The following is a 141,142-nucleotide window of genomic DNA, read 5'->3' as shown; positions in this document are numbered from 1 at the left end:
TACGTGCAGTAGCCGACTCTTAGGAGGACAAGAGAAGTTTGGATTGTTGAAAAAGGAGTCAAATATTGTTACCTTGAACTGTTACCAGCGTTGGGTAGTATCCATTTATTAATAAGATGATCAGTCTTCCTGCTGCATTTATGACTTCCTGGCAGATCTCCATCTTTATTAGCTTCATTTCAGTTCGTCGCAGTTACACCATGAAAGGATCTAAGCAATAAATGAATGGATAAGCACTCCCACCAAAAGGTTCATGACGCTGGCCCCTCTAGGGTTGTTTTCACACCAGGAAAGTCCTTTGGTCCGGACCACGGCTTTCTAAACTGACAAAGAAATTCCTGATATTGTTTCTCATTTTTCTGATGATGATATTTTAGTTGTGACCCTGAAATTTACAAAAACATCACATTTCCTTAACTTTAAAAGATATTTCTATAAATATTCAACAAATGATGAATGAACCCTTTTCTGTGGTTAGACAAAGAGTTGATGAATTGACCTGAAATAGTCCTTTGATTCAGTCAAAAGATCCGATTCTTTTTTTAGAGTCTAGGGCTGAAACGAAGGAGTTCTGTGGTCGATTTATCGATTTTCTATTTTTCCTGCTAATTCAACAATTATTTTCTAGTTTCTTTGAGCTTCTGTTCTCAGGTCTCCATGTTTCCATGAATTAAAATAATCACTTTCATTTCTACGTTGATCCGATTGAATTCAGAATCTAAAATACTTGAGTAGAACCTACACTGGATCATCGTTCCCAGGTTACAGATTAAGGCCCAGTTTGTGATTTGTGGAACCGTTTCTGTGTAGCAGGTACGTCCTTTACATCGAGTCCAGCATGGAAGCTGCAAGAAGACTGAAGCTGGACTGTTTTACACCTTGGTGTAAAACAGTCCAGCTTCAGTCTTCTTTTAACAGAATCAAATGATTTACGAGTCTCAAATTGGGTCTTAAAAGATCTAGAACAATCCAGTCCAAGTTGTGCTTTAGATGTTGAACTAGATCTAACCCAAGCTGGTCCAGAGTCGTTAAGAATAGTCAGATGGCGCTTTACTCGAGTGCTGAATGACAGCTTCCTGTTTCTGTCTTTACTGCAACATGTTGGCAGCCGCAACTAAAACTAGATGCGCTAACGGCCATCGTTCTTCAAGCATTGTTAAAAATTTGAGAAATATTGTTTTACAAAACCTTTACAAAGCATCAGCGCTGCTTTATATTGTCATGGAAACCACACTTTGTTCCTGGAGGTGGCATGAAGCAGCATGTGCTTACCTGTGTTTTTGTCTTGAACCAGGAAGTGTGAGGAGAATCATGCTGTGGTTGGTTGGTCTGACGTTTGGGTTGAAGCTGAAGCTGCTGCGTTTTGGCGTCGTTGTTTATGATAACCTCGTTTTCGCCTTCGTTCTGCAACAGGTGACGGCCTGCGTCCTCCAGAAGTCTGGTAGCTAACAGGCCACAGAGCCGTTAGCACGTCTGTGTTGCTCTTCTTCTTCAGACGTAGCTCAGCAGCAGCTTATTTCCCCATACTGACTAGCCTGCCCCCTACACCTTAGAAGATGCAAGTGCACTACTACACCTCCTGTTTTTTTCTTTTTTTATAATCGGGAAATACTCGATGATTTTGGCTGCCTCCTTGAATTATTTTTATATCACACAGGCTAAGTGATGAGGTTTATTTCCTTATGTTGTGCTGTTAGCTGATTTGTCCAAATCAGGATCAGATCTCTGCTGTTTGAGGGAGGTTTCCGTCGCTCTGGGAGCACGCAGTCCATACAGCTGAAGGTCTGATCCAAACGTGCTCCTTGCATAAGGAATGAATCACAGGTTCTCCATCATTTCCACAGTGTATTCAGTTGTGTGACCTACCATCACACCAGTGTCTCGTTATTGTAGAAGAATTCAAGTCTGCAACTTTTGTCCATGCAGGCTTCAGCTCCTGTGACGTCCTGTTCTTCTTCAGCAGGCTGCAAACTTTCCAGCTGAAGACCTGGTCCCAGTACGAGTATGGTGCTCACACAGAAAGAAGCAGGTGTTATATTAGATCTGCATGGATCAGAAGATCTCCGCAGCCTGCTGCCTCCACCATATAAGCTCTGCAGTAAAAAGGCATGGCTTCGCTTTGATGTTTTTCTGGGTTTTAAAACGGGTCACTATGGAAACCGAGACCTTGTGTCTCAGTGAGGTTTAACCATATACATAAAGGTGAAATAAAGAACCTTTTCGCTGCGATGCTTCACTCTCCGCACCTCTTCAGTGACCATGATGAAGAGGTTGAGGGCATGTTGTTTTGTTCAGTGATTAAATGCTTTCTGCTTCAGCTGATCTCAGATCCAGGAACCTTACTGGGAAGCTTCCTGGTTGCAGGAGCAGTTTGTTCAGGCTGAACTGGGCTTAGCAGGAGAATCGGCAGCAGTTTTGGTACCAGCATCCACACCGTCTCACCCAGACAGGAGACTGATTCTGTTTTAAACATTTATTGAAAATGTGAAGACGGATTCTGTTGTTCATGACCAGATGTTGCTCTGGTTAATGGTCCCACTAAAGACTCATACTGGGATTGCAGGCGTTCAGAAGCTGGTTTATCTGCTGCCGGGATCAATTTGGACTGTAAAGTTGCTGGTTTCATCTCCGCTACTGATGTTGGGATTAGATGTTGGTTTGGTTTTGAAATCATTTCTGTTTGGGAGGAAACTTGGGTCTGGTTGGTCTTTATGAACGTTTACACCTCATGTCATTGTGAGCATCACGTACCGTGTTGGAGTTACCGTAGTATTTAGGGAGAGGACGAAAATGTTAAGCTTTGGTTCTGCAGATGGTCCGATTTCTTCAGTTTGGACCAAGCTTCTGCTGTAAAACAGATGGTCTCACATTTAACTGCTTTGCGTTATGGGCAGACATCTCCACTTTGGTCTCATCGGTCCCGAGGACGTTGTCCCAGAAGTCCTGTCCTTTGCTCACCTAAGTCCTGCAGCCATCTTGTTTTTAGTGAGAAGAGGCTTTCTCCTTCAACAACCAAGTTCATTGCTGATGTCTTTCCACCTTGACGTTGTGTTAACACACACCTGGATGCTCCAGAGCAGCAAACTGATGATGGTCAGTCAGTCATGATAGTAAACTCGATATAATTTAAGTTATTGAACAAACACTCCTTTATGTATGTGTCCATGTATAAATCTATATATTTTGATATTTATTTGTCTTCATCTATCTGTTCATCTCTGTTTGTCTAACTTTATTTATCGATGTCTTCATCTGTTAAAAAATCAGGATTAATTGAGGTGTTATGTGTAAAATTCAGGAATGAATTCAAACGTTTTGTCCTTTTATATGAACAACACTGTTAAAAACATTTGGTTTGCAAACAATTCAAATGAATAAGATGCTGATTAGCTGCAATATTCTGAAGTAAAAACACATTTATTGGGTTTCAATAGTTGATCAGATGTTTAAAGAAACAGGAACCACAGCTGATGAACATTGAGACATTTTACAGTTTCTGATACTGAGTTCATGTGTTTACTTCATGCTGATGAACGTGTGAATGACACAGAGAGCTGCAATTTATTTTGAAATCCTCCCTCCTTTCCTGTCAGGACTGTTTAAAGACTGGATCATTTTTACTTCTAATTTAAATAAAGTTGAGCTCTATTTGAAACGAAAGTCTAGAGTGCCAGTTAAATGGGAGATTTGGCCCATACGAGCTTCCATACCAGGGATAAAACCACTGTGGTTGTTTTATTTTCCTCTCCTGCATTATTTAGAAAATAGATTAAAACAATTAAGTAGACTGTAAGAGGAAGAGAGGTCCGACCTGTTCCTCCGATAAAACTAGCAGAGGAACCCTGATGTTTCTCCATGTTCTCCTCCTGAGTGCATCTGCACAGCGCAGCCTAGCATCAAGACTGAAACAGGCGTGTTTATTTCCACCTTGTTGTTGGGGGAGTGGCCACCACTGGTCATGTGACAGTGATGCAGCACAGGATTGTGGGTGTTTAACTGCAGTTGGGGAGCAATGTCAGCGGTGTGGTAGTTTGTTCACGGTGTCCAAGGGGAAGGAAGGGAAATGTATTTCAGATGGGCGAATCCCTCGTTTCATTATATGTGTTTGGACTTTTTGTTGGGAATCTAAGTCCGGGAACTGGGTTCTGACTTCTGACCACGAGTTGACCTTCTGTGTTTTTTGTCTGTGCCTCAGATTGTGGGGAAGATGGGGGGAGAAGCCATGTCCCACCTCAACAGCTCCTCAGGAAGTGTGGAGCCCACGCTGTACTATCCCGGACAGAAACGACCCGGAGAGGATGGAGGTGAGGCGGACCAGAGAACGCTCCTGACGTCACTGACCTTCATGTTCATGTTTCACCTGAACAGAACCCGTTATTAATCTGATTCGTAAGCCCGTCAAGACGAACTGCTTCTTCCTGCAGATCTATGTTAGCTCATCTTTACCTCTGAAGCCTTCTAAAGGTTCATGGAGGCTTTAGTCTGACCTGAACCACCTGAGCTGGATCTGGTTAGCAGATCTACAGCAGCTGCATCTAACAGCAACCCATCCATCAGACACGATCAGTGGTTCAGCTCCAGCCTTTCAACCAAACATATAATCTTGGGCTAGAACATTCTCCCTTAACAATGAAGGTCTCCAAACCAGCTAAAATGCTCCTCCTGAACTCCACCTTTGTTTCCTGACCCGGAGCTGTTCTGCCTGAGCTACAAGGTTAGAGGTTTTCCAGTCTGATCCCAGTCCTGAAGCATGTAACACAGTGAATCCTTCTATAAAAACCTGCCACCATAGCAAAGATCTCCCACCAAACCAAAACCTTTTGGTTCTGAACCAGAACGCCTAACCCGAACCTAGACGTGTTTGATGTTCTGTTACTTAGTCTCTGTTCAGAGAGACTAAGGTGTGAACCGATCGCGCTAATATTGGACGATTTTCAGTCTATAACCTGTTGATGCAAATTGGAACATTTTCCTGTTTCTCTTTAAGAACTAAAAGAATAAAATGTGTTTCTCCATTCTGGATAAAATGGATCCGGAACTATCTGGACTAAAGGTTTACGGTAAACTAAAACCGATCAAACCATGACTTATAAAACAGCTTAAAACTCTTAAATGCTGATGATAATAGGAGGAAAAAGCTCTGATTGACTGTTAAGTTAGATTGTTAAATCGTTCTTTCTTGATTGTATCTGTGATCAATCAGTAATTCTATCAGGACCGGAGGCGACGTGACACAGTGTGAGAGAGAGAGAGCGGATCTGCATTAGAGATGACATTTTAAACGGAGCCTAGGGCTTTATGTTGGTAAAAATCATGTTACTACCTTAACTGTGCGGTTTGGAAAAGACTTCCAGTATTTCAAGGACCAGCTCCAGCAAGATCTTCAAATAGGAAAAATCTGATCAACTTGGCGGTACGATGTTCAGCTTCCTGTTGTCCGAAGGAACAATCTCCATGCCTCTGTAGAAAGTACAGTGTCCTGTCTAGAATCTTCCTACATCTCTGTGCTTCCCCTGACTTCATCTTAAACCCTGAAGCTAACTGAGTCTTCCTCACTCAGTCACAGCTTGCTCACCGAAAAGGTTCACTGGCCAGGATAAAGACTGGGTTTTTGGACCAAACTCCGGTGTTCTGGGACTGTCTTACCTGCTTCAGATTAGTTCTGGGTTCTGATCACTCAGTTCGGGTTTAATGCCGGGTATGAACGGTCGTCCTTAAAGCTGTCCAGGACTCACCTTAACACCAGGTTCAACCAAGACCTTAAACAGCCTTTTAAAACCTTTTCAACACCTGAACCAAATCCAGACACAATAAAAGTCTAAGAGTTGACGGGTCCAATTACTGAAGCTGAACCAGAACTTTCCCCCTGCAGCTTTTTATTAGGTTAGCACAGATTCTGGACCTTTTACTGAACCTGAAGAATCCTTTCCATGAAAATCGTTTGCAGCGTTCCTCAGACATAAGAACTTTAAACCTGAGCTGAATCCTTTGACCTCAGCAGGAACATCTTTTCTTATGGACCAGAATCAGACCCATGTTTTCCTGTTTGTTGTTAGTGAGACAGAGTCCAGCAGATCTGTAGATGTTGGTGTCTAATGGCTTCTTGTCTTTCCTCAGTAGGTAACCAGCTTCCAGCCATGGGCCATCAAAGGTATGAGGATCTCTTATTGATTAGACACACACCCTCAGCATGACATCCCATAATCACCTGCTCTCAGCATCATGTTTCTGTTTGCAAAGAGATCTCAGTGTGAGATGATGTGATGCAGAAGTGTTATAGATCTGTCCTCCTGCAGTCTGCATCAGCATAATCACTTATTGACACAAACACTCTGCTGTGGCTTTATCTTCTCATCCGTGTGTTGCTGCAGGGTAATGACTGAGGAATACAAGGTCCCTGACAGGATGGTGGGCTTCAGTGAGTTCCACCTTTCAACCACTTTCAGTCTGACGTTCTTTATCATGTGAGGAAGCAGCAGGTAAAATGTTCTCTCAATGTTCTTCTGCAGTTATCGGCAGAGGAGGAGAACAGATCACCAGGATCCAGCTGGAGTCAGGATGTAAGATCCAGATCGCTTCTGGTGAGTCTTTGGTTTAAAGTTGTTTGTTTTCCTCTGATGGGTTTCATGGAGACGAATCTTCTCCTCTGATCCATTCATGGTTCTGATCTGTTCAAGTTGGCGCAGACTGATCTTTGGTTTGTATGTCTGCAGACAGTGGAGGTCTGATGGAGCGGCCGTGTTCACTCACAGGAACTCCAGAGTGCATCGAGTGAGTTTCAGTTTCACCCAAACCTCAGGTGGAAAGGTCTCTGCTTCTCTGTTACAGGAACCAGCAGGAGAACTTCTCCACATTCTGTCCCGTTCCACAAGCTTCAGTGGACCTTATTGGGTTTTTGATTGACAGAACAACTCACAGTAGTTCATAAGCAGAAGGACAATGATTCATTGCTTTCCAAAGTTTTTGGAGGTAAAATCTGCTAGGTTTGGTGCGCCTTTATATTCAGTGTCTACTCTGACAGCCCGAAACAGTGCAACCAGTTACCTTCAGAAGTTATTTGATCAGAACCAGAGTCCAGCTGTGTGTGATTTAAACTGGGTCTAACTGCAGCTGGTCTCTTTCTAGCCTCAGAGGTTCTTTAGAGAACATCAGAGAACAACCAGCATCATGAAGACCAAGGAACCCAGCAGAAAGGTCAAGTAGAATGTTCTGGTTCTGTTTAAAGCAGGGTTTGGTTCTACAATAACATCCCAAGGCTAGTTCAATCCATCATCAGACCTACCAAGACATGGACGTCCACCTAAACTGACAGACTGGACAAGGAGAGTATCAATGAGAGAAGCATCAAAGAACTCCATGGTAGCTCTGGAGGAGCTGCAGAGAAACACCGCTCAGGTGGGAGAGCCTTTCCACAGGACAACGATTAGCCGTGAGCTCCATAAATCTGACCTCTAAGAAGAAAGACGTCGCTGAAAGAAGGTCATAAGATTTCCTGTCTGCAGTATGTTATGAACCATGTAGGAGAAACATGTTCCAGAAGGTTCCTAGATGAACAATGGGATGTGGCGGAAAATGAATGCCCCGTTCCCACAGTAAGACATAGTGGTGGCAGCATCATGCAGTGTGGACACTTGTTTTCAGAACGGACAAGAAAGCTGATCAACGTTTAAGGGAAGATGGATGGAGCTAAATCCTGGACAATTCTGGAAGAAGACCTGCGACTGGGGTGGAGGTTCACCTTCCAGCAGGACAACCACACTGAACATGCAGCCTGAGATACAATGGATGGTTTAGATCAAAACGTATCCATGTGTTAGAATGGCCTAGTCAAAGTCCAGACCTCATTCCACCTAAGAATCTTTGGCAAGACTTAGGGGGACAGGATATAAACGCACACCGCACTTTTCAGATTTGAGGTTTAAACCCATGTGTCATTTTCTACCGTTTCACAGTCCGGTTCTGCTTTGTGTTGGTCTGCCACATCAGAGCCCAATAAAATCCACCTCCTCCTGCTGTTTCTGTTTCAGGCAGGCGAAGCGGCTGCTGGTGCAGATCGTGGAGAGGTGTAGAAACGGTCCAGGTTTCCATGGAGACGGGGATGGCGGGACCTCGGTACAGGAGATGCTTATTCCTGCCAGCAAAGTGGGGCTGGTGATTGGTCGAGGAGGTGACACCATCAAACAGCTGCAGGTAAAATGTGTGTGATCTGAGGATAGAAGGGTTCTGGTGAGCAGAACTTTCAGCGCCAGGTGACCTCAGGTTTGAGGTTGGATGGCTGAAACAGAAACTTCTCACAGTATGACCTTCATGCGAATGCTCTTCTGTTTCTGGGTTTCCCAGGAGCGAGCCGGTGTCAAGATGATGATGATCCAAGATGGCCCGATGCCCACAGGAGCTGACAAACCTCTCCGCATCTCTGGAGATCCGTACAAAGTCCAGGTACTGAGAATTTTCTCCCTTAACCGATGTTATTGGACATTATGGGAGAGATTAAAATAAATGAGGGAAGAAAGTTATCCGTTATCCGACAACGGGGGAATGTGCACGGACACATGTGGCTCTTTGCAGCCAACAGAACATCTGCCACACTGAGATGGATGAAGACAGGACAGACTGAATGATGGCAGTGTAGAAGATGACCAACAGCTCCTGTGGAAGGTTGAACTTCTTGAGTTGCCTCAGGAAGTACAGTCTCTGCTGGACCTTCTTTCGAACAGTGTCTATGTGTGAAGACCATCTCAGGTCCTCAGAGATGGTGGTTCCTAGGAACCTGAAGTGGTCCATAGCTGACGAGATGTTGTTGAGGATGAAAGTCCACCACCATTTCCACAGTCTTGAGTGGGTTGAGTTCAAGGTAGTTCTGACTGCACCAGTGTACCAGCCGATCCACCTGCTGTCGGTCCGTCAGGAAGCTGTTGATCCACTGACAGGTGGAGGCTGGGACGTTGAGCTGGGTGAGCTTCTGGTGGAGGATGTCTGGTGTGATGGTGTTGAAGGTGGAGGTGAAGGTGAAGTCTACAAACAGGATCCTGGCGTACGTCCCTGGATGGTCGAGGTGTTGCAGGATGAAGTGTAGACCTAAGTTAACAGCATCATCTGCCGACCTGTTTGCTCGGTAAGCAAACTGCAGGGGGTTCAGCAGGGGGCCTGTGATGTCTTTCAGGTTCTTCAACCAGAAGCTCAAAGGATTTAATGACCACAGACGTCAGCAGATTCCACCTCCTCGCTTCTTCCCCGATAGCTCCGTGCTGCGATCCGCTCTGAGCAGCCAGAAGTCCGGAATCAGCAGTTCTCGGTCCGGGATGTTTTCACTCAGCCATGTCTCGGTGAAGCAGAGAACCGCTGATCCACGGAGGTCCGTGTTTTTACCGGTGAGAAGAAGCAGCTCGTCCATCTTGTTGTTTAGAGAGCGGACATTTGCCAGGTGGATTGAAGGCAGTGGTGTTCGTAGTCCTCTTTGGCGGAGCTTTACCAGCGCGCCAGCATGGTTCCCCCTCCGGCGCTTCCTGCGCAGTATCCCACATAGAGCCGCAGCTCCGGTTGCCAGGAGCTCAGTGAACCTCGGATCGATGAAAGATGGTGAAAAAAACCCAAGAGAGGACTCTCTGATGTTGAGAAGTTCCTCTCTACTGAATGAGACCACAGTAGTGGGGCTCGAAAAACATCAGATGTTGCATATATTCTAACTTAATCTTTATTATGGAGCCTTAAGGAAATGTTTTGGAGAAAATAACAGGGTGGGTGCTTGAGCCAAGTCCCAGAGTGGTGGGCTCCCATTGGGTGGCCTAGGCTACCGGGGATGTGTTGTGTTGGCACTGGGCCACAGGGGCCACGCCGGGCTGTGATGGGTATCCCCTCCTCTTGACCTCCTAGAGGCTAGGTCACCAGGTTGTATGGTAATGGGCCCTCACCTGGTCCTTGGTCTTTCCGGCTGCCGCAGTGGGCTAGTTCCATAAGATACGCCTGAAATGCTGCGACAGAACATGTGGGCGGAAAAAAGGTTTTAGATGAAGGAGAACATGAATTGGATTGGAGATGCTGTCTTTGGTTAACAAAATGCAGACAAGGTGAAAAAATGTTTGGGTCTCTTTCAGACTATTTCAGAGGTCAAAGGTCCCTTTTGGAGCAGGATGATCCAGAGGAATCAGGGGTTCCAGTTGTTGTAGGAACTCTTGAATCAAGTTTAGGTTTTAGTTCTCAGGTCAAAGGTGGTTGATGAATCCACAGTTTAGATTGGATGTAGGGTTTATCAGCGTGTTGAGGGTTAGGGTTAGCTTCTCGCTTTAAAGAAAATTCTTCGATGTTTTCCTGCCTACCTTGGAGCGCTCTGCAGTAACTGATCCTGGTTTCTCTCTGTAGGCAGCCAAGGAGCTGGTGTTGGAGGTGATCCGAGACAGGGATGGAGACTTCAGGTCCGGACGCAGTGACTTTGGAGGCAGACTGGGAGGAACCAGTCTGGATGTAAGATGCATCCAACATTAGTACTTCAAATCTCGATAGCATCCCGTTGTTTCATTTACTTGTTATCCGATCCATACACAGGTTGCGGTTCCCAGGTTTGCTGTCGGCATTGTGATTGGTAGGAATGGAGAAATGATCAAGAAGATCCAGAATGATGCTGGAGTCAGAGTTCAGTTCAAAGCAGGTCAGAGCGAAGTGTTCATTTCTAACCCAAAGTGTGTTATTAGTATTGTTATCAACAGTTTTTAATTTATCTTGCTGAAAGCCATTAATAACTTTATTCCTTATCAATAACAAAGCCTTTTTCAATCCCATTTATTCAAATTGGAATATTTTCTTTTTCATTCTGTGTTCTCGGAGCCTCAGAGTGTCAACAATAGGCAACAAGATTCATTTACAGAACAGACCAAAAGTTTGGACACACCTTCTCATTCAAAGAGTTGTCTTTATTTTCATGACTATGAATATTGTAGCTTCACACTGAAGGCATCAAAACTATGAATTAACACATGTGGAATTATATACTGAACAAAAAAGTGTGAAACAACTGAAAATATGTCTTATATTCTAGGTTCTTCAAAGTAGCCACCTTTTACTTTGATTACTGCTCCACACACTCTTGGTATTCTGTTGATGAACTTCAAGAGGTAGTCACCTGAAATGGTTTTCACTTCACAGGTGTGCCCTGTCAGGTTTAATAAGTGGGATTTCAAGCCTTATAAATGGGGTTGGGACCATCAGTTGTGTTGTGCAGGAGGTGGATACAGTACACAGCTGATAGTCCTACTGAATAGACTGTTAGAATTTGTATTATGACGAGAAAAAAGCATCTAAGTAAAGAAAAACGAGGGGCCATCATTACTTTAAGAAATGAAGGTCAGTCAGTCCGAACAATTGGGAAAACTTTGAAAGTGTCCCCAAGTGAAGTCGCAAAAACCATTAAGCGCTACAAAGAAACTGGCACACATGAGGACCGCCCCAGGAAAGGAAGACCAAGAGTCACCTCTGCTGCGGACGATAAGTTCATCCGAGTCACCAGCCTCAGAAATCGCAGGTTAACAGCAGCTCAGATTAGAGAACAGGTCAATGCCACACAGAGTTCTAGCAGCAGACACATCTCTAGAACAACTGTGTTGTAATTATGAATCTGAGAATATTATTTAATATTAATATTTTAATATTTTATCAAATAATATTTGGGTCTGTTAAGGGTTGTCCTGTGAATACCAGCCCAGTAAGGCGATGGTATTAGAACAAAATAGAAAGCTATGCTAAAACAATCCAACTAAACTACCAAGCAGAATTAAAGAATAATGAAGACTAATGGACTATGTACAATATAAACAAGTTGATTAAAGATGATTGAAAATTATGACCAAAAGAGTGATGCAACATTACCATGCAATGTTTATGTTTGAGAACCAAGGATTATCTTAAAGAATCTGGAAATGAAGTTAAGTTAGTCTTAGAACCAACTTAGACAATAATCAGCAACGTTTAGACAACCATTCACAATGCAAGATCAGATAAAATATTATTTGAATAAAATAATGTTTTAAATAATGATCTGCTGAATAAAACCAACCTCCTGGATGACTAATTCTCAACGGTGTTTAATTAGCTGCCTTCATTTATTGAAATAATATTTGAAGAAATATTATTAAGGGAGTAGTTTGGATAAGAGCCAAATCTTTCTGGAGAAATGGGGCTTAATGGTGTTTACTTAGTTATCAGATTTAGTAAAATAATGTTTAGGGACTATTATTCACTAGCTTGAAAACCAACAACCATTCTGTTGAATAGTCTTTAGTAGCACATGTTCTCTACCGGTTAGCCGTTAAGCTAACAAAGAAGCGGATAGCTTAGCACCAGAATCAACACATACCTTTAAAATACCAGGGTTAATAAAAGGGTTAAAATGCATAAGCGCGGACGGCGCGTTATGAGCAATGTTCTATTTAAAACCACCCTTTAAACAAAGTTTATCTTAACTTTAAAACACACAAAGAACACAAACCGGCACGTGCCGTAGCTAGCCTACTAGCACTAAGATAGCCGGGTTTCACAAAACAAAATTTCATAGAATGAAAACGTTCAGATTATTTCATCCTAACTGTTAATCTCTATATTATTCTGCCCAAACACTTAACCTCATGAATTGTGGTGAGGAATGTTGTCCAAGGGGCGAAGCTTGAAGAAACGTCCACAGTCAACAAGCGGTTAGCTTTCAGCTAATCTCTGCATTTGCTCTGTGAACAAAAGGGTTAGCTCCGGAGAGCTGGCGGCTCGTCCTGTCCGCTGCGGTCTCTGCCGTCTTCCTTCAGGCTGGGAGAATGCGTCTTTGCCGGGGCTTCTCTCAAACTCTGTTTGCGTCTGCGGGGCCTCGGAGAGACAGTCAGCAATGCTTGTACCTTAATTATCCCCGTTCATGAATGAAAATATTGGATACACAGACATTATTTCATTGTACTTAACTTTGCATATGATCGATGATCGTATGGCTTCCTTGGATCCAGTTGAATTTATGTCTTCTGCCAGTAAAAGACATCAGCGCGCTTTGTTTCCCTCCTATCCCGATGGTCATCGGTGTGGAAGAGAGCGGATGTAGCAACAGCTGTGCTTTTATTTGGGTAATGGTGCCACAGGAAGTCCGCAGTTATCCCCTTTCCTGGCTGTGCCGGAAGAAGGTTAATGCACTTTATTTTGAAAAGTTCCAGAAAAGTATGTACCGGACTTTAATGTTGAAATCCATGGCTGTAGGTCCCAACATCCTCCCTTTTTAGTTCCGAAGAATGGGATGAATCCAGTCTTTGGGGCTAACAATCCGCCTTCAGCCATGTGAAAAAATCACTGGGATCCTGTAGGTAGGCAGAGTTCAACAGTTAATTTTGGTTCAGAGGTTAGTGTTTGGACAGGAGTGAGGTAGGCTTGGGCAGAGACTAACACTAATAAAATGTTTAAAAGAGAAAAAAACAAACAAAAACAAAAGTCATGTAATAATTTTCACACCATAATAATACTGCTTTTAAACCTTAATTCCTGAAGTTCAAAACCAGAAGAAAGAAAAAGATTAAAACAGAATATAAGGTGTTGGAAATTATTTACCATCTTCATACCTTGTTTGATAGATTTTAGAGGGTTGATTCTGGACTGCAACGGCTTGCCAGATCTTTTAGGAACGCCGTTACCTCAGTTATAACGCACCTGCAGATCATCTCAAACTTCTCCTTTGAGATGACATCTTTGGAGTGGCTCCACTCTTTACCACCAACCTTACATTTCGATGTTGCACTGTGAAAACGTGTTTGTCTTTTAACTGGTGGTTTGGGTTGTGGCTGATGCCAGTTACCACACTTCTAGTTCTGTTGCATCAGTTGGGAAGTTACTTTGCGCTTCTTCTTAGGCCTGTTCTCAGTTTGAATGTTTAACACTCTAACTTTGCCTTTTCCTGCTCTGTCTGAACTGACACTTGTTTCCCACACAAGCTGAGCATATCTACGAGTCTCCTGCATAGAGAGATTCTCTGTTATGCAATGCATGGTCACGTCATACTGCACGCTAACGTGGAGGTTGTGAAGAAACAAAGACTTAAAAGTGTGGTCTTCTTCAAGACCTGGAGCATAACATCCCTGAAAATAAGCTGTCTTTAAACGGTGGAAATATTCTCTGGGAGGTTCGAACTGTTTTTGCAAAACTGCCAAAGCATTAATAGTGGCAGCGGCTTCATCTCTGTAAACATAGTACTCTTCTCTAAGAGCCTGGCAGAGAGTTGGATAACTGTCACTAATTTCTGGAGGAAGAGTTTTTATGAACACATGAACACTCTTAGCTGTTGTTTTCCAAATAAGCCTCAGCTTCTCACGATCAGAAGGAAAACGCAAGTCAAGAAGACAATGTTCAACTTCAAACAGGTAAGCATCAATATTTGACTCCTGGCTACCTGGATCAAAAACTTCTATGTCTTTAGCAAGGGATTCAAGCTGTTTGAAACGAACACCATGCTCCCAAGGTGGACCACGTCCATCTGAGAAGTCACGCTGGTTAAGTTCATGAAATGGTGGAAGATTCTGACCTAACATCTGGGGAAGGAAACAAGTTTTCTCATTATTTAAATGAGAGCTTTCTAATGAATGGACTCGTGCAAGTGGTGGTGGGTCAGGTTGGATTGAGTCACCCGAGAACCATGTGCATATCTCCTGGTCCCTAGGGGTCGACACAGAGTCAGAAAGGAGAGGGGTGCCGATCAGGCTGGAAGGGTGCTCCTCCCACCGAATTGGGCCACTTGTGCAGGCTGAGTCCGGCACTTGGTCATCTTGGTGGTTGTTCACTGCCATGGGATTTGGCAGGAAACCACTGGAGACCACCTGACTTCCAACATTTCTGTTAAGGTCTATGGAAGTAAGTTGGACACTTAGGCTAAATTTAGGAAGGGGAGACTCAGACCTAGGTGTTGGATGCCTGCTGTGGCTGCTGCAGCTGCTGTGAGTGAAAATGCAAATCTAGTACCTGAACAGTGGGGCTCTGTTCCCCCCTTTGGGATGACGCTTTCTTGAGCTCATCTGCCTTCAGGTCCACTAACTTTGCTTCAGATTTCTCCATCCTCTCCTCGGCTTTTGAGAGCTCAAACTTCACAGCATTCTCTCTTTGAAGGGCCATTTGGTGGTCAGTCTGTAACTGAGAATATCTTTTAGGTTCCAGTTGTGATTTCTGCTGATACAACAAGGTAAGCCTACCAACAACATCTGAAATCAGAATCTCTCTAGTTGGATTTCCAATTAGATCAAGTAATTCTTGAATCTTTTTATCACATGCAGCAAGGTCAAACTGATTTAAAACATCCCGCTCATCTGGAGACAAACGGATGAGATCAGCAACCACCACCTTCTGCATCTCCACGTCTGCTGAATTCTTAATGGAGTTTAATTCCATTATTCTGGCAGACACTACAAAACAACAACAAAGTTATGAGAATGTTGCTAAAAGCAACAACATCTAACAAATGTATGTCCAGATATATATGTATATCTGACTATACATACATTGGAAACATTTGATTGTAAAATGGGTGCACCAGTTGATCATTCAACCTGTGACTTATGACAACACTATGCTCCAAGTGTTACAATGCTACTCCTTTCTCTAAGGATATTTGTGATTTTAGAGTTAATTGTTCACCCTTCTTGGGAGGAGCTAGTGATTAGACACTACTCTTGAACTTTAAGGGAATTTTGTTTACAATGCAAAGGAAAAAGAAAATTGCTACACCTCCTAAGTGTAATAATTGCAATTTGACTTTTGATTCACCCCCCTTTATGGCAGGCAGGGTGATTAGATTAAATTTGGGATTTAATCTGGCAAAAACCCTGTTCTTTCAAACCATAAAACAAACTATAAAGTTTCTGAATGGATACATGCATCAAAATTAGATTAGATACTAAACTAACTGCAAAGTTAATTTAGTTTCAAATTGTGGTCTTACACAAACACAGCCTCTGGATCCAGATGTGCAGCAACTGTTTGGACAGTGAGGTTAACTGAAGTTAAACCAAGTCTCAAGTTATTGCTTACACAGAAGAAACCAGACTGAGTCAGAACATCTAAACTTTTGCTTATGTCGCAGAGTTGATTGTTACTAGCACGGAGATATTGGAGTTATTAATTTTGACGAAAGCCTAAATTTGTTAACTCCTGGAATGTCACGAGTTATACCTTTCTCTTAAATATAATCAGTGACATCTGATGTTAGAACTCTGATGTTTTGAGTCCTATTGTGACCAGTGACAGCTGGTTTTAAGCTAATCACTTGGTACATCAATAATGTGCAGTTGTGATTTATTCATTCACATTTATGTACAGTGTAAGCTGTTCATGATAATGCCCACCCAGGGACGCCACTATGTTGTAATTATGAATCTGAGAATATTATTTATATTAATATTTTAATATTTTATCAAATAATATTTTGGTCTGTTAAGGGTTGTCCTGTGAATACCAGCCCAGTAAGGCGATGGTATTAGGACAAAATAGAAAGGTGTGAGACGAGCTCTGACATTATTGAACAGCATAAACTCTGCACATATATGGAATGAATTCACACAATTTCTTAAAATACAAGAATTTATTAACAAAAATAAGTCAACTCAAAGTCAAACATATTTCAATCAACAAACTCTTTACTTTGCTAAAACAATCCAACTAAACTACCAAGCAGAATTAAAGAATAACGAAGACTAATGGACTATGTACAATATAAACAAGTTGATTAAAGATGATTGGACATCATGACCAAAAAGAGTGATGCAACATTACCATGCAATGTTTATGTTTGAGAACCACGGGTTATCTTGAAGTATCTGGAAATGAAGTTAAGTTAGTCTTGGAACCAACTTGGGAAATAATCAGCAACATCTTGACGACCCTTCACAATGCAAGATCAGATAAAATATTATTTTAATAAAATAATGTTTTAAATAATGATCTGCTGAATAAAACCAACCTTCTGGATGAATAATTCTCAACGGTGTCTAACTGCCTTTATTTATTGAAATAATATTTGAAGAAATATTATTAAGGGAGTATTTTGGAAAAGAGCCAAATCTTTCTGGAGAAATGGGGCTTAATGGTGTTTACTTAGTTATCAACTCTAGCAAATGATGTTCAGGAACTATTATTCACTAGCTTGAAAACCAACAACCATTCTGTTGAATAGTCTTTAGTAGCACATGTTCTCTACCGGTTAGCCGTTAAGCTAACAAAGAAGCGGATAGCTTAGCACCAGAATCAACACATACCTTTAAAATACCAGGGTTAATAAAAGGGTTAAAATGCATAAGCGCGGACGGCGCGTTATGAGCAATGTTCTATTTAAAACCACCCTTAAAACAAAGTTTATCTTAACTTTAAAACACACAAAGAACACAAACCGGCACGTGCTGTAGCTAGCCTACTAGCACTAAGATAGCCGGGTTTCACAAAACAAAATTTCATAGAATGAAAACGTTCAGATTATTTCATCCTAACTGTTAATCTCTATATTATTCTGCCCAAACACTTAACCTCATGAATTGTGGTTAGGAATGTTGTCCAAGGGGCGAAGCTTGAAGAAACGTCCACAGTCAACAAGCAGTTAGCTTTCAGCTAATCTCTGCATTTGCTCTGTGAACAAAAGGGTTAGCTCCGGAGAGCTGGCGGCTCGTCCTGTCCGCTGCGGTCTCTGCCGTCTTCCTTCAGGCTGGGAGAATGCGTCTTTGCCGGGGCTTCTCTCAAACTCTGTTTGCGTCTGCGGGACCTCGGAGAGACAGTCAGCAATGCTTGTACCTTAATTATCCCCGTTCATGAATGAAAATACCGGATACACACACAGTATTTCATTCTACTTAACTTTGCATATGATCGATGATCGTATGGCTTCCTTGGATCCAGTTGAATTTATGTCTTCTGCCAGTAAAAGACATCAGCGCGCTTTGTTTCCCTCCTATCCCGATGGTCATCGGTGTGGAAGAGAGCGGATGTAGCAACAGCTGTGCTTTTATTTGGGTAATGGCGCCACATGAAGTCCGCAGTTATCCCCTTTCCTGGCTGTGCTGGAAGAAGGTTAATGCACTTTATTTTGAAAAGTTCCAGAAAAGTATGTACCGGAGTTTAATGTTGAAATCCATGGCTGTAGGTCCCAACAACTGTTAAGAGGAGACTGTGTGAATCAGGCCTTCATGGTAAAATAGCTGCTAGGAAACCACTGCTGAGGACCGGCAACAAGCAGAAGAGACTTGTTTGGGCTAAAGAACACAAGGAATGGACATTAGACCAGAGGAAATCTGTGCTTTGGTCTGATGAGTCCAAATTTGAGATCTTTGGTTCCAACCACCGTGTCTTTGTGCGGCGCAGAAGAGGTGAACGGATGGACTCTACATGCCTGGTTCCCACCGTGAAGCATGGAGGAGGAGGTGTGATGGTGTGGGGGTGCTCTGCTGGTGACACTGTTGGGGATTTATTCAAAATTGAAGGCATACTGAACCAGCATGGCTACCACAGCATCTTGCAGCAGCATGTTATTCCATCCGGTTTGCGTTTAGTTGGACCATCATTTATTTTTCAACAGAACAATGACCCCAAACACACCTCCAGGCTGTGTAAGGGCTATTTAACCAAGAAGGAGAGTGATGGGGTGCTGCGTCAGATGACCTGGCCTCCACAGTCACCGGACCTGAACCCAATCAAGATGGTTTGGGGTGAGCTGGACCGCAGAGTGAAGGCAAAAGGGCCAACAAGTGCTAAGCATCTCTGGGAACTCCTTCAAGACTGTTGGAAAACCATTTCAGGTGACTACCTCTTGAAGCTCATCAACAGGATGCCAAGAGTGTGGAGCAGTAATCAAAGCAAAAGGTGGCTACTTTGAAGAACCTAGAATATAAGACATATTTTCAGTTGTTTCACACTTTATTGTTCAGTATATAATTCCACATGTGTTCATTCATAGTTTTGATGCCTTCAGTGTGAAGCTACAATATTCATAGTCATGAAAATAAAGAAAACTCTTTGAATGAGAAGGTGTGTCCAACTTCTGGTCTGTAGTGTAGATTTTTATTTATTTTTTGTTCCAAGTTAAAAACATTTTTCATCTCTTTTTCATCTTTCCAAATTGGTAGATTTCCAGGAAATTAAATTAAATTAAATGAAAAGCAGGGCGTGCTGCGGTGTTGGAGATGCCTCTTTTAAATAGGAGTCAATAGGGACACCGATAGCTATGTTTAGATTAAAACACATAGAAGTCTTGAAAGAAAAGAAAACCAGAAGATCGGACCTGATTTAATGCCTGTTGCCTCCAACAGTCAAAGTTAGGCGAAAAATAAAATGAGTAAAGTCACTAAAAATGTCCATGAACCCAGGAGGGTTAGGGTGTCCGACAGTTGTCCCAAACCTTCTGCCAATCCCTGTTTGGGACGGGTCAGAACACGAGGCAGGCCAGAGTAGCTGTACCCTCCTCTTCCTCAGCCATGCCTTTGGAATGTGGTTTTCCACTTGTAACGTTCCTGAAAAAGATGTGGTCTGCAGAGTTACGGCTAAAACCTAATATTAGGCTGAGATCTAATTCATTAGAGGCTTGATAATTCATTAATCACATTTATATCAAAAACCAAAAGTAAGGGGTTATATCTGTAAACAGTTTTTCAGTTGTAATAAATGTTTAATTGACTGGATCAATAAAAAGACCTAACATGTGGATTGTGATGAAGTGCAGTAATTTCTTCCTCCATTTAGTTGGGAACTGGAACGTTGGCTCTGCTTTCATGCCAGCTTCATCCAACCATGCAGATCCAGATGCAGTTACATCTAGAAAACACTTCCCACTCTTCTCATTCCTGCAGCTTTGTTGGAAAAAGGAAAATGCTTCTATTTTCTCCTGAACAGGGTTTCTGTCGTTTACTTCTATATTCAGAAGTGTTCAGCCTCTCTGCATCACTCTTTACAGTCACTGGATTTTCATGGAAATATGACTTTTAAATATTCTACATGTATTTTTCTTAACACCTCACCCTTCAGCCTGAACCAAATGGCAATAAAGTAAAAAAAGAGAAATTTTGGATTGAAAGCATGTTGCCATGGCAACACAAACAGTGTTTGTTCCTCTGACCCCATCAGGATAATCTCTGGCTCTAGATGTTGAATGTTGGGTACCTGTGGTAACAATCGTCTGTAAAGTTCACTGCAGATTTACTATCGTTTTCTGGCTCTTGTTTGATCACAGAACCCGGTCATTGAAGGTCCGGCTACTGAACTGGGCTCTCCTTGCTCACTGCCACCAGCTAAACAGCTGAGGGACGGGGAACGCTGCGTAGCTCGCAGCTCGTCATGAGCTGCATTCACTGACACTCAGACATCTAATATTTAGACGCCATATGGACTTACGGTCCAAAGTGCCATAAAATGCACTTTTTAACAAGTTGTTTTTTCTGTAATTAAAACGAAGCCATTAAAGTTCCAGCCCAACTAAAAACTTTGATCTTTACCTTTTTATGCCTTAAAAATGAATTTAAAACAAACCTGTTTTCTGTTATATGCATTTGTCAATTTAATCCAGATTAAAAATGTATGTTTACATCAGTTCAGAATAAACCCGGTTCTGATGTTTCAACTTGTGTGTGTTCAGATGACGGCATCAGTCCGGAGCGCGTTGCCATGGTGATGGGTCAGCCCGAGCGCTGTCAGCACGCAGTCCACCTCATTAATGAGCTCATCCAGACGGCTCAGGTAAACCTCCATAGGAGACGAATGTTAAAGCTGGGTCAGAACCGGCTCTGATCATGGACTGATCCATCTGTGTGTACAGGAGCGCGACGGATTTGGCTCTGCCCTCCGAAGCACCAGGGTCAGAGGTCGCAGTGATTGGACAATGGGCTCTCCTGGTCCTCTGCAGGAAGTAACCTACACCATCCCTGCGGATAAGTGTGGCCTGGTCATCGGGAAAGGTAGGAGAAGAAGTCCGCCTCAGCTGGACCATCTCAGGTCTTTAATAAGCAGGCCACAGGATCAGAATTGATTTGTCTTTATACCAGAAGTACAACGAAACAATTTTAAGTAGTCCTCGGTATCAGTGCAGATATCTAGATAGATATGTGGGGTGGGAGGGGGTCCAGTCAGGAGTGTACAGGTGCGGCCTCAGTACACATCCCTGTGGATCGCCGGTGTTCAGGCTGAGTGGTGGAGAAAGGGGAGGCCCCACTTTGACTCTCTGTGGTCGATCACTCAGAAAATGAGGGATTGCTGCAAAGTCAACACCAGTGACTGTCCACTGTCTCTACATGCTCATCCAGGAGGAGTGAATGCTGCAAGTCACTGACTGGATGAAATCTGCTGGGTTTCCTTAGATAGAAAAACTTTTTATCCAATTTGAATAAATAACTGAATCTGACTGAACTGTTCAATGGTTACTATTAATAGGAATGTATGAACCTGACTGTTGTGAAGAACCTTGAGACAACATGTGTTGTGAATTGGAGCTATAGAAATAAAACTGAACTGAAACTGAACTAGGGAAATGATTTTTGTTGTTCTGATCCGGCTTCGAAGGTTCTGACTGATGCCTACAAAACCTCTGCATCCCAGGTCAGAAAGACCTGCAGCTGATGGTTTAGGCTCAGATCTGGTCTCCTCTGCAGCATCTTCATCCATCCAATTATTCCTCTTTACTCAGAATCTGCCAATAAAACAGAAAATCAGCAACAATAAGTCAGTAAAAACAGCCTCACAGAGAAGGACGACAAGCAGAACAAGTCAAAGGATGAGAGCTCCATCAGCCCTGCGCTCTATTCAGAAAGCCCTTAAAAACCCATTAACCGTTCAGCACAGTGTGTGAGTTTGTGTGTGTGTGTTGGGGTAAGGTCAAGAGGGGCGAGCAGTTTCCAAAATAAAAGCTACACAGAAAAATAAATGTCAAGTGTTCTGTGTTTAGACACCATATGGTCGGTCTGAGTGAGTGTGGCTCGGCTGGTAGTTAGACGTGCTGTTGTCTCTCACACACACACACACTCTGCACATTTCCTGTAGTTTGGATCCTGTTAGGGTTGCTTTAACATCCAAGGTTTTGTTAGTTTTCACCTCCTGTAATGAAAATTGCCAAAATACCTGAAGTCCGACCCAGAACCCGATTAAATTTGGGCTTCGGATAAACGTTGAGGTCGACCCACATCCGAGGAAAAGAGTAAATCTCTGCTGAAAAAATCTGATTATCATCGATTGTTGGATTTAACAATCGGTAATCTGGATCTATGAGCGTAGATCTGGGTCCTTAGTTAGTTTTTCCTGATGTTCAGAACCAGGATGGATCGGATTGGACATAAGAGACTGAGCATCTGTAGGAGTGGATTGAATGGACTATATTTTTATGTATATTAGTAGGATTTCTTTTAAAAAGTACTTTTATGACATTTGTTGTGAATTGATATGACATAAAAGATGGAAAAATAGACGATACCAAGACGGTGGAATGTTGTCTTTGGATTAAAAGTTGTTTAATTCATTTCTACAAATTCAACAGAACATTACGATAGAACCATTATTGTTGCTAATAATAATCCTGTCTTTATTCTATGTGTCTGGGGACTGTTTCCCCTCTGACAGTCAAGCTGGGTCCAAACCCGTCCCCCGGTCGATCTTTGCTGCTAGTAAGGAATCGTGGTTGCATACCTGCCTCTGTTCAGTCCCTGATGGGGCCCATCTGCTGTAGAACGCTGTGTTGCATGAAGCTGATTCTGCTCCACCTCAGCACTGGATGAACATCTCAATGAGGAACCCAGATTGATGCTGTTGGGTCATCAGTTGCAGATACAGGAGCGTTCCTGACCGTTTTCAACTCTTGTAGTGTTAGCTCAGCTAGCATCTGGGCTCAGTGTCCTTCCTCTTTCTGCTTTGTCGGCCAGAGTGTTGCAGAGGCTTTTCTCCAGGTGTAGCTGTAACGTTCTCGTAGGTTTGGACTTCCAGCAGCAAGGGGGGCAGGAGTTGTCTGCAGCGCTGCTGTGGGACGTTGTGTATCAGCTGGGGGAGATCTTTTTGTTCATTGAACTCCCTTGTTAACATCCTCCAACTCTCCACTGACATCTTCTGTCCACAATGCTCCTCAGATCACTCGACAGATCTTCAGAACCTCTTGGTCAAGCTGTTGTTGATCTGGATGTATGCTTTAGGATGTTGTTGTTGTGCTGAAGATCAAGTTACTCTTCATCTTCAACTTTCTAGCAGAATTCTGAAGGTTTTGGGTCCACATTTGTTGGGATCCAGAGTGTTCCAGAGCTCCCTGCACCCTGACTGAAGGTCTCAGTTCCACCAAGCTTCACTGTGGGTACTTTGATTGCACCACAGGTACGTTTTGGGATTATGATCAAAAAGTCCAACCTTGGCCACCTCAGACCAGAACATATTTTCCAACGTACTTCTGGGAGACTTCAAACTTCTGCTGAGTTAAGCTGCTCTGGGAGTTTTTCTTTGTGACAAAAGGATTGTGGGAAGAATACGGTCCATTGTTCTACACAGCCGGTTCTGATACAGGAGCTCCTCTAATGTTGGTGTAGGCCTCCTCACCACTTTACTTTTCATCAGAGTTGAAGGGACATTCATTTCTTGCTAATGTCTCTGATCTTCTCCAGCTGATGATGAAGGTCTTCTCTGTAGATCTAAAGTCCTGAAACTTCTTCTCCTGACTGAAACCTTTGGACAGTGAGATGCTCAGATGCTTTGGAAACTCTTTGTGGAGCTCAGATGAACTTTATTTGGTGGCAGGTTGGAGCTGACGTTCTAACTCCGTTCTAACAGGACTGTGGAGACTCTTTAAGTCCACTCCATCATCTCCGCTTCTTCTCCTGCTGATCACTGAACAGACGGTGCGCTACAACATGGACTCGCTCGCATGGATTTCTGTCGTACTCTGATTGTTACGGTTTATTGCCATTCCTAGATGTTCTGACTTCACACATCAAGCTCCTTGTTTTCAGCCATCCTGCCACATTTTCTTCCGTTTTTGCTGAACAGACTAAAGTCCTGCAGTAACATCTGCCCAGTCAGGTCAGCTGCTCTTAACCTGGGAGTGCTATAATACTGTAGTAATTAGGGTAATTGGCTGAATTAATAGTTTTCTTCTTCTTGTCCAGAAAGTAACGTTTGTTCTTATCAGTAGAACATCTTTAATTCAGGAGTTAATCAGAAAAAGCTAAAAAGATCAGAAGAGTTTGTAGATCTTGTTCTTCATGATGGAAGCCAATAAATGATCTGCGTTGGACCATGTTGTCGGCGCCAGTCCGCAGGAGGTCCTATGGTCACAGCTTCTGCAGCGCTGGGCAGAGTGCTCAAACCCTTGAAGATGAAACTTCAGACATACAAGAAAGTCCTCCAAAATATGAAGATTTACTCTCATTGCTGCTCTGGCAGATGGCCGCTGACCCTCAGCCAGGTTCTGGTTCTGCTGGAGCAGCTCTCCCCTCCATTGTCGCCATATGATCGTTCAGCAGGAGGAATTCCTGCAAAACGTTTTACCATGAATAATAAACCGAGCTCGTTTAATAACTGGAATCTTGTCTCATATTTCTGTTTGTAGATTTGATTTATTTAGGTTTTTATAAGCCGCCTTGACACAACATTTGGTTTTAGTTTTCAGGGTGTGTAAACTTTTGGATGGCAGTCTCAGCAACGCAGTCATTCCACCAGTTTGGAGAAAGTTCAGCTCAGCCGTTGGTTGAGGTTCATGGTTAAACTCTGACTTGTTGTGTCACAGGAAGTGCTGAAAGCTGTGTCTGTATGCAGGTGGAGAAACCATCAAGAGCATTAACCAGCAGTCTGGAGCTCATGTGGAGCTGCAGAGGAACCCGCCGCCCTCCACTGACCCCAACACCCGGGTCTTCACCATCAGGGGCACCGCCCAGCAGATGGAGGTGGCTCGCCAGCTCATAGATGATAAGATCGGGGTACACAAAACAAACACACCCTCTGCATCTATACCCAGATCTGATTCAGTTTTCTTTTCCTTAGAACATCTTAACATAACAAGGAAACATTACCGAAACTTTCACATTGCGCCTAAAACTGTCCTGTCCTGTCCTGTCCTGGCTGAGATGCTTTTATCTCCTCTCCTCCTGCAGGGCTCAGGGATTATGAGTAACGGAGGATTCGGCTTCAGTCCCTTCACGCAGGGCCCTGCCGCACACCAGAAGTAAGAAACTCAAATTCCAGTCCGAACCCGTCTGCTCTGACTGTAATCTGCATGATTCCTCTGCAAATGAAAACTTTTCTCTTCCAGTTGTTCCTAAATCTGAATGAAGTTTACGAGTTAAAAATCTGCCTCACTTCCAACAAGGAAAAACCTTTTCAGCAAGCTGAACATTTCATACCTTCCGTTGATTTGAGAAATGAAACCAAACGTTGGCCTCAGCTACTCATCTGTCCACCAATCAGAGGCTGACCTGGTGAAATAACAAGCTGCCAGCTTCAAGTTTAAAACATTTGTGAAAAAAACAGGCCAGCGAATCAAAACAGGGAAACCATCTGGAAACCAGGAGCCGTGGGGTTAAATCATGTCTGAAGTTTGTCCTGTGAGCATTCACATCCGGGTTTTCCAGACCGAAACCTTTCCAACATGCAGGTTTTCCAGGTTTGGACAAGTATGAACAACATTTGCCTCTGCAGTCTGGATTCCTTGTTTATCGTTCAGGAGACTAAAAAACTACAATTTAAGAAATAGGTTCTGCACAGATTTATATTTTAATGTCATCTTCCCAACAAGCCAGAACAACTGCACACCTACATCTTCTAAACTAAACATGAACAAAACAAAGATCGTCTTCTTTGGGAACTCTGTAACAGAAAGCACTCTGGGTCCTTTATCCTCCTATTGTAAGGAGAATGTGAAAAACCTTGGGGTTTTCTGGATGGTTTCCTTAAACTGCAGAGGCAGATGAGTGCAGTGGTCCAATCTAGCCGTTTCATCTCAGACAGCTTGCTAAGGTAGAGCCATAGCTTCCAGCTGATGTGTTTGAGCACGTCATTCACTGGTTTGTTACCTGCAGATGGGACTACTGCAGCTCCTTGTACGTTAGCTTGGACAGTTCTCGATTCACGGCCTCCAGTTAGTCCAAAACGCTGCAGCTCGTGTACTGACCCCAGTGCTGGCTTCCCTTCGCCTGTTTCCGGTCTCTTCTAGGATCCAATTTAAAATGTTACTCTTCGTTTTAAAATCTACATGGTCTTGCCCCCTCATACCTATCTGAGCTGCTCTCTATTTGAGGTCTATGACTCAATTACTGCTATTTATTGTCAGGTCTAAACTTATTTCTGGAGGAGACGGAGCCTTTGCTGTGGCAGGTCCTAGACGCTGTGATAGGCTGCCTCGTAATATTAAAACTGCACAGACTCTGGAGCATTTTAAATCCCTTTTCATTTTTATAAATTGACTTTTAGTACATGATGACCTAAATTTTTAGCCTAATATTTGTTCATTTAAAATAGTCTTCTTTTATCTTATTAATCATTATGTCTTTTATCACTTTGGCTGCTTTAATTTTAGCAGCATTTTTTTGGTTCATTCATTTTTCTTTTTCTATTTTTCTCTGTAATGTTTTTCTTTTACATCTTAGATATTTTGCTTGTTAGGCACTTTGTTCAACTAGAGCTGTTGGAAATTTATATAAATAAATTTGACCTTGACCTTTAACCTTGACACCTGATCAGAAACAGAAAAGGTTTTTTCTCTGCTCTTTGGTGCGTAGGCCGTTCTAGGGGGAGAACGTAGTCGGGCGTACTTGACTCCGTGGACAAAGCTCAATGTTTGCGACCGCCTTACAATAAACCGCTCGGCTGGAAGAAGGTTTTATATGTGACGCACTGCTCCAAGCTGCCGCTCGCGAGCACGGGCAGCGTCACTGACACTCTGAAAGGTGTGTTCCTCTTCTTCGTCCCTAGTCTGGCGTTTACCAACACCTTCTTTTTTTTTTTTTTTTTTTTTTCTTTTCAAAGCTACGCGGCGAATTAGCTCTGCCTCCCCGTCCGACGACGCCATGGCAGAGACAGTGGGAAATGTAGGAAATTGGTACGCTCGACTATGAAACCTTAAGAGTCCACATAGAGTCCATGCTGCTCGAAGTATGCTGGATGGTGTTCTGTTCTTAAGAGGAGAGTTTCTAGCTGGACCCGTCGCCCCTAAACTGGGTCTGGTTCTTAGATCCCAACAAAAGACTAAAAATACTGGTTGTTAACTTCACAAACAGAAACAACATGTCAATCATCACAAGCTGTGTTGGCTGCAGGATAACCTCTTCTGTTACAGATTTTTAAATAAAGATTTCTTCCCAATGATGAAATGAAACCCAGAGAACCGGGACAAACCGCTCTGATAAATCAGAAGCCAGTTTATGTTTTGGGAAGTACAGGGGTTGGTCAATGAAAGTGAAGCACCTGTCATTTTAGTGTGGGAGGTTTCATGGCTAAATTGGACCAGCCTGGTAGCCAGTCTTCATTGATTGCACATTGCACCAGTAAGAGCAGAGTGTGAAGGTTCAATTAGCAGGGTAAGAGCACAGTTTTGCTCAAAATATTGAAATGCACACATCATTATGGGTGACAAACCAGAGTTCAAAAGAGGACAAATTGTTGGTGCACGTCTTGCTGGCGCATCTGTGACCAAGACAGCAAGTCTTTGTGATGTATCAAGAGCCACGGTATCCAGGGTAATGTCAGCATACCACCAAGAAGGACGAACCACATCCAACAGGATTAACTGTGGACGCAAGAGGAAGCTGTCTGAAAGGGATGTTCGGGTGCTAACCCGGATTGTATCCAAAAAACATAAAACCACGGCTGCCCAAATCACGGCAGAATTAAATGTGCACCTCAACTCTCCTGTTTCCACCAGAACTGTCCATCAGGAGCTCCACAGGGTCAATATACACGACCGGGCTGCTATAGCCAAACCTTTGGTCACTCATGCATATTCCAAACGTCGGTTTCAATGGTGCAAGGAGCACAAATCTTGGGCTGTGGACAATGTGAAACATGTATTGTTCTCTGATGAGTCCACCTTTACTGTTTTCCCCACATCCGGGAGAGTTACGGTGTGGAGAACCCCCAAAGAAGCGTACCACCCAGACTGTTGCATGCCCAGAGTGAAGCATGGGGGTGGATCAGTGATGGTTTGGGCTGCCATATCATGGCATTCCCTTGGCCCAATACTTGTGCTAGATGGGCGCGTCACTGCCAAGGACTACCGAACCATTCTTGAGGACCATGTGCATCCAATGGTTCAAACATTGTATCCTGAAGGCGGTGCCGTGTATCAGGATGACAATGCACCAATACACACAGCAAGACTGGTGAAAGATTGGTTTGATGAACATGAAAGTGAAGTTGAACATCTCCCATGGCCTGCACAGTCACCAGATCTAAATATTATTGAGCCACTTTGGGGTGTTTTGGAGGAGCGAGTCAGGAAACGTTTTCCTCCACCAGTATCACGTAGTGACCTGGCCACTATCCTGCAAGAAGAATGGCTTAAAATCCCTCTGACCACTGTGCAGGACTTGTATATGTCATTCCCAAGATGAATTGACGCTGTATTGGCCGCAAAAGGAGGTCCTACACCATACTAATAAATTATTGTGGTCTAAAACCAGGTGTTTCAGTTTCATTGTCCAACGCCTGTACCTAGTCATTGTTTCCCCCTTAACGGTTCAGGATATTATAAAAACTAGAGAGGAATTTGTGCCTGGAAAAGCCCAGATTGTTTAAACTGGAAAATGTGGGATTTGGGGATGAAATTTGTTTTTAAACTGTAGCCGGTTTCAGGGTGGATCTTTATTGTGAAGGTAACCAACCAATATCACAATATTAAATTAACCAATATTTTGTTTCCCCTCCAATAGCAATGAATCAGTAAAATATAAGTTTAATAAAGAAACTGAGAGCTTTCCAATGCTAATCCGCTACCTTTGACTCCATCATAGTTGTGTCAAATAATCTTTAACTTAACCTTGATCTTAAAAAGAATCCCTGGTATGAGAAATCCCATTTGTGTCCTGATAAACCAACAGAATGGCTTCTCAGTTTTTACGTGACCCAACAGAATTTTCTGAACCTTAAATAGTGTAACCTCTGGGATCTATGAAGGTGATCAGCTGACCTTCATCTGATGAAATGTAACCAGATGTTTGTGTGTCTGCAGCAGCGGTCAGCCCTTCGTGACCGGTGTTTGGGGAAACACCTACCAGACTAGCTGGCAGAATCCTGGACAACAGGACCCAGGTAAGACTGCCCACCTGTTGGACACGACTTCACCCAGACCCACTTGGCTCACTGGTCAGATAACGGCCTGGTTCTGGGTTCATTCCAGCTATATTGAACGATTGGAAATCTGTTGACAGGAAAAACAGGTTAATGTAATCAGAAGCCTGTTCTTTACGTTCTGCTTCTGTGGAACAATAAAACTTCAGGACTTCAGAGGCTCCTAGAGATATTCTCAGAATGACACACAGTGATTTAAAGTTTAGCAGCTATAACTGTGTGTGTGTGTGTGTGTGTGTGTGTGTAGGTCACAGTTTGGCTCAGACAGGACAGATGGACTACTCCAAAGCATGGGAGCAGTACTATAAGAAGTTAGGCAAGTCCACACACACAGACACACACATGAACACAGTCATCTGAAACTGTCCACGGTTTCCTGAGGCAAGATAGTTTTTAACCTGCAGGAATCATCAGTCACTCCTTATTATCTGTGAAGCAGTGGCTTAATGTGAGCTTGTGTGTTTGTAGGCCAGCAGAACCAGCCTCAGAACATGATGACGGACTACAGTAAGGCGTGGGAAGACTACTACAAGAAACAGAGTATGACACCTGAATGTGTGAAAGGTTTCATGTTGTTCAGAATCTGGGTTGTGCTGGTCAGATTAATGTCTCAAACAACTAGGTCCAGTTCGGACCTGGTATGTTCCACATTCATAATGACATGCAAAGCACATGTCAGCTGTCAAACAAAACTAGAATTGTAAGCAGTTAGGGATTAGGTACAAAGCCCGACAGACCCCACTAACAAGGGGGTCCAAGTCCAGTGTGCCCCACTATCATGGGGTTCAAATACCACGGACCCCACTTACATGAGGGGTCAAGACCCCACTAACAAGGGGGTGAAACCCAATTTCTCATTGGCTGAATGTGCCCTACATTTTATTTCAGTGATCTACCACTTTATACTCCTCTGTAGTTCATATTTTCTGTTAACTTTAAAATTCTTCAACCGCTATTGTAATAAATGATGTGTTTAGAAAACAGGTTGTAAGGAGAGATCCTCGTCAGAGTTCATCTTCTTTCCTTCCTTTCTGGGAGTCATAAGGTCTACAAGTTGTTGGGACCCCACTAACAAGAGGTCCAATCCCTGCAGACCCAACAAACAAAAGGTCCAAGATCCAATCTTCCCACCGGATCTTGGACCAGGGGGTCCAGTCCCCACAGAACCAACGAACACAGGGTCCAAGGACAATAGATAGGTAGATAGGTAGGTAGGTGAGTGTGTGTGTGTATACAGGGGTTGGACAATGAAAGTGAAACACCTGTCATTTTAGTGTGGGAGGTTTCATGGCTAAATTGGACCAGCCTGGTAACCAGTCTTCATTGATTGCACATTGCACCAGTAAGAGCAGAGTGTGAAGGTTCAATTAGCAGGGTAAGAGCACAGTTTTACTCAAAATATTGAAATGCACACAACATTATGGGTGACATATCAGAGTTCAAAAGAGGACAAATTGTTGGTGCACGTCTTGCTGGCGCATCTGTGACCAAGACAGCAAGTCTTTGTGATGTATCAAGAGCCACGGTATCCAGGGTAATGTCAGCAAACCACCAAGAAGGACGAACCACATCCAACAGGATTAACTGTGGACGCAAGAGGAAGCTGTCTGAAAGGGATGTTCGTGTGCTAACCCGGATTGTATCCAAAAAACATAAAACCACGGCTGCCCAAATCACGGCAGAATTAAATGTGCACCTCAACTCTCCTGTTTCCACCAGAACTGTCCGTCAGGAGCTCCACAGGGTCAATATACACGGCCGGGTTGCTATAGCCAAACCTTTGGTCACTCATGTCAATGCCAAACGTCGGTTTCAATGGTGCAAGGAGCACAAATCTTGGACTGTGGACAATGTGAAACATGTATTGTTCTCTGATGAGTCTTCCTTTACTGTTTTCCCCACATCCGGGAGAGTTACGGTGTGGAGAAGCCCCAAAGAAGCGTACCACCCAGACTGTTGCATGCCCAGAGTGAAGCATGGGGGTGGATCAGTGATGGTTTGGGCTGCCATATCATGGCATTCCCTTGGCCCAATACTTGTGCTAGATGGGCGCGTCACTGCCAAGGACTACCGAACCATTCTTGAGGACCATGTGCATCCAATGGTTCAAACATTGTATCCTGAAGGCGGTGCCGTGTATCAGGATGACAATGCACCAATACACACAGCAAGACTGGTGAAAGATTGGTTTGATGAACATGAAAGTGAAGTTGAACATCTCCCATGGCCTGCACAGTCACCAGATCTAGATATTATTGAGCCACTTTGAGGTGTTTTGGAGGAGCGAGTCAGGAAACGTTTTCCTCCACCAGTATCACGTAGTGACCTGGCCACTATCCTGCAAGAAGAATGGCTTAAAATCCCTCTGACCACTGTGCAGGACTTGTATATGTCATTCCCAAGATGAATTGATGCTGTATTGGCTGCAAAAGGAGGTCCTACACCATACTAATAAATAATTGTGGTCTAAAACCAGGTGTTTCAGTTTTATTGTCCAACCCCTGTATATATACTCGTACTCGTCATCTTCCGCTTTATCCGGGACCGGGTTGCAGGGGCACCAGACTCAGCAGAGTCGCCCAGACGTCCCTCTCTCCAGACACCTCCTCCAGCTCCTCCAGGGGGAGCCCAAGGCGTTCCCAGGCCAGCCGAGAGACATAGTCCCTCCAGCGTGTCCTGGGCCGTCCCCTGGGCCTCCTCCCGGTGGGACGCGCCTGGAACACCTCCTGAGGAAGGCGTCCAGGAGGCATCCGGTATAGATGCCCGAGCCACCTCAACTGGCTCCTCTCGATGTGGAGGAGCAGCGGCTCTACTCCAAGCTCCTCCCGGATGGCCGAGCTCCTATCTCTAAGGGAGTGCCCGGCCACCCTACGGAGGAAGCTCATTTCAGCCGCTTGCATCCGGGATCTCGTTCTTTCGGTCATGATCCAAAGTTCATGGCCATAGGTGATGGTAGGAACGTAGACTGACCAGTAAATTGAGAGCTTTGCTTTTCGGCTCAGCTCTCTCTTCACCACAACGGACCGGCACAGCGCCCCCATTACTGCGGCAGCCGCACCGATCCGTCTGTTGATCTCCCGCTCCGTTCTTCCCTCAATCATGAACAAGACCCCGAGATACTTAAACTCCTCCACTTGAGGCAGGAATTCCCCTCCAACCTGAAGAGGACAAGCCACCCTTTTCCGGTCGAGAACCATGGCCTCTGACTTGGAGGAGCTGATCTTCTTCCCAGCCGCTTCACACTCGGCTGCGAACCGCCACAGTGCATGCTGTAGGTCTTGGCTAGAGGGGCCAGCAGGACCACATCATCTGCAAAAAGAAGAGACAAAATCCACTGGTCCCCAAACCAGACACCCTCCGGCCCTTGGCTGCGTCTAGAAATCCTGTCCATAAAAGTTATGAACAGGACCGGCGACAAAGGGCAGCCCTGCCGGAGTCCAACATGCACCGGGAACAGGTCCGACTTAGTGCCGGCAATGCGGACCAAACTCCTGCTCCGCTCGTACAGGGACCTGATGGCCCCTAGTAAAGGGCCCCCGATTCCATACTCCTGGAGCACCCCCCACAGGGCATCACGAGGGACACAGTCGAATGCCTTCTCCAGGTCCACAAAACACATGTGAACCGGTTGGGCAAACTCCCATGAACCCTCGAGCACCCTGTAGAGGGTATAGAGCTGGTCCATTGTTCTACGGCCGGGACAAAAACCACACTGCTCCTCCTGAAGCTGAGGTTCGAGTATCGGCCGGATTCTCCTCTCCAATACCCTGGCGTAGGACTTACCAGGTAGGCTGAGGTTTGTGATCCCCCTATAGTTGGAACACACCCTCCGGTCCCCCTTTTTATGAAGGGGGACCACCACCCCAGTCTGCCAGTCCAGAGGCCCAACCGCCACGCACTGTTGAAGAGGCGTGTCAACCATGACAGCCCCACAACATCCAGAGACTTGAAGTACTCAGGGCGGCTCACATCCACCCCTGAAGCCCTGCCACCGCGGTGCTTTTTAACCTCCTTAGTGACTTCAGCCTGGGTGATGAAAGAGTCCAACCCAGAGTCCCCAGCCTCTGTTTCCACCAGGGAATGCGTGATGGCAGGATTGAGGAGATCCTCGAAGTACTCCTTCCACCGCCCGATAAACAGTGTTGGCGAAGCACTGCTTCCCCCTCCTGAGGCGCCGGACAGTTTGCCAGAATCGCTTCGAGGCCAACCGGTAGTCCTTCTCCATGGCCTCACCGAACTCCTCCCAGGCCCGAGTTTTTGCCTCTGCCACCGCCCGGGCCGCAGCACGCTTGGCCTCACGGTACCCGTCTGCCGCCTCAGGAGTCCCACAAACCAACCACAACCAATAGGACTCCTTCAGCTTGACACCCTTACTGCTGGTGTCCACCACCGGGTTCTGGGATTGCCGCCGCGACAGGCACCACAGACCTTACGGCCGCAGCTACGGGCAGCAGTATCGCCAATAGATGCGGAGAACATGGTCCACTCGGACTCCTGCCTAAGGTGTCCTGGTGCCAAGTGCACTGATGGACACCCTTATGTTTGAACATGGTGTTCATTATGGACAATCCGTGACTAGCACAGAAGTCCAATAACAAAATACCGCTAAGATTCAGATCGGGGAGGCCATTCCTCCCGATCACGTCTCTCCAGGTGTCACTGCTATTTCCCACGTGGGCGTTGAAGTCCCCCAGCAGAATAATGGAGTCCCCTGGAGCGGCACTGTCCAGCACCCCCGACAGGGACATCATGAAGGCCGGGTACTCCGCACTACCGCTCGGCCCATAGGCCGAGACAACAGTCAGAGATCTGTCCCCAACCCGAAGGCGCAGGGATGCGATCCTTTCATCCACTGGGGTAAACCCCAACACGAGACGGCTGAGCTGTGGGGCAACAAGCAAACCCACCCCAGCCCGCCGCCTCTCCCCGTGGGCCACTCCAGAGTAGAAGAGAGTCCAACCCCTCTCAAGGAGATGGGTTCCAGAGCCCACGCAGTGCGTGGAGGCGAGCCTAACTATTTCTAGTCGATATCTCTCGACCTCCCGCACAAGTTCAGGCTCCTTCCCCCCCAGCGAGGTGACATTTTACGTCCCTAGAACCAGCCTAAGCATCCGGGGATCGGGCTGCCGAGGTCCCACCTTCGTCCGCCACCCAATCTTATTTGCACCGGTCCCTCACGGTTCCCCCTGCAGGTTGTGGGCCCACTGGGGGATGGTCTCGCATCTCTCGTTCGGGCTTGGCCCGGCCGGGTCCCGCGAGGAGCAACCCAGCCACCAGGCGCTCTCCGGCGAGTCCCGACCCCAGGCCTGGCTACAGGGTGGGACCCCGGCTCGGCCGTACCGGGCGAAGTCACGTGCCTCGATATTTTAGTCCTCATGAAGGATTCTTTAACCGCTCTTTGTCTGACCCGTCACCTAGAGCCTGCCATGGGATACCCTACCAGGGGCATTTAGGCCCCAGATAACTTAGCCTCTAGGATAATTTGAGAACTCAAACCCCTCCACCACGTTAAGGAGGCGGTTCAATATATATATATATACATATATATATATATATGCACACACACACACTTCTTCTATTGTCCAATTTTGGTGAGCCTGTGTGAATTGTAGCCTCAGTTTCCTGTTCTTAGCTGACAGTAGTGGCACCCAGTGTGGTCTTCTGCTGCTGTAGGCCATCCGCCTCAAGGTTCAGCGTGTTGTGCGTTCAGAGATGATCTTCTGCATGCCTTGGTTGTAACGAGTTATTTGAGTTACTGTTGCCTTTCTATCAGCTCGACCCAGTCTGGCCATTCTCCTCTGACCTCTGGCATCAACAAGGCATTTGGGCCCACAGAACTGGATCACTGGATATTTTCTCTTTTTCGGACCATTCTCTGTAAACCCCTGAGATGGAAGTGGGTGAAACTCCCAGTAGATCAGCAATTTCTGAAATACTCAGACCAGCCTGTCTGGCACCAACAACCATGCCACGTTCAAAGTCACTTAAATCATCTTTCTTCCCCATTCTGATGCTCGGTTTGAACTGCAGCAGATCGTCTTGACCATGTCTACATGCCTAAATGCATTGAGTTGCTGCCATGTGATTGGCTAATTAGAAATTAACGAGCAGTTGGACAGGTGTACCTAATAAAGTGGCCGGTGAGTGTGTGTGTGTGTGTGTACTTTTGCTATTTTGTTAAGACTAGTCAGTGTAAAATTGTTCCAAAATGTGAAGTGAAGAAAAGAAGAACGTTGGTTACATGTAACCCCAGATTCTATGAGTATAGGCGCAGCCCTTTAAGGCTATCACTAGGGGGTTTATCCCTTCGCGCGCAGCACTGAAAACTTTAGTCCACGCCCACCTGCTGTGTGGGCCCCACCCCGGTCCGTATAAATTACGGTGAGACCGGACAAACGGCTCCCATTTTTTCTTCAGCGACAGCTTAAGAGCACTGATTCAAGAAAACCATGGCTAGCGTCGGCACTATCCGCCTCTGCCTGGCTTGTAACACCGGCTACATCATGAGCTACGACCTGCATGCCATCTGCGAGGGTTGCCTTGGTCCTGATCATGCAAGCCTGGCCTTGACCCCGCAGTCCACCTGCCCTTCCTGCAGGCGTCTTCCTCTGGAAGAGAAGCAATGGCGGCTAGCCATTTTCTCCCCGCTAGAAGGGGAATTCCCCGTAGCGGACCAATGCTCCCTCGATGAGGCATTGGACATCTTTGGTGTTGGGCGGGAATCGGACGATTCCGCCCCAGAGACAGCGACTGATGTCTCCACTCCCTTCCTCCAGACGGAGGACGCAGAGGCAGATACAAAATCAGGCTCAGGGCCTCCCGATGTCGGCGACCACCCCCTTTCCGGCAATGGGCGCACTTGTTAGCGCGCTGCCGGACATCATCGCTAAAGTAGCTGAGGCTAAAGGTGTCCCTGTTCCCGCACCTTTAGCCCAGCTCCCGACTGATGACCTGCCGGGAAAATTCGCCCTAGCTCATTCAACTCGCCAAGATCCGGTTTGGCCCCGTTTTCCGGCGGTAACATACCACCGGCCGCTGGCGGGATCGCCGTGATCAGCGGCAGCAGCAGAGACGCTCCACGGCCGCTGCCGCAGCTCCCCGAGTTCCTCCACCCACTGCTCCGTCTACTCAGCTGCAGCAGCAGCGCAGAGGTCGGCAGTTGGCGTGCGCCTGGTCCAACCCTCCACAGGAGCCACGGCGGAGATTTAAGAAATGACTGGTGGGGGGGGATGTGTGTAAAACTACTGATGGTTTTGAAATAAAACACAAATTTCTCTAGGACCAAGTTTCCGTTTTATTCTGGCTCAGCCAGATCGTACGATCTCGCTGTGCTTTCCTCACACACATCCTCCACTCCGAATGAGACGGCCCCTTTTAAACGGCCGTTTAAGAGGCCCCACGGTCTCACAGTTTCTAAGCATGACTCCACGAGAGCATCCTATGCTGCTCCGGTAGAGCTGCGCTCGCTGCCTTCTCCCTCCTGTCCTCCCCAGCTGTCAGTGGGTGAGATCACAGAGGATGAACAGCAGCTCCCTACGAAGCGGCGCATCAGTGATGCCCCCACTCACCACCAAGCTGCGAGCCTGGGTGAATATCCCCCTGGTGAGGCTGCTTTACAGCCCTTTCGATCCGAGCCCCCCATGGGTTACCTCCGATCAGAATCCGAGTCGGGTAACGGCGGTAGGGGCTCTAGCCTGGCTCGTATCCATGAGCACCATGGCACCACAGATAAATGCGCGGCCGCTCTCAGAGCATCACTGAGTGGTGGCGCGTATGTTACCTAGACAGGTGGATGGACAGACTGATCAGCAGAGGTTACACGCTGCAGTTCCTGTCTCTCCATATGAGACGTCTTCAGAGATGGTTCATCCGCCTGCGCATAGATCCTGTACATAAGAAGAGGCGGATGATCTCAGTCCCTCCTTCAGTGGGACCCGACCTGGCCCACTGGGGAAATCCCCTCAGCAGACCTGCGTCACACGTCTCAGTGTCAGGATGGGGAGGAACGTGTCGGTCTCAGGCGGTGGGAGCACAGTGGCCAGACCACATGTCTCTCCACATAAACGTGCTGGAGCTTCTCACAGTGTGGAAGGTGACAGCATTTTGCTCCTCTGCTGCGGGATCAGCATGTTCTGATCCACACAGACAACAGAGTGGCAGCAGCCTACATAAATCGCCAGGGAGGTGTGCGCTCGGCTCAGCTGCTAAACATTTCCAGGTGGCTGCTGTGCTGAACGCGCATGAACCTGCTCTCCATCAGAGCTGTGTACATCCCCGGCGTCCTGAACAGAAGAGCGGACATCATGTCCAGAGGTGCTCCTCGTCCCGGGGACTGGAGTCTCCACCCCGAGCTGATTGTTCAGATCTGGAGCAGGTTTGGGAAAGCAGCAGTGGATCTTTTCGCCATACGGGAGAACGCACAATGTCAGTTGTGGTTCTCACTGAGCCCACGGGAGGATCCACCGTTAGGAGTGGACGCCTTTGCTCACAGCCCGTGGCCGAAAACGCTCCTTTATGCTTTTCCACCAGTTCCGCTGATCCCGCGGCTCTTGGATCGAATCCGAGAGGAACAGCTCTCAGTGATTCTCGTAGCCCCCGAGCGCAAAAGCGCGCCATGGTTTCCGACCCTGCAGCAGCTGGTGTCAGGTCGCCCGTGGCAGCTGCCGTGGAGAGAGGATGCATTCCTCCAGGCTTGAGGGGCGATCAGGAGCGTCCCAGAGTTAGGTCAGCATCTCTGGGTCTGGCCGCTGAACGGGAGCGCTTAGAGAGGCTGGGTCTCCCACACGATGTGGTGCGCACGAGCCGCCTCTACCACAGCGTCATACGCATCAAAGTGGGCAGCTTTTCAGCGCTGGTGCGCAGAGAAAGGCGTGGAGCCTTTTTCATGTCCATTAGGCTGCGTGCTGTCATTCCTCCAGCAGTTGATGAACAAGAAGTTAGCTTTCAGCACCATTAAAACTTATGCTGCAGCTATTTCTTCCTGTCATGAGGGTTTTGGTGACAGAACGGTCTTTAACCACCCGCTGATGAAGCGTTTTCTGCGTGGTGTACGTAGACACAGACCCGGGTCACGCCCCCTAGTCCCTCAGTGGGATTTAGCGCTCGTCCTGCGCGCACTGATTAAAGCCCCATTTGAGCCCTTAGATCAGGCTCCACTAAAATTCTGTCTTTTAAAACAGCCCTGCTGTTAGCTCTGATATCTGCAAAGAGACTGAGCGATTTATCTGCGCTCTCTGTCGCTCCTTCATGTCTCAGAATACGAGCCGACGGCAGCTCAGCTGTGCTGCATCCTAACCCTGCTTTTACACCTAAAAGCATCTTGAGTTCGTTCAGATCGAGAGTGATAACTCTGGATGGTTTTTATCCTCTTCCTCATAACTCTGAAGAGGAGGCCACTGCGCCACTCCCAGCGTCTGTTCATCCATTACAGAGAAAACTCTGCAGGACGTCCTCTATCTGTCCAGCGCCTCTAACATTGGCTGTGAGGCTATTTCACAGGCTTATATTTCCTCTGGATTGGATCCTCCAGATAATCTTAGAGCTCATTCAATCAGGGGGATTTCATCCTCCACGGCTCTGCATGGAGGAATGACAGTGGAGGACATCTGCACAGCAGCCTCATGGTCTTCTTCATGCTCATTTATTCGTTTCTACCTGTGTCAGGTTTCTCCATGACTCATTTTGTTCTCAGGGTTCTGACAGAATGACTGTTATTTCGTCAACCTTCCTGCATGCAGACGCAGGGTGTCGTAATATTATTATCAGACAGTGTTCGTGACTTATGATGTTATTGTCACTGCGGCTGTATTTCATTAAGCCTCCGTGTGAACAGAGGTTTTTCTCCTCTGTTGTGTTGTCTGTGGCCCACGAGGTTGTTCTGCTGCATCATTACACATGATCCAGCTGCTGATCTGTCTCCACGTCCCTCATGGAGATTTTTGACCTGCTCTGCTCATCGTTACACTGTTACAGTTCGTAACCTTCTTTTTCCTATTACAGCAGCAGGTCTGTTATCTCAGCTGTCGATGAAGAAAAAATGGGAGCCGTTTGTCCGGTCTCACCGTAATTTATACGGACCGGGGTGGGGCCCACACAGCAGGTGGGCGTGGACTAGAGTTTTCAGTGCTGCGCGTGAAGGGATAAACCCACTAGCGATAGCCTTAAAGGGCGAAGCCTATACGAAATAGAACTGCAATAAATACTTGTATAAATCTACAAAATACTAATATGGGGATTGTGTTTTATAAAAGACCAGAGTTTCAACTGAGACACTAAAGTTCAGCTGTTTTCTAAAACAGTGGAGCAACCACAGCTTTCAGTTTCAGTCCTTGCTTTAAAAGATCCAAGAACCACTGATCCCACCAACACGGGATCCAAGCCCAGAGGTTGGTTTCCTTTGACCCAACCTGCTAACCAAATCTTGTACACTTTGCTCTGACTTCATGTGGCCATTTTGACTCATGAACCAGCCTGTGAGAATGTTCATGCTGACCTCCTGGTGTTGGACCATCTGTAGAAAGTGTTGAAGATGAGCAGGCTGTTATTTTTCTGTCGTAGGTCAGTCGTCTCAGCAGAGTTCGGTCCCAGACTACACTGCAGTGTTAGCAGAATACTACAGACAGCAGCCGTACCTGTGGAATCCCGCCCAGATACAGGTACCACAGGAAGCTTTACGTTTACCCAGAATCACCCTGGACCAAAGCTGGTTAAACATGCTGACCAACTATGTCCCTCTGTTCTCCTCAGGATCACTAGAGGCTCCTCCATCACGGGCTCCAGGCCTCCGACGGTCGTTGACAGCAACCAAAACGGGGTTTCCAAGCAACGCTCTGCCGCTTCTTTCTTCCTTTTTGTAGAGAAAAACTAAGGATTAACTGAAAAATCACAAACTCTTTTCTTTCTGTTTTTTAACCTTACAGAGTTGATATTTTGTCAGGCAGATTTTTTTGGACTAGCCTCTGGTCTCTCCACAGCATAGACCTGTTTTTTCTTTTTTATCAAACTTGAACTTAAAGATCTATCAGTGTGGCTTTGAACAAAAACAAATCCAGTATAATCTATATTTTGTCTAGTTTTATTTTTCTGATAAACGGTATAAGGCTTAGCAGTCTTGAGTAAGAAAATCAGATATATTGTTATGTTTATGGTATTGTTTTAAAGCATGCGTCAGATTGTTGGTTGACTCTCAGTTATATTTTTTTTATTTTGGCATAGAAATATTTTAATAGCGTTGGATGGAAATGTGATGTTTTACCGTCAGAGATAAAACTGTATTTTGTACTAAATTGATGCTCGCTGGGTCTGTTTATACTCAATCTAATTTTACCTGTTTAGTCGCCATCTTGGAGGTGCAATGACATGATTGTTGTTTTCTTTGGCTTGATCATTCTTATTCCTGTTTATCGATCGTGGTCTCTAGGTTTTATTATGTAACAATGGGAAAAAATGGCAATTTCTATTGCGTTGTCTAAAGCCAGATCTCTCTGTGGTCAAACACGTCGTATCCTTGCAGATTTTAACCTCAGTTCGGCGCCACGTTTCCACGCCTCCACTTTTATCACAGACAGGAGGTCATTCAATATTTTGTACACAGTGAAGCTTAATTATTGCTGAGTTTTGTACCCTTCTACGTCTCTGGTTTGCTTTTGGACAGCTTGTGTGGAGCTAAATGTTGACATTATTGATGCTAGCTGATCAGGTGTTTGTTTTCAGCCAGTGAAAAGCTCAGCTGGTTGAACATTATCTCTGCTGAATGAGTTACACAGGTCTGGTGAATGAATGCGCAGCTGTTAACTCATGAATGCATCTGCCTGACTTTGCTTATTGCCACGCTCACAATGTATCAAACGTTCAAAACCAAGTAATCAGGTTAGCCTGGTAGTTATGTTAATATGGAAATATGGTAAAGACTGTTTTGCCTTGAGAAAACTCAGAGCTGACATAATGAAACCTAATAAAGTGCTTTTGCTCATTGAACTTTACTGAGATTCTGTTTTAACTTGCTGACAAACTGCCATACACAAACGTCTGGTGCACAACTTCGCATCGTCTGTTTTAACAAAATAAGTAACCTGAGCAAGAACGTGCATATAATATACCTATGTTAGCCTCCTAAATGTACAAATGCATCAGTGTTAACATTAAAATTGCTGCAAGCAGATAATTAACAGCAAACCTAATGTCCCTTTATTGGTTCAAACAGTGACTCCCATCAAGCGACATTTCATTGTTTTTCTGCTCTAAAATAACATTTTAATAGAAATGCAGAACAAATTAGTTACAATTTCTTCAAGACAATAGTGTGAATTTATTCTAGGATAATACGAGAAAAAACTAGCAACACAGCAGCAATCGCAGTGTTTTAATTTTTCTTGCAAACTATTCTTTCCATATGTGACGGTCCATTGTTGACTTAAACGCTTAAAGAGCAGGCTAAACCTAAAACAAGCTAGCTTAGCTTGAGCTAGCCTCAAGCTAAGCTAAGACCAATCTTAGACCCAGAACTTGTAAATGTAGGCTCGTTAAAATGGAAACATCTTCACCTGGTAGCATATATCTGACATTATTAGTTTAATTTTCCACCAAGCTGTAGAAGCAGATCCTGACCTCAGTGCTGGTCCTTTAAACCTCCTAGCATTAAGGAAGGTCACAGCATTGCTGAACGTTTAAATAAGTGTCGCACAAGAAAAATGACATTTCTTATCCTTAAAAATCAACAAGGGATTCCAGATTTTTAAAAGATTGCAAAAAAAAAAGTCGAACAACCGGTAATAAAATAGTTCCAAAGAAACAAGGAAAAGTGGTTAAATATTTAGCATAACTTTGAATTCGATAAGCTGCCAAACCCACTGTCTGAACTCAACATATTCGTGTCTGTTTTGTGTTCCGAGTAAATGAGCTGAAACTGCGTTAGCTTCATATTGTGTGTCAAAGCGGTGCTGATTTCTGTTTTAGCTGCATGTTGTGTGTTTAAGGCTGGGTTATGTTCCTCAAACAAGCAGTTCTGTTGTTTTCATAAACTTGCACAAATGTAAATATATTTTGGTTTTTCTTATCTGAACTCAGCTAATTTACTGTTAAGCTTTTTTGATGCAAATTTGGTAAACATTTGAAAACTTGTTCATTTTGTTTTTAAGACATGTCGGTCCTGAAGTTTTCAGTCATTTCTGTTTTTGAAATCCATGTTAGGTTTCTGCAGGAGTCAGATTCCACCTTTGTTGCAGTATTTCAGATTGGTAGCCGAACATGTTGTTAGCTGTATGTTTTTTGCCTCAGATTATGCTAGCACGCTATAGTTTGATGAGTTTTTCATGAGTTGGTCGTCATAGAGATGTTCCTGCAGCCCTGAGCAGCGGTTGCTCTGTTTTCTTGTGAACAATGTTGGCGTCGGACCACAGAGAGGTTTGTCTTGTTTAAGGAGATCTGGCTGTTATTGAGTTGAAATTGAATCAGTGGTTCAGCTTTCATTATGCGTGATGATGATAAAGACAATAATAAGTTCTCCTTTTCAGGGGGTCTATTTAAATCGTATAACTATTCAGTTTGTCAATAAGATACTTTGGTTTGTGTAAATTTCCACTCTGGTGGGCGCTCTCCAGTTGAAATGTATTTTTGTCCTGTTCTACTGTTTAATTCACATGTTGTGTTTAACTGATCTGCACGTGTGAGTGTGTTGTTTTCTCAAGACTGCTAGGTGAACTGCCTCCGTCTGCTCTTCCTGCCGATCCGAGCTCCGCTGCATTAGAAAGCTGGCTGGGTTTTCAACCCGTCTGTAACTGGACCAGAGATGAGATGAACTAGAACATGTCGTTACAGACGTGTTGAAGCCCAGCTGCTTTTTGGTGGGGCGGCTCAGAGGCAAGGAGGGCTGCATTGAAGGGGTTTCAGACCCCACAGGTTTATTAAAACTGCTGGATTGGATTTTGCCTGGTGGCCGGTTCTGGTTTCCTGCTCGTTATTGACAGCTCTATCAGAACCGGACATGAGTGCACCTGTCCGTTTCAGTGTAAGGCTTCCTAATCCAGAGATCTATTCTGAAGGGGAGCTTTTGGTTTCATGGTTTCTGTTGTTTTTCTAATGGACAGACGTCCTAACTGTAACCTGCAGATTTTTCTATTAGATTCTATTGACAGATAGTTATGTCTGAACCCGAGCCACAGGACTGTTGTGGCAGATGATGATTAATATGAGGGCTAATAAACTGGCTCGTTCTTTCTGATCGTGTCTTTGTTTCTGGGTACAGATCTGAAAAATTGGTCTTGAAGTGAACTTGAAAGACCTCAAAGTTACAGAGAAAACTAAAAACAACAACTCAGAGTGCTCACAAGATCTGACATCGTTCTGAGTCATTTTCACCAAATATTTTAAGTTTTAAATAACAATGAAGGGCCCAGACCTGGGGCCTATAATTAATCTTAAAATGTAGTTTGGATTTATGGACACACATGAAACACATCAGTATTTTTAAAATGTTCACTATAACCGTGTTCATCTTTCTAATGGAGCTGAGAGCAGTGAGTCGGACTCTGAACTAAAGCAACATTTTTCCACATAATCCAGCATAGAAGGAAGTTTGAACCAGTTCAGCTTTAAAGCAAAGCTGCAGCTTAGCTGCTCATGTTGTTCATGAGACTGTGGACCAAATCTGCAAGAACCAACCATAACTTCTGATCAGGACAACTATTAGTCCCTCTGACCAATAATCAGAACCACATCTAAATGCAAGCAGCGGCAGCAGAATGATGGTCCACATAGGAGCCGAGCACCAGAACATCAGTCCAGTGTTGAGGGACCAGTGACTGGAGGAGCAGCCTTTTAAACAGACAGCATGTTTGGTTAGAGAAGACTCTGATAGCAGGTTACTGTTTGAGACAAAATCAGCTCAGTGTGAGCAGAAACTTGGTGACAGCTGTACTTTCTAGGTTTAAATTGATCTACAATGTGACCAGGAGCTACTCTGCTTTAAGGCAACATGAGTTATAGACGACTGAGAAAATGAGGCAACGATCTTTTTGTCAGTTATCAGCCAAACTAGCTTTTATAAAACCTGTGCAGCTTCAATGTAATAAGCTGAACCTCCTCATCCAGGATGACGACACCTGTGGCACCTGTTAGTTGAACATCTCCTCTCCTTGAACCAAAGCTGTTTGGCTTCACCAGTAACTTGCTGATCTATTATTTCAACGTTTGACTCTGAAAACTCTGGAACAAGGCTGGGCTGTCTCCAGTGGTTTCATCACAGCTTGCTCACTTCACCTGGTAAATGATCTGCTCATACTGGAATGCTCCGCCAGGGAGGAGGGGGAGTGATGCGTTCAGGGGCGGTAAGAGAAACTGAACTTCCAGTGAATTAGATGCAGATCTTCATGGTTGCTGTGGAAATTCATTCTTGATAGTCAAGATATTGTCATTTCAGACATTTCACGTGGGACAACTGATGGTACATTAAATATATTTCATTTACACTAAACTGCCAAAAGTATTTGTCTACTTCTACATGTACATGACCTTTCTTGACATCCTGTAAGGTCCAGTTTGTTGATGGACCCATTGTTGCCAGCAGCAACACCTTGAACTATTCTGTAAACGTCTTGCAAGGTCTGTGAGTGTCTTCATAGTTGGATCAGCACCAGAACTGCAGCTTCCGCTCAGATTCATTCCAAATGTGATCAAGAAGGTTGAGGTCAGGATTCTGTGGGCCAGTCAAGGTTCTCAACACCTGCAGCCCTGGAGGTGACTGGACAACCAGAATTCATTGATCTGGTGCTGTGGTGCTGGGACCCAGTACCTATATAGTGTATCTCCTCCATCCAGTCCCAGCTTTATTGCTCTCCAGTATCCTTCCAGATTGCTGTTGGAACGTTCATGCAGTGCCTGTGACCACCTATTTGTTGTGGTGAGAGAGCCTCTCATAGTGACTGGCTGCTGATTCAAGCTCACACCAAAGATGTTCTTCAGATTCTTTAGCAAAGATCTAATCTACAGGCTGCATATTGGTACAAAAAGGTGTGATTTTAAAGCCTATGATGGAGGAATGACTGCCTTTAGTACATGTTGGTACTTCAGTACCATTCTCTGCTTCCTGAAGACCCACAGATCGGTGAGCAACGTTTATTACAGGTAATGGATGTCATGATGTCACACTCTCCTGCCTAAACTCCACTGAACCTCTGGAAAACAGAAAGCTGCTTCTGATCTCCATCCAGATAGAATCCAGCTGAACAACATCAACTGTCTATTCTGTTAGTTTCAACTGGAAAAATTGTATTTTGTCGAGATGTAGATGATTAACCTTGATATTTAATTTTGTTTTTGGCCTGTTTTTTAGAAGGCTGCTCTCACAGGACAGGAGATCATGACATTTAATCTGAAACCTGGACAGAAAGTCACGAGATCCACATCAACAACTGCTCAGACATACTGGACTGCAAAATGAACTCCACAGAACCAACTGCCTGAAAACCTGACTTGCAGAAACTGGTGGCGACTTTAAATCAGGAGTGAAAACACAACAGTTTACTGCAGCATTTTCCCTAAAGTCCAGAGATTGTTTAATCAGGTTTTCAATTTAAACCTTTCTTCTATCATTGTGTCATTTTAAAGCCTGATTTCTTTAAATGGTCCGGGTCAAATAAACTGGTTGCTTTTCCAAACACTGGATCACCAGAGTTCTAATCGAAGACAACTTTACACCTAAATAGTATAAAGTTTGTCCTTTATACCATTTAGAGTGGTATAAAGGACAAAAGCTGGAGCTGCTTCAAAAGGTGAGTGATGTGGATGAGGTTCTGGAGTTGATCCAGGCAGCTTAGTTCTGGACCCGTAATGTGGGTGGAAACATGCCGAGTGAATGAAGCTATTGGTGTGAGAATGGAAAGATGTTGAACTGGAGGATTTTCACCCAGACTGGCAGAAAGGCATAGCTCAGTTTCATCTGCATAGCAGCTGTTTATAGATTATTATAGATGGATCTTAAAAGGATGGCTTGGAAGTCTAAACATTTTTCATCCCACTCCTCCAAGCATCACCATCTTCACGCCGCACTGCTCTGATTTTTATAGCACATAGATTCAATATTAGCAGACTACATTATTCCTACAGTGAATGTTTAGAAATTCCTATAAAATCTATAATAACTACAGCAGCAATAACGATAAACATTCCTTGCTTTATAATCATATTTCCGTGATAAATATTGATAGTACTACTATTATAGGTATTAAGAATATTAACAAAATTATTACATCTTGTATCCCATAATAGCACAATTCTTGTACAATGACTGGAGCTGTTTCACAGTATGTGAGGACCTCCTGCTGCTTCTAATAAAACAAGTTTAAACTGATATAACTTATGGTTGTTGTCGCCAGCTGTTCTGTAAATAAATCTTATGACTTTTGTCATCTTTATTGTACACATTTCTATTGATATGAATTCAAACACACCAATCACAGACGTCAAATCTTCCATTATTTTAATCGTCCGAGATTCTGCTGGCAACAACTTAATGCTCACCTTCTACAGATGATCCACATAGTCCTGTCTTTCAGTGTTTAACCCTTTCTCTCTCCTAGACATGGCTACTGACTGAGCTTCTACTGTAACTAACTCTATGTGCTCTCTTTCAGACTCTAACCTTGAAAACTGGCTCAGAGTTTATCTGTTCTTTCTTTCTAGATGAAACAACTAAAGGAGCTACATCCATTAACATTTACTTTCCTTCCCATAGAAAGTACTCCTGGATCAGTGCTTCTTTGTTCTCTTTGTGTCTCTGCTCTGTTCTCTCAAACCTCCAGTCGGTCGTGGCAGATGGCCGCTCACACTGATCCTGGTTCTGGTTCTGCTGGAGGTTTCTTCCTGTTAAAAGGGAGTTTTTCCTCTCCACTGTCGCTACATGCATGCTCAGTATGAGGGATTGCTGCAAAGTCAACACCAGTGACTGTCCACTGTCTCTACATGCTCATCCAGGAGGAGTGAATGCTGCAAGTCACTGACTGGATGCAATCTGCTGGGTTTCCTTAGACAGAAAAACTTTTTATCCAATTTGAATAAATAACTGAATCTGACTGAACTGTTCAATTGTTACGATTAATTGGAATATACAGGTCCTTCTCAAAATATTAGCATATTGTGATAAAGTTCATTATTTTCTATAATGTAATGATGAAAATTTAACATTCATATATTTTAGATTCATTCCACACTAACTGAAATATTTCAGGTCTTTTATTGTCTTAATACGGATGATTGTGGCATACAGCTCATGAAAACCCAAAATTCCTATCTCACAAAATTAGCATATTTCATCCGACCAATAAAAGAAAATTGTTTTTAATACAAAAAACGTCAACCTTCAAATAATCATGTACAGTTATGCACTCAATACTTGGTCAGGAATCCTTTTGCAGAAATGACTGCTTCAATGCGGCGTGGCATGGAGGCAATCAGCCTGTGGCACTGCTGAGGTCTTATGGAGGCCCAGGATGCTTCGATAGCGGCCTTTAGCTCATCCAGAGTGTTGGGTCTTGAGTCTCTCAACGTTCTCTTCACAATATCCCACAGATTCTCTATGGGGTTCAGGTCAGGAGAGTTGGCAGGCCAATTGAGCACAGTGATACCATGGTCAGTAAACCATTTACCAGTGGTTTTGGCACTGTGAGCAGGTGCCAGGTCGTGCTGAAAAATGAAATCTTCATCTCCATAAAGCTTTTCAGCAGATGGAAGCATGAAGAGCTCCAAAATCTCCTGATAGCTAGCTGCATTGACCCTGCCCTTGATAAAACACAGTGGACCAACACCAGCAGCTGACACGGCACCCCAGACCATCACTGACTGTGGGTACTTGACACTGGACTTCTGGCATTTTGGCATTTCCTTCTCCCCAGTCTTCCTCCAGACTCTGGCACCTTGATTTCCGAATGACATGCAGAATTTGCTTTCATCCGAAAAAAGTACTTTGGACCACTGAGCAACAGTCCAGTGCTGCTTCTCTGTAGCCCAGGTCAGGCGCTTCTGCCACTGTTTCTGGTTCAAAAGTGGCTTGACCTGGGGAATGCGGCACCTGTAGCCCATTTCCTGCACACGCCTGTGCACGGTGGCTCTGGATGTTTCTACTCCAGACTCAGTCCACTGCTTCCACAGGTCCCCCAAGGTCTGGAATCGGCCCTTCTCCACAATCTTCCTCAGGGTCCGGTCACCTCTTCTCGTTGTGCAGCGTTTTCTGCCACACTTTTTCCTTCCCACAGACTTCCCACTGAGGTGCCTTGATACAGCACTCTGGGAACAGCCTATTCGTTCAGAAATGTCTTTCTGTGTCTTACCCTCTTGCTTGAGGGTGTCAATAGTGACCTTCTGGACAGCAGTCAGGTCGGCAGTCTTACCCATGATTGGGGTTTTGAGTGATGAACCAGGCTGGGAGTTTTAAAGGCCTCAGGAATCTTTTGCAGGTGTTTAGAGTTAACTTGTTGATTCAGATGATTAGGTTCATAGCTCGTTTAGAGACCCTTTTAATGATATGCTAATTTTGTGAGATAGGAATTTTGGGTTTTCATGAGCTGTATGCCAAAATCATCCGTATTAAGACAATAAAAGACCTGAAATATTTCAGTTAGTGTGCAATGAATCTAAAATATATGAATGTTAAATTTTCATCATGACATTATGGAAAATAATGAACTTTATCACAATATGCTAATATTTTGAGAAGGACCTGTATGAACCTGACTTGAAAACTATATGATTTGATTGAATTGACTTAGCCCATTTTAAAGTTACCCACCTTTCACACAATGCAACAGGAAACAACTCTCTCCAATTATTTTTACCTCTGCCTTCCTCCGTCCCTGTTGGTTGGACTAAGGGGGAGTCAGGTTTAGCCTAAACCGGCTCAGTTATGGATGAGGTCCAAACACACCCTCCATTTCTGCTACCTGTATGACCCCTTCTCTTTTCCAATGGTTATAATCAATCTGACAGAGAGAGGTATCCTAATCATTGTGGTTTTTGAATTGAATTGAATTAAAGTCCAGGGCTCCTCAGCTTCATCTGGCGTTCCCATTAATTGGAGTATTTTACAGGCTGATCTCCAAGTGTTTTTCATTCTCTTCAGCTTCCTCAGCTCTCTTGTTCTCCTGGCTATTTTTCTGCATTGTGCAGTGAGATGTTCATTAGAAAAAACGTTTGAGTAAAGTATTCTTGTGTTTACGGTCGACAAACCTCATGATGATGGCCAGTTTGTCTCTGGTTTCTCTCCTGGCCAGTAGGCGGCACGCCTCCATGTCTGCAGAACAGGTCATTGCCTTTGGAGTGGAGGAAGGCAGTGACTGGCTGATGTGTGGAAGCAGCATCCATCTCCACGGTGTCCCCCGTGCTGTCCCTTCTCACAGCTTGAGACTACGGTTGGACGGCAGCCCAGTGATGACCACACCATTCATCCTAATGTACCGTTCCAACTCCACAACTCTGTTCTCCAGATAAGCAAGTCCTCATCTAGGTCCAGGATGTTCTTCTGGTGCATCCTCAAACCTGAAATTTCTGTTGCGAGGAAATCCAGCGACTTTTTAATGTCATCACCCTCTTCAGCTGGCCCATGAACTACAGTATATGGACCATAATTTTACTGATTTCTCCCTTAAACCACCCAAGATTCTCCAGTTGGTGTTGTTGAAGTGGAAATTAATTATGAATTTTTAGAAGATTTGACGAGTGAGGAGATGATAGAAAAGAACCCAGTACAGAACCTTGGGGAACGCCAGAATTAAACAGAGGTCGGCGGGCCGGGGGTGTGTTGCTACATCTGCAAGTCTGTTCAGGAAGACAGATTTGTTGTAATTTCTTCTTCAGATGTCCAGGTTTTTAGAGAACCTAATTTTTGGTCATAGTATAAAGTTCATAGCCAACATGTTTGAGAGATCGTAGGGATTGCTACTGAGACGAGCGACAACCTTTAATTTGTGATTAAATTCCCTGTTTGTGGGTTAAATGTCAGAGAGACACTTAATAGAAGATCAACCCATGACTTCTGCTGGGCTCTCTGACCCTGCAGCAACTATTGAATGAAAGATGACGCTGAAGCTGCTTTAGAGACTAAATCTGGTCGGTTTTATCTCCTCTTGTTTGCCTTGAACGCTGCTGCTTTTCATTACTGATTAAAACTCTTAACAACCAACGTTAGTTTCTTTAACCACCGTTAGAAATGCTGAGGTTTCCTCGCCTCTGGCTGTAATACACAGCTGACTGACAGCTTGCATTCAGTCATAGAAAACAGCTGCAAAGTTTGATGCTAAATGACTTCTTCTAAACTATAGGGTTTTTTGAAGGTGGAAACAAATCATTTCTGTTGTTTTTTTTTACAAACTTGGAAATTTACAAAAGTATCTACATAAAAAATTGATGAAACAATAAGCAGTGTTGTTAAATTTACAGACTGGTTGAGTCTGGTGAGAAGACCTGACAGCCTGGTTTTCTGATGTTTTTATTTCTGTCACATTTTTGTTTTATGAAAATTTATGTAGACAGTTCTTGTTTAGCTCTGATCAAAAGGCCAAACGTCTTGTTTCAGGGTCAGAACCGGTCCCTGGACCGCTGATTGCGCACCACTGGCCAAAGGTTCTCCTTATAAAGTTCAAACTGGATCCTCTCTCAGAGCTGCCATCACAGCAGCTCCTGATGTTCTGACATCAAAAGTAGGCCTGATGATTTATTCATGTTCTCTGAGCAGAGGCAGATGGTCCGACTAACAGCGTGATGTCATCGGTCATTAATACGTTCCTGTAATCACACACATCCCACCTCCAGGGATCAATACCACAGCGAGCCGTCAGGACTGCAGGTCTTCTTCTCAGAGATGGAGAAAAAAGGAGAATTTAGTGATGATGAAAGGAGGGATGAAGAAGAGGACAGGAAGGAGGGATAGGGTAAAATAGAGAAGATGCTGTTCTTAGGGAACAGCTGTGGGTTTGGGAAAAGCTTCAGGAACTGAAGGTGCTTTCAGAACATGGGGACATTGGTGAGAAGGTGCTGATAGTTTCTGACTTGGAACCTTCTGGAAACTTTAGATGTTAAGACAAGCTGGAGATATTTGTGTGTAAAAGTGAAGCAGATGTTAGCGATGCTTTAATAATAGTCGAGGTTCTGGACCGATGAAAACTTTTAATCAGTTTATGAGAATTGTTCCCTTAACAAACAGAACACCGGAGCAAAGTTCTGAAATGTCTGGACAGGGTTCTGGGAACCTGTGGGAACCATGGTTTGGATCGTGGGTCTGTTGTAGAAGCTGCTGTGTTTTCTTTGTGGAAAATGTGGCTGATGTGTGGTGAGATTTTCTTGGAACCGGACTTCGTTTGGAACTGATAAATGTTTAGAACCAGGATGGTCTGTTTGTGGTTTCAGGGCTGCTTTTAGAGTTCTTGTTGAGCTCAGGGACCCGGTTCCTTTAATGCATTCAGCCGCTGAGGGTCCTCACAAAGACGCTGCGGTGCCGAGTGGAGTGATGGCGGTCATAAAGTACCGGAAGGAGCTCGGTAAGTACAGATGAACTGGAGACCTGATTAAACATTAAAGTGATGATGGGGAGCTGGATCTGGTCCAAATGTTTTCCCTGAAGCTCAGGGACCGGGAGGAGCCCAGCAGGGGCCCAGTGGGGGCTGTAAACTGTCTGTTGGCCTCAGTCAGCCTCACTTCAGAAATGTTGATAAATAGCTCAGCTGTTTCTGTGCCTCAGATTATAATTACTGTTAAACTGCACAGAACTCTCTGCTGGTTCCGACCCAGATGTTCTGTAAATGTCTTCATTCTGAAAGTCTGGAGTTATTTGGGATCAAAACATCTCCAACAAAAACTTCTCATTATATTTTCAGTTTTCCCATTTGATTCAGAATCTGAAAGTTTATTCAAAACAACAAATTTGGATCAGAACACAGAAGTGGGCTGGTGTTCAGACTGCCAGAGTAAGTCGGATCCACACACAAACCAGAAAGGCAGGTCCAGATCCTAATCCACATCTTCAGTTTGGTGTAAAATAGTAATGACTTTTAGCTTCGATGAAACGTGTGATCAATTCAACCAGAACCAGAACCGGAACCGGTGCTTAAACTGAAGTTAAGTTCTATGAATTGGTCCCAGTGTTCCCAGCAGACTGAACCCATAACAGCCAGAGGGCTTAATCAGATAGAGTTGCTGATTGGTTCATCAGCTCCTCTCAGTGGAAACTTTTTGACTGTTTTGTGCTGCAGAGAAATGATGAAATATTGATTTTATTCCCTGAAAATAATTCATTCCTCCAGTTTTCTTCCTGTCAGATAAAACAGTGAAACCAGCAAAGGAGAGAAACTGTTTTATAAACTGCACACGTTTGGTGCAGTCAAAGGGATTCTGGAAAGGGAGGATTGTTGCTGGAAGTGTGGAAAGAAGAAACTGTAGTCAGAACTTTTAATCAAACTAAAACCATTTAAATAAAAGGAAACAGTGAAAATATGCGTTCATATTTATTCCAAATGATTTAACATCATAACAGTCTGAAATATTCTGGAATGTGGAAAACCTGTTGGGAACTTGTTGGAGCTCTTCAGAGTACCAAACATTCTTCAGAACCGTTGACATGTTCGGTTCTCTTCAGGACGTTTGGGCCTCGCCGCTCCTTCAGCAGCTGTAGAGAAAAGCTGAACTTGAACAGAAGATCTGGAATAAATCAGCAGTTTCTTTCAGAAACAGCTTCATCTACTCCACACAAGATGAAGATGATGATGAGGAGGAGCTGTATGAAAGGCCTGAATGAGGAGGGAGCGTTTGTTTTGGATTCCTGCAGCTGACTGAGCTGCTGATGATTATTAAAAAGCTTTTTAAAGGTGGATTATTAGCGGCGCACATGCTGCGTCTGTCCGCCCGCATGAATACTAATGAGGCCGCTGCGCCACTTAATCACGTTAGCGGAACAATATTAGTGCGCCATTTGGGCTCATTCCCACCACCTCCTCCCCTGCTCCCCTTTCACCTCCTGTCCATCTCCTCTGCGCGGCCTCCTCCTCCTCCGTCCTCCTCTTGTGCTCTTGTCTTTACGCGTGCCAGTCACCTGCCGCTCCCTCCGCCTCCTGACTTCCCGTCGTCTTTTCGGCACTAAAGTGGTTCCTTATTGGACACTGGGACACACTCACGGAGAGCTTTTTGTTGGAAAAGCTCATTAAAGCGTGTCCTTCTCCGGCTCAGACGCGCCTCTCCATTAAGGAGCCGCCGTGCATGGAGGGCTGCAGCGCAGCTCTCCTCCGAGCAAAGAAAGGACAATCCGGCCTTCTTTGAGTCAAACCAATTGAAAAAACATTTGCAAATCTGCCTTTATTCCCGGATTTTCTCCCCTTTATTTCCCTCCCAATCTCTCGGGACAAAAGCGCACAGCCTGGTCTGGTTTGGCCCGGATCCGTTACGCAAGGCGCTCCGGAGAGGGCAGCGGGAGCCGGGTGGTACGGCCGAGGGAAGTGACCTGAAAGCCGGCTGAACAATCCGGAGCTTCTGGAGATGTTGGAGGAAGATTTCTGATGTTTCTGTTTGTTTCATTTGAAATTAAATACATGAAGAAAAATAAAATGTGATGTTCATTAAAAGAATACATTCAGTTCAAATCAAACCAAATCAACAGGTTCCTAAATCTATTCCACTTTAAAACCTTTAGACTCCCGGCCCGTTCAGGCTCGGTTCTGCTGGATTTTATTTCACTTTTCTTTTTAAATTTGAAAAATCAATTTATGTTAATCATCAAAAGTTGCTTGGTTTTATTGTTTTAGGATAAAAAGATAAATTAAATGGATTTATTTTGACGTTTCAACTGAATAAAAGGCGGTAATAATACCGTGTGTGTGTGTGTGTGTGTGTGTGTGTGTGTGTGTGTGTGTGTGGTGTGTGTGTGTGTGTGTGTGTGTGTGTGTGTGTGTGTTTGGGAGGGGGTAATAAATGTTTAAAAGCTCATAAATACAGATCAGAGTGAAATAGGGAACAATAATCGTGTTGGGAGCCGACAGGAGGAGGAGGAGGAGGATGAAGACGGCAGCTGTCTCTCTGTAATCCGAACCTTAATCTGGTTTTCTGCTCCGTCACTCAGACTGGATTCCAGCGCTTCTGGGTTTGACGTGTCCTCAGATAGAAATGGTGTAAACCTGCAGATTTTCTGAGGGTCTCTGAGAACATCTTCAGTCAGACCTCCACCTGCTGCAGCTTCATGGAGGACCACTTTCTGCTGGCTCTTAAACTTTATCTGGCAGCCCAGAGCATGACGAAACCTCCACCATGTTTAATAGTTGGATGTAATGCTTCCCTCGCTGACGATCTCAACTAAAGGTTGAACCTGTGACCCACACACACCACTTCTTCAGCTCTAATTGAGTGTGAGACAGAAGCCAATAACAGATCTTCTCCTCCTCCTCCTCCTCCTCTTCCTCCTTCTTCTTCCCCAGAGATGCTGGAGCTCCAGTATAAAGACCCCCCCTCTCTCTCTCTCTCTCTCTCAGCTCGGTTTTGCTGCAGCTTCTCTGAACTTCTGTCAACAACCAACACGCCGGTTTGAACTTAAAGCTTCTGGATTTTTCCCTTCATCAGTTTCTCCAGACAGAACCTCAGGCGCTCCTTCGCTTCCAGTTTCGTCTCCGCAGAGTTTTCAGCCACTTGCTTCTCCTCTGGACCTCCACCGGACCTCCGTGCTCCTCCTCGGCCATGGGCTCCGTGCTGCCCGCCGGCTCTTCTCTGGCCCTGAAGCCGGCCTTCAAGCCGCAGCAGCCGCAGCAGCTGCTCTCCCTGGCGGACATCATCACGTCGGACATCCTTCACAGCTTCCTGTACGGCCGCTGGAGGCACGTGCTGGGCGAGCAGCAGCCTCACGTGCACCAGCATCACCTGCAGCACGAGGAGCGAACCGGACCGAGCGCGAGCCTCAAGACCGCCTTCACGGCCGAGGTGCTCGCGCAGTCCTTCTCTGGAGGTGAGTGGTCGGTTCCGGTCCGTTAGTGGTCCTGTTGCCCTGGAAGCAGCTTTAACCCGCAGAACCGAACCTGAAATCCACACAGGTCGGGTTCAGCCAACGTTTCACACGGAGTTGGTTTGATTTTAGCTCAGCTTGAAGAAAACAACGGAAACGAACTGAATAAAACCCATTTCCAACTAAGAAACTTTAGATTAGGTTTAGATTTTAGCTGAAAATGTTCCGCAGGTTCGGTTTATTACATCATTTATTTTATTTTAGAACAATTTATATGGAATTAAAGAATGAAGCAAAAATAAATTCCTGTTTTCAAATAATTGTATTTAATTTTTAACATTCTTTACAGTTTCAACCGGATCAGATGTTCGGGAATGACCCAAACTGATTCGGTTTAAACGGCTTGGATCCAAAGCTTCCACCGTCAGTAAATGCAGAATCATGGTTCTGGTCCATTTATTCACAAGCTTTGGATCAGTTATGAGTTCCTGAAACATTTTCAAACACGTAAATGATATTTTAGGGTTCCAGCTCATCTCCATGCGGCCGGGTTCTCTCGGTCCAATAAATGATTTCCTTTACATTTTAACTTGATTTTTTCGTTTATTTCGTTTTGTTTTTTGATTAATTTCGTTAGAAATATTTCCAGAGAAGCTGTTCAAGCTTTGATTTTGTGTCTTGATCATTTCATGTAATTTTGACAGAAATATTTCTGCTTCTGTTTCTCTGCGCAGGAATTGAAACGGCGGTTCGGGCCCAACCCTCCGCTTCACGGTTCTCTTTTTGTACTGAGTTTTTCTTTTCTGCTTTTAGCTTCAGATAATCTTCCAACATGTTTTAAATCTCTTTTTCAGCTTTATGTCTCTGCGCGTTTCACGGTTCCGACTGAGCCGTGAAACGCGCAGAGACACCGAGGAGGCCGAACTTTTATTTAGGTTCTTTTCTTTTTATTCATATTTTCTCCCATGACTTTTATTTGGTGCCGGACATTGGGACTTTCTCTGTCTTCACCGGGGATGTCCCTGGTTCCTGTCTGGGCTCGGTGAGCAGCAGGAGGTTCGGCTGAAACAGAGAAAAGTCCATTCAACCCTGCTTTCAGTATCATGTGTAAATGACCAGAACAGGGCTTATGTGTGTGTTCTGGTTCTGTTTGTGTCCAGAAGTGCAGAAGCTGTCCAGTCTGGTTCTACCCAGTGAGGTGATCATCGCCCAGAGCTCGGTACCAGGTAATCACACAACTCTTATTTGTCTTCTTCTGAAACTAAATGGGAAAATATTTCATGCTGTAGATTTTTGGACCTGGTGGCTTTTATTCATGCAGACGCTCTGGAGATGTTCTGGTAGATGTTCTGCAGAATCTTTGACCAGCTGAATGATTGAGCCTCTCTGTGCTGCAGGAGAAGGTCTCGGGATTTTCTCTAAAACTTGGATCAAGGCAGGAACCGAGATGGGCCCGTTCACCGGACGCCTGGTTGCTCCTGAGCACGTCGACCTGTACAAGAACAACAACCTGATGTGGGAGGTGAAGCTCATGTCCTCTTCTGCCGTCAGAGGGTTGGATGAATTCCGTCCAGCACCTCCTGTAGAACCAGAGCTCAGCAGCCCTTCCTAAGAACCTGCTGCAGCGTTGAACAGAACCAGTGGGTTTCACTGTAAATCGAGCACATCCCAGCAGTTCTGGAACATTTATTGGTCCTGGTTTGGTTTCTACACGAATAAAACGACGTTAGTTTGTTCATCAGAACATCAACAGGAACCCAGTAGATATTAAACATTCATATTTCTATAATAAAGCTGTAGAATAGAGCAGTAGCATGAATCCGAATGATCAGCATTTATTCAACAAGAAGGCTCTAAATGTTCGGTCCTGTTAGGTTTTCAGAACTGCTGATTTGGGTTCTGATTGGTCAGGATCTTTCTCCTCTGCGGGAATTCAACAGTCAACTAAAGCTGCTGTTGGTCGCAGTTAGCGCCTGATTTTATGGTTGCTTCATAAGTTAGGAGGAGAAAACCCAAATATATTTCTGAGCAGAACAGACCGAACCAGCCGATCCATATTACTAGAACTTCACTGGCAACTAAAACAGCAGAACAACCTTTCTGCTCAACACCAGAACCCGAACTTCTGATACAATTCAACATTTTTATTTGACAATAAAATCCCCTGTTAGTCCTGTTCCCAGGTTCTGTCAAATAACCGTTTCTTCGACCCAGTTTCCACAGCATCATCAGTCTGAATAAATGGAGCTCTGCAGGTTCTGAACGTCCCTTTGCGTCCGTCAGGTGTTCAACGAGGACGGGACGGTCCGGTACTTCATCGATGCAAGTCAGGAGGACCAGAGGAGCTGGATGACGTACATCAAGTGTGCGCGAAATGAGCAGGAGCAGAACCTGGAGGTGGTCCAGATCGGCAGCAGCATCTTCTACAAGGCGGTGGAGGTCAGTCAACGCGTCAGAGTCATAATATATAATTAACATCTATCCAAAATGAATTATGATTCTTTTCAAAAATGATTTCAGATGTTAATCAGAAACAAAATGATCTGGAGGTTTCTCCACCTCAAGGAGCCAAAATCAATTATTAAAGAAATAATAATTAGAAAAACTTTTAGTTTTAAATCAAATGTTTGTTTTTAATGACATTTAAAAATGTTATTGTCACCTTTTTTCGTTTTATTTTCCTGCATCTGCACGTTTAAATATTCATCTTGCTTCAAATATAAAAGATGAACTTTTTTCAGATTTCTATGAAGATAAAATAACGTTTTCTTTTAATTTAGCTTAAATGTTTAGTTTAATATCTTGATGACTTTTCAGCCTTTATTCAGTGTTTTTATTTTTTATTTTATTCAAATTAATCAATAAAACGACATCATGACTGATGATGTAATATAATGAATGTTAATAATTAACTGATGAGCAACCTGGGAAAAACTAAAGTTAAATGGATGTAATAATAATAATAATAATAATAATAATAATAATAATAATAATAATAATAATAATAATAATAATAATAATAATAATAATAATAATAATAATAATAATGAAGTTCCTGCCAGGGAAATTACAGAAAGACTTCATATTATTGCTGTAAAAGTAATAAATGCTGCAGGTTATTTTCATCAGTATGAAGCTGCAATTTTATAAAAGCATAATTTAAACAAATCGAGACTGTAGTAATTTTTCTTTTTTAATTTGTTTTAAGGAAATAAAAACAGGCTTTTTTCTTTTAGATGATGATTACAATTAAAAAAGAAAAAACGATTCAATTTCATAAATTGAACTAACAATAAAATAAACTTTGAAACAGTCTGAAGAATAGATTTGTGGTAAATTATTTTTCATAATTAGATTTTAACGTTCGGACAGAATTTTGCTAAATTAGAAATGATGCTTGTTAAGAGCTAAGGCGAAATCTCTGCTAAACTGAAAGAAAATATTAAAAAACAGGAAAACATTTTACGGTTAAATGGTTCAAACTAAATGTAAATGTGTGAAATAAGGAGAAGATTCAGGAGGAAAAGTCCTGATTGTTCCTGAATCGGGAAGAATTTTCCTGTTTGGATCAGATGAGGACAGGTGTGTGTGTTTTAATGATCACCTGTAACCGGAACCAACCTGGTGTGTGGCGCCATCTGCTGGCATCAAATAACAGAGCAAAAAATACAGAAAATCAGTCAGTCATTTTCTACCGTTTATTCCATAGTGGGTCGTGGGGGAGCTGGTGTGTATCTCCAGCAGTCTATGGGTGAGAGGCTGGGTTCACCCTGGACGGGTCACCGGTTCCTCTCAGGGCAACACACAAACAACCATGCACACACACACACACTCATTCACACACCTCAGGGCCATTTAGAGACCAATTAACCTAACAGGCATGTCTTTGGACTGTGGGAGGAAGCCGGAGAACCTGGTGAGAACCCACGCATGCACAGGGAGAACATGCAAACTCCATGCAGAAAGACCAAATCCAAAGATTCTGTTGGAAAGTAGCTCAACGAAGAGAATTATGATATTAAATGTTTCTGCTTCATAAAATAGAATAGAATAAAATGAAGTCCTCTTTAACTGGCTGGATGGAGCTCCACATGAAATTCGCTGCGGTTTCTGTTCATAGACAATCCCTCCAGACCAGGAGCTGCTGGTCTGGTATGGAAACTCCCACAACACCTTCCTGGGAATTCCTGGAATCCCAGGAGCTGATGAGGAGCAGCCAAAGAAGACCAAAGCTGGTAATTTCACTGATTTTTGTCCAAAGATGAGAATTAAAAATGAGCCAGGTTTGATGATGAGGTGGAAGACGTTGTGCAGTAAAACACTAAGACAGGATGAACTAAGTTCTAAAATCAGCTCAGTAACAGAACCGGAACCAGAACCCTTCTAACTTTAGAATGTGATTTAGATGTTCTTCCTGTCTGATCATCGCTGATGCTCCTCTGTCCTGCTTACAGATGACTTTCACACCTGCGAAGGCTCCTCCTCCTCCTCCTCCTCTTCCTCCTCCTCCTCTTCCAGTCTAGGCCGCATGCGCTGCGTCATCTGTCACCGCGGCTTCAACTCCCGCAGCAACTTGCGTTCGCACATGCGCATTCACACGCTGGACAAGCCGTTCGTCTGCCGCTTCTGCAACCGCCGCTTCAGCCAGTCGTCCACGCTGAGGAACCACGTGCGGCTGCACACCGGGGAACGCCCCTACAAGTGCCACGTCTGCCAATCAGCGTACTCGCAGCTGGCCGGGCTGCGCGCGCACCAGAAGAGCGCCAGGCACCGGCCCACCGCGGAGGCCGCCGCCCATGTGGGCGGCGTGGTGGTCGTGGGAGGAGTGCACTCGCCTCCAGCGTCTCACCCTCCACAGCTGACCGCGGTGCCTCACCCCGCCTCGCTGGTTCATCATATTCCCACCATGGTTCTGTGATCCGACACAAGTCCTACCCAATAGAGACACAGTCTATGTGGTCTGCTGACCAATCACAGACAAGAGCAGCAGCCGCAAATGACGTAAGATTTCTGCACAAACAATTGACGAACCTGTGTCCATCAGCCTGATTCTGTTAAACGATAAAAACTAAATGTTGAAGATTATTTCTGGACCATAAACTAACAGGATAAATGCAGTCATGCTGGATCTCATTTGGATCCACAGAGATTTTTGACCTGGAATCTCAGAACCATGACGCAGATGAATCAGGTTGATCGGAAACGGGTTCTATGCTGCTTTCAGTGTTTTCCTCTGCAGGATGAGGAGGTTCTGGATCATCTAGCTGCACGATGATGAACGTTCTCCTGTTGATGTTGTGTTTCTCTGCATGCTTCTGGTTCCTGTTAAAGGTTGTGATGTGTGCTGTATAAAGACAAGGCCTGCAGTCCGAACCCGGAGGCCTCTTCTACCAGTCAGTCTAAATGGAACATCTGCAGAAGGTTTCTGCTGGATGAAAAGGGGCTGAGGGTTCAGGTGTAGCTCATAATATTACCAGTAATAAGGGTTCTGGTTGGTCTCCAGGTTTGGGTGGAACAGACTGCTTCTCCTGTTAAAACCTATAACGTGTTTTGACATGATGTTCCTCCAGAGTTTGGTGCAAAGTTCCTGGATGCTGATGAGCTTCTAGACGTCAAAGAACAAACCTTGAGTTTGAAGATGAAATGTTCTGAAGTTTACTGTCACTTTATTTGATTATATGTATGAAACACATCTGGATATAAAATATGTCACAACTACTATAAACCTATAAAGTATTAATAAAGTATTTCTCCTGTACTCTTCTCTGTATTTCTTCTTAGCTGTTCAAAGGTTCCTCTGACAGGAACCAGAACAGAACCTCTAATAGAAACTGTCCCACACCCAGGAGCCAGATTATAAAACTAAATAAACCCAGAAACATGCAGACCATCTACATCACCTTCTAGCTGCCAGCAGCAGAAAACGTTCTCTCCATCGCTTTGATGAGAAGATCCTGTGAGCTCTGTGGATGTGGAACATCACCTCACCCTTGTAGTTAGGTTCTCCACCACAACCAGTGAGGAGGAGCTGTCTGGTTGTGGTGGTGAAGCTGCAGAGGTAACCCTCAGGCTCCATGAAAATGACCATGAGGAGCATGCAGTGGAGGTCCAGTCCAACAAATGTTCACCTCACCTGTTCCAGTTTCCAGGAATATTTGGGACACTCAGAAGGAGCCATGTTTAAATGGTCCATTGAACCGTGGTCAGAAGGTGGTTGGTGTCTGCAGCAACAACCAAAGGACCAGGTGATCACCAGCAGAGGCTCTGCTTGAATTGTGCAGGAACGCGTAACACAGAGTGAGAACATTGTTAACCATCACTGATGGTGAGCTCATCACTTTGGCAGATGAAGTCATGGACGTTTAAAAGACCTTCAGCAGCAGGAAGCAACGTGTCTTTATTCTGTATGAAGGTTTAGGACCCTGGGTTTCTGTAGGACTCCTCAGGTCATGGATGAAAAGGAGATGACCCTGGATTCGCCTTCCTTCTCTGGGTCTCTGAGAGTTTTTGCCTCAGTTTATGATAATGAGGTTCTGACTGGTTGTGGAACATCTGGGTTTAGGAGGAACAACATCTCCTCAGGTGACCATCATCATAATACCCCAACACTACCTGCTTCGTGCGGAGATGTGGTCCATTCTCCTTCTGTCTCTTTTAGGCAGCAGCAACAGATCCTTCTCACACGTGGAAGAAAAATTTGGTTCAATAATTCAACATCTATGTTGAGCCTTTATGAATATCCTGACTGAAAGATTTCAGCATAAATTATGTTAATAAATACCAGGCTTTCCGCTTCACAGAACAACATATTAATGTTACATAAAGTTACTTACTATCATAACCTAACTGGTTAAATGTCCCTCGGTCCGATTGGTTCTGCCTCAAAACCCTGGTCAACAGAAAACAAGCAAGATGTGTTTCTTCTTTATGCCCACATAATTATTATTATAATAACCTCACAGTCTGACACATTTTTAATTTCAGTCCTCTTTTTATCTGTAAATGAATCAATAAATCTGCAGCATCACTTTATTTAGAAAACACCACAGCCTCGTTGTTCCTCAGGTCCGATGTTCTTAACTCTTCTGGTTCCTCTCATGATGTTCTCCACTTTAGGCACAAAAAAAATATGTATAATAAAAAATTCAAATACACCCTAAAATAACCAGCTGGGCCAAATGTGTTACAGTTGGACTAAAACACAGGAGGCTTAATCAAAGTAATATTAAAATAATTTTAAAGTCAAATAGTGTCTCCATCACTGCAACAGACTGCTGCCATCTGCTGGACACCCCGGTGTATTACACAGTCAGGATTTATGAGCTTATTAGCAAACTATTATATTATAATTACTTCAAACACTACTACAACTGTGGCAACTAGAGGTTGTGGGATACATCCCAGCTTCCTCCTGTCACCTGTCTTTTTACCCCTGGGCAAGGCACCTACCTCCATGTTTCCAACCGATCGGTGTGTAAATGTGTGTTTATGAATGTGGCGTCTGTTTACGTCATCATCATATCAGATCCGGATGGGTGTTCATGTTTTTCAGCCAGTGTTGCTGGACCTGCTGCATTTTATTGCTTCAAATTCAACACAAGCGATCGTGTGTGTGTGTGTGTGTGTGTGTGTGTTTGTGTGTGTGTGTGTGTGTGTGTGTGTGTGTGTGTGTGTGTGTATGTGTGTGTGTGTGTGTGTGTAGAGAATAGTATTAGCAAAGTCTCTGATCTTTTCTAGGTTGCCCTCAGCAGCAACAAAATGAAGTGTTGCGAAGTTTGTGGACTGAAGACTGAGAAAAACGCAACATACAGGTCCTTCTCAAAATATTAGCATATTGTGATAAAGTTAATTATTTTCCATAATGTCATGATGAAAATTTAACATTCATATATTTTAGATTCTTTGCACACTAACTGAAATATTTCAGGTCTTTTATTGTCTTAATACGGATGATTTTGGCATACAGCTCATGAAAACCCAAAATTCCTATCTCACAAAATTAGCATGTCATTAAAAGGGTCTCTAAACGAGCTATGAACCTAATCATCTGAATCAACGAGTTAACTCTAAACACCTGCAAAAGATTCCTGAGGCCTTTAAAACTCCCAGCCTGGTTCATCACTCAAAACCCCAATCATGAGTAAGACTGCCGACCTGACTGCTGTCCAGAAGGCCACTATTGACACCCTCAAGCAAGAGGGTAAGACACAGAAAGACATTTCTGAACGAATAGGCTGTTCCCAGAGTGCTGTATCAAGGCACCTCAGTGGGAAGTCTGTGGGAAGGAAAAAGTGTGGCAGAAAACGCTGCACAACGAGAAGAGGTGACCGGACCCTGAGGAAGATTGTGGAGAATGACCGATTCCAGACCTTGGGGACCTGCGGAAGCAGTGGACTGAGTCTGGAGTAGAAACATCCAGAGCCACCGTGCACAGGCGTGTGCAGGAAATGGTCTACAGGTGCCGCATTCCCCAGGTCAAGCCACTTTTGAACCAGAAACAGCGGCAGAAGCGCCTGACCTGGGCTACAGAGAAGCAGCACTGGACTGTTGCTCAGTGGTCCAAAGTACTTTTTTCAGGTGAAAGCAAATTCTGCAAGTCATTCAGAAATCAAGGTGCCAGAGTCTGGAGGAAGACTGGGGAGAAGGAAATGCCAAAATGCCAGAAGTCCAGTGTCAAGTACCCACAGTCAGTGATGGTATGGGGTGCCGTGTCAGCTGCTGGTGTTGGTCCACTGTGTTTTATCAAGGGCAGGGTCAATGCAGCTAGCTATCAGGAGATTTTGGAGCACTTCATGCTTCCATCTGCTGAAAAGCTTTATGGAGATGAAGATTTCATTTTTCAGCACGACCTGGCACCTGCTCACAGTGTCAAAACCACTGGTAAATGGTTTACTGACCATGGTATCACTGTGCTCAATTGGCCTGCCAACTCTCCTGACCTGAACCCCATAGAGAATCTGTGGGATATTGTGAAGAGAACGTTGAGAGACTCAAGACCCAACACTCTGGATGAGCTAAAGGCCGCTATCGAAGCATCCTGGGCCTCCATAAGACCTCAGCAGTGCCACAGGCTGATTGCCTCCATGCCACGCCGCATTGAAGCAGTCATTTCTGCAAAAGGATTCCCGACCAAGTATTGAGTGCATAACTGTACATGATTATTTGAAGGTTGACGTTTTTTGTATTAAAAACACTTTTCTTTTATTGGTCGGATGAAATATGCTAATTTTGTGAGATAGGAATTTTGGGTTTTCATGAGCTGTATGCTAAAATCATCCGTATTAAGACAATAAAAGACCTGAAATATTTCAGTTAGTGTGCAATGAATCTAAAATATATGAATGTTAAATTTTCATCATGACATTATGGAAAATAATGAACTTTATCACAATATGCTAATAGTTTGAGAAGGACCTGTAGATGCATCATGTGCAAGAAGTACACACACACACACACACACACACACTCAGAAGAGAAACCAACAAACAGCTGATTTTCCCTGCAGAAGTTATCGGTGTTGGGTAAGATCAGAAAACACAGACTGTGTAAACTCACCTTTGGGACAAAAACACTCCTGTGTTCTCAAATCTGAGCTGATCAATAAGCGACAGAGAAGCTCAGCGTCTGTGTGGTCAGTCGTCTCTGCCAGAGCTCAGTCTTCAGGATGAGGGTGTTCTTCCTGCTGGTTTGGGGTTGGTGTCTGAGTTGGAGGACAGATGCTCAGAGCCAGTCGTAAGTGGACTCATGTTTTGTGTTTGGTGGTTTTATTGTTATTGTACAGCTTGTTTTAAAGCAGCTTAAAGTGATCTTCGAGAGGTGCTGGCAGCCTCCAGGCTCCACAGTAGAGTTAATTAATGGAAGATATTAAAAATATGTCCAGAAATGTCCAAACTCATGGTTTTTATAGTGTAAAACGAGATGATGAAAGCACTTTTCAAACCTTTTCCTTCCTTAATATGACAGAAATTTGTTGTCCTGATTGGGTTCTATTCTGAGAGTTACATCTAGGTTTTCAAGCTGGCTAATAATGTTCTTGAACACAGCAACATGTAGGACTAATCCCCTGCCAGGTGAACCAGAAACAAGCTCTGCTTCAAGGACGTGCACACAGAAAAGTCAGCACAGGGTTTCTCTTTAAAGTTGAAAGTCCTTTAAATAAAGCTGGAGTTCAGAGCTGGGAAGAAACATGGTGAGAAGTTGAGGAATCTCCAGAGAACAAGTTGCATGTAAACAGTTTTATTTGAGCTGCGTGGATGGATGGAAACATGCGACCTTTAGAACCAGAACTGGCCTTGCTAGTAGTTCAACAGACAGGTAAACGGTGTTATCTGTAAACTCAGGTCAGGGTGCAAGTTTCTTTATTCTGCCTTCTGTCCAAGCAGCAGCAGGGGTCACACATATGACCTTCGCAGACAGGTGGGTGTACTCTCTGACCTGGTGACCAAATATTTACAGTAAAATCAATAAAAAACAAGACAGAATATAAAATTATCTCAAAGTTCAGTCTGATGGATTCTTCAGAAATAAACAAGAAAAACAAACAGACCCAAAAATCTCAGAGAATACATCAAGTCTAACATACAGAAGCCACTTTTCACACAAACCAGAAGAACTTCTCATAAAAGAGGAAATATTCACAACAGACCACAACACCCAACACTAAATGAGACAATTAACTGAATTTCCTCAACCTTTCCTTCTTCTCACTACATACATAAACATATATTGTGAATTGGCACTATATAAATAAAACTGAATTGTGTATATATATATATATATATATATATATACATATTTAAAATGACTTAATGTTTTACTTTCTTTTATTCCATTGCTGTTTAAGATTCACTGAAGGCTTTTTGAGCAGAGTTATCCTCCGTGGTCATAAATGATCAGTTTTCAAACTATTTCTGGATATTTTCAGGCTAAAACTTTTATTCTTTATATAATTTGGAAACTGAAAATCTACCAAGTCCTGAATAACGATGTGTTTAATTTGACAAAAATGTGTTGATTAATTAACTTTAGTCAAAATTCTTATGGTTCTTCAGTAAAAACTGCCATATCTATGGCAATATCAAAAAACTACCAAATATACAGCAAAATAAATAAAATGCCAATATAAATAAATATAGTTATTAAATCTAAATAAATAAATTGATATTAACGTGCAGCTGCACAGCGTGGACGACTGGCTTAATTAATATTATTAACATTATTTCTACTTCATCATTTATCAAACATTTATTTTTTAATTAATAAAAATACCAACAAATGATGAATTTGGTTGTGTTTATGGATCTCAAACAATGACGTTAATTTATAAAAATGTTCTCTCATTAAGTACAATAGATGATTCAAGTCATTTCAGAGGCAACAGAAACAACATTGATCCAAGTACTGAAGCTTGAGGAACCCCATAATAAACTTCTAGCAGTCGTATATCTATATGGAATCAACTGCTTCATGCATGTCTAGAAATTCAGCCCAGCTTCCCCTCCTTCGTTGCACCTGATTTACTGGGATTTGCTCTGTTTAATGGAAGGAAGCAGCTTCAGACATAAAACCAGACTGCATTGGGAGTAAACCAGAACTACTTGTAAAATGAGTAAGAGGACGAGACAAGGGACGTCTATGAGACTTAAACACTCATCTCTGGTGTTGGAGCATTTTATGCACTCATGATTTATTTGTACCAACCAGCTAGAACACCTGGTTTGTTGTGTCTCTAGGAACAATTTCCGGTTTCCTTGTCAAGACATTTTCTCCTAGTTTTCTTACAGGATCAAGAAGACCGTATATAATTCTCCCTGTGCATTAAGTTTAGGAGAGTTTTGAGTTTTACTTGTTAGATTATCAATGTTTTCCCAGATCAGATTATTGTTGCCCTTCGTCTCAATTAATTAAACAGTTGTGTAGTTAATATTTCCAGTCAGGTGAGGATGGATGACTGCGGTCCAAATCAACCCGCAGGTAGAGTTAAAGGAACTGGAACCAGAACCACTTCTAAACTGTCTGAGGGTAATAAAAACTGGTAAAAGGTAAATTTTCCAATTCTTTATGACATTAAAACAAGTCACGTGTTAGATATGGTTAATCTTCTCTTCTGAACAATGTTGGTGACACTTGGTTCTCTGGCTCCATCCAGTCCCTCTGCTGTCAGAACTCTGGGTTTATTTCTGGCAGCTCCTTCATGATTGAAAGGTTAGAGGTTTATTCAGTTTTAAAACATTTCTGTTTGCTGTACTCTGATGTCTGCCCTGCAGTAAATCACTTTGGGCAACATGCTGTTTGGATCTAACATGTTCACAGTGACAGAGATCAATGACAATCACATCACTAGTAAAGTTTAGAGCTGACCACTGTATTGATTAGCTGACTATTAATGTTACCAGACTAAATCTACATGTTATGCTGCGTTTTTACTGTTTCTGCTTGCGGTCAGTAACATATGGCTCATTGCACAGATCCTAAAACATGAAAGATCCTGAAGAGAAACATCTGAAAACAGACGGATCCTGTGAAGAAAACTGCAGATTTTATTCAAAAGGAAAAATCCTGCAGGTTTCCATGGATTTCTATCGATTTCTATAGTGTCTAACTGGCCGCTGATTATGAACTGTTTTATCATAAGGATCTTTGTGTCTCCCCCAACCATAGTAAACAGCTTCCATTTCTAATGAAGTCTTCACTGTTATGTTACATCAGAGGTGATGACTTCACATGTGTCTCTCAGCTTTCTGATCACAGCCCCCCTCTCGGTGTGCCTGGATGCTACAGAAACGGTGTTTGTTCAGCTGTTCGGTTATACGAATGAGGTAACCGTCTACGTCTTCTTGAAGACCTCCTTGGCTTCGGATCAGAGGGAACTGTCTAAGGACTCTCTGAGGCTTAACAGCCTAAATAACTACCAGGGCATTGCTAAAATTCGGGTGAGAAATTACATCTGAAACAACATTACATGCAAATCATCTGGGGTTTTTATTAAATAATTTATACCTGTGTTTTTGTTTTGCTTTAGTTGTTAAAACACCCAGAGAATAAGGATTTGAATCATGTGATTCTCCATGTCCAATCAGATGGGATCAACCAACACCAGTCTATTCCCGTTAGCCGATCCAACGGCTTCCTGTTTATCCAAACAGACAAACCTCTCTACACCCCTGATCAGAAAGGTGGGATCTTATTTCATGGCTTCTTCAACTAAACCGCCAGACTTTGTGGTTCTGTTTCTGTTTAACTGCTTTTTGCACAGATAATCCTCATTAATCCAGGAAATAAATATTCCATGTGTAAAGTGGTCAAGCCTCCAGAATAAAACAGTTTCTTGTTGTCATTTTATGTGGTTAGTCAAAGTGAGGGCTTTCTCCATGAACAAGGAGCTGAGACCAGCCAATCGCAGTGTCTTCTTGACCTTCAAGGTAAGTGGGATTAGTCCAGGAAGTCCTGCAGTGAGGTCCGAAATGTGCTTACACTTCACCACCATGTGGACTTTGATGAATCCCTTTGTCCCCAACAGGATCCGGATCAAATAATTGTAGATGTTGTGGAGATTATTGATGTGAACAATGGAATCCCGTCTATGCAAAACCCGTTTAAGATCCCCGTCAAACCAAAGTATGAAACCCAGTGAGACCTCTGGAATAGCATGAAAATCTCAAGGTTATTCCAAGATGACTTTTCTGATATTCCTGTAATTACAGGTTGGGAATTTGGACAATAGAAGCTTCTTACACAAACGATTTCACAACAAAAGCAGAGACAGACTTTGAAGTTAAAGAATATGGTGCGTTTAAGCAACATAGTCCCATATTAGCCAGCCTGGAGGAAGTGATGATCTGTAATGTTCTTCTGTTCTATCAGTTCTTCCTAGTTTCTCCATCCTGATGAACCCACAGACAAACTACATCAGTCACAGTCAGTTCAGTCAGTTCAACTTCAAGATTTCTGCCAGGTGAAGAACGATCTCCACAAGCTGCTCAAACATTTAAGCTGAACAGTTAGTTTTGCTCTGAGTCCAACCCTGTGCTATTTGTACCTGTGGCAGGTATCTTCACGGTGCACCAGTTGCTGAAGGAGAGGTTTTTCTGCGTTATGGATATGTTAGAGGGAAAGATGCTCCCGTTATCATTCCCACATCAATCACCAGAGAAAGAGTAAGCAGCACGAACCTGAAACAGCATCCATATTAACCACAGATCTCAGAGAAACATTTATCAGGTTCAGGTTCTACATGGTCGGTTAAGATTTAATATATTCTGAAATCCAAAGTTTGGTCACATTGTGAGATGTTAACATCATCTTATCCTCGGTACATCGGTCTGCGTAGACTGACTAAGCATCCTATTCTTCAAGAACAACATATAAAGTCTCACAGGTCTTGGTTTAAGATATTTTAGGCGACTCTTCAAGTTATTCTCATTCTTTGCGTTTCCAAACCCTTCTTTCATTTGGGGCACAGTACCTTGGTGGTTTTAAGGGTCACCAAATAAAAAAATTATAACTTCTTTAAGATACAGCGTGACATTTTATTCCGGTTGGAGCTCATCGACTGCTGGGGTTGTTCAAGTGGTTTCTGTTTTAAAGTCGGGTTTGATCCATTATTCCTTGTTTGAGGCCGGTCTATCTGAAAAGTGAACCGATGTTTTATTGTCCTCAAGTTGAGTTGGTTCAGGCTTGGTTAACACAAAAGTCAACTCAGCAATAAGGTAATGTAAATGGTCTTCATCAGAGAGTTTTATTTATGTCTGGTTGGTTCTAATAAATTCAGCAGATTTATTCAGATGTGTCTTCTGGTCTTCATGACAAATTATTCAAATAGTCTTTATCCAGGTGGGCCTTACCAAGGTGTTTATTCTCCAGAGGAAATCAGGCAATAATTTTTCACATAATTCTCCAGTGACTTACTAAAAGGATCACTTTCCTACACCTGATGGTGTTTACTCAGGAGGATCTCCAAGCACATCCACTTTGAGCTCTTCCTCGTTCAGTTGTTTAAGCCTAAACCGCCACCTGAGACCTGTTTTCCGTTATCTGGTCACAAGGTATAACAACGGCAGGACTTTTTCTGACATGTTGATATGAAAGGTTTGGGTTACCTGTCTTAGAAACTAATGAAACTCCAGTGTGACATTTTCTAACATACATGGGGCTTGTTTGTGTATCGTTTTCCCAGCTGTCTCAAACAGGTGAGCTAGATGTGACCGTTAACATGCAGAAGGTTCTGCACAAACACGATGGACCAAGAGACCTGGATAGCCTGGTGGGAGGTTACCTGTATGTAGCTGTGCTGTTACAGGAGGACACAGGTACGCTCACATCACGCCACCCTCAAACATGTCCTTATCCCCACATTCATTAACTTTATTTTGAACTGGATGTTATGTTCCAGGTGGGATCACTCAGGAGGCCGAGTTTGCTTCAGTGAAGTTTGTCAGGTCACCGTTCCGTCTGAGCCTCATCTCAACACCTCCATTCATCAAACCTGGACTTCCTTACAATATCCAGGTGTGCACCATAGATTCTGACCTGGAAAGTGTTTAGCGCTTGGTACTTGTTCGGAGCTCCCTTTGCATGAATTGGTGGATCATGGTGGATGGAGGAGATCAGCCTGTGGTTCTGCTGATGTGTTCGGGAAGCCCAGGTTGCTTTAATACTGGCCTTCAGCTGCATTGTTAGTACTAGTGCCTCTCATCTCTCTATTTACAATATTCCATAAATTATCTGTGGGGCTTGTGTCAGGCCGGCTTGCTGGTGTTACTATTGTGATTAAACCTGGTATTGGTAGTTTTGGCAGTGTCGGTCGGTGCCAAGTCCTCCTGGAAAACGAATTCAGCATCTCCATAAAGACTGCCAGCAGAAGGAAGCATGACAAGTTCAAAAATATCCTGGCCTTTGGACCACTGAGAAATAGTCCAGCCCTTTTTTTCCTCAGTGGCACCACACATAATGGGCCTCAGCTGTTGCATTTCTTGTGTTTCTGGACCAGAGACAACATCTGTGTGTTGTAGCTTGAAGCTCTGACTCCAGGTTCCCTGTGGAAATGTTTCTATATATAAGTTAAACCTTTTGACATCAAATACTGAAATAAATAAAATTTCATTTTAAGGCACTTTACAAAGTCAATAAGGTGGAATCTACAAATTCCAAGTTGGGTTCATACATTCCAGTAATCTAATTTACAAAGATCTACCTCCATGTAAAATAAGAAGCTGTAACCGGACCCCAGACTGGGGCCCCCTCTGCAGTGCACACAGACGTAACTCGTTGAGGCTAAGACTCTGTTAGACTTTTCAAAGTCTGTTGTGTTGTTGGATCTGGTGGATGTCAGTACACAACAGCAGGTCCTCCTTGGAAGCTGGGAATTGGAGTCTCCTTGGATCAGCCTTGTTTTTCCACAGAATCCCAAAGATCCGTGGTTGGGTGCCAAAACTAAGACTCAAGACCAGTTTTTGTGTTGTTCTGGAAACATTTCAGGAAGCACTATCCTGTTGTAGAAGACCAAGGGACCCCAGCTGAACATTTCAAAGCATTTCTCTGCCTCCAGAGGGCATCCTGCTGTCTGCCCCAGGTAACATCCATCAGAGTAGCCCACCTTCTTCCAGTGGTCAATGGTCCAATTCTGGGTGGTGGACCAGGGTGATGGTGGGCGCCCTGAGCGGTCTGGAGCTACATAGCCCTAAACACATACAACTGGAATGCTCTTTATCTTCTGAAATCTTTCCCTCAGATCCAACAGGAATATTTTCTGTACTTTAAGATGCATCAACTCAAGAAGCTGAGTCATCGTTCAAATGAACTGTTAAAAAGATTAGTTTTATGTCAGAAAGTTGCTGCTGATAATCTCAGAAGGTCTTTGGTTTTGCTCAACCCGAGCTCTGATGTGGAGGATGAGATCTTTAACAGCATCTTTGTCTCTGCAGGTGTTGGTGAAGGATCACCTAGACAAGCCGGTGAGCCAGGTACCAGTGCGTCTGGTGGAGCGTCAGCTGATTATGAATGGAGGGGAAAGAGAGGTGATGTCCTGTGGGGAGACCACAAGCAGTGGATCTGATGGCCTCTTGTTTTATATCTGTAATCCCCAGAAAAATGCAGTCAGAGCATTGCTGAAGGTGAGAAAAACTCAGTTCTTCCTATTTTACATTTGGATGATCTCCTTTGCTTCTCTCCTCATTGCAGGGCTGTGAGAAGTTTGTACCCCCTTACAGGTTTTTAATGCTGAAGCTGGTTCACTAGCTTTAACCAGGTCTGATTGCTCCCAGAACCGTAGAAACAAGATATCACAAAAACAGAACCTCTGGGAGAGCATGAAGAAGAATAAAAGAACTCAAACTGCATCATATCATGTTCTTTAACTGAAATTCAAAAACTGATGAGAAGTCATTGACATCTATCATTCTGGAAGGGGTTACAAAGCCATTTCTATGCCATGGGACTCCAGAGAACCACAGTGAGAACATTGGAGGGTGTGTGTCCAATTAAATCTGTCTTAAAACAACCAGCATTTCAGAAAAAGACCATCATCCCCTCAGAAGGTTTGAATGTGCCCTAGGGATCAGGGAAACAGCACTAGGCTGGTTTGTTCATGTACATATTAAATCTGTCCACTGTCTCTACATGCTCATCCAGGAGGAGTGAATGCTGCAAGTCACTGACTGGATGCAATCTGCTGGGTTTCCTTAGATAGAAAAACTTTTTATCCAATTTCAGTAACTTGACTGCATTGTTTCATAACTCGGATGATTTTGGAATGTATGAACCTGACTTGGAATCTGTCTGGATGATTAGATTAAATGTACTTCAATTCAATTCAATTCAGTGTATTTATATAGCACCAATTTACAACACATGTTGTCTCAAGGTTCTTCACAACAGTCAGGTTCATACATCCCAATTAATTGTAACCATTGAACAGTTCAGTCAGATTCAGTTATTTATTCAAATTGGATAAAAAGTTTTTCTGTCTAAGGAAACCCAGCAGATTGCATCCAGTCAGTGACTTGCAGCATTCACTCCTCCTGGATGAGCATGTAGAGACAGTGGACAGTCACTGGTGTTGACTTTGCAGCAATCCCTCATACTGAGCATGCATGTAGCGACAGTGGAGAGGAAAAACTCCCTTTTAACAGGAAGAAACCTCCAGCAGAACCAGAACCAGGCTCAGTGTGAGCGGCCATCTGCCACGACCGACTGGAGGTTTGAGAGACCAGAGCAGAGACACAAAGAGAACAAAGAAGCACTGATCCAGGAGTACTTTCTATGGGAAGGAAAAGTAAATGTTAATGGATGTAGCTCCTTTAGTCGTTTCATCTAGAAAGAAAGAACAGATAAACTCTGATCCAGTTTTCAAGGTTAGAGTCTGAAAGAGAGAACATAGAGTTAGTTACAGTAGAAGCTCAGTCAGTAGCCATGTCTAGGAGAGAGAAAGGGTTAAACACTGAAAGACAGGGCCATGTGGATCATCTGTAGAAGGTGAGCATTAAGTTGTTGCCAGCAGAAGCTCGGACGATTCCCCTCTCCAGAAAGGTGTCACAGGTAGACACAGAGTCAGGCCAGGTGTAGCTTCTAGGAAGAGAAAAGAGAGAACAAAGTTAAAAACTGAAATAACGGCAAATAATGTAAAATCGGAGAGTAGTATGAGAATGTAGCAAAGAGGGTGAAAGTGGTCATTATGTCCTCCAGCAGCCTAAGCCTATAGCAGCATAACTACAGAGATAGTTCAGGATAACCTAAGCCACTCTAACTATAAGCTTTATCAAAAAGGAAAGTTTTAAGTCTAGCCTTAAAAGTAGACAGTTTATCCATCTAGAGCCCACTGATGGTCATTGTTCTACTAAAAACCACAATGATTGGGATACCTCTCTCTGTCAGACTGATTATAACCATTGGAAAAGAGAAGGGGTCATACAGGTAGCAGAAATGGAGGGTGTGTTTGGACCTCAACCATAACTGAGCCGGTTTAGGCTAAACCTGACTCCCCTTTACTCCATCTAACAGGGAGGGAAGAAGACGGAGGTAAAAAATAAGGAAGATAGCTCAGGATAACCTAAGCCACTCTAACTATAAGCTTTATCAAAAAGGAAAGTTTTAAGCCTAGCCTTAAATGTACTTGTTTTGTAAAGTGCGTTTAGACGACGTGTTGTCATTTGGCTCGTTATAAATAAACTGAATTGAATAAATTTGACTTGCTGTGAAACTTGGTGGTGGTAGTGTGATGGTCTGGAGCCGCTGTAGTTCCTCTGGACCTGGACTTGTTTCAATTAATGAAACCACAAATTCGGGTTTCCATCAGAAAATCCTGAAAGAAAATGTCCAATCAGTTTGTCACCTTAGCAAAGCTCAAACAGACTTGAGTTCTGCAGTAGGACAATGATCCAAAGCTCACCAACAAATCTCAATCGGAATGACTTAAAAAAAAAGATTTTAGAGTGTCCTAGCCAAAGTCTGTTAAGCAGGCTGAGTCTCAGTGGCTTTCTAATTTAATTTCCACCAGTTGTAATCAGCCGAGGGTCCTATTTAGCACCATTCACTCCATGGACGTTGCAACCATGGGGGATGTGGGAGTTTTTCCTTGTGAGGTGGTTGGTCACCCTCGGTTTTTCCACAGCACTTTCAGTCTCTTTCCTCCATGTTGCACTCGCTGTGTTTCCCCCCTCCATCCTGATTCTCTCCCTCTGTCTCCTGTTGAAACCTGACACCTGCTGCTGATTGGCTGTCCCGCCTTAAGTCCCGCCTCTCTTGAGTTTGTCCTACATTCAGTTCCTGCCAACGGAGTACTACAGGTCCTTCTAAAAAAATTAGCATATTGTGATAAAGTTCATTATTTTCCATAATGTCATGATGAAAATTTAACATTCATATATTTTAGATTCATTGCACACTAACTGAAATATTTCAGGTCTTTTATTGTCTTAATACGGATGATTTTGGCATACAGCTCATGAAAACCCAAAATTCCTATCTCACAAAATTAGCATATCATTAAAAGGGTCTCTAAACGAGCTATGAACCTAATCATCTGAATCAACGAGTTAACTCTAAACACCTGCAAAAGATTCCTGAGGCCTTTAAAACTCCCAGCCTGGTTCATCACTCAAAACCCCAATCATGGGTAAGACTGCCGACCTGACTGCTGTCCAGAAGGCCACTATTGACACCCTCAAGCAAGAGGGTAAGACACAGAAAGAAATTTCTGAACAAATAGGCTGTTCCCAGAGTGCTGTATCAAGGCACCTCAGTGGGAAGTCTGTGGGAAGGAAAAAGTGTGGCAGAAAACGCTGCACAACGAGAAGAGGTGACCGGACCCTGAGGAAGATTGTGGAGAAGGGCTGATTCCAGACCTTGGGGGACCTGCGGAAGCAGTGGACTGAGTCTGGAGTAGAAACATCCAGAGCCACCGTGCACAGGCGTGTGCAGGAAATGGGCTACAGATGCTGCATTCCCCAGGTCAAGCCACTTTTGAACCAGAAACAGTGGCAGAAGCGCCTGACCTGGGCTACAGAGAAGCAGCACTGGACTGTTGCTCAGTGGTCCAAAGTACTTTTTTCGGATGAAAGCAAATTCTGCATGTCATTCAGAAATCAAGGTGCCAGAGTCTGGAGGAAGACTGGGGAGAAGGAAATGCCAAAATGCCAGAAGTCCAGTGTCAAGTACCCACAGTCAGTGATGGTCTTGGGTGCCGTGTCAGCTGCTGGTGTTGGTCCACTGTGTTTTATCAAGGGCAGGGTCAATGCAGCTAGCTATCAGGAGATTTTGGAGCACTTCATGCTTCCATCTGCTGAAAAGCTTTATGGAGATGAAGATTTCATTTTTCAGCACGACCTGGCACCTGCTCACAGTGCCAAAACCACTGGTAAATGGTTTACTGACCATGGTATCACTGTGCTCAATTGGCCTGCCAACTCTCCTGACCTGAACCCCATAGAGAATCTGTGGGATATTGTGAAGAGAACGTTGAGAGACTCAAGACCCAACACTCTGGATGAGCTAATGGCCGCTATCGAAGCATCCTGGGCCTCCATAAGACCTCAGCAGTGCCACAGGCTGATTGCCTCCATGCCACGCCGCATTGAAGCAGTCATTTCTGCAAAAGGATTCCCGACCAAGTATTGAGTGCATAACTGTACATGATTATTTGAAGGTTGACGTTTTTTGTATTAAAAACACTTTTCTTTTATTGGTCGGATGAAATATGCTAATTTTGTGAGATAGGAATTTTGGGTTTTCATGAGCTGTATGCCAAAATCATCCGTATTAAGACAATAAAAGACCTGAAATATTTCAGTTAGTGTGCAATGAATCTAAAATATATGAATGTTAAATTTTCATCATGACATTATGGAAAATAATGAACTTTATCACAATATGCTAATATTTTGAGAAGGACCTGTAGAGTACTAGCACGATTGACACAGAAGTTGCTTAATGCTTACATATTGTTTCTCTGGACATGCTAGCATATGTTCAAGGTTCAATGGTACTTTATTTATACCCGGAGGTATAACATACACTGTAAAAAGTAAAAACATCAACATACCCAGAACCATTCGCACATAAGCAAGCTCAAAGTGTTTGAGGCTCAGTTTAACAATCTGCTGCAGGGAACTCCAGAAATGTTAGCCAGAAACAGCAGTCTCTCTGTCATGTCGTCAGATTCATCAACCTGACAAGCTTTTAACTTTCTTTTTGTCACTTACTTTAATTAAGATGCAGAAAAGGAAAAGGCAAGAGAAGATTGAAAACTTTTTCAAGAGAAATCCTATTCCTAGTGATATTACTGTATAAAGCTAAAAGCCCATTTTAATGAAAAAATAACAAGTCTATTTTGTGGGATCAAGCCTTTTTGTGTAAACTGAGCCATACGGTATTTAAGTCATTTTATGGCCAATCTGTACCACTGCACCCTACTGGTTTAGAATACACAGCTACAGGATGCATGAGAGAGCAATGAAGGGTCAGAGGTCAGAAATTCAATAAATGTAGGTTTAAACTACACTGTGTTTTAGTTACAGTTAGTGAAAGAGGTCAGTACAGTGTGTGTGTGAGATGCTTATTTCCATCCCAGGTGCACGGGTTTATAAAGTTCCCAGTTTTAAATGATTTTAGGATGTATTTTAAGATGTGGCCAGGAGTGATGACAACACAGAGGCAGAGGAAGTTATGTTAAAATAAAAATTGAAATCATACAGCCCCCCTACAGACAAACATCTGCCACACTTTTGAAAAGCTTGCAACCACTGATTTACTCTGTGAACACTGTCTGAAAACCGCAACACAGTCCATCTGTGATGATTTCCTTCTTTACTTTGTTAATAAAATAGACTCTATCAGGCAAATATCATGTTGAATTAATTAGAATATGTTTTCCAATGAGGATTGTTTGTCAGATTAAGAGTATTTTTTTGAAAATTACAACCTGAAGCAGGACTGAAACATACCTTTCAAAAAGCCAACATTTCTGTATCAAAAGATTTTTCTTTATTGGTCTGATGTAATATTCTAATCTTAAATGTTGTGTTTTCATTAGGCTATAAGCAGAAAATCCTTCTAATAAATAGAAATATTCTAAATGGAAAACAATATCCTAATAAATTGAATGAGTCTGTTTAGTCCAGCTGTGTGCTCCTCCAGTGACCTTTGCTGTCGTTGATCAGTTTGAGCTGGTGTCACTGCCACATCTCTTTCAGGGGACATCATTCCCTCTAAGATCTTCAAACAGTCCTTCAACACCATTGGTCCATGTCTGCCAACCTTCATTAATAGATGTCAAAGTTCAGGTTCTGTCCCGGCTGTTTTCAAGCATGCTGTGGTCAGACCCCTTCTTAAAAAACCTGGCTTAAAGCCTGCAGTCTTCTCTAATTTGAGGCCAGTTTCCCTTTTGGCATTTCTGTCTGAAGTTCTGGAGAGGATTGATTTCATCGAATTACAAGCCTTTCTAGAAAATCAAAACATGTTGGAACAACTTCAGTCTGGCTTCAGATCTCAACTGAATCTGCACTAGTCGCAGGACAGAAGGATATTCTCTTGTCCCTCGACTGCAAAAAGACTATTCTGCTGGTGATGCTGGACCTTATGACAGCTTTTGACACTGTGGGTCATCCAGTCCTCATCACTCATCTGGATCAGCAGGTTGGCCCTCAGGGAGCCCAGCCTGTGTGGTTTAGGTCCTGTTTAATGGACAGAACATTCTCTGTTATGATAGATGACCTGGTCTCCTCTTCCTCGACTCCACTGGCCTCTGGTGTGCCGCAGGGATCCATTTGTTTGATGCCTCCAGTAAATCATGCTTTGTTTCACCCAGCGTAGGTCCTTCTTTTTCCAGCTTTGTCTGTTGTCTAAAGAAAAGCCACTTCTTAGCCACAACGATCTGGAGAAGGCCCCCCATTGCTTTGTTAGTTCTACACTTGATTACTGTAATGCTATATATGTCGGTATCAATCGGTCCATTTCCTGTTCACAACTTGTAAAATATTCTGCTGGTCATTTACTGACTAATTCATGTAAACATGAACATGTCTCTGCACTGGCTTCCAGTTCAGTTCAAGATAGAGTTTAAACTGCTGCCTGTTGGCCTTGCAACGCCCTACCCAGCTGAACTTTAGAAAACCCAGAAAAGCCTTACGGTCTGCTGGTCAACACCTGCTGGAGGTGCTTCCCTCTAGGTGTAAGGAAAGGGGGGACCAGTCGTTTCCAGTAGCCGGCCCACCATCTCTGACCTGTTTTATTCAAGGCTAAACTTAAGACCTATTTATTTAAAAAGGCTTTTGACATATGATTTTTAGTGTTTTAGTTTTCTGGTGTTCTGTATTTATTTGTTTTATTTTGTAAAGCACCTTGGCCAATGCAAGGCATTGTTAGAAGATGCTATATACATGTAGTTTAATTGACTGAAATTAAAAGTCTGGACTATAATCTCATTAAGATGCTGTACAATGAACTGTGCAAATGAGCCGTTTATGCGATAAAACCCTCCAGTGTGCCTTAATTAAAACAATTCTGCAAGCAGATTGGGTCCACAAAAACTCCATGGCATCTGTTGCTGGGGGTAATTACTTTTTCACCTCGGGGCAGGATGGTTTGGATAGGTTCTTTCCTCTAATACATGAAATGATAATTTGAAAACAGCTTTTTACATGTACTAGGGTTGTCTTTGTCTAGTAGTAAGGTTAGTTTGATGATCTGAAACATTTAAGTGGGACAAACAGGCAAAAACAGAACTTCTTTTGAGTGCTGTATGTTCTGCGTCTTTCTCTGTTTTACTGGATGTTTGGTTAACTTGTGTCCGTGTTGTTGAGCCAGTTTGAGACAGCGGACCCTACCCTCCCAGCACAGAGTCAAGCTGCTCTATCACTGGAGGCAGTGGCCTATCACTCCCCAAACCAGCGGTACCTTTACATCAACACGCCAATGTTTGGCTATAGCCTCCAGGTGGGGCAGTACGTCAACATCCAGGTGTACACAGCAGCACCTTCTTACCTGAACATTAGAACCCTCAACTACCTGGTGAGAAGATGGTTGTGCACGTTGCAGTTTCTTCCCGTTTCCATACTTACCGATGGTTTCATTGCTGTTCTCCCACAGGTGCTCTCTAAAGGCAAGGTGGTGTATTTTAAAAGTCAGCAATTTGCCTCTAGCATTGATAATAAACAGAATCTAAACTTCCTGGTGACGACCTCCATGGTGCCATCCATCAGACTGCTGGTCTACTACATCCTGGATGGAGAAGGAACAACCGAGCTGGTGGCTGATTCAGTCTGGATGGACATCAAGGACAAGTGTGTGAACGGACTCCAGGTGCTGCAGTGTGACTCTGAAATTTAAACTGACATGGAGGCTCTGGTTAACATGCATGTTGGAACTGTTTGTCAGGCCAGCATCTCCTTCCAACAAAAACCCTACAAGCCAAAGGAGAACATTGAGCTGGGCATCACAACCAATCAGGGCAGTATGGTGGCTCTGTCGGCTGTAGACTCCGCTGTCTTCACCCTACGACCCAACTATAGGGATCCTGTTTCCACGGTAACCACGAAAACTTTCTCTTTGACCCGAAAATGCTTCTTCTGTTGCTTTGAGCTCTGCTGTCACAGTGCAGGTTGTTTCTACTGCAGCGTGCAGTGCTCTAACAGGATATACTGTGGACCCGCAGGTCCTGCGTCACATCGAGAACAGCGACCTGGGCTGTGGAGGAGGCGGCGGTAAAGACAATGCTGACGTCTTCCGATTGGCTGGCCTCACCTTCATGACCAATGCCAACGCCAACCCCTCATCCAGCAGTATGTTGATCACTTAGTGAGGTAGGCATAAAGAAACCAATGCATCTGATTGTTTAATGATGATCGTTTGTTTAAAACACGTGTTCAGGTGAGCCTTGTACAGCAGCTGTACGTCCAAAGAGAGCTTTGACTGAAGCAGACAAGCAAAACAAAGGTAAGACTCCACCTTCTCACTTTCCTGTTCACAGATTAGTCCTTTTTCTTCTGAACATGTGTATTAAATAAATAAATGTGAACATTTAGTTGAATTATAGCGCTCATGTAAAACAGGGACATATTAAACTGTGTGTGGGGGGTGTGGGCAAGAGGAGCAGGCGAAAACAATCAAATGAAAATATAAAACACTTAAATGACAACATAGCACGGAAAAGATACAAAATCATCCTGCATAATGATGCGACACCCAGAGAGCCTTTCTAGGGTGGGGGAGTGGTGGCCTAGAGAGCAGGGTGTTTGCGTCCTGGAGAAGCCACAAGTACCCTGGTTCAAATCCCACAGCCTGCCACTCTGGGTCCCTGAGCAAGACCCTTAGCTCCTGAATGCTGCCCTATGCTAAGGCATGGATTAAATGCAGAGGACACATTTCATTAAATGTACAATTGCAATGACAAATAAAATAAGGAGCAGGGTATGAGAAAAAGGTTCTGTTGTTTTTTGCACCCATGGAGTTTTTTGGATGAAGATCATATTCAGACCGTGCAGCCTGTCCCCCATACATTTAGATCCTAACAGATGGGTTTATCCGGTTTATCATCAGCACTGTTTGCTTTGTGAGAGAGACACTGAGGCAGGCCAGATAAATGGAACAGCTGTGTTCATGTAGAAAAGTCCAGTAACTATCTTTAAAGCCAGTAATTTAAGAGTCAGAGTAAATGTGTTCTGTCTGTGTCCGTCTCACTCCAGCCAGAACCTACGGCGACATGAAGAAGTGCTGTGAAGAGGGAATGAAGTACATCCCTAAGAGTGTGACCTGCCATCAATATGCCAACCAGAAATTCAGGAAACACAAAATAGCCAACGAAAAATGCAAGACGGCCTTCAGAGAGTGCTGCGAGTACATCCAGCAGAACCTGGACCAGAATGACGGGCTTGTGCTTGGACGCTACAGTGAGTCCAGAATGATTCTGATCTGTTTGTCCATGGTGTGGGCCCACAGTGTCCTCACCTGACTGTAACTCCTGAGTTGATGTGTCTCTCCAGAGCTGGGTGCAGACTTTGATCTGGCTCCATCTTTGGTGAGAAGCTACTTTCCAGAGAGCTGGCTGTGGGAGGTGCTGCGTGCCAGGTAACATATATCAAACACACCTGAGCTACTGTCGGCATGAATTAAATGAGCTTGAATAAGCTCATCAGAGTGTGACTGGGACTCTACCTGTGGGGCCTGGTTGGGCTCAGCCTAAATGAGCAACATGGGTCGCCCTTCTGTGGGCCCACCATCTGCAGGAGGTTGGGTTGGGTGCAAATGGTCATGGGCAACAGCTAAGGGTGGGGGTCTTGACACTCTTATCCTGGTTTAGCGAAGTTAGCTCTTGGGACATGGAATGTTACCTCTCGGCTAGGGAAGGACCCTGAGCTTGTGCATGAGGTTGAGAGGTACCGACTAGATATAGTCGGGCTCACCTCACCGCACAGTGTGGATTCTGGAACCAATTACCTTGAGAAGGGTTGGACTTTATTTCCCTTTGGGGTTGCCAATGGTGAGAGCCGTCGGACTGGTGTGGGGCCTTCTTTAGCCCTCTGGCTAGGAGCCTGTGTGTTGGAGTTTTCCACGTTTCCCATGGATGAGAGGGTAGCTTCCCTGCACCTTCGGGTGTGGGAACAGGCTCTAACTGTTCTTTGTGCCCATGCACACAAATGGCAGCTTGGAGTACTTCTTGGAGCCCTTAGCTGAGGTGCTGGATGGTTCGACGGCTGGGGACTCCATCATCATGCTGGGGGACTTCAATGTCTGCCTGGGTAATGACAGTGTAACCTGTAACCTTATATCGAACATAAGGTTGTCCATAAGTGCATTTCATGCTTGGAGACCCTAGACCTCAGATCGATGATGGATTTTTTTGTCAAGTCATCAGATCTGCGGCTGTATGTTTTGGAAACTCGGGTGAAGAAAGAAGTAGATCTATCAACTGATCAGAGGGTCTCCTATCCGTTGTTGATAACTGCCTCCCTAACCCTAGAGGCGGCTGAGGGGTACCGGCAGGCCAAGCGGACTGCAGCCATAGTTGTCGTTGAGGCAAAGGCTCAGGTGTGGGAGAAGTTTGGTGAGGCCCTGGAAAGAGACTCCGGATTGGCTCTGAGAAGATTCTGGCGAACCATCAGGCGACTGAGGTGGGGGAAGCAGCACTTTACCAACACTGTGTATAGTGGAGGTGTGGTACATTGATGTTGGGTGATGGAAGGAATAGTTCGAAGATTTTCTCAATCCCACCAGCACGTCTTCTGTGGAAGCTTAGTCTAGGGACTTTGTGGTGGCCACAGAACCGGGGCTGAGGTCACCAAGGTAATTTAAAAGCTCCATGGCGGCAGGGCTCCTGGGCGGGACAAGATGCACCTGAGTCTCAAGATATTGCTGGGCTGTCTTAGGTGACACGCCTTTGCAACATTGCGTGGACATAAGTGGTAGTTCCACTGGATTGTCAGACTGGGTTGGTGGTTCCCCTTGTTAAGAAGGGGGGCCAGAGGGTGTGTTTCAGTAATCGAGGAATCATCCTCCTCAGGCTCACTAGTAAGGTCTATTCAGGGGTGCCTGAGAAGAGAGTCTGGTCCGAAATGATATGGGTTCTGTCCTGGCCATTGAACACTGGACCACCTCCTTAAGCTAGGGTCCTCTAGGGGGCAAGAGAGTTTGCCCAACAAGTCTCCATGTGTTTTGTGGACCTGGAAAAGGCATTCAACCGTGTTCTCCGGGATACCCTGTGGGGGGTGTTTTCCTACGAGTATGGGTTTGGAGGTCCATTACTTTTGGCCATTTGGTCTCTATGCATGTGGTGCGAGGGTCTGGTTTGCAGTAAGTTGGACCCCTTCAAGGTGAGGATTTGACTTAGCAAGTCAGTTGTCACTGATTCTGTTAATAACTCTTATGGGAGGAGACCCCGAGGAAGACCCAGCACATGCTGGAGAGATGGTCTCCCAGCTTGCCTGGAAATGCATTGGGGTTCTCCCAGATGAGCTGAGAGAGGGGGCTGTGGAAAGATATTTCTGGGCTTCCTTACTCAACCTGCTGCCCCTAAGACCTGACCTCGCAAGATAATGGACGGACGGACGGACGGACGGATGGATGGATGACACGTCAATATTTTTTGCCCATTCTAACCAACTCATCTAAAAGTCAATTTCTTCAGTTATAAAATTTGAATCAGAGTCAGAATCAGCTTTATTGGCGAAGTTCGGTTTCCAGTGCTCATATCGTACCGGCATTAGCTATAATACGTACACTTTAGATGAAATAAAAATAAGGATAAGGGAGCAGTATATACAGGGGTTGGACAATGAAACTGAAACACCTGGTTTTAGACCACAATAATTTATTAGTATGGTGTAGGGCCTCTTTTTGCGGCCAATACAGCGTCAATTCATCTTGGGAATGACATATACAAATCCTGCACAGTGGTCAGAGGGATTTTAAGCCATTCTTCTTGCAGGATAATGGCCAGGTCACTACGTGATACTGGTGGAGGAAAACGTTTCCTGACTCGCTCCTCCAAAACACCCCAAAGTGGCTCAATAATATTTAGATCTGGTGACTGTGCAGGCCATGGGAGATGTTCAACTTCACTTTCATGTTCATCAAACCAATCTTTCACCAGTCTTGCTGTGTGTATTGGTGCATTGTCATCCTGATACACGGCACCGCCTTCAGGATACAATGTTTGAACCATTGGATGAACATGGTCCTCAAGAATGGTTCGGTAGTCCTTGGCAGTGACCCGCCCATCTAGCACAAGTATTGGGCCAAGGGAATGCCATGATATGGCAGCCCAAACCATCACTGATCCACCCCCATGCTTCACTCTGGGCATGCAACAGTCTGGGTGGTACGCTTCTTTGGGGCTTCTCCACACCGTAACTCTCCCGGATGTGGGGAAAACAGTAAAGGTGGACTCATCAGAGAACAATACATGTTTCACATTGTCCACAGCCCAAGATTTGCGCTCCTTGCACCATTGAAACCGACGTTTGGCATTGGCATGAGTGACCAAAGGTTTGGCTATAGCAGCCCGGCCGTGTATATTGACCCTGTGGAGCTCCCGACGGACAGTTCTGGTGGAAACAGGAGAGTTGAGGTGCGCTTTTAATTCTGCCGTGATTTGGGCAGCCGTGGTTTTATGTTTTTTGGATACAATCCGGGTTAGCACCCGAACATCCCTTTCAGACAGCTTCCACTTGCGTCCACAGTTAATCCTGCTGGATGTGGTTCGTCCTTCTTGGTGGTTTGCTGACATTACCCTGGATACCGTGGCTCTTGATACATCACAAAGACTTGCTGTCTTGGTCACAGATGCGCCAGCAAGACGTGCACCAACAATTTGTCCTCTTTTGAACTCTGGTATGTCACCCATAATGTTGTGTGCATTTCAATATTTTGAGTAAAACTGTGCTCTTAACCTGCTAATTGAACCTTCACACTCTGCTCTTACTGGTGCAATGTGCAATCAATGAAGACTGGCTACCAGGCTGGTCCAATTTAGCCATGAAACCTCCCACACTAAAATGACAGCTGTTTCAGTTTCATTGTCCAACCCCTGTACATGTGTGCATACAGCCCATTTGTTTTAATATAAAGAGAAAGAAAGGCATTTAATGAAATGCGCTTTGTAGAATGGTTGTATTCTGTTATTTAGTCCCATCACAAATTGTATTTTCATTTATTTTGTTGTTCAGACATTGATTTTGTTCCCCTTTTTATTAAAATAAAAATTTAAGTTATTAGGGACATATAGACGGGGTTCACACATACAAGTTTATAGATATAGCAAAAGATGGGCAGACTGATCAGTCCTTCTTCTGGATATGAACTGAAAGGTGATATTTTGGGTTTACTGGTCCACACACTTATAAACCATCACCTTTGGTCATATGATATGGATCATGACTGAAGAAACAAGATATTAGATGTAAGCAGCAGGAATGACGTTTCTCTGTAAGGTGGTCAGAAATTGAGTTAGATGTACCAAGAGGATGCCATGATTGAGTGTGTGATTGACCATTTAAACTGTTGTCTGGACAACATCATTCCCACCAGAACATTCAGGTGCTTCTCCAATAAACAAGCAGTTTTAATCACTTTACAAAAAAAAACATAAAATCTGTGACTTTGCAGCAGTCCCTCCCAAATGAGAATGTAGCAACTGTGTAAAGGAGAACCCCCTTTAATAGATGTGTTGTTCAGGATGAAGAAGCTCACAGGCTTCAAGCAGAAGGAGTATCAGATAGATGGAAGTAAAGCAAATGAACTGAACACATTGAAACTCGAACACAGGTTCAGTTCAGGAACAATCTTGGCATTGTCCTCTCCTGCCCCCAGGCAAACAGACATCCCATCTTTGTTTGTGTCTTCAGGTCAGGCCAGCTGTCTGTCACCAGGCCTCTGCCGGACTCTCTGACAACCTGGGTGGTAAAAGCCATTGAAATGTCTCCGGAGGGTGGTATGTTTCATTTCTTCTTCCATCTCCTGAACTCCACTGTCACCTTCTTTCTTCCACACTCTGTCACCTGTTGTCACTTCAAACCAACCTTCTTGATTCCCTTTGAAGGACTCGGGCCCTCTACAGTTTCTGTAGAATTGACTAAAAGCCTGCAGCCTGAATGAATGAATCTGGTTGTGTTCCCATCAGGAATGTGTGTGGCTGATCCCGTGGAGGTGTCTGTCAATCTGCCGCTCAGTATAGATGTCCCACTGCCCTATCAGGTGGTCCGAGGAGAACAGCTAGAGCTACAGGGCTCTGTATACAACCTGCAGGAAGACACCATCAAAGTTAGTTTAATTACTCATCCCATAAGAAATGCTCAAATGCTTATGATGAGATTAAGTAAAAACTGTTTCTGTTTAATGACCATGGGTGAATTAACACACTTTTAAAATATTTTTCAATTTAAATACAAAATTCAACAAGACAGCTGCAGGAGTACCACAGAGAGCACAGAAACTGCCTACATGGGGAACACAATGTACCATCGCTCTAATTTATAGTATTTTTCAACCCTCAGTACTGTGTGACTCTGACGGCCGGTCCGGCGCTCTGTCTGCTAAAGTCCCAGCCGACCGCAGGGAACGCAGGACAACACACCACGGCCTGCACCTGGAGCCACCTCCCTGCAGGTGGGGTGGGCAAAGTGACCTTTACCCTGCTGGGTCTGGAGCCTGGAGAACACATGCTAACCTTCTCACTGACAACCCCGGCAGCAGTCAAAGATGTTGTGAAGAAGATGCTGCGAGTGGTGGTATGTAAACTATGAGTAAAATATTTAACATGGGATTTGCATAAAGAGGCCACCGATAAATTATCTTTCCCCATCTGACCAGACGGTCTATTAAAGAGGTACCGAAATAGCATTAATCTTACCGCCTATCCTTGCAGGGTTGCAGTGGGGCAAGTGCCTTTCTCCAGCGGTCACAGAGTAATACCTGTCAGGCAAATAAGATCTGAACCAGTTTAGCTTAGAACCAGACAATCTTTTGTATTTTCCAGCCTTCCAGTCATTTTCTGTCAGCTGTAAAAGTAGTTGTTGTTTCATTGAACATTACATCCTCGATGACTGAAAGAATGAGTGCTGAATCTTTAAACTTTAAACTGAATGTTGAAGAAATAGTCAAAAATCAAACTGTCCAATCAGAAATCACAAGGTTTTAATTGTGTCAGTAAGGTCCAGCATCCAAGGATCAGCTGGCAAAGGTGACAGAGAAAAGACCACCTGAACACAGTCGGATCATAAATCACTCTCCTTTTGTTTCCATAGTAAAACAAACCAAACCTTAGTCAAACTTCAAATTTTTTGATTTTGGAGTTTGCTTCTTTAAACAAATTTGCAGTAAAACATAAATGTTTCACTTGTGAACAAATCTGGAAGGTTTGACCTTTGGTCTGGACTCGAGCTGGTTGCTCAGGGTTTCTCTGCGTCATTGAATCAGATAAATCCCACAAACTCAAAGACAGAATCACACCCGTTAACCAATAGAAAACTGAGTGCCAAACGATGGATCATCGAACCCAAGCACTTTCATTAGCATCTTCATCAGTCTTAATTAGTAAAACCAGTCTCTAGTCTTCTTTTGTTGTGTTTGCAGCCTGAAGGACTGAGGCAGGAGGTGAACTCTGGGGGAAGACTTGATCCTCAGGGACTCTACGGTAAGTGGACTCCATCCTGGCTTACCACAGTCCCTCATCACTAATTTCTCAAATCCTCACACTCATCATCTCCAAGGACACCTCACCTGTGTCTATCTGTCTTGAATTGTGATGCAGGTTCAGAAAAACGGACTGTGACACTGAAGAACATCCTGCCAGAAAACATTGTTCCCAACTCTGATGTGGTGAGAGTGCTGACCATCAATGGTGAGATAGGGAACGAAACTGCTGCCTGCCAAAGTTCCTCAAGGCTCTGCAGAAATGGTCTGATTAAAAATATTTGTTCTGGTGAATCAGGTGAGCTTCCAGGCGAAGTAGTATCAGTCCTACTAGACCCAAAAGGCCTCAAACAGCTCCTCAGCCTTCCTCCTGGGTCAGTAATAGCAGAGCTTGAGAGGCTTCTCCCACTCATCCAGGTATACCAGTACCTGGAGACGAAGGGCATCTGGGATGTGCTGGGAGCAGACATTGAGAAGAACTCAGATGAGCTGAAGCAGAAGATCAAAGATGGTGGGGAGCTGCTAAGGAGTCGATACCGATTTAGATTTTAGTTAATGATGGTTTAACTCTCAGTTTTCTCTATCTGTGTCTTCAGGTCAGGTGGCCCTCACGTCTTTCATGAATGGAGACTCCAGCTACAGCATGTGGATGAAGACTGAACCCAGCACCCTGTTCGTGAACCAAAACCCTCAAACTCTCCTAAAGAACTAACAAACTGTAAAATCCATCAGTGTCTTGCAGATCTTGACCAACAAAACAAAACAAATGTGATTAAAGGGGAGCCTGTAAGTGGGGTTTCTATAGAGTAGTCCTGAACAGTCAACATCCTCCCCGCAACAGGCAGCAGTAGGACTGATCACAGTTAGGAGAAATAGGGAGGCTCTTCGATAAAGTCCTGTCCTTAGCCTGTGGAGGCCCAGTTTAGATTTTTTGTGCTGAGATTGGCTGCTCTGTTGAGTTATTCATTTAGGTTTTATTTCATGTCTCTAACCTTAATGTGAAAATTTGATTATGTCTGGAAAGGTGAGAAGCAAAGTGATCGTTGTTAAAACTGGGGTAAAGCTGACCTGAGCAGTTTCTGGTTGTTTGGAAAATAAAATGGTTTTATTTCTGATGGTTCTGGATGGGAAAGCACAGGGTACAACCTGAATACTTTTACTGGAGTCTGAACTAAATCTAACTAAAGAGTAACTTACAAACTTTAGCAGCAGACCAGTCATTCAAATCCTTTACTTTATTCAGCTCTAGTTGGATTTTCCAGTGAAATGTTTGAATGGATTTATCTACAAACTGTTTGCTGGTGGAGACTTTATCTCTGCTGGTTTTGGACTGATTGCTCAACATCCTGTACACCAGTGACATTTTGTCCCTCTGCGCTGTCTGCCAGGGTCACCGCTGAGGTGGTCAGGACTCTGTCTTTGTCCAACTCATTTGTCCCTGTGGACCATCAGTCTCTCTCAAACTCTGTTAGCTGGCTGATCCGCAAAACTCAACAGGACGATGGATCCTTCATTGAAAGATCTAAATCCAAACACAGCAGATTCATGGTCAGTCAGGCTCTGCTAGGGTGATTTCTCATGTAAAACCTCACAGGATCAGGAGAAAGACTGTAAAACCACTGTCTGCCACTGTCTTCTCAGGTGGAAGGGGTTGATAAAGTGGACCAATCGGTTTATGTGACATCCTTAGTGCTGATGGCCTTAAACCGAGCAACGAGCATCAGAAACCCAATCCTACAGCTCCAAGTAAGAACTCACTGGTTTGTAATCCCTTGTAAGACTAACTGAGATGATTGACTCCACAAACATCTGGATCAAGTCTGGGGACGGTCTGGCCACGGACGACGGTTCATTTTTTTGTCTGTTGAACCATTTCTGTGTACATGTGGCCACATGTTTGGATTAATATCCTGCAGTCGGAGCAATGTTTTAATCGTTGCTCCGACTGCAGATATCAACAGGTTAAAGAAAGTAGATATTTTGTTGTAGCTATTTTCTGTCTTATGAAGATCAACACTCATCTGTCTTATCAAAGGGCATGTGTCTTTGGGAGAAATGCTCACTTGTGTCATGTCATGTTTATGCCCCAGGAAAACAGGAAGTTATTTTTTAAAACTTCCTAAACTTACAACATTACTTCAGATTAATTTATTTTAAAAGAGTCAGTTTTACCCAACTCTATTCTCCCATGAATCAACTCTAATTAAAGGTCGGAGTTTTTATTTGAATTGTCATTGTGAGATGCTGCTGCTGCAATAAAAGCTTAATTTATTTCAAAGATTTTTTTCACAGTTTTTCCAGGGTGCTGCTCTGTGAGGAGGGCAATAAAAATCGCCACAAAATTATCTCCTGTCATCTCCTTTTCTTTCCTCCATCTCAGTCCCATGAGAACAGCAAGCGTGCTGCAACAAACTACCTTACCCAGCATGCCATGAATGTGAAGAGCATGTACGTGCGTGCGTTGGCGACCTACGCTCTGACTCTTCAGGACCCGGACAGCTTGGAGGTGACGGAGCTGATCTACTACCTGGAGCAACAGGCTCGACAGAAAGGTGATGTTAAAATGAACCAATCATTTTTTAAATGATAAATGAAAACTGAATAAATCTCCATTTATTTTAGTTTGAATATTTTTCTTTTCTGATTTTTATTGTCTAATAAAACATCTGTTCTCATAGGCTGTTTTTATGTTGGCATGACACCATCTGTGTAAGGCAAACGTCCAGGAATATACAGAACATCTACATGCACTGCTTTGAGCACACAGACTGGGGAGTGTTTAAAGGGGGCGTTGACCCGGAGAAACACACATCATCAGTGCTGTCCTACCCACAAAAACAACCAGGGTCTTCCTAACTAGAAACTATGGGCAGACGACACAGTGTGGAGCCTGCTAAGAGCTCTGGACGCAGCTTACAGATCAGGTGACCAACTGTCCTGCAGCAGGACCTGGAGAAAACTGAGAAAGGGCATCCAGCAGGTTAGGCAAGGGTACAAGCAGGGCACCGAGGAGCAATTCAACAACGACAACCCACGCAGTCTGTGGAGAGGCATCAGATCCACCACAGCTTATAAGCAGAGTGACCAGCAGCTCAGCCATGCTCTCCTTGATACATTAAACAGCTTCTTTGCACCCACCTCAGCCGGAGGTGCAGCACCAAACTCCCGTCCAGCAAATGCTCCAAGTGACCTCCATTATGAGGAAGATCACATCAACAAGGCTGCAGATCCAGACATGGTGTCACGTTGGACGCTAAAATCATGTGCTGACCAACTTGCAGGAGTTTTTCTGGACATCTTCAACCTCTCCCTGCAGCTCTCCATGGTCTCTGCCTGACTGAAGTCCTCCACTATTATGTCTATGCCCAAAAAAATCAACCATCACCAGCCTTAATGATTACCATCCTGTTGCTCTGACCCCGGTCATCATGAAGGGCTTTGAAAGGATCTTCCTGAAGAACATGAAGGATACTATCCCTGCTGGCCTGGACAGCCTGCAGTTCACCTACAGGGAGAATCTCTCCACAGAGGACGCTCACATGGCTCTGACTTACCTGCAGCACCCTAACACCTATGTTAGAATGCCTTTTGTGAACTTCAGCTCAGCCTTTAACACCGTCCTTCCTGACATGCTGCCCATGAAGCTCCACAACCTTGGTTTACTTATTCACTGAACCTCAATACAGGCACGCCGCAGGGTTGTGTTCTCAGCCCTGCCCTCTTCACCCTATTCACACACGACTGCTCTGCTATTCACAAAACCAACATGGTTGTGCAGTTTGCAGACGTCACCACTGTGGTGGGTCTCATATCTAATAATGATGAAACCCACTAGAGACAGGAGGTCCACAACCTAACCCAGTGATGCTCCAGGAACATCCTCACCCTGAACACCAGCAGGACCAAAGAGGTCATAGTGGATTACAGGAGGTCCAGGAGGACTGAACAAGCTTCTCTCTGCATACAGGTGGAGGTGGTGGAGCGTGTGGACAGCATTAAGTTCCTGAGCTTTCACATCTTATCTGACCTCTCCTGGACTGAGAAGGCCCAACAATGGCTCTAATTTCTCAGGAAGCTAAAACGGACTGGACCCTCTACTCCGCTGCTCAGAAACTTTTACAGAACCACAACTGAAAGCATCGTGTGCCTCAGCGTGACAGTGAGGTATAGGAGCTGCACGACACAGGAGAGAAAGGACTTAGCACGGATGGTGAGGACAGCACAGGGGATTGTGGGATGTCGTCTACTGGATCGGGACTCGATTTATGCAGCACGAGTCCAGAAAAGAGCCAGAAACATTACTAGAGACCACATCCACCTGGGAAATGCACTGTTTGTCCCACTTCTGTTAGTAAAATGATTCAGGAACATCACAGCAAGAACAAATAGACTCAGAAACTGTTTCGTTCCCAAAGCAGTGAAGGCCGTTGTCCCTCTGCAGGCAGACACTAAACGTCTCTGCTGACAATCAAACAAACCAGCAGTTCATCTCAGACTGATTCAGCACAAGCTGCACTTTATGTAAATACCAAATACTTCATTGCCACAATGTAGTATATGGTATTTAGTATTGCTAAATTCCATGTACACACAGGCGTTGGACAATAAAACTGAAACACCTGGTTTTAGACCACAATAATTTATTAGTATGGTGTAGGGCCTCCTTTTGCGGCCAATACAGCGTCAATTCGTCTTGGGAATGACATATACAAGTCCTGCACAGTGGTCAGAGGGATTTTAAGCCATTCTTCTTGCAGGATAGTGGCCAGGTCACTACGTGATACTGGTGGAGGAAAACGTTTCCTGACTCGCTCCTCCAAAACACCCCAAAGTGGCTCAATAATATTTAGATCTGGTGACTGTGCAGGCCATGGGAGATGTTCAACTTCACTTTCATGTTCATCAAACCAATCTTTCACCAGTCTTGCTGTGTGTATTGGTGCATTGTCTTCCTGATACACGGCACCACCTTCAGGATACAATGTTTGAACCATTGGATGAACATGGTCCTCAAGAATGATTCGGTAGTCCTTGGCAGTGACGCGCCCATCTAGCACAAGTATTGGGCCAAGGGAATGCCATGATATGGCAGCCCAAACCATCACTGATCCACCCCCATGCTTCACTCTGGGCATGCAACAGTCTGGGTGGTACGCTTCTTTGGGGCTTCTCCACACCGTAACTCTCCTGGATGTGGAGAAAACAGTAAAGGTGGACTCATCAGAGAACAATACATGTTTCACATTGTCCACAGCCCAAGATTTTCACTCCTTGCACCATTGAAACCGACGTTTGGCATTGGCATGAGTGACCAAAGGTTTGGCTATAGCAGCCCGGCCGTGTATATTGACCCTGTGGAGCTCCCGACGGACAGTTCTGGTGGAAACAGGAGAGTTGAGGTGCACATTTAATTCTGCCGTGATTTGGGCAGCCGTGGTTTTATGTTTTTTGGATACAATCCGGGTTAGCACCCGAACATCCCTTTCAGACAGCTTCCTCTTGCGTCCACAGTTAATTCTGTTGGATGTGGTTCGTCCTTCTTGGTGGTATGCTGACATTACCCTGGATACCGTGGCTCTTGATACATCACAAAGACTTGCTGTCTTGGTCACAGATGCGCCAGCAAGACGTGCACCAACAATTTGTCCTCTTTTGAACTCTGGTATGTCACCCATAATGTTGTGTGCATTTCAATATTTTGAGCAAAACTGTGCTCTTACCCTGCTAATTGAACCTTCACACTCTGCTCTTACTGGTGCAATGGGCAATCAATGAAGACTGGCTACCAGGCTGGTCCAATTTAGCCATGAAACCTCCCACACTAAAATGACAGGTGTTTCACTTTCATTGTCCAACCCCTGTATGTTCTCTACTTCTAGAAGTGTTTTTAAATTAACCTACATGTGTATTTTTTGAGCCGGGTCTCAGCTAAATTTCATTATGGTGACATAATGACAATAAAGAATCTTGAATCTTGAACATGGTGTCCTCAGAACGGAAGGATTTAAACTGGTGGTTATATGTGTGTCCAGGTAACCCAGTTGTGCTCCGGTACTGGCAGGAGTCCAGCGTGACAGCTGATTGGGTGAAGCCTGATAAATCCAGTGGTCAGACAGTGGAGACAACAGCGTATGTCTTGCTGACTATGCTGCTCAAGGTGCGTCTTTGTCTTCATAACTCTGTTCAAACCTTTTAAATTTAAAGTTTTTGGATACTTCCTGTAGAGGGCAGTATTTCAAGAGAGGTCCACCTTTAGAACATGGGGTGAACCGCCAATAGAAGTAACAAACCTCCTTCTGTAACCCGACCATAACATACGTCTGAATACTCTGAACATGCACAAACATTAAAATACGATAGTTTATCTTATCAGTAGGAGTTATCTTTTGGTTTTACACATGGGTGGCACTGATGATGAAGTTAATTGGTGATCTTCAAAACCAGAGTCTAAACAGCAAAATTAGAAACTTTCTCTTTTATAGGAGCAGAAAAAATATACATCATTATGGGGAAATAACATTTCAGCTGTGTGTAACTATTCCATGCACAAACAGTGAAAAGTAGACAGGTAATGAAAATAAATAAATTAAATTAAGGCGGTAGATCAAGTTATCAAAAGCAGTTTGACAGTTTCTTTGCTTCAATGATTTAAGAAACAGGAAATCCCCAGCAGACTTTAAATGGAAATCTTGTTGTGGATCTATAGTAAAAACAGTAAAAACAGCTGATTGCTGTAGTGGAGGTCATATGTTTCTGCTGGAGGTTCTCCACATGTTCTGTGGATAGATGCACTTTAATATTTCTGTAGTCCCTGTCTCTGCCTGTAGAGGGTAGCATTTCTGCAGTTGTTGTCTCAGCCTCTAGAGGACACTGCTACTTCAGTAATAATGATTGAATAATTTAAACTGGACTGGTTTCTTGATCTCTGTTTAAGGGGCGGATCCATTATGCCAACCCCATCATGACCTGGCTGACTCAGGATCAGCACTATGGAGAAGGTCTCTATTCCATCAAGGTAAACTTGATCTCATTCTTTCCAAACTGCAAACTTTCCTTTGAATGGTCGTGTCAGACTGAAAAACAGACTAAATGTCTTGGTTCTTCCGACGAGCACACACAGATTCATACACAGAATTCAATTTCATCGTCTTCTTCTCTGGTGGTTTGATGCCAGGACGTAGTGTTGACTCTGGAGGCCATTACAGAGTACAGCAGGATAGTCCCTCGCGCCACGCTCAACCAGGACATCAACATCCGCTACACCAGGAAAGGAGCCCTGGAGCGAGTCCAGCTGAGCCTAAGCCGACCTGTGGCCACGCCCATCCAGGTAAAACAGAAGCAACTTCAGGACAGATGGGTCAGCACCTTCAACAAGGTCCCTGACTTTATTTCTTCTTCTGTTTCTGACAAAGATATCAAAGAGTGATGACATCATCGTATCCACAGGTTATGGGAGGGGTGTGTCCAGCGTTAAGGTGGGTGGGGCTTTTAGTGGTTAACTTACTGGTGAAATGTCCTCCCAGTAACAGTCCTTTCTATGTTTCTAGCTAAAGACGGTTTACTATCAGACTACCGCGTCCACGCAGACCAGATGTAACTTTGATCTCACCATCGAGATTGTCGGACCTGACGTCTCCAGCAGTATGTCTTTCTGCTGGATTTGAAGAAACACTTCACTTTGATCATTTCTGCTCCTTCACCTCCTGATCTTCCTTTCCTCCTCAGATTCAACCAAGCAGGCTCCTCATCTGGTCGCCTGTGTGAAGTAAGACACTAGAATCTCCACCAGTCGTCTCAGATCCTGCAGGAGATTTGTTGTGGATGCTGTGAACTTTGTGTTTCAGGTACAAACCTCCTCCAAACGAGATGTATACAGAGTCCACTCTGACTGTGATGAAGATCCAGCTGCCCACAGGTGTGGAACCTTACCTGGAGGACCTGAGACAGGTAAATCCAGCTGCAATAGAATCAGAACATCCTTTATTGTCATTGTCATATTCCAATGTAATTGAGAAAACAGCTATCTGGTCTGTGCATGAGCAATAAATAATTTATGTAAAAACTATTTATTATTTATTTATTGCTAAACAGATACAATAAAAACATGTACACACATTCATACTGACTGCGCACTTCCCAAAATGTTTCAGTCATTGCTTCAGGTGAAAAACTTTTATAAATCAAAGAAAACACAGAGCCAAATCTGGAATAGTGGAAGGAATATGTATGTTCTTTGTTTAAATAAGTTAATGAATTGATAGCTAAAACACCATGAACTTGAATGAACAAAAAAGCAGCATTAAACTTCAAATAAATTATCTTCAAAATTTATCAAGTCCTTCATAACCATAGTCTTGTTTTTCACAGAAACGTTGTAAAATTTGCTGAGAAGAAATACTCTCATTATTTCACGATGCCGTAAATAAACTCTCAACAAACTGGTAAAACATCATGTTTTCAATAAGACGATAAGCAACAAACAGTTTACCGTAAACATTTCTCTAACAGCTGTTCTAAGCCTGGCAAGCATAGCAAGATTTCGTGATCAGACATGTTTGGACCACACCCTACCAAGCAATGAGCTCTGGGGTTGCATCCTAGAAGCAACAATATCCAGAATGAAAAGCTTCCTTACCAGCTGTCTCTCTGGTACTTGTAAATGTGTCTCAGTTTGCACAGATTCACACGTTAAGTTAAGGCATCTTAGACTTCTTCCCCAATACTCAATGTTGTGCATCATCTTTATAGTCCCCATGCCATCAGTGCCATCACAGAATGGTTCCTACCCTCCTGCTTCATATCTTGACTTGACATCGGATGTGTTGAGTTTAGCTGTTGGATAGAAACTATTGGTCCTTACTTTAATTGATCTGTAGCATCTGCTTGATGGTACCAGATCATTCAGACCCAGGTGAGAAGTGTCTTTTATGATGTTCTGGGGTCTCATCTATAAATGTGGCGTACACACAAAACGGGGCCTGAACGTCAATTCCATGCAAAGGTTGTGATCTCTAAAAACAAACCTGATGGGAGAATGTGTGGTCCCCCACATGACCTTTGACCAATGGGTACGCTTGTTTTGGAGACAGGAGAAACTGGTGAAGCAGATGGAGAGGTGGGAACTTGAAGCCACACTGCATCATGATTCCTCTCAGACATTCAGTTTCACTCCATATTGAACTTTAATCACAGATCATGTCATTATAAATATTCAGAACCACCATGTTATTTTTGCTGGCGCTGGTGAGCCAGAACTTAACATCAGGACCTACACTCACCAGCCACTTTATTAAGTACACCTGTCTGACTGCTCTTCGATGCTAATTTCTAATCAGCCAATCACATGGCAGCAACTCAATGCATTTAGGCATGTAGACATGGTCAAGACGATCTGCTGCAGTTCAAACCGAGCATCAGAACGGGGAAGAAAGGTGATTTAAGTGACTTTGAACGTAGCATGGTTGTTGGTGCCAGACAGGCTGGTCTGAGTATTTCAGAAACTGCTGATCTACTGGGATTTTAACGCACAACCATCTCTAGGGTTTACAGAGAATGGTCTGAAAAAGAGAAAATATCCAGTGAGCAGCAGTTCTGTGGGTGAAAATGCCTTGTTGATGTCAGAGGTCAGAGGAGAATGGCCAGACTGGTTCCAGCTGATAGAAAGGCAACAATAACTCAAATAACCACTCGCTACAACCAAGGCATGCAGAAGAGCATCTCTGAACACACAACACGTCGAACCTTGAGGCGGATGGGCTACAGCAGCAGAAGACCACACTGAGGCTACAATTCGCACAGACTCACCAAAACTGGACCATAGAAGACTGGAAAAACGTTGCCTGGTCTGATGAGTCTCGATTTCTGCGGCGACATTCGGATGGTCGGGTCAGAATTTGAAAGCATGGATCCATCCTGCCTTGTATCAACGGTTCAGGCTGGTGGTGGTGGTGTAATGGTATGGGGGATATTTTCTTGGCACACTTTGGGCCCCTTAGTACCAACTGAGCATCGTGTCAACGCCACAGCCTACCTGAGTATTGTTGCTGACCAGGTTCATCCCTTTATGACCACAGTGTACCCATCTTCTGATGGTCACTTCCAGCAGGATAACCCACCATGTCATAAAGCACGAATCATCTCAGACTGGTTTCTTGAACATGACAATGAGTTCACTGGACTCAAATGACCTCCACAGTCACCAGATATCAATCCAATAGAGCATCTTTGGGATGTGGTGGAACTGGAGATTCTCATCATGGATGACAACAGATGACATACACATAAAGTTTCCCACTAAACAGAGTAATATACTCTTGTACTTTAGGTGACTCCGTTCTAAATGCCTTTTAAATGTTAAACCTATGATTAGGTCTTAAGGATATTATTTTCTCAACATAGATTATTGTTTTCGTTTAAGTTCAAGTTGCTACTGTTGGTTTATTTTCATTTACAGTTTTATCTTTTAATTGTTTTTGAGGTAACTGTGGTATTTGAAAGTTAAGTTATAAAATAACAAAATTAACTATATCTGGTTTCAAGTTCAGCTCAACAGAAATATTCATGCCTCCAACAGCATCATAACAGCATTAAATGTGGTTTGGACAAAAAAGCAACAAAAGGTACAAAACAAAAAATTACTCAGCAAAAGACTGAATAAACTTGTGTGTGAAATTGAATGTCTGAATCCCCTCGATGATCCTGAAGGGTTGGACCCGTGTCTCATGCAGAGCATGGGTAAACCATCCCTGTTCTGGTGGAAGAGCAAGACCCAGCAGAGGCGCATAGCTCCTCATTTCTGCCAGTCTGCCCCAGGGCAGCTGTGGCTAAAATGTAGTTCACCACTGTCAGTGTGTGGATGGGTGGATGAATGGGTGGATGACTGAATGTAGTGTGAAGGTCTCTGGGGACTTGATAAAGCACTATACAAGTACAGGCCATTTACCATTCATGTTGACCTTTTCTTTATGCTCCTGTGAAGTTCAGTGATGAAGACGAGTCCGTCATCTCCCACTATGAGCTCCAAGGAGACACCGTCATCATCCAGATGACGTCTGTGAGTATTAATCTGGGTCCAGTTTGTTCCATATCCAACATGTAGCTGAGTCGGGTTGGCCCATTCCACTGCTTCAGTTTATTAGTCATTCAGTTCTGCTCGGCTCTTTAAACAACATGCGCCAGAAGGTTGATTTATGTTTCCATCTGCTGGAAATTTAGGTTCCCTCAGACATCTTTCTGTGTGTTGGATTCCGGGTCAGAACCAGGTTCAGAGTGCTTGGCGCTGCAGAGTCTCTGTTAACTGTCACAGAACCTCAGGACAAAGGTGAGACTCAGAGACTGCAGTGAATGCTGGGATACCTAGTCTTATGATTTTATCTGAATCGTTTGTTTTAAGAGCCTCATTGTAGACATTATTGTCAAAGATTTGCTTTGTTTTTAGCTGAGGCTTTAAATCCTTTGGACTTATTAAACTGGGTTATTCTGATCTGTCACCCAACTCTAATAACCAGAACCAGAACCTGTCAGCATCCACTGCTTGGAGCTCAAACTCCCCAGATGCTCAATGTAAATGTGATTCTATATTTTCAGAGGCTTGTTACCAATAGTTTTTATAGAGTATTCCATTTATTCGCTGTTGGATAGTTGTGTGTGGGCCCCAGTTGAATTCTGCTCAGTCTGGATGGCAACTGAATTTAATTTGACTCACTTCAACCCATCATAAAGCCCTATATGTAGGCTTAAACTGGGTTCCAGTTTTCTCCTAAAGTTCTCCTGCATCAAACCCAGTTAATTTGGAGCCATCATGTAACCTGAGGGCAATCACCCCTGGGGCCCATTTCTTGGCCCATTTCCGACTCAAATGGGGCCCATATGCAAATTTTATGGAATGTTTTTCTTGCATATGATCAGATTTCCAAGTTCGACAGACTTTTGCGGTAGTGACGATGATTTAATGTGGGTATAGTCAGTTAACATGAAAAGTGTGACTGTTCTCCAGGAAGCCTGTGCACCAAACAGTTCTCTGGTCAGCACCAGCAGTTGCAGCACCTCTGCCTGGGTGAACAGTGTCAGTGCATGACAGGTAACACCATGTTTCAGCTGTGATTGGCTGGTCCCAGCAGCAGGTGACTTCATTTAGCTCCTTGTTGTGTATGAACTGTTCCTCTACTTATTCATGTGTTGCTGTGCAGCTGCATGTGCGTCCTACAGAGGAACTGTAGACTCCACCCTGAAAGCAGACAAACGCACAGAGGAAACCTGCCAGCCTCACATCAAATATGGTGAGAAGAATGTTTGAACTCTGGAAGCCTTCTTACTGCTTATTGGTTACGTCTTGACTGCAACATTATCAGCAAGGTGAAATGAGTTGTATTCACTTCCTTATGTTACATTATTTTGTTCTGGATCCGGTGTGGCTGAACACTGGTAAAAAGCCTTTAAATAAATCGCTCCAGCTGCTATTTTGCTGTTATGTTGCATTGCAATTAGAAATGTTCAGGGTTTTTTATCTCACACATTCAATAAACATGCATTTGAACTTATATCATTCACTCCAAGCCATAAATGAAGTTCTGGTTCTGTGGCTTTAGCAGTCACATTCTGGGTTCAGTCCCTGTGTGTTGGATCACTGTGTCACCAGATCCAACTTTGTACTGGTGAGGTTGAAACAGCACAGGAAACCGCATTGAAACGTTCCACACAGCTGAGCTTGACAGGCCACTCAATGCTGCTTGAAGCTTTAATTTTTCTCTTGGTATTTCTTCAAGAAGCTGAAAACTAGTTTTTTCTTGTTGTGAGAGAGAAAGAGCAGCTCCATATCTGTGTTTGTGATTGAGAGGCTGGCTCAGAATCAGAGACTGAGAGCCCATCTCATGTTAGGATTATTTAAATCAAATGAGCAGATGTTGATGCTTGTTACTTTGTGGCATCTGTACAGCAACACTTGTGTCTGGTGTTTCCTGCTGCAGCCTACAAGGTGACGGTGAAGTCCTCAGCAGTAGAGGGGGACTTTATGACCTACACAGCCACCATAGCTGAAGTTCTGAAGAAGAGTAAAGGTGAGACACTTAGTTTGTCCCTCACTGTTATGGAAACAAGGTACTGTTCCAAAGATAGAACATATTTTATTTATTTATTACTTTCCGGGTTTTGGTGCATGTTCACTGCGCTGGCTGGCAGACACCAGGAGATCACTGCTAAATCAGCACTAACACATATATGAATATTGCATCTAGAAGGAATAGCTTTTCAAAAGTATCTTTATCCTACTGTTTTCTGGTAAAGTGCTGTGAGATGCCTTGTTGTGAATTGGCACTATATAAATGAACTGAATTCAATTGTATATTTTGTAATAAATTAACTATTGAGTTTTCCTGGATCCATCTTTAAACCTGAGTAGGTGCTAAAAACATGTTTAGCAAGTTGACAAGTTTCTTATCAGACATTTCATCACTTTATCCACTACATGGAACTTTATCCACAGGAACCAATAAAAGCAGAAACATCAGACTTTCTAACTATTTTTGCTCAGTTTATGAATAGGAGGTCTTCTATTTTGAGGTGTAGGGAAAAGCTTTTTCATGATGATCTCAGGGTATCTAACCACCGACGATGTGCCTTGCTAGCAGGGATGGATTAACCATCAGAGCTCGCGGCTGCTTTAAAGCCCCATAAGTTTGTCTGCAGAGTTATTTAGATCTGAGTTCAAACTGTTTAAACATTTCATACCGTACCTAGCTTTGATGTTACTACGACCTACAAATATGTAAAGCTTCACCTAAGCTACAGCTAGTTGCAGATATAGCTATAGGGCCTAAGAATTACTGTTCATCTCACCGGAAAACATTAAAAACTGTCCAATTTAAAGAAGAACTGAGGGTGTTTTTATCCTATTTAACCAATTAACAACATTTTATGTCCCCAACCAACTTTACAAGCTCTGACCCGGAGCCTGCTTCAGCCTCCAGCCCATGCAAGTGGTCCAGGAGGTGTCTAAGAGCTCTAGCTTGGTAAAGAATAATTTACTTGCTGTGTTCTTGGTGTTGTTCTGTGGTCCAGAGTTCGATACGTTGGGTCCAGGGACTGACTTGGACCTAGTAAAGAAGGCCACCTGCAATGGGGTGGACCTGCAGAACAACAAGCAGTACTTGGTGATGGGATCCAGCGGGTCAGAGGTCACACATAGCGGCAACTTCAAGTCAGTCTCTCCACCTCTGTCTCTCCTTTATGTTCTTTTGAGAAACTCGTCTGACGTGTCTGCATCCCACAGGTACCGTTTGCCTCTGGATTCTGAGGCGCTGGTGGAGCTCTGGCCCGCAGCATGTAGTTCTCCAGAGTGTCAGGGCTACAGTTCCCATCTCTCAAGCTATGCTCTGGACCTGCAGCTGTTTGGCTGTCCATGATGCACCACAACTCTGCATAGCTGACTTGTTTATCACTGAGTTTATTTTGACAAAGAAATTGTGAAATAATTGAATGCATATTAAATTCTCAGCTCATTATTATGAAATATATTTCATTTTCCATTAAAAACGGCCTTATAATATAAAATTATTTTCATATACATTTTTTTACCTAATAATTGAAATTATTGTTGAGGCTATTTTTATGTAATTCCAGCATTTTTTGTTTTTTGTTTTTCCAAAATGTCATTTTTCTAAAAGTCAGCTTTTATTTTATAAGGATGATTTTTTTTTTCCCATGGCCTTTTTATTTCATAATGTCACTTTACAACTGAATGACTGTGGGCCAATCAGCACCCCTGAGCCTTACATAGAGATTAGTTTCCTGGGTACCTGCTCCGTGAGCAGCTACGGCGCCACCTGAAGGTGTAGGAAGGATGGTGGAGTTTCTTGAACTTCATTCAGCTCTGGTTACCTTAGCAGATCAAATGACTTAGTTGCCTCTAAAAGGGCAACTGGTGATGAGTTTGATGGATGAGGAAGTTGGGTGAACCCATGAAGGTCAAACTGTTGACATGTCAGGTCATGCCATACAATGTATCACATTAATTGCTTGGATCTGGTTAGTCTGTGTCACAGTCAGTGCTTTATTCTCATGCACTGTTGGATGGTCTTTAAGTTTTGGAAAGAAGTAAATGAATAACTGCTGATTCTTACTATTCTCCAGCTAAAAACATGAATTCATGGAGGTGGCATCCGGTTAATCTGTCAGGACGTCTGGAGTCCAGAGGTGTCTTTTATACTACAGAAGTTGGATTATAATAGATTATCCTCCATGTCAAAGTGCAAACAGCTCCTTTTGGTCAACTATTTGCATGCTTAGGCCAGATTCTGTTTGAAAAGACAGGGACACTGAAACTACTGATCAAGTGGTCTGTGGTTCAACTCCAGATTCCTCCTGATGTTTTTAAAGAACTTTGTTGATCTGAAGTGGAGGCGGTTGTCATATGACACTGAAAATCCTGATGAGCTCCATTCAGATTCTGTACTTAAAACATTTTTATTCTGGGTTATGGTATAGCTCAATGGTAGCGCATTTGAACGCAGATCAAGAGGGCTCTGGTTCAACTCCAGATGCCACCTGACATTTTGAAAGCACTTTGTTGATGTGAAGTAGAAGGGATTGTCAGTTAACATTCAAAACGGCTCCATGTAGTCAAGTCCTGGATACTTAGGCCAGTTTCTATTTAAAAACACACGGATGTTAGACAAAATGAGGGTCAAACTTAGTGGTAAAGCATTAGACTGCAGATCAAGAAGTATCTGGTTCAGCTCCGAATGACCACTGATGTTTTTAAAGAACTCTGCTGATCTAAAGTGGACGGGATTGTCAGTTGACACTCAAATCCCCAAACTGCTTCATTTAGTCAAGTCTTGGACACTTAGGCCAGTTTATATGTGAAAAGACATATGTTCTACAATGACAATAAAATGTGGTGGTAGAACTCAACCATCAGTCTTCAGTGACTATAAAACTGTTGCCTTCACATCCCACACCATGTAGGTCCTAGAGAGACTCATGTTGGCCCACCTCAGTATAAACTCATTTACTTTATAAACTATAAACTATCAAGAACCCCTTTTGTTTGCTTATCGTCCTGGAATCGAAATTGAACATGCCATCATTCAAAGGCTTCATCAAACCCACTGTCATCTGGACAAAGCCAGCAGTACTGTGAGGATCATGTTCTTTGATTTCTTCACTGCATTGAACACGATTCAACCTGACTTGTTTTGTCAGAGACTCCAGAAGACTCAGGTCAAGGCCTCAACAATCTCCTGGATTAAAGACTACCTGACAAACAGACCACAGTGTGTGGGTGGAAGGCTCTCATGTCTAACCAGGTAGTCAGCAGCACAGGAGCACCGCAGGGGACTGTACTCTCACTCTTCTTTTTCACTCTGTACACCTCAGACTTTTAAGAAACTAAGAAGCTGGTGGACCCCTTTTTGGCATGGTGTGGAAACAAATATCACAATTGTGAACAAAGCAAAGGAGCGGATTGTCAATTTTAGGAGGTACAGGAAAAGATCCTCTTCTTCTCTCATAATGAGAGAAGCAGAGGAGGTGGTGGAGGAGTAACACAGACCGTTACAGGAAATTCTTCCTGCCCACAGCCATCAGCATCTACAACGGCTCTCTGAAGAATCCTGCCGAATATGAGCAGCAACAACATTTAATTTATCTTTGGGATTAATGAAGTATTTTTGGATTAAATTGAATTATAGTGTTTGATTTGAATCAAATTATCATTTTCTCAAAAACAATTTGAGATTTTTTAAATACCTTTAACTAAGTTACATTTAAGGATGTTTGACTCCCAAAATTAGGTATTAAGTAATGTAGAGATTCAAATGTGTGACACACATTTCACTAAATAATCAACATCTGCATGTTTGCAGCTGGGATTTACATGGTTTTTAGATAGGGTAAAATAATTTCCATATACTGACACGTGTGGTAATTAAACAGGAGTGATGGATCAGTTTTTGAAAGAAATATAGGTAAATAATTTATGAAGCACCTTTCACAGATCAAAAACACAAAGTGCTAAACAAAGACAGCAAAAACCTGAAATGTTTTAACTAAAAGCAAGTTTGAAAAAAATGTTTTCAGTTGCATTTTGGATCAGTTCAGATTCTGAGGACAAGACTCTGTAGTCTAGATAACAGCAAAGAAAAGCATGAAAAACCATCACAATGTTTTGTTTCAGCACCTGTCTTCTTTTTTAAACTAGTTGGTAATTATTTTATGCACTTTAATAATTCAGAACGTCTAAAGACCTCAGAATGTTTGAAGAAACTGTATTGATGAATTAATCTGCATTAAAATCAAAAGAGATATTCATCCAACCATTGTCTATACTGTTGGGACCCCAGCCATGGGTACAACATAAATGGTCAGTATGAACTTTTCTGGAACTTTCAAAATAAATTGCATTAATCTACTTCCAGCATAGCCAGGAAAAAGGGTAACAGCGGACTTCCCGTGACATCACGGTCCAAATAAAATCACCACTTTAGTAACAAACTGACCTCTTCCACGCAGGTCCCCAGAGGAACTGGACTGAGAGACACAGCGCGCTAATGTCTCTTTGCTGGCAAACAGACATAACTCTTCAAACTGGATCCAAGAGTGTCATACGATCACGTGATCATATGCAGTAAGTTAAGTACGAATGAATTGCTGTCTGTGTATCCGGTATTCATTCATGAACGGTAATTAAGGTACAAGCGTTGGTTGACTTCCTCTCTGAGGTCTGCAGAAGCAAACTGTGTACCAGAGAGTTCCCAGCAGAGACCCTGTCTCTACGACGGCGAGTGGAGCAGTTTTCCTGGTCTAAAGGAAGGACAACAGGACCGCATCACCATGGTTACAGCGGTAACGTGCAGTTTGGCCATCCCCCAGAACATGATAGTGTTATCTCAACTTCAAAGAGTCTGTGTTTTATGACCCAGACCCTTCTTGAGTTCAAAGGTGACAAAGTTATCTAGGAACAGACCTAACTGCCCTTCCTGACATCACCCTAAAAGATGGGCCTTAACCATTAAACTTCTGATAATGGCTTTTACAGCTTCCTCCTCTAACACAGATGTTCTGAGGAGTGAGGTAACCTAAAGGTCACACACTTTGGAGCACTTAATAAAATAATTTTCATCACACTCCCCCCTTGTGATTACAAGACAATCATCAGAGCCATGGCTCCCACTAAGATCGAAGGTACGCAAACCACTAGGAAAACAAAACTGAAATAACAAGGATAGCAACACCGCAAAAGAACAAACCACCAAAACTCCATGTATACCACTAAAATGCTGAACATCAGTAGTAACTCCTCAAACAATTTAGAGTTAGCACAACATTAAAGCACCCTAAGCAACATAAAATCCATCGCTATCCATACCATCTGTCATCTCAATGAAATAAGGTGTGCTTTCCTCCTGAGCAATACAAATATCTGGATCTTTAATCGGATTTCTAATACCCCAAATTCTATAAAGAGTTCTAGTAGAAGCACATGTTAAATTAGTCTCACCAGAAAATCTACTAACATTTCTGCTTTCCCTTACAGTATAATTCCTCACCCAAGGAAAAATGACCTCCACCAGCTGGTTATCTGGAAAGAAAGTAGCTAGGGTATAAGTAGTATCAATAGGAACAGGTACTAAAAATGGTTGATTATTAATAACACGTGAAATCAAACAACAAACATAGCAACTATCATTTCTTATCTTCCTCACAGTTTGATGTATCAGTTGCCACCAAACATTATTAGTATGATCATAGTAGTCAGAAAAGTGATGAATCTCTCGTGACAATCCAGCAAAAAGTTTGTACAAAAATGTTCTAGTAACCAAGATCACATTACATAGAACCAAAGGATCCGATCCTTGACCTGGGCTGATCCTATCCTTGGACGGGGCTGATCCTATCTTTAGACGGGGCTGATCCTATCTTTGGACGGGGCTGATCTGATCCTTGACCTGGGTTGATCCGATCCTTGACCTGGGCTGATCCCATCCTTGGACGGGGCTGATCAGATCCTTGACCTGGGCTGATCCTATCCTTGACCTGGGTTGATCCGATCCTTGACCTGGGCTGATCCTATCCTTGGACGGGGCTGATCCTATCTTTGGACGGGGCTGATCCTATCTTTGGACGGGGCTGATCTGATCCTTGACCTGGGTTGATCCGATCCTTGACCTGGGCTGATCCCATCCTTGGACGGGGCTGATCAGATCCTTGACCTGGGCTGATCCCATCCTTGGACGGGGCTGATCAGATCCTTGACCTGGGCTGATCCTATCCTTGACCTGGGTTGATCCGATCCTTGACCTGGGCTTATCTGATACTTGACCTGGGTTGATCCGATCCTTGACCTGGGCTGATCCTATCCTTGACCTGGGTTGATCCGATCCTTGACCTGGGTTGATCCGATCCTTGACCTGGGCTTATCTGATCCTTGACCTGGGTTGATCCGATCCTTGACCTGGGCTGATCCTATCCTTGTATGGGCTGATCTGATCCTTGACCTGGGCTGATCCTATCCTTGGACGGGGCTGATCCGATCCTTGAACGGGGCTGATCCGATCCTTGACCTGGGCTGATCCTATCCTTGTATGGGCTGATCTGATCCTTGACCTGGGCTGATCCTATCTTTGGACGGGGCTGATCCGATCCTTGGACGGGGCTGATCTGATCCTTGACCTGGGCTGATCCCATCCTTGGACGGGGCTGATCCGATCCTTGACCTGGGCTGATCCTATCCTTGTATGGGGCTGATCTGATCCTTGACCTGGGCTGATCCTATCCTAGTGTTGTCAACATTCATGTGACAACACTAACATGTGATTTCTTTTATTAAAGGTGAGGACCCAAATGCAAATAAACAAAGCTTTTATGAATGAACAAAACAACTAAAGGCAAGACGGAGCACAGGGATTAGCTGCAGCTGAGTGAGGGAAAGAGGGAGAATCAATCATGAACACAGAATGATAAAAACAACTCCCTGATCTAGGAATGTGGAGCTACAGGGTCAACAAGGGTTAATCCAAGGTAAGAGTTTTAGAATTGATTAGTGACCTTTATATTTTCAGAGCTAGTTATTAGTTCAATTCAATTCAGTTCATTTATATAGCGCCAGTTCACAACACATTTCGTCTCAAGACTCTTCACAACAATTTTTTATCTTCCACCTCAGCCCTAGACCCTTCTGCTTCTACATGTTTGCCTTCAACCATATCAGAAGATGCTGATGCTTCCTTTGCTTCCCCCTTCCACCTGTGTGTCTCAAGAAGTCAGGTGAAGAGACAACCGGAGAGACTGAATAGGAATAAGGTTGCAGGTCCAGATCATGTCAGCCCTAGAGTCCTGAAGGCCTGCTGTAAGACGGAGCACTACAGGAGATCCTTCCTGCCCACAGCCATCAGCATCTACAACGGCTCTTTGAGGAAACCTTCATAATATGAGCTATAACAACATTTAATTTCCCTTTGGGATTAATAAAGTATTTTTGAATTGAATTGAATTTGAACAGTCAGGTTCATACATTCCTATTAATCCTAACAATTGAACAGTTCAGTCAGATTCAGTTATTTATTCAAATTGGATAAAAAGTTTTTCTATCTAAGGAAACCCAGCAGATTGCATCCAGTCAGTGACTTGCAGCATTCACTCCTCCTGGATGAGCATGTAGAGACAGTGGACAGTCACTGGTGTTGACTTTGCAGCAATCCCTCATACTGAGCATGCATGTAGCGACAGTGGAGAGGAAAAACTCCCTTTTAACAGGAAGAAACCTCCAGCAGAACCAGAACCAGGCTCAGTGTGAGCGGCCATCTGCCACGACCGACTGGAGGTTTGAGAGAACAGAGCAGAGACACAGAGAGAACAAAGAAGCACTGATCCAGGGGTAATTTCTATGGGAAGGAAAAATAAATGTTAATGGTTGTAGCTCCTTTAGTCGTTTCATCTAGAAAGAAAGAGGGCTAAGTTAGCTAAATGTTAGCCTAATGCTTGCTAAATTTTAGCTTAATGCTAGCTAATGTTAGCTTAATGCTAGCTAAACGTTTGCTTAATGTTAGCTTAATACTAGCTAAAGTTTAAATGTTAGCTAAATGTTAAGTTATTTTTATTTTTTATAGAAATCCAGTTATTCTTTATGATGGATCAGTTTGTAATTATTCTCTAAATTTACTGAAAGTTTTATTTATTTTGGTTAATATTTACTATAAAAACCAAAATCAGGACAGACAATCACTTCCTCTTGCTGGTTGTTCTGATGAATAAAAATCTCAAAAATATTTTTACTTTACTTAAATTACATAGTTTAAGACTCAAAATTAAAGGACTTCAACTCCACTCAAGACTTGAATACATTAACTTTGGACCTGCACTTTGGACTTTTCTGTCTTTAATGGAACTTGACTCGATATTTACTCATGACTTGTAAAGAAAAGACTTGATCCAAGGTCTGCTTTATTGGTCAGAAAGTTTCTAAAGGTTTTAATATTCTGCTCTGATCAATTTGAATATTCCCTTCTTCAAATACAGTGAAGTCAGTTATGAAAGCCTACACTTAAGTAGAGAATCAGGTCACTGTCCCTTTAAGAAATCCTGAGCCTTCTGGCTTTTCTTTGCTCCTATTGGACAGCAGCCTGTTGTGACACAGCACTCTCTTCTCTGATTGGCTAAAAGAAAGATTTCCTGTTTTTATTCAAAGAGCAGAGTGAAGGGAGGAGCAGAAGTTTATAACGGAGAGAAGAAAAGAGGGAGTTAAGATGAAGGGATAGATGTTGGAGAACTGAGGAAGGAGGAGGAGGTCGGCCAGGAGCTCCATCTGCTGCCTGATGATGAAAAGGAGGACAGAGTGAGTTGAATGCTGTGATAGATTCTCTCAGAAAACATGGATTAGATCCAGGAATCCAGGAGCAGAGACTCCTTGGACTCACAGTTCAGAAGTTGATCTCCTCCGGCTGAGCTGGCTTCTTCATCTTCCATTTTCTCCACAGAGCAGAAGGAGCGGCGTCCTTACTGGGAATATTTTTTCCCATCTGGGAGGCCACTGTAGAAGCAGCAACTTCTCTCAGTACTTAGTTTGTTTTCTCTTCAAGCATTTAGGATGATCATGTCCAGAAGCTACACAGATCATTGGTCCATTCATGAATAGTTCAGGTTCTGTCTGAAAGAACCCAGATGATGGGATGTGTTCTCCAGAACTTTATTAAGTGTAACAGATTAGTTAAACTTAATAATGAATCATAGTTCATTCTCTTCATGTTTGGGCTGAATTCATTTATCTAAATAAAAGCTCATTTATCCTGCATAAAATAGTCTTCAGGTACCAAAACAGTGAAGACCATCTTTAGATCTTACTGGACAGCCTTGTAGAATATCAGAGAACACAAAAAAATGCAAAATCTCAACATTCATGAGACCTGGTATCGAACAACCCTCACAGAACCTCACAGAACCAGCACCTGGGCTCTTTTTAAAAGAAAGATTGCCAGCATTAGATCTTTTCCATCCACTCTGGTCTCAGAAGCCTCCATACCAGCCACAGGTCAAGCGGTGTGTCCCGCCACCATTTTTAAGGTGGTTCTGAAGACTGTTGGGTTGTGTGTTGTTGCCTGAATTAAGGCATGGCTGACGTCCTTCAACCTTGCTGTGATACAACCTCTCAGAACCTACTGATGTGATTTTAGACCAATTTTGAAACGTGTTTTTAATCATTTACAGTCACACCATGATTTTAATGATGTAGTCAAATCATTTTAGTCTGCACTGACTTCCTGTTTACTACATAATTTTACTACCAACCTTTAAAAGTCTCACAGGCCTGACATCCAACTACTTATTTAATCTGGTCAGTTGCTCTTGGATCCAGTTCGGCTCAGAGGTGATAGAACCTTTTCTGTGGTGGCCCCTAAGCTCTGGAACAGTCGCTCTAACATTAATTTAAATCTGCCGAAAACACATTTCGTTTCATTGACTTTCTGTAGTGGAGCAGGTCACCTGTGTGTTTGGTGATGTTCTGTATGCCTGTAGGTCAACCTTTAGACATAAAGAAATTGGACTAAAGAGACCAGTTCTTCATCATCTTCATTAAGTAGAGCCTGTAACTCATACACGTGTTAAATCTACATACAATGCTGAGGAACAACATCTTAAGTTTGCTACTAGACAGATAGCTGCATGAGAAACAAATACCAGAGAGGCTGAGATGATCCCATCAGCCTGAGGAGATGTTCTGTGTAGAAGAGGAAATGGTTCTCCTGCTGCACACATTCAGCCCTCATTTCTTTCTTACTCAGGTTCCTCTACCTCTGATTGGCTCACATCCTGAATGTCTGGAGCCTTGAAGGGATCGGTCCTCCTGCATTTTCATGTAACTTTGGACCAGGTGACGCTGCTTCAGAAACAGGTTCTGTACTTTGTAGCAGCCTCTAGTTCACATCTACAACAGTTCAGCAGTCTGTACATCCCTGTATGTTCCTGTGTAGCCAGCTGGCTTTCCTTCCTTAGCCCTGCCTGTATGAGGGTCTTCATGTGGTTCTCCAGGAGGACCACAGTCTGATCCAGTGTCAGACATCTCAGGTTACAGCAGGCATCGATCCCACTACCTCTCGCATGCTAAGCAAGCGCTCTACCATCTGACACACACACACACACACACACCCCTCCATCTGCTCCTCCTGCTGACTGAGGGCTGCCTGAACAGGAGCTCTGGAGGTCCTCCAGTGGCTGTTCGGTATTTTCCTACATGAGGTGAAACAGGGTCAGTATCTGCAGCAGGTTAAACTGTGATGAAGAAACCTGCTCAGGTGAAGCTGGTGTTTAAATCCAGAAATTAAAATTTTATTTACCTCATATTTCTGAGGAGGAGAAGCAGAAGAAGCAGGGGGAGTGTTTGTGTCTCCAGCTCTTCAGAAGGTTAATTTGCTCAGATGGTAGAGATGAGATCAGTGTCTGGGTTCTCCACAGACGTTTAGTCTTCCTGCTCTATGCTGTCACCACCAGCCATAGACCCTGATAGAGGCCTGGTTCTGATCCAAACTCAAGCTGATGTTCTGGAAGAAACCCTTCCTGCTTGCGTGTCCAAACTAATCTCAATGATCAGAATCAGAATCAGCTTTATTGCCAAGTTCTTACATACAAACAAGGAATTTGACTCCGGTACACTTTGCTCTCTGGTTCTGTTTTTGTATTACAGAATAAACATATTTACAATATACACATATCTAATAAAAAGGTACATTTGTAACATCTGTATGCTGTTGTTCTGTTCTCTATTAAATGTTCATCAGAGAAACAGCCTGGAGGAAGAAACTGTCTCTGTGGCGGCTGGTTTTAGCGAACAGTGCTCTGTAGCGCCACCTGAAGGTAAAACTCTAAACAGTTTATGTGCAGGGTGTGTGGGGTCTGCAGAGATTTTAGCTGCCCTTCTCCTGACCCTTGACCTGTATAAGTCCTGGATGGAGGGAAGGTCAGCCCTGATTATTCTCTCTGCAGTCCTGATTATTTGTTGCAGTCTGGACCTGTCCTGTTTGGTGGATGATCCAAACCACACTGAGATGGATGAAGACAGGACAGACTGAATGATGGCAGTGTAGAAGATGACCAACAGCTCCTGTGGAAGGTTGAGGTTCTTGAGTTGCCTCAGGAAGTACAGTCTCTGCTGGACCTTCTTCTGAACAGTGTCTATGTGTGAAGACCATCTCAGGTCCTCAGAGATGGTGGTTCCTAAGAACGTGAAGTGGTCCACGGCCGATACAGTGTTGTTGAGGATGGTGAGGGGGGTGTATGGGGGTGGTGTTCTCTGAAAGTCCACCACCATTTCCACAGTCTTGAGTGGGTTGAGTTCAAGGTAGTTCTGACTGCACCAGTGTACCAGCCGATCCACCTGCTGTCTGTATGCAGACTCATCACCGTCCTGGATCAGTCCAATGACAGTGGTGACGTCTGCAAACTTCAGGAGTTTCACGGACGAGTCCGATGAGGTGCAGTCATTTGTGTTCAGAGAGAAGAGGAGTGGGGATAGAACACACCCCTGGGGGGCACCAGTACTTATTGATCTGGATCAGGAGAAGATGCTCCCCAGTCTCACCTGCTGCTGTCGGTTCGTCAGGAAGCTGTTGATCCACTGACAGGTGGAGGCTGGGACGTTGAGCTGGGTGAACTTCTGGTGGAGGATGTCTGGTATGATGGTGTTGAAGGCCGAGCTGAAGTCTACAAACAGGATCCTGGCGTACGTCCCTGGGTGGTCGAGGTGTTGCAGGATGAAGTGTAGACCTAAGTTAACAGCATCATCTGCTGACCTGTTTGCTCGGTAAGTAAACTGCAGGAGGTCCAGCAGGAGGCCTGTGATGTCTTTCAGGTGCTTCAACACCAGCCGCTCAAAGGATTTCATGACCACAGACGTCAGGACTACAGGCCTGTAGTCATTTAATCCTACGATGGTGGGTTTCTTGGGAACCGGGAAGATGGTGGATCGTTTGAGGCAGGAGGGGACCTCACATTTCTCCAGTGACTTGTTGAAGATCCTTGTGAAGATCGGAGCGAGTTGATTTGCACAGGCTTTCAGACATGATGGGGAGACGTTATCAGGTCCTCCAGCTTTCTTTGTTTTCATGCACTGAAAGAGCCTGTTTACATCTTCCTCAGAGATCTTTAGTGCAGGTAGAGGATCTGAAGGTGGAGGGTTGGTTGTTTTACGGGTCAAATTTGTTCCTGAATGTTTCTGAGACCAGTCCATACAGCTGAAGTGTCACCAGTAGAAAGGATGTTCTTCAGCTTCTCACTGTAGCTTCTCTTGGCTGCTTTGATCTCCTTTGTTAGTTTGTTGGCCTGTAGCATCTGCTTTGATTCCTCAGTCCACTTCTTAACAGTGTGAACCTTGGGTTTGGAAGCTCTTAGTCTCTGTCTGTAGGTTGGGATGAGGTGGATTAGATAATGATCTGAAAAACCCAGAGCAGCCCTGGTAACAGCATGATATGAGTCCTTTAAAGCTGTGTAACAATGGTCCAGTGTGTTTTTGTCTCTGGTGGGACACTTAATATGCTGTCTGTATTTGGGGAGTTCATTGGAGAGGTTTGCTCTGTTAAAATCTCCCAGTATTATGATGAAAGAGTCCGTGTATTTTTTCTCCAGGTCTGTAATCAGCTCAGCAAGATGTTTTTCAGCAGCAGAAGTTCAGCCATGAGGTGGAAAATATGAGCCAATTATTATAAACGAGGAAAACTCTCTTGGTGAATAAAACGGTTTACAGTTTATGGAAAATGACTCCAGATCAGGACTACATGTTTCTCCAGAACTTTTACGTCTCTGCATCAACCTTCATTTATATAAAAGCAGATTCCGCCTCCTCGCCTCTTCCCCGATAGCTCCACGCTGCGATCCGCTCTGAACAGCTGGAAGTCCGGCATCAGCAGTGCTCGGTCCGGGATGTGTCCACTCAGCCATGTCTCGGTGAAGCAGAGAACCGCTGATCCACGGAGGTCCGAGTTTTTACCGGTGAGAAGAAGCAGCTCGTCCATCTTGTTACTTAGAGAGCGGACATTTGCCAGATGGATTGAAGGCAGTGGTGTTTGTAGTCCTCTTTTGCGGAGCTTTACCAGCACGGTTTCCCCTCCGCCGTTTTCGGCGCAGGATCCCGTTTAGAGCCGCAGCTCCACTTGCCAGGAGCTCAGTGAACCTCAGATCGATGAAAGATGGTGAAAAAAACCCAAGAGAGGACTCTCTGATGTTGAGAAGTTCCTCTCTACTGAATGAGACCACAGGACTGTGGCTCGAAAAACATAAAAAGGCACAAAATACAAAAACAAAGAGAGAGCGAAGCTCCGAGGCGGTCATCGTCGGCATCATCTTTTTAAATCACCCATGGTGGTCCTGATCTCCAGACTGTCTGCGGATCTTTCAGGACAGAACCAAACACAGGACCGGAGATCAGCATCAGTCTTCTGCTCAGTTGGTGTTAAAATCCTCCTTTCAGTTTAAGACCAATGATTCTCAAAGGTTTAATAGTGAATAATGTGGTGACAACATGTGATGAGCTTCAGATAAGCACCTTGATCCTCTGGTGGAGCTTTGGATGCCTCAGTTTGTGCTTTAACTCTATGTTATGATGTCCTCCTAACGGACCCAGCTGGTTCTGCTCATCATCAGCTGAAAACGTTTTAAAAGAACATTTCAAACATTACCTGGACCCTCTGATGTTTAGAAGCTGCTCAGAAGAATTTTCACCAAACTTTAAATCCTGATTATTTCAATGATTCATTGCTGACTTTAAATGGTTGAGATGTTCGGATCTGAGATCCAACCTGAAACTGCTGCTTCCTGTCAGGCCCATATGACCAAATGAGGGTCCAGCTGCTGAGCGCCATGAGCAGGAAGGACAGTGAGCTGGAGGGTCGCCTCGACAACCTGCTGTCACGAATCGCCATGGAGACGCAGGAGATCAAGGAGCTGGAGCAGCAGCTGACCAGTGGTGAGGATAACCAATCACAGAGCAGTTCAGGGCCTCCAGCCTTCAGATTGGCTGTTGGACCCTTCAAGTGAAGGTGTTTGAAAAATTCTAACCCTCCTTCTCCTTCAGGTCAGATTCTGGCCAACGAGGCTCTCCAGAAGGATCTGGAGGAGGTGATCTGTGGACTTCAGGAGTATCTGAGAGGAATGAGGCAGCAGGTACCAAAGTATTCTTCAGACCTGAATCCTCCTGCAAGCTGGGGTGGACCTGGTTCATCTGTGAACTTTGGCATTGTGTTACAGGCCTGGCGCTCTCAGCTGCAAGTCCATGTTTTACAGACTGAAAACCAGAGCTTGCAGCGCCTCCTGGAGGATGCTCAGAGACACTGCAGGCAGCTACACGACACACAGGTCAGTGGATTGATTAAAAGCCAAAGTATCAGGAAGTAATGCTGTAAACTCAGCTGCAGAAGGTCATATTTCAGTCCTTTATTCAGCACATGCTGTTAACTCCCTCTGTGTCCAGCAGGAGGAGCTGTCTGCACTGTGGATGGAGGCTCAGGCTCTAAGGGACAGACAGGTGGAGCTGAAGGAGGGGCTTCAGCAGCTGAAGGAGGAGCTAACCCAGCAGGTGAGATTAGCACATTTAACTAGCATTTATTGCACATCAGGCCAAAGCTAAAAATGTTTTAATTTTAAATCTGGAGTTTTTATTTAAGATTTGGTCAAAAAAGCTGAATAACTACTGATTTGGTTTCTTCCTAAACACCAGCAGGAAAATTCAGCTGGCAATTAGGAACCAATGAAAGAGAAACCAGAGATAACCCAGGTGGGCTTCTGTCTGTCTGCAGGATGGTAACCAGAGACTCCAGGTCCAACTGGATCAAAGTAAATCCCAGTTAAATCAGACCGAGACCCAGCTGGAGCGGTTTACAGTTGGTCTATCAGAACTTCAGGAGAACCAGAGAGCACCAAAGGATAAAGTCAGGTACCAGAACAGCAAAAAATTATTGCATTATTTTTGCAGATTTTGTGTAAAACAGTCTGCAGTCTTTTGGACCACAACCCAATCCTGTCCAACAGTGCTGCGGTTCTGAGCAGGAAGAATCGAGACGAGGCATAAAACACCTTCAGTCAGATCTGTTTGTCAAACAACTTGAAGTTTGAGAGGAAAGTTCTAGAGTAGGAGATATAGGTCTGATCCAGATGTTCTCCTGCACCTTCAGATCCTTCAAGCTCAACTCCACTTTGAAGTGCAACATCAGGTCCAACTCTCAGGCTGTAGAAATGGAGCTGGTTTACAACATAACAGTCATATTTTACTTCTGTGACTTGGTTTTTCTCTTCTGGTACTGCTCGGCTCAGATTCTGTCAACAGAACCTTATTGCTCCATCTTCATCTCTGTCCCTCTCAGTCCTAAGGACTTGCTGTTTGGGAGTATTGAGCAGCTTGAGAAGTCCGCCCAGGGGAACCTGGCCAGCAGACAGGAGCTCCAGCAGGGCCAGAACCAGACAGTGGAGCAGGACTCTGACTGGGAGTTAAAGGAGGAGCTGCAGAGACTCAGAGACCATCTGCTCAGATCTCATAGCAGGACTGGACTCGTTCAACTGAACCTGGTCAGTATCAGCTGGGTCATCATCTTCAGATTAACAGCGCAGAGATAAGCAGCTTCTGAATCTTTTATTGCCTTCACCTACTGACCTCTGACCACTGACTGGACCAGCAGCTCAGAGCCTAATGCTGGTTTCATGTTGTTGAAGTAAATCTCACAGCTGGAGTTGGGCCACATTGTCTCAGTTCTTACAGTCCCGGTTCTGTCCTCACGTCTCTATTTTCTGGAGGTGGGAGAACTTCCAGAGGAAACCAGCCTGCGGTCGGCAGTGAGCGACACAGCAGGTGTCAGCAGGGGAATTAGCTCAGATGGTAGAGCGCTCGCTTAGCATGCGAGAGGTAGCGGGATCAATGCCCGCATTCTCCATGACCTTTTCACCCCCCTTCGCCCCAACCCAGCTGTAATTGGAGCATGGAGACATTCTTCAGGCTCAGCTTCTCCTGGAGAACCAAACCTGACCCAGATATCACAGACCAAACAGGAAGGAGGATTTCAAATAGTTCCTGTTATAAACTTTAAAATAATTTCCACTCAGTTTTATATTGCGCCAAAGTACAACAAATATGATCTGAAACGCTTTGCAAGTCAAACAGATCCTATTCATGATCTTCACCTCGGATCAAGACGTCGTATCGTCACATTCAGACCGTGGCACAGTCCAATAAGGACATTACAGGTCCTTTTCAAACTATTAGCATATTGTGATAAAGTTCATTATTTTCCATAATGTCATGATGAAAATTTAACATTCATATATTTTAGATTCATTGCACACTAACTGAAATATTTCAGGTCTTTTATTGTCTTAATACAGATGATTTTGGCATACAGCTCATGAAAACCCAAAATTCCTATCTCACAAAATTAGCATATCATTAAAAGGGTCTCTAAACGAGCTATGAACCTAATCATCTGAATCAACGAGTTAACTCTAAACACCTGCAAAAGATTCCTGAGGCCTTTAAAACTCCCAGCCTTGTTCATCACTCAAAACCCCAATCATGGGTAAGACTGCCGACCTGACTGCTGTCCAGAAGGCCACTATTGACACCCTCAAGCAAGAGGGTAAGACACAGAAAGAAATTTCTGAACGAATAGGCTGTTCCCAGAGTGCTGTATCAAGGCACCTCAGTGGGAAGTCTGTGGGAAGGAAAAAGTGTGGCAGAAAACGCTGCACAACGAGAAGAGGTGACCGGACCCTGAGGAAGATTGTGGAGAAGGGCCGATTCCAGACCTTGGGGGACCTGCGGAAGCAGTGGACTGAGTGTGGAGTAGAAACATCCAGAGCCACCGTGCACAGGCGTGTGCAGGAAATGGGCTACAGGTGCTGCATTCCCCAGGTCAAGCCACTTTTGAACCAGAAACAGCGGCAGAAGCGCCTGACCTGGGCTACAGAGAAGCAGCACTGGACTGTTGCTCAGTGGTCCAAAGTACTTTTTTCGGATGAAAGCAAATTCTGCATGTCATTCGGAAATCAAGGTGCCAGAGTCTGGAGGAAGACTGGGGAGAAGGAAATGCCAAAATGCCAGAAGTCCAGTGTCAAGTACCCACAGTCAGTGATGGTCTGGGGTGCCGTGTCAGCTGCTGGTGTTGGTCCACTGTGTTTTATCAAGGGCAGGGTCAATGCAGCTAGCTATCAGGAGATTTTGGAGCACTTCATGCTTCCATCTGCTGAAAAGCTTTATAGAGATGAAGATTTCATTTTTCAGCACGACCTGGCACCTGCTCACAGTGCCAAAACCACTGGTAAATGGTTTACTGACCATGGTATCACTGTGCTCAATTGGCCTGCCAACTCTCCTGACCTGAACCCCATAGAGAATCTGTGGGATATTGTGAAGAGAACGTTGAGAGACTCAAGACCCAACACTCTGGATGAGCTAAAGGCCGCTATCGAAGCATCCTGGGCCTCCATAAGACCTCAGCAGTGCCACAGGCTGGTTGCCTCCATGCCACGCCGCATTGAAGCAGTCATTTCTGCCAAAGGATTCCTGACCAAGTATTGAATGCATAACTGTACATGATTATTTGAAGGTTGACGTTTTTTGTATTAAAAACACTTTTCTTTTATTGGTCGGATGAAATATGCTAATTTTGTGAGATAGGAATTTTGGGTTTTCATGAGCTGTATGCCAAAATCATCCGTATTAAGACAATAAAAGACCTGAAATATTTCAGTTAGTGTGCAATGAATCTAAAATATATGAATGTTAAATTTTCATCATTACATTATGGAAAATAATGAACTTTATCACAATATTCTAATATTTTGAGAAGGACCTGTATATTAATAAGACGATTTCCATATAAGGAGAGCTGATTGAAGCAATCCGTCATCATGCATCAGCAGAGAGGATCAGAAACAACCAGAAAGCTTTGCTTTGATCTGTGCTGGAAACTTTTAAGTTTTCTGAAGATCTTTGAGTTTTTGGCTTTGCTGTTTCACTCAGTGCCCGTCCAGTACCGACCCAGGGTTCTTAAACCCCAGAAATGACCCAGTGTTGTTTCAACACATAACAGACAGCCGAGAATTAAACCTGTAGGTCCTGCATACTAGAGCATAATATGAAGTGCTTCATATTAAAACAGGAGAATAATAAAGATTCAAAATTACAAATGAATAAAATTACAAGAAAGAAAATGATGAAAACAAGGCATCAAATAAATACAATAAAATGCAGAAAACTGTATGGTCAACTGAAGTTTGATGAAAATAAAAGTGCTTTCAGCTGCTAATTAAACAATCAGTGGTGTTTATACAGTGAAGGTCCTTCTAAAGTCTCTGAGCTGCTGATGGGATCCAAACGTGTTGAACAGTTGGTTCTGATTTCTTTTGTTGAATCTCCCTGAGATAAATCAGAAAACTAAAGAAGAGCTAAAAATGTAGCATGCAGAAGATGATCAGATGAAGGATGGAACAGCTGCATCTATTTCACGTCTGCAGAAACTGATACAAATAAAACATTTACAAATTCACACAGTTACATCTGTCTTAAACACTAAATGTTTCTGGATAAGAAGCAGATAAGGAATATAACAGGGTTTTATCAGAGCCAGAGCTCTTCAGCACCAGATTCAAACATCACATCAGAAATCATCTGGAGAACATGAACAGAGCAGTTATTTCTTGGTCCAATGCAGAAAATATGGCTACTACCACAAACTCAGCCGCATGGATGCTGATGAAGAGCGCTTCCGTCAATGTAGGTTTGATCCTTTAACAACATTAATGGTCTCACAGACTCACCACGTCTGATTTTATGGTCTTCTAATGAAGGTTTGAGCAGAAACCCATGATGCAGGGTTTTCTGTGGAACAACCTTCCTGCAGAGGGCAGCAGAGAACATTGATACTGTTAGTAACAAACCTCGGTCTTATTCTGGTGGTTCAGCAACTTAAGATCATTTAGTCCTATTTAAATCCTCCTTAAGTTACTTATTGTTTCTTTTATTTATTTTAGGTCATTTTTATTCCCTGTAATAATTTATTTAGTTTTATTGCAGTGATTAATATCCTTTTAAACCAGCTATAAATTAACTTCAGTTTTATTTCTCCCCCATGGTTGGGATGTTAGTTTTAAGACTCTAGTCAGGATTTATTTGGGTTGTTTTGTTGTCATGCTTCGCCATCATGTTCCGCTCATTGTAGATAAAACATGCAGCAGAATAATAACACGTTAAAGCAGAGAAGTTATTGCTCAGCTCTGGGTTTCTGTCTCAGGCTCCCAGTCTGGCCCCTCAGGGGACTCAGGACTCAGGTTTAGGGCTGCAGTACCTCAGTTCTCCTGACAGGGGGCAGCAGCAGGACGTCCTTCCTGCAGGAGGAGGTTAGTGGGTCTACCTCTCCCCAACAAACACAGACACCATGGGCAGAGTGTTTGTCCAGAGCGATGGGTTGATGATGTTCTTCTTGCAGAGTCGGTCTCTGGAGGAGAGATTCCTCCAACTCCTCCTAATCCGTCTGAAGGCGTCTCTGCTGGGATCTCTGAGGCTCAGGGTCCCCTAGTGGGCCTCAGCTGGCTGCTCTGTGGTCCTCCAACAGGGGGCACTGCACAGTGCTGTGGCATCCAACACCACAGAGACAAGGTGAGGGCCTCAGCTATCTGAAGGACCTCAGAGCAGCTGGTTTACAGCTTTAAAGTAGGAAAGTGGAAAAAAAAAACGTTCTCCCGTTCGGCTGATTGGTTTGTTCAGCCAGGAGATGTGATGTCACTAAACAGCTGATTTCACCTGTGTGTCCACAGGGAAGCAGGTGTGTGTCAGGGTGTGTGCACAAAGTGGAGGCGAAGAAGCTGCAACGCTCCCTGAGACGACGCAGGTCATAGACTAACGCAGTTCATCCACTGATACACACACAAAACAAATGATTCAAATCCAGAAAAACGTGTGTGTGTGTGTGTGTGTGTGTGTGTGTGTGTGTGTGCGCGTCCACCCAGGAGTGTGCTGCAGGTGTGTGATGAGCTCGAGTGTTTGGAAGAAACTCTGCTGCAGAGACGGGCGGAGCTCCGTCAGGCCGATCGGCTGCTGCTGGAGGCTCAGAGCTGCCGGCAAACCGCCAGAAGAACCGTAAGCAAACAAACGGTGAGCACCAGAACCTCCACAACCTCAACTGACCCAAATGTTCCCCTCAGGCTGACAGAATGCAGCATAGACTGGAGGACAGCGCCACCTGTCTGCTGGAGGCAACACAACACCTCAGGTAAACTGTAATCTCTTCTTCTTTCCTTCATCTTTTTCCCTTCTTCTGTCTCCTCATCCTCATCATGTGATGTATTATCAGGAAGCTGCAGGAGGAGGCGGAGCAGCTGAGGAGGAAGAGGGAAGTGGAGGAGAAGCCGAGGAGCAGACAGAAGGAGCTCCACCGGCTTGGATCAAAGATCTGCAGACATCCACGCAGGTGAGGCAATCACCTGCAGCTCCTTCAAAATAAAAGCTTCCAGAGAGCACGCAGAAGTAAGTCTTTTTACTCTGAAGGTTTCAGTGTGTGTGTGTGTGTGTGCGTAGACCAGCCGACCTGCTGTCAGACTGTCAGGGGGCTCAGGAGCACCTGGACCCACTCACCTGTCAGGTAAGTGCTGCTTTGTGTTAAATAGGAGGAGGTGAAGAACCTTCTTGTGAACAGCAGAAGCTTCTGTTTCACAGCTCTGAGAGTTCGCTGCTGGTTATAGAAAACAGAAACAACTGATGTTCTCGTTCAGGAGGAGCAGAGGCTGGTTCTGAAGAAAGAGGAGCTGCAGGCTGCTGAGGACAGAGTGATGAAGCTCAGAGAGGAGGAGCAGCGCCTGCTGAGCATCATCAAGGTGAGGAAGAGGAGGGGAAGGACTCATGAACCTCCTGTCTGTCCTAATGCAGACTGAAAGTCCAGACTGTTTAACCTGTCCACAGACAGATTCTTGATAGAAGAATAAACAGAACCTGATGAGGTTCTGGAGGTTCTTATATATCAGGATAAAACTGATCGGGTCCATTCCAGCTTCTAAAATTGTTTCAGTCTAACTTCAGCTGTAAAAAAATTGATAAAGATTTTTCATTTTAAGATACTTTTCCAGGGCGGCGTGTGGTGTAGCGGTAGAGCGGGGGCGCCGACATATAGAGGCCCTGAGGTTCGATTCCCGACCCGGCGACTTTTCCTGCATGTCTTCCCCTCTTCTCTCTCTGCCCATTTCCTGTCTGATTGCTGCAAATCATGTCTTTCAAGACCGCTGCACAGATCCAAACTATGTAGAACCTGATAATCTAGAGGGGGTGTACTTTCTTTTTACTGTGACTGTGTATCAAAACACTGTGAATCAGTTTGAAGATGTCGTGATGACCCTTGATCTGGTCCAGCTGTGGACCAGTATCTTTTGAGGAGATGAGTCTGGTCTGTCCATCTGCTGAGCTTCATCCATGGTCTGCAGACTTCACTGTGATATAGTCTGATGACGATACATCTTAATGTTCTGCAGGACGGTTTTCTGATTAAATACCATCTTTAATCACTGAAATGTTTTCCTGTTTGTTCTTCTGTTGTTCAGGATCTGTTTGAGCAGCAGGAGGCGCTGTTCATTGAGAGGAGGTCCACAGGTTCAAGTGTAAAAGAGGAGGAGCAGAGACTGATCAGAGTGAAGGCAGAGCTGACCTCACACCAAACAGGTGACCTGATGATCTGATGTTTCCTTCTAATTCACAACCAACCATCCAAATGATGATCAGCAGAGTTTATGGTGGACCAGGCAACGCTTTGGCTCTGCTGCAGAAGCTTTAAAAGCGATTTTACTCTGACAAACATCTTCCTGCTGGAGACATAAAGCTGCAGAGCTGCTGAGTGTCACCTGGAAAACACTCATCAGAAGGGGCACCTGATTAGAGCTTGTGTCTGTGTTCAGAGCTCAAACAGATCCTGCTGGAGGTGATGGTGGAGCAGGAGGTGATGGAGGAGGTGAAAACCAAATGCTCACAGACTCTGCAGCAGCTGCAGAAGATGAGGGAGAACTTCAACAAGATGAAGGGCGAGGTGGATGATAAACGCAAGGAGCTGGCTGAGCTGCAGCAGGAAGTAGCATCATACAAAGAAGATGCAGCATCAAGTCTGAAAGACATGAGGCGACAGAGAGCTGCGCTGCAGGTCTCCGTCTGTCCTCGCTAGTGTTGCTGCACCTCAGATCTTGTGTTGAAGTGAGGAGTAGGAGGTGATGTTGGTTTCTGTGCAGGAGGTGCAGCACGAGTTGAGCAGGAGGAAGGAGGAGAGGAGCACCCTGCAGGAGCAGTGCAGATACCTGGAGGCCAGAAGGAGGCACACTGACAGGTATGAAACCAGTTCCTGAAACAAAAACCACAACGTTGAAAGATCCAAACTGTCTCCATCTCTCATCCTCTGACTTCACTCTGTGTGACAGGTGTCTGTCCGTGATGGAGGTGGAGCTATCTAAAAAAGAGGGAGGAGCTACGTCCCACCCAAATCTGTAAAGAGGGAGTGGTCAGATAGACAAGAGCCAATCAGCGGCACGTTAGCCGATGACATCATTAAATAAATCTGTTTTAGTTTAAGATAAAGAGAAAATAGTTTTAGTCAAAGTTTTATTTTGACTGAAACTCCAATTTTCAGTTAGTGTGGAGTCAAATAATCTATGTCAGCAGGTGGCGCTGTAGCTAAAATATTTATTTTTAAAGAGGAAGGGACGCAATGGAAGGAGGAGGGGCTACAAGTTAGAGAAAAACTGTCATCAGCAGTGGTGGGAGGAGCTACATAAAAGAGGCGGTGTTACAAAAGAAAGAAGGTGACCTCAGAGGAGAAGTGCTTCTACTTGTCCTCAGCTGATCTGAGATCAGCCTGAAGCTCCATATGAAGTGGAACCTCAATGCTTTGGTCTGAACTTCCCGTCTGAGAGCAACTCGTTTTGGTGCCGTCTCTTTAAATGCTACTCAGGCCCTTCACACCGCGCCCCTCCAGGTCAAAGATCGTTCCACTCCACCCTGTTCAGCCATTTTTGTAGTTTGATCATTATCTAGCGCCACAGAAACAAGACAAACATGGCAAAAACAATAAAAACTGTTAATGTGATGAGAATAATATAAAAAGCTGCAGTACGGTTCTGTCCTCCAGGAGCTAAAAGCAACACACAGCGCTAACTTTAGCAGAAGACCCGGTGCTATCAGAACCATGGCCAGGACTAAAATAAAGTTTGTTGTCATTTTAGCGTTATTTGCAGCTGGCTGCGTCGTCGTTTCTATAGACTGAAGGAACTGATCCGTTAATCAGATGAAGTCAAATCCTTCTTGATACTGTAGGAGGTTGATGAAGAACTTGGCCTTGAAGAGCTTCATGCAGACGAAGATGTGGGAACATTTACATGAAAATAAAATGTTACCAGGAACTTTGAAGAGGTTCTGATGCTACACGCAACAACTCAACATTTCTACTCAAACACTCGCAGCTTCAGCACACCTGACTGCAAAATCGCAGCGAGAAATAAATATGGCGCATACGTGAAATTGATTTGCCAGCAGTCCATGACCTTGTTTAGCTGTTCTGCAGTAAATACTGCGACGTTACAGTTGGAAAAACATAACAGATGAGAGAAAACTGAACAAAATAAAAAAAATACGACCCAAACAGAATATAAAGAAATCTCCGCAGCACCTGGAAAGACTAAATTCAACTTTTCTGCCCTCCTACAGACTCTAAGTACATAACAACGTGGATTTAAAAGCTAAAAAAAGTGGACTTTGCATGATTTGTCCCCTTTAACAAACCAGTTGCAGCACAACCATCTGAAATCCAGCTCTCCAAACATCAGATCTGAATCAAACTTCACGTCACACATCGGAGAAGATGTGATTTACCAGGTTTCAACCTGTTGGTAGCAGACGAATCCAACCTGTCAGAATGACACCTCCAAGCACGCTGCTACAGTACTACTCAATGCTTAATTAAACTCATATGACATCTAATTAAAAGCATCATGTATGGCAACTGCTCCCAACCAAGCTGAAGAAGATGGACCACTAAGAAACATCTGAGCCTGCAAAGAACTAAGCTTTACTTACTGCAGTAGGAGCTCTGGACAGAACCAGGTTTTACTGCAGACTGAGCAAAAACAAGAAGGACCTACAACAAGAGATGAATCCTGAGGGAGCCGCCTTCAGGTTCATCTGGTTTGCAGGTTACTGAGAGTTTCCATCATCTTCGTTTCCTAAAACATCTCACCATGTTCAGTCTGCAGTCTGACACCACCTCAACAGTAAGGTGTCTGATTCAGAGACGGTGGAGAGCAGGACACCTGTATGTAACACAGCAAGAGGACCTAATCCAGGTAGAACCACTGCTGTTTGTTCATGTTAAACCACTGTCAGTGAACCTTCTCACGTTTCTGCGTTTTACTGTGAAAAACCAACAGGAAGTGACCCTTCGATCAGCGTTCCCACAGAGCTGAGGAAAGCCTGGAAGAATGTGGAACTTGTTTTCCGGGTCGGGATAAGAATGAAACAAAAAGCAGAGGACTGCAGAAAAACACCAGAATAATAAAAAATGTTTTATTTTTCACACGGATCAGCTGTGACTGATGGGGTTCTGTGGGTTCTAGTTCTGGACAGAGAAACCAGCATGTGGATTTTCCTCTGTGTGGTTTAATTACACCTGCAGCACAGTTTCTGAAGCCATGTTTGTAGTCCATCGTTGAAGTATTTGTAGTTTCCACAGGGCTGACCTGCACTGATGTCACCTCCTTCCACCTTTCTCTCACCTCCTGACGCCTTCCTGTCAGATGTGATGCCCCCTGCTGGATATAAAACAGACAGCAGGTTTATGGTTCTACATCTGAGACCAGAGATTTGGACCACAGAGCGGGATCAGGTTCAGTTTGAGCTCAGCATCAAAGGAAACTTTGATAAAAGTTCTGCAGAAACTGAAAATGGACTCAGTTTAAAGACAAGAAGTGTTCAGTTTGTTGGTGAAACCTGAAGAAGTGAAGCATGGAGCTGAAACTTTAAACATTTAACAAGTTAGTCTGAGTCTATTTAATCCATTTTCCACTGCTCCAGTCCACACCATACAGAACTTGTTGGGTTTCCATGGACCCACTGAGTTCTGGTTTAAAGCTCTGCCTCCAGCCATCAGGTCGCTGTGCTGCTATTAACGTTACTGTGTGAAATTGTCACGTTAAAGTAATCTCAATGAAACGATAAATAAATAGAAAACAAACCCGTTGTTTCATGGCGGTTTGTTTGTGTTTTGATGCGTCTGAACAGCTGATTTTATGTGATCAGGTTAGGATGTTATTAACTACAGCGCCCCCTACCTGCGTGTCATTCAGAAAGCTGATGTGTCCCTTTTCTTTCAGCCTTCAGGCTGGTTTATGATTTAAAAAATAATTAAAATATATTTGGGTTTGACCCGCTTGGTCCTGAACATTATTGAAGTTTCTCCCTGCTCTGCCTCTTGGAAACCTTCTCATTCTTCCTGGTCCCACAGCCAATCAGTGAACAGCAGTCTGTTCACGTCACATGTGGTCCCGACTCGGTCCCGATTGGACCTGCTCAGGGGCAGGTCCCAAAAAACTAGGTACCGGTACGGAATATTGTAAACGCTCTGATGCAGAAAGAATATTGGACTCAAGTTCTCCAGCAGAACCATTAAGGCTCAGTGAAGGTGTCATGGTGTTAAAGCATAACCGACATCTGCAGAACTGAGTCATGTAGGGATCTCGGGGACAGAAAGGGTTCTACAGCATGTTTGTATCTCAGAGTAAAAGTTCTGCAGCAGCCACATCTCTGCAAGATCCAACAAACAGGAACCAGATTTTAAAATGTTATTAAAAATCATGAGGAAGGATCCGCTCCATGGCGGCGTGAGTCTGACTCTGTTCATTCCCTCATGTTTGTTCAAAGAAAGGAACGGTTCTGGTTCTGAATCCATTTCATTTTTTCCTCTCACACGGGTCAAATTTCTACTTTGAAATAATAAGCTGAGGCCCGATTCTGTTCAGGTCTGGTGGGAATAACTGGGCCTCCTGTTTGGATTCAGTTATCTCTCTTGTTCAGATCCGGTTCTGGTGGGTTACCGTTCAGACTCATCTGAACATTGCGCCGACTCACTTCAGGTGTTCAGCCTGCCGGGTCTGTCTCAGAGCTCCGCCTCCAGGTGTGCCCATCACCTGTCTGCTGTCACTGTTGCCAGGCAACTGAGCACCTGGGTGCTGCAGCAGCGGCTGTCAAGCTGTAGGAGGAGCCGCTGACAAAGAGAAAAACCTGCATTAAAACCAGAATCAGAACCGGACCAACTGGCCCAGTTTATCGGTCCATATGGTTTTTCAATAAAAACACAGAGCTTGTTATCCAAATTAACCAGAACAGCGCCATCTACAGGCCCCTTTCATCCACTAGTTAATATTCTCCAGGTTGGACCATTAAAGGTTTTAATGACGTTTTAATTTAAAGTCTTTTCTTACATTTGCCTAAAAGCCAGTTGGTTTATTCAGAAATATCATTTATTTAATATTTAAAGTATTTTCCCACTAATTAATTCTTGGTAGAAATCTGTAAATTCAGCTTAATTCAAAATTGTATTGTTTCCTAAAATAAGATCAAATGTTAAAAGCATTGAACTATTTATTTATTTCTGTTCAACTATGATTAAAATAAACTTTTATTGCCATTTTTATTCATATAATTATAATATTTATAATACTATACTATAGTATTATAAAATTCACTTTTTTACCTCATCTTTTTCTTGTGTTTATTTAATTTAACTGTTTAAGAAATAAATTGTACATAAATAAAAACCTTTTGGATTTGTTCACATTTGATTATTGATTATGTTTATGTTATATTAATGTTTCCACATCAACTTATATTTTATTTTTTATTCTCTTTTTTATTTGATTCTTTTCTCACGGTTTTTCTTTTATTCAACCATTATTCTCCATGTTAAAAACTGTATAAAATTCAATTGATCAACATTATTGTTCAAACCGAGTGAAATATTCATATTTATTTGGTTGATCGGGTTAACTCCTTTAGCTCTGAGCGATCAAGCTGCAGCGGCACCACCAGGTGACTCACCTGAACGCGCCCCTCTGAACAGGCGTCCAGCAGGCGAATGGAGGCGGAGCTTTGATCCATCAGCTCCTGTCGGACCGGGCCGCCGACGCTCGAGTCCGAGGAGACGTCGACCAGCAGCCGCAGCAAGCATCGTAGGAGGACGTCAACGCGACACGCCATGCTGGGGTGGGTAGAGGTCAGAGGTCAGAGAAAAGTGGTTCTAGCAAGTTTCCAGCAACCAGAATTCATTTTAATCCTGATCAACAGTTCTGGAGAATTTCTGAGAAGGTTTAAGTTAAGATTCAGGATCATATTCCTGTGTTTGATCCTTCGAGCACCTCTGGATGTCGTTCTGCCTGGAAGTGATAAGTCTTGCTGGACAGACCTCGGTCAGGTCCAGAGGAACCGTCCTGCTGTTAGAGCGTAGCCTGAACAGCTCGGTTGTTTAACGACACGTGGAAATATCTGGTCATGTTTACCATTCTGGGAGTATCTTACGTTGAAATTATTACTGCAACAACTGAGAAAAGGTTGAAATTAGTTGCTAAATTACTAAGTTGAATGAAGCTGTCTTGGAGTTTCATTATTTGTTTGATTTATGAACTTTCTTTATACCAGTTTTAGGTCAGGTCCAACCTAGACAAAACACATAGATCTAGATCACAGCTAAAGGAGATTTATCATTGACTCATGTCTAAATAAAGTATGGCTTCTACACTGAAAGCAGGTATGTTGCTCTGGCTGTGTGTGTGTGTGTGTGTGTGTGTGTGTGTGTGTGTTTGCAGTTACCGTGGCCAAGCCACTTTGATCGTTCTCTGCAGGACCTCCAGGATCATTAGCCGGTTTGTTTCCTCAGGTGGATCTCTGACCTCCAGATATCCCAGCACCACCCTCTCCACCCGCTGCAGGTGTCTGCACACAGCCACGCCCATTCTGCACACAAACACACACAGTGAGGCTGATTTTGGCCCCACCCACAGGTGGAGGTGTCCCAACTGTAAAATTGTCCCTGTTGATACCCACTCATGTACTCATGCTGAGCATCCTGATGGGTTTGCGCAGAAAAACTACGAATTTGAGTTCAGAGCAAACAAACCCAATCTGCAGCCAGCCTCTGATCAGAGTAAAGATGTGAAAATCAAACACACCTCTCCACGTAGAGCGGCAGGGCTGAGGCGTAGACACGCCGCAGCGCCACCTTGTGCTCCACCTCCATGTGAGTCAGGAACAGACGCAGCACGTCGTCATGGCGACAGGGCTTCCTGTGGCTGGTGGAGGAAGGGGGCTTCTCCAAAATGAGCAGCAGGTCGAGGAGGCAGGAGAGGACGAGCTGCAGGATGAAGGTCAGAGGTGAAAAGTGGGTCAGAGTGTGTGTGTGTGTGTGTGTGTGTGTGTGTTACCTGGATGACAGCAGCCTCACTGGTGTACAGGTGTTTAAACAGAGCTTGATACAGAACCTCTGCTCTGTTAAACTGACGAAGGTCTGCAGCAGGCTGGACACACACAGACATCATCATCATCATTATCATCATCATCATCATGAGGCTGAGTGATGTCACGCTCACATTAGGATTAATATGAATAAGTGTTTCAGCAACAGGACATGTTTAGGTTCTGTTCATGTGAAGGTTCTGACCGTGTTGAGAACGATGTGATGCACACAGCCAACTCCCAGCATGCAGTTGTCTGGCCTGTAGTGGTCATTCAGGAGGAGCGAAGGGGGGAGGAGGCGGGGAAGGAAGGGGGACAGGACGGGTCGGGTCACCTGTGAAAACCACAACACACCTGTCGTTAACCAGGAGATCGGCCAATCACACGCCAGATATTCTGACGTTATCGAGCAGGAAGACGAACTGTAGCATCCGTCTTTGACATCCAAACACCTTCGACCACTTCAGACTCATCTTAAAAGGCAGAAGATTCTCTTTAATTCTAGTAGTTGTTGGTTTTCTGTTGATGGGGTTCAGAGCTGCTGCGCTACAGCAACAGAGTACATGTCCGACATCGATACTTTTAGTCAACTCAGCTTTTTAATTACTTTAAAAATCTTAACAAAAATCAAAGGCTGATGTTATCTGAAGTCTGAAAGTTAGTAGACCATAAAGAAGGTTTTAGATGCTCTGTGAGGTTTCGTTAGTAACCTCAGCAGCAGAAGCACCGGGCCTGATGAGACGCTGGGCTGCCGAAGTTATCCGTCTGAATGACTGGTTTGGACTGAGGCTCCTTCCAGTTCAGTTCCAGTTTGGTTCCAGTTCAGTTCCAGTTCAGTTCCAGTTCGGTTCCAGTTCAGTTCCAGTTCAGTTCCAGTTCGGTTCCAGTTCAGCTTGTTTTATTTCTAAATACATTCATATTCCTGCTGCAGGGGACATTTTACACATATAATACCTTAATATTGGAAATTTCGTTACATTTTATTTGAGGGATACAAAAAGAGGTTTTTATTAAATAGTCACGGCCTCCTCCTCAATAACTAATACATCCATCCAACTTCTGGCTCCACCAATCACAGAGAGGCACCTGCTTACTGAAGTTTACATACAGCACCTTACATCATAATTAACTATGTTGGGAAGAAAACATTGTTTAGAATAACAGATTAATCAAAGAATGAGTTAATAGGTTAATAAAATAAAAATATTAATAATACAAACATCTCATTTTAAACTCCAGCCTCAACTTCACCACACTAACAATAAAGTTCTGGAGTAAAATTATGAATCATAAATCCACAGTGGTTTCCATGCGGTTGCCATGTCAACCCAATGAATGATACTGACAGGTGATACTCACCTGCAGGAGAGTCCAAACAAACACGAGCTTCACAGCCTCACAGCGATGCCACGAATCCCTGCGACACAAACAGGATATCAGAGGACCTGTGAGCTGCAGAGTCCAGTTCAGACAGAACCACTCAGATCAGAAACGAGCTGCAGCTCAGAGGTCTGTAGGTTCATTTAGGGGAACCTTTCTTGTTGTCAACTTCTGCCTGAGTCAGAACTAAAGCAGGGCTGCAGAGCATTCAGACACACAGCAGAGCCTCTTCTGATCATGCGCCCTAACTGGTCCCCCATCAGCAGTAACTTCTCACTTGGTCAGCTGAGGCAGCAGGATGTCGAGGACTCCGCCCAGAATCCCTCTGTCCTCCGTGTACTCGTCCCCCATCAGGAGGTGAGCAGAGTCTCTCCAGCCACCCACCCTCACCAGCGCCTCATGAAGATGTCGTGCGGCCGTCCTGGAAGAGGCGGTGCTCCATGGCTGGTCCTAGAGCACAGACGGACCGGTCAGAACCATCTGAGCTCACTCTGAGCCAATCACATCTGAGATTAATGTAACCATGTTTTAATGCTGTTTTTCCATCAAATGATCATTTTATTAAAAGTCACTGTCTGACAGCTTGTCTTAGTGAGTCTGGGCCGTGTTGAAGAATACTCATCAGAACCGTAACTGATTACACATATAAGTTCAGGTCGGTAATACAGCGTTTAACCTGACTGGCGCAGAGATGTTCCTCATACCCTCAGCATCAGCACCAGTTTCAGCTCACAGCAAAACTGAATGTTTCCAGACTCACCTGGAAATGTGTGACAGAAAACAGGAAAATTGGTGGAGCCACAGTAAGCAACAACCCAGTCATCCCAGTTTTATCTCTTCTGGCTCCGCATCCTTCATCCCAGCTTCCCAGCAGCGCCGTGAGGGCAGAGCATACAGCTGTGGCCCGACTTGGGATGCTCTGATAAGCTGCAGAGTCTAAAGAGCTGCAGTCATCCTCGCAGATTGGTAGAGCTGCACAGCCAATCAGAGTACTGATCACAGACTTGTATGCTGACCGAAGTTCCACCCATTCAGTTTCCTGGTCATCTGATACAGAAGGGAACAGCCAATCAGGATCTGCAGTCTGAAACAGATGCTCGACCTGACCAACCACTGAGCTGTTTTCACACGAATTATGAACTGCACCAATCAGCTTCTTCTGCAGCTGAGAGAGGAGCTCTGTGATTGCAGGGAGGGGATCAGAGGGGGAGGAGGAGAGATGAAGCTTATGAAGAAGAGATGAAATCTCCATCCTGAAAAGCGAGGAAGAAGAACATTTTACAAAAAAGTTAAGTTAGAAAATAAAATGATACAGAAAACATCTGTGAGAGAATAAACAGAGTATTAAACTATAAACAAAGAATAAACTAATAAAATAACCATAAAATAAATGGACGTCATGGATCAAACAGAACGAAAAGAGATACAAACAAACATCAACTGAGACCAAAACTTTTATTTCTCAGATGGAAACAACAACCGGAAGTAGCTGTGAGGAAACAAACAGCTGATTCAGTTGCTTACATTTCCAACCTGTTTCCCGCCAGCTTCTAAGTGGAACTTTTAACTCAGCCTTTGGACCAGTTTCCTGGCCGAACCAGAACGTTTCATTACAGTAAACTCCGTATATTTTAGAACATTACTTTAAATCGAAACGCCGCCGTCTCCCCAGCTGGGTACGACTTGACACACGGTCCAGTCGGACACGAAACTACAAAATATACGAAACGACCAACATCCCGAATTAAAAACCTCCTCCTGGGAAAATCTAACTCACCCGGGATCAGCCATCCTTCCGCTGAAACACAACGGTTCTGGTTCTGTCTCCTTTCAGCCTCCGCGGGACGACGGTGCGCTTCCGGTAACAACTTCCGGCTGAGAGAGAAGCACGTTACCGCCCTCTGTTGTTCCGGAGGAAACATCGAACAGCGGATTCCTTTGTGTTCCCCGCAATAATAAGACGAGGAAGCACCAATCCTGCCAGAATTAAGACTAAATACAGAAATAAATAAATCATTAATAAATAAATAAACATACAATTAAATACACAAAATGCAGTAAATAAATAAATGTAGGAAGTAATTTAATTATTCAATGAGACATGAATGTATAAATCTATTTTAAATAGCTTCTTTATTTATTCACCTTGAATAATTACCTTATTTATTTATTTTCTATTACAATTTTCAACTTTACATGGAGAGGATCTGATTTCTGAATGTAATCAGAGCTGTGACTGCACTCATGCTGCTATAAGGGCACCAGCCCCAAGTGAAAATGCTTTTATGAACAGGAATTTAATTCAATATATGAGCAACCTATTTGTCTCCACAACTCATGATTTATACTATCAAAATAATTCTAATTATAAAAAATAGTTGAGTTAGGAACAAACCTCCATGCAGGATGGCTGCTTCTTGGTAATTTTCTATTTTTGTTACGTGACGTAAAGATTTAAAGTTCTTCATATACTGTGTGTGGTGACAGTCTTCCTAATAGAAATATTGGAGGAATATTCACATCATAATAATGATCAGCATTGGGGGATGATTGAGCTCAGGGCAACAGCTAGACAGCTCGGTTTGGTTTAGATTCACATATTGTAGAACTAAACGGGTTCGAGGCGACAAACATTTTATTTTCAGTCAGGTTTGAGTTGCTGATGTCATTCAAGTAGTTGTTGGTTGCTGTAATTCACCACAAGCATCCCTCATGGTGTGTTTTCACAGTCTCTCTCGTCTTTCCACCGAAAGGAACCGGTTCGTTCTAGCACAGCACCGTTGCCATGGTTATTTGGACTCGTGGTGGGTGACTTCCGGCTCCTCATACTACTTTGCATATGTATTGCGGGACCAGGCGGTCCAAGCGCCACATGCAACTGTGCAGAATTCACCGCAGATTGGGACGTATGAAGGCTACGTGCGCGGTGACGTGTCTACGCACAGTGCCGTACATCTGATTTTTTTCAGAACTTCTCCATACTGCAAACTTTTAGAATGAAAGCTGATCACTCTTTAGGACATGAGGATCCTGGTCTGAAGGGTCCAGTTATCTGTTGTCTTCTGTTCAGGTTCTTCCAGCTATCATGTTGACCTGGTCTGAAGGGTCCAGTTATCTGTTGTCTTCTGTTCAGGTTCTTCCAGCTATCATGTTGACCTGGTCTGAAGGGTCCAGTTATCTGTTGTCTTCTGTTCAGGTTCTTCCAGCTATCATGTTGACCTGGTCTGAAGGGTCCAGTTATCTGTTGTCTTCTGTTCAGGTTCTTCCAGCAATCATGTTGACCTGGTCTGAAGGGTCCAGTTATCTGTTGTCTTCTGTTCAGGTTCTTCCAGCAATCATGTTGACCTGGTCTGAAGGGTCCAGTTATCTGTTGTCTTCTGTTCAGGTTCTTCCAGCTATCATGTTGACCTGGTCTGAAGGGTCCAGTTATCTGTTGTCTTCTGTTCAGGTTCTTCCAGCTATCATGTTGACCTGGTCTGAAGGGTCCAGTTATCTGTTGTCTTCTGTTCAGGTTCTTCCAGCTATCATGTTGACCTGGTCTGAAGGGTCCAGTTATCTGTTGTCTTCTGTTCAGGTTCTTCCAGCAATCATGTTGACCTGGTCTGAAGGGTCCAGTTATCTGTTGTCTTCTGTTCAGGTTCTTCCAGCAATCATGTTGACCTGGTCTGAAGGGTCCAGTTATCTGTTGTCTTCTGTTCAGGTTCTTCCAGCAATCATGTTGACCTGGTCTGAAGGGTCCAGTTATCTGTTGTCTTCTGTTCAGGTTCTTCCAGCAATCATGTTGACCTGGTCTGAAGGGTCCAGTTATCTGTTGTCTTCTGTTCAGGTTCTTCCAGCTATCATGTTGACCTGGTCTGAAGGGTCCAGTTATCTGTTGTCTTCTGTTCAGGTTCTTCCAGCAATCATGTTGACCTGGTCTGAGGGGTCCAGTTATCTGTTGTCTTCTGTTCAGGTTCTTCCAGCTATCATGTTGACCTGGTCTGAAGGGTCCAGTTATCTGTTGTCTTCTGTTCAGGTTCTTCCAGCTATCATGTTGACCTGGTCTGAAGGGTCCAGTTATCTGTCGTCTTCTGTTCAGGTTCTTCCAGCTATCATGTTGACCTGGTCTGAAGGGTCCAGTTATCTGTCGTCTTCTGTTCAGGTTCTTCCAGCAATCATGTTGACCTGGTCTGAAGGGTCCAGTTATCTGTTGTCTTCTGTTCAGGTTCTTCCAGCAATCATGTTGACCTGGTCTGAAGGGTCCAGTTATCTGTTGTCTTCTGTTCAGGTTCTTCCAGCTATCATGTTGACCTGGTCTGAAGGGTCCAGTTATCTGTTGTCTTCTGTTCAGGTTCTTCCAGCTATCATGTTGACCTGGTCTGAAGGGTCCAGTTATCTGTTGTCTTCTGTTCAGGTTCTTCCAGCTATCATGTTGACCTGGTCTGAAGGGTCCAGTTATCTGTCGTCTTCTGTTCAGGTTCTTCCAGCTATCATGTTGACCTGGTCTGAAGGGTCCAGTTATCTGTCGTCTTCTGTTCAGGTTCTTCCAGCAATCATGTTGACCTGGTCTGAAGGGTCCAGTTATCTGTTGTCTTCTGTTCAGGTTCTTCCAGCTATCATGTTGACCTGGTCTGAAAGGTCCAGTTATCTGTTGTCTTCTGTTCAGGTTCTTCCAGCAATCATGTTGACCTGGTCTGAAGGGTCCAGTTATCTGTTGTCTTCTGTTCAGGTTCTTCCAGCTATCATGTTGACCTGGTCTGAAGGGTCCAGTTATCTGTCGTCTTCTGTTCAGGTTCTTCCAGCTATCATGTTGACCTGGTCTGAAAGGTCCAGTTATCTGTTGTCTTCTGTTCAGGTTCTTCCAGCAATCATGTTGACCTGGTCTGAAGGGTCCAGTTATCTGTTGTCTTCTGTTCAGGTTCTTCCAGCTATCATGTTGACCTGGTCTGAAGGGTCCAGTTATCTGTTGTCTTCTGTTCAGGTTCTTCCAGCTATCATGTTGACCTGGTCTGAAGGGTCCAGTTATCTGTTGTCTTCTGTTCAGGTTCTTCCAGCTATCATGTTGACCTGGTCTGAAGGGTCCAGTTATCTGTTGTCTTCTGTTCAGGTTCTTCCAGCTATCATGTTGACCTGGTCTGAAGGGTCCAGTTATCTGTTGTCTTCTGTTCAGGTTCTTCCAGCTATCATGTTGACCTGGTCTGAAGGGTCCAGTTATCTGTTGTCTTCTGTTCAGGTTCTTCCAGCTATCATGTTGACCTGGTCTGAAGGTCCAGTTATCTGTTGTCTTCTGTTCAGGTTCTTCCAGCAATCATGTTGACCTGGTCTGAAGGGTCCAGTTATCTGTTGTCTTCTGTTCAGGTTCTTCCAGCTATCATGTTGACCTGGTCTGAAGGGTCCAGTTATCTGTCGTCTTCTGTTCAGGTTCTTCCAGCTATCATGTTGACCTGGTCTGAAGGGTCCAGTTATCTGTTGTCTTCTGTTCAGGTTCTTCCAGCTATCATGTTGACCTGGTCTGAAGGGTCCAGTTATCTGTCGTCTTCTGTTCAGGTTCTTCCAGCTATCATGTTGACCTGGTCTGAAGGGTCCAGTTATCTGTTGTCTTCTGTTCAGGTTCTTCCAGCTATCATGTTGACCTGGTCTGAAGGGTCCAGTTATCTGTCGTCTTCTGTTCAGGTTCTTCCAGCTATCATGTTGACCTGGTCTGAAGGGTCCAGTTATCTGTCGTCTTCTGTTCAGGTTCTTCCAGCAATCATGTTGACCTGGTCTGAAGGGTCCAGTTATCTGTTGTCTTCTGTTCAGGTTCTTCCAGCTATCATGTTGACCTGGTCTGAAGGGTCCAGTTATCTGTTGTCTTCTGTTCAGGTTCTTCCAGCTATCATGTTGACCTGGTCTGAAGGGTCCAGTTATCTGTTGTCTTCTGTTCAGGTTCTTCCAGCAATCATGTTGACCTGGTCTGAAGGGTCCAGTTATCTGTCGTCTTCTGTTCAGGTTCTTCCAGCAATCATGTTGACCTGGTCTGAAGGGTCCAGTTATCTGTTGTCTTCTGTTCAGGTTCTTCCAGCAATCATGTTGACCTGGTCTGAAGGGTCCAGTTATCTGTTGTCTTCTGTTCAGGTTCTTCCAGCTATCATGTTGACCTGGTCTGAAGGGTCCAGTTATCTGTTGTCTTCTGTTCAGGTTCTTCCAGCTATCATGTTGACCTGGTCTGAAGGGTCCAGTTATCTGTTGTCTTCTGTTCAGGTTCTTCCAGCAATCATGTTGACCTGGTCTGAAGGGTCCAGTTATCTGTTGTCTTCTGTTCAGGTTCTTCCAGCTATCATGTTGACCTGGTCTGAAGGGTCCAGTTATCTGTCGTCTTCTGTTCAGGTTCTTCCAGCAATCATGTTGACCTGGTCTGAAGGGTCCAGTTATCTGTCGTCTTCTGTTCAGGTTCTTCCAGCAATCATGTTGACCTGGTCTGAAGGGTCCAGTTATCTGTTGTCTTCTGTTCAGGTTCTTCCAGCTATCATGTTGACCTGGTCTGAAGGGTCCAGTTATCTGTTGTCTTCTGTTCAGGTTCTTCCAGCTATCATGTTGACCTGGTCTGAAGGGTCCAGTTATCTGTTGTCTTCTGTTCAGGTTCTTCCAGCTATCATGTTGACCTGGTCTGAAGGGTCCAGTTATCTGTTGTCTTCTGTTCAGGTTCTTCCAGCTATCATGTTGACCTGGTCTGAAGGGTCCAGTTATCTGTTGTCTTCTGTTCAGGTTCTTCCAGCAATCATGTTGACCTGGTCTGAAGGGTCCAGTTATCTGTTGTCTTCTGTTCAGGTTCTTCCAGCTATCATGTTGACCTGGTCTGAAGGGTCCAGTTATCTGTCGTCTTCTGTTCAGGTTCTTCCAGCTATCATGTTGACCTGGTCTGAAGGGTCCAGTTATCTGTTGTCTTCTGTTCAGGTTCTTCCAGCTATCATGTTGACCTGGTCTGAAGGGTCCAGTTATCTGTTGTCTTCTGTTCAGGTTCTTCCAGCAATCATGTTGACCTGGTCTGAAGGGTCCAGTTATCTGTCGTCTTCTGTTCAGGTTCTTCCAGCAATCATGTTGACCTGGTCTGAAGGGTCCAGTTATCTGTTGTCTTCTGTTCAGGTTCTTCCAGCTATCATGTTGACCTGGTCTGAAGGGTCCAGTTATCTGTTGTCTTCTGTTCAGGTTCTTCCAGCTATCATGTTGACCTGGTCTGAAGGGTCCAGTTATCTGTTGTCTTCTGTTCAGGTTCTTCCAGCTATCATGTTGACCTGGTCTGAAGGGTCCAGTTATCTGTTGTCTTCTGTTCAGGTTCTTCCAGCTATCATGTTGACCTGGTCTGAAGGGTCCAGTTATCTGTTGTCTTCTGTTCAGGTTCTTCCAGCAATCATGTTGACCTGGTCTGAAGGGTCCAGTTATCTGTTGTCTTCTGTTCAGGTTCTTCCAGCTATCATGTTGACCTGGTCTGAAGGGTCCAGTTATCTGTTGTCTTCTGTTCAGGTTCTTCCAGCTATCATGTTGACCTGGTCTGAAGGGTCCAGTTATCTGTTGTCTTCTGTTCAGGTTCTTCCAGCAATCATGTTGACCTGGTCTGAAGGGTCCAGTTATCTGTTGTCTTCTGTTCAGGTTCTTCCAGCAATCATGTTGACCTGGTCTGAAGGGTCCAGTTATCTGTTGTCTTCTGTTCAGGTTCTTCCAGCAATCATGTTGACCTGGTCTGAAGGGTCCAGTTATCTGTTGTCTTCTGTTCAGGTTCTTCCAGCAATCATGTTGACCTGGTCTGAAGGGTCCAGTTATCTGTTGTCTTCTGTTCAGGTTCTTCCAGCTATCATGTTGACCTGGTCTGAAGGGTCCAGTTATCTGTTGTCTTCTGTTCAGGTTCTTCCAGCAATCATGTTGACCTGGTCTGAAGGGTCCAGTTATCTGTTGTCTTCTGTTCAGGTTCTTCCAGCTATCATGTTGACCTGGTCTGAAGGGTCCAGTTATCTGTTGTCTTCTGTTCAGGTTCTTCCAGCAATCATGTTGACCTGGTCTGAAGGGTCCAGTTATCTGTTGTCTTCTGTTCAGGTTCTTCCAGCTATCATGTTGACCTGGTCTGAAGGGTCCAGTTATCTGTTGTCTTCTGTTCAGGTTCTTCCAGCTATCATGTTGACCTGGTCTGAAGGGTCCAGTTATCTGTTGTCTTCTGTTCAGGTTCTTCCAGCTATCATGTTGACCTGGTCTGAAGGGTCCAGTTATCTGTTGTCTTCTGTTCAGGTTCTTCCAGCAATCATGTTGACCTGGTCTGAAGGGTCCAGTTATCTGTTGTCTTCTGTTCAGGTTCTTCCAGCAATCATGTTGACCTGGTCTGAAGGGTCCAGTTATCTGTTGTCTTCTGTTCAGGTTCTTCCAGCAATCATGTTGACCTGGTCTGAAGGGTCCAGTTATCTGTTGTCTTCTGTTCAGGTTCTTCCAGCTATCATGTTGACCTGGTCTGAAGGGTCCAGTTATCTGTTGTCTTCTGTTCAGGTTCTCCCAGCAATCATGTTGACCTGGTCTGAAGGGTCCAGTTATCTGTTGTCTTCTGTTCAGGTTCTTCCAGCTATCATGTTGACCTGGTCTGAAGGGTCCAGTTATCTGTTGTCTTCTGTTCAGGTTCTTCCAGCTATCATGTTGACCTGGTCTGAAGGGTCCAGTTATCTGTTGTCTTCTGTTCAGGTTCTTCCAGCAATCATGTTGACCTGGTCTGAAGGGTCCAGTTATCTGTTGTCTTCTGTTCAGGTTCTTCCAGCAATCATGTTGACCTGGTCTGAAGGGTCCAGTTATCTGTTGTCTTCTGTTCAGGTTCTTCCAGCAATCATGTTGACCTGGTCTGAAGGGTCCAGTTATCTGTTGTCTTCTGTTCAGGTTCTTCCAGCAATCATGTTGACCTGGTCTGAAGGGTCCAGTTATCTGTTGTCTTCTGTTCAGGTTCTTCCAGCTATCATGTTGACCTGGTCTGAAGGGTCCAGTTATCTGTTCGTCTTCTGTTCAGGTTCTTCCAGCTATCATGTTGACCTGGTCTGAAGGGTCCAGTTATCTGTCGTCTTCTGTTCAGGTTCTTCCAGCAATCATGTTGACCTGGTCTGAAGGGTCCAGTTATCTGTTGTCTTCTGTTCAGGTTCTTCCAGCAATCATGTTGACCTGGTCTGAAGGGTCCAGTTATCTGTTGTCTTCTGTTCAGGTTCTTCCAGCAATCATGTTGACCTGGTCTGAAGGGTCCAGTTATCTGTTGTCTTCTGTTCAGGTTCTTCCAGCAATCATGTTGACCTGGTCTGAAGGGTCCAGTTATCTGTTGTCTTCTGTTCAGGTTCTTCCAGCTATCATGTTGACCTGGTCTGAAGGGTCCAGTTATCTGTTGTCTTCTGTTCAGGTTCTTCCAGCAATCATGTTGACCTGGTCTGAAGGGTCCAGTTATCTGTTGTCTTCTGTTCAGGTTCTTCCAGCTATCATGTTGACCTGGTCTGAAGGGTCCAGTTATCTGTTGTCTTCTGTTCAGGTTCTTCCAGCTATCATGTTGACCTGGTCTGAAGGGTCCAGTTATCTGTTGTCTTCTGTTCAGGTTCTTCCAGCAATCATGTTGACCTGGTCTGAAGGGTCCAGTTATCTGTTGTCTTCTGTTCAGGTTCTTCCAGCAATCATGTTGACCTGGTCTGAAGGGTCCAGTTATCTGTTGTCTTCTGTTCAGGTTCTTCCAGCTATCATGTTGACCTGGTCTGAAGGGTCCAGTTATCTGTTGTCTTCTGTTCAGGTTCTTCCAGCAATCATGTTGACCTGGTCTGAAGGGTCCAGTTATCTGTTGTCTTCTGTTCAGGTTCTTCCAGCAATCATGTTGACCTGGTCTGAAGGGTCCAGTTATCTGTTGTCTTCTGTTCAGGTTCTTCCAGCTATCATGTTGACCTGGTCTGAAGGGTCCAGTTATCTGTTGT

At 44.0% G+C, this 141,142-nt stretch overlaps 5 protein-coding genes and 1 non-coding gene across 19 annotated transcripts in view; 5 read left to right on the top strand and 1 right to left on the bottom strand.

The window, feature by feature from the left end:
* LOC124877753 (far upstream element-binding protein 3-like) overlaps positions 1-43,492 on the top strand; it is a 45,876-nt gene extending 2,384 nt beyond the window's left edge. Inside the window, exons 2-19 of one of the 7 annotated variants that reach the window (XM_047381216.1) lie at positions 4,196-4,304; positions 6,121-6,151; positions 6,372-6,418; positions 6,510-6,581; positions 6,714-6,771; positions 8,028-8,190; positions 8,341-8,439; positions 10,360-10,461; positions 10,543-10,645; positions 20,609-20,709; positions 20,789-20,927; positions 24,751-24,911; positions 25,086-25,156; positions 29,156-29,235; positions 29,522-29,590; positions 29,743-29,814; positions 39,832-39,929; positions 40,021-43,492. In XM_047381216.1, the coding sequence (XP_047237172.1) occupies positions 4,196-4,304; positions 6,121-6,151; positions 6,372-6,418; positions 6,510-6,581; positions 6,714-6,771; positions 8,028-8,190; positions 8,341-8,439; positions 10,360-10,461; positions 10,543-10,645; positions 20,609-20,709; positions 20,789-20,927; positions 24,751-24,911; positions 25,086-25,156; positions 29,156-29,235; positions 29,522-29,590; positions 29,743-29,814; positions 39,832-39,929; positions 40,021-40,029 (1,584 nt within the window). In that variant the 3' untranslated portion in view covers positions 40,030-43,492. Of the gene's footprint in view, positions 1-4,195; positions 4,305-6,117; positions 6,152-6,371; positions 6,419-6,509; positions 6,582-6,713; positions 6,772-8,027; positions 8,191-8,340; positions 8,440-10,359; positions 10,462-10,542; positions 10,646-20,608; positions 20,710-20,788; positions 20,928-24,750; positions 24,912-25,085; positions 25,157-29,155; positions 29,236-29,521; positions 29,591-29,742; positions 29,815-39,831; positions 39,930-40,020 lie in introns of all 7 variants that reach the window. The other 6 variants (XM_047381215.1, XM_047381214.1, XM_047381218.1 and 3 more) reach the window with 6 other exon arrangements.
* A 10,770-nt stretch (positions 43,493-54,262) lies between these two features.
* prdm12b (PR domain containing 12b) lies at positions 54,263-60,989 on the top strand. The gene is made up of 7 exons (XM_047381953.1): positions 54,263-54,597; positions 54,714-55,234; positions 56,392-56,457; positions 56,629-56,753; positions 57,515-57,670; positions 59,352-59,466; positions 59,686-60,989. The coding sequence occupies exons 2-7, from the start codon at positions 54,970-54,972 to the stop codon at positions 60,147-60,149; spliced, it is 1,191 nt and encodes a 396-aa protein (XP_047237909.1). The 5' UTR covers positions 54,263-54,597; positions 54,714-54,969; the 3' UTR covers positions 60,150-60,989.
* A 3,824-nt stretch (positions 60,990-64,813) lies between these two features.
* c5 (complement component 5) lies at positions 64,814-102,397 on the top strand. Of its 2 annotated transcripts, XM_047382283.1 has the most exons (42): positions 64,814-64,963; positions 67,968-68,163; positions 68,253-68,406; positions 68,582-68,652; positions 68,751-68,848; positions 68,935-69,017; positions 69,095-69,185; positions 69,279-69,387; positions 70,407-70,539; positions 70,623-70,738; positions 72,154-72,342; positions 79,529-79,732; positions 79,811-80,023; positions 80,099-80,248; positions 80,376-80,502; positions 80,591-80,656; positions 81,406-81,609; positions 81,703-81,787; positions 86,062-86,147; positions 86,337-86,476; positions 86,710-86,943; positions 87,788-87,848; positions 87,966-88,055; positions 88,146-88,358; positions 88,444-88,519; positions 89,236-89,395; positions 89,489-89,593; positions 90,228-90,399; positions 93,880-94,004; positions 94,782-94,862; positions 95,022-95,174; positions 95,260-95,322; positions 95,395-95,488; positions 95,573-95,612; positions 95,692-95,794; positions 98,826-98,900; positions 99,062-99,167; positions 99,843-99,926; positions 100,036-100,125; positions 100,813-100,902; positions 101,903-102,041; positions 102,114-102,397. In XM_047382283.1, the coding sequence occupies exons 1-42, from the start codon at positions 64,896-64,898 to the stop codon at positions 102,244-102,246; spliced, it is 5,070 nt and encodes a 1,689-aa protein (XP_047238239.1). In that variant the 5' UTR covers positions 64,814-64,895; the 3' UTR covers positions 102,247-102,397. The 2 variants fall into 2 exon arrangements, with proteins under 2 accessions (XP_047238239.1, XP_047238240.1); XM_047382284.1 differs by lacking the exon at positions 102,114-102,397 and having other exon boundaries at positions 100,782-100,902; positions 101,903-102,003.
* A 7,143-nt stretch (positions 102,398-109,540) lies between these two features.
* Positions 109,541-123,917, top strand: cntrl (centriolin). Of its 4 annotated transcripts, none has more exons than XM_047381675.1 (20): positions 109,548-109,676; positions 111,121-111,230; positions 115,149-115,292; positions 115,401-115,489; positions 115,574-115,681; positions 115,800-115,901; positions 116,122-116,258; positions 116,686-116,887; positions 120,604-120,709; positions 120,799-120,968; positions 121,127-121,200; positions 121,319-121,448; positions 121,514-121,581; positions 121,663-121,779; positions 121,887-121,950; positions 122,081-122,182; positions 122,900-123,017; positions 123,251-123,489; positions 123,575-123,669; positions 123,761-123,917. In XM_047381675.1, exons 3-20 carry the CDS (start codon positions 115,163-115,165, stop codon positions 123,828-123,830), a joined length of 2,121 nt encoding a protein of 706 aa, XP_047237631.1. In that variant the 5' UTR covers positions 109,548-109,676; positions 111,121-111,230; positions 115,149-115,162; the 3' UTR covers positions 123,831-123,917. The 4 variants fall into 4 exon arrangements, with proteins under 4 accessions (XP_047237630.1, XP_047237631.1, XP_047237629.1 ...); XM_047381673.1 differs by having other exon boundaries at positions 115,797-115,901; XM_047381674.1 differs by lacking the exon at positions 111,121-111,230 and having other exon boundaries at positions 109,541-109,676; positions 115,797-115,901.
* trnaa-agc lies at positions 117,177-117,249 on the top strand. Its single transcript has one exon. It is a non-coding gene; the product is annotated as a tRNA-Ala (tRNA).
* A 458-nt stretch (positions 123,918-124,375) lies between the features above and the next one.
* On the bottom strand, positions 124,376-133,131 carry tti2 (TELO2 interacting protein 2). Of its 4 annotated transcripts, none has more exons than XM_047381680.1 (11): positions 132,994-133,131; positions 131,977-132,469; positions 131,494-131,666; positions 131,196-131,253; positions 130,042-130,170; positions 129,806-129,898; positions 129,554-129,735; positions 129,195-129,338; positions 128,427-128,586; positions 127,458-127,593; positions 126,001-126,139 (listed from the first exon to the last, which is right to left on the bottom strand). In XM_047381680.1, exons 1-10 carry the CDS (start codon positions 133,005-133,007, stop codon positions 127,513-127,515), a joined length of 1,527 nt encoding a protein of 508 aa, XP_047237636.1. In that variant the 5' UTR covers positions 133,008-133,131; the 3' UTR covers positions 126,001-126,139; positions 127,458-127,512. The 4 variants fall into 4 exon arrangements, with proteins under 4 accessions (XP_047237633.1, XP_047237636.1, XP_047237635.1 ...); XM_047381679.1 differs by having other exon boundaries at positions 126,004-126,142; XM_047381677.1 differs by lacking the exon at positions 127,458-127,593 and having other exon boundaries at positions 124,376-126,142.
* Positions 133,132-141,142: the final 8,011 nt, after the last annotated feature.

This window comes from Girardinichthys multiradiatus, chromosome 12, assembly GCF_021462225.1.
Source record: "Girardinichthys multiradiatus isolate DD_20200921_A chromosome 12, DD_fGirMul_XY1, whole genome shotgun sequence".
Classification (NCBI taxonomy): Eukaryota; Metazoa; Chordata; class Actinopteri; order Cyprinodontiformes; family Goodeidae; genus Girardinichthys; species Girardinichthys multiradiatus.
The sequence above is the reverse complement of the archived record's forward strand: the minus strand, read 5'-3'. Positions and strand labels throughout refer to the sequence as shown.

What these genes read in the sequence shown, in the direction of transcription:
- cntrl (XM_047381674.1), top strand. Translation starts at nt 115,163, where the DNA reads ATGAGGGTCCAGCTGCTGAGCGCCATGAGCAGGAAGGACAGTGAGCTG. An exon ending in TCCAACACCACAGAGACAAG is followed by an intron (nt 120,969 to 121,126) that starts GTGAGGGCCTCA and finishes GTGTGTCCACAG; the next exon opens with GGAAGCAGGTGTGTGTCAGG. An exon ending in GCTGACCTCACACCAAACAG is followed by an intron (nt 123,018 to 123,250) that starts GTGACCTGATGA and finishes GTCTGTGTTCAG; the next exon opens with AGCTCAAACAGATCCTGCTG.
- prdm12b (XM_047381953.1), top strand. Translation starts at nt 54,970, where the DNA reads ATGGGCTCCGTGCTGCCCGCCGGCTCTTCTCTGGCCCTGAAGCCGGCC. An exon ending in ACAACAACCTGATGTGGGAG is followed by an intron (nt 56,754 to 57,514) that starts GTGAAGCTCATG and finishes TGCGTCCGTCAG; the next exon opens with GTGTTCAACGAGGACGGGAC. An exon ending in TCTTCTACAAGGCGGTGGAG is followed by an intron (nt 57,671 to 59,351) that starts GTCAGTCAACGC and finishes TTCTGTTCATAG; the next exon opens with ACAATCCCTCCAGACCAGGA.
- tti2 (XM_047381677.1), bottom strand. An exon ending in ATCACATCGTTCTCAACACG is followed by an intron (nt 129,899 to 130,041) that starts GTCAGAACCTTC and finishes GTGTGTGTCCAG; the next exon opens with CCTGCTGCAGACCTTCGTCA. An exon ending in ATCAAAGTGGCTTGGCCACG is followed by an intron (nt 128,587 to 129,194) that starts GTAACTGCAAAC and finishes TACCCACCCCAG; the next exon opens with CATGGCGTGTCGCGTTGACG.
- c5 (XM_047382283.1), top strand. Translation starts at nt 64,896, where the DNA reads ATGAGGGTGTTCTTCCTGCTGGTTTGGGGTTGGTGTCTGAGTTGGAGG. An exon ending in AGTGTGTGAACGGACTCCAG is followed by an intron (nt 80,024 to 80,098) that starts GTGCTGCAGTGT and finishes ACTGTTTGTCAG; the next exon opens with GCCAGCATCTCCTTCCAACA. An exon ending in CCAAACACAGCAGATTCATG is followed by an intron (nt 89,396 to 89,488) that starts GTCAGTCAGGCT and finishes CTGTCTTCTCAG; the next exon opens with GTGGAAGGGGTTGATAAAGT.